This window comes from Podarcis cretensis (assembly GCF_951804945.1).
Source record: "Podarcis cretensis genome assembly, chromosome: 1".
NCBI classification, from domain to species: Eukaryota; Metazoa; Chordata; class Lepidosauria; order Squamata; family Lacertidae; genus Podarcis; species Podarcis cretensis.
In genome coordinates this window covers 45,849,551-45,956,307 of record NC_137170.1, presented here as the reverse complement: position 1 = coordinate 45,956,307, position 106,757 = coordinate 45,849,551, and the positions used below count along the sequence as shown (strand labels likewise).

The following is a 106,757-nucleotide window of genomic DNA, read 5'->3' as shown; positions in this document are numbered from 1 at the left end:
GAAAGGAAGGGACTTGACGTAAGTTTGTGTTCCTGAACAAATAAAGCCTCTGTAGAGGAACTAGAAGTTTTTGAATTAGAAGGTTTTTGCAGCGGAACAGGAAAAGAAACCTGAGGAATAAGAACTGGACTAAGCTCGAAGTTGGAAGATTTGGGACATCCAGACCTTAAAAGGATCAAGAAACAGAATTTGAGTTATACTCTTAAATATAGAGGTCTGGATGGAAGAAGAATGATCTTTTCTGAGAGTTTCTCTAAGATTGGGCCTTCTTAAATTAAAGATTACCAAAAAGACGGCAAAGTGGAATCGAGAGAGATTTAGACATGGACGTGGGATCTCCAGGCCGGCAGTAGACAGATGGATGGATTTTGGGGATCGAAACTGGGAAAGGGGGGAGGGAGATTTGGAACCCAAAGGCTGTAAAATTATATCTTTTTATTTTCTCTTGTTTTACTTTGTGTGACAAAAAAGGGGGAATTCGTGGAAGGGAACTGGGGTCGATCTTAGGGAAGTACAAAAAATATAAAGAGAAATGGTTATACAAGATAAACTAAATTTGAATAATGGGCTTATTATAATTATAATAAGGTTTTAAAATTTGGGGTAAGAATTTGTGGAACTAATCTAATGGAAATGGAATACAAGAGGGGGAGGGGGGGGAAGTCCTGGAAAGATGTCAATGAAAGTAAGGTTTTAAATGCAAATTTTATTTTTTTATTTTTTCTTTTTTTTCTTTTTTATTCTGGATTTTTTGGAAATTTTAATAAATATCATTTTTTTTTAAAAAAAAAGATGGTTACAAATAGAAACTGTCTCCTCTAGAGGGAGCTTGTCAAATTGTTGCTCTGCAGTTTACTTAGGACTTCACAGCTGTGAGATTAACACCATGGAACCAGACAGTGACCTTGAACAAAAATGTGTTTGGAGGAAGTTTTGGTGTTTGCTTTCTGCAAGACGAGCGCTTTGCTGGAGCAGCTGCATGAGAAGATGGATTTGATGAATGAGAAGTTGGATTTGATGACTGTTGTAGTCAGGGAATGTGAACAAATAGGGAATATTGACGCAGAAATTATACAGAGACCAACTCAGGAAACTGGTTCGACAGTGCAAATGCAAGGGCAGATGATAATGAAAGAGGTTGTGATGGTACCACAAGCAATAATAATGGAGAGACCTGAGGCCCTGCAGGAGCATAAGCCGTCGTTTTGGAAGATTGAATTTGGAATGGGCCGGTGGGAGTCTGGAGCTGAGGAGGATTTTAAACTTGGAGGGACTTTGAAATATCCTGTTAAATACTTTCTGGATTGTATTGATGACTGTGGGGAGTGGGACTGTGGGGAATGGGTTGGTTTGATGAGGGGAGATGGAGATAATTATGGGCTGAAATCCCCCAGAGATCTACTCCTCAATGAGTATAAACAAGAAGAAGAAGATCTGCAGAAGGGGCATGGAAGAGATTTAAGAGCCTCGGACGTAAGACTACCAGGTTGATGGACTAAGTGGAATGGACAGTAAGGACTGACATAACCCGAGACCAGGAAAGAGGGACGTTGGATGAAAATTGGAAAGTCTATAAAGAAAAATTTTTAATTTGGGGAAGTAGTGTAAAATTAATGAATATTAGGGAAAATGTTGGAATGAAACTGTCTGGCTTTAGTAGAAATGATATAAAGAGTTATGTATAAATAAACATTAAGTTTTAAGTTTCAAGGTGTTTTATGGCAAGATAAGGTTAAACAAAGTAACACAATTTTTTAGCAGTAAAATTGGATTATGAATAGGTGGAAAGGATTTGCTGAAATTGTTAATTGAACTAGAATACAAAAAGGGAGGTGTGAGGAGGTTAGGGAAACAAGTAAATGAAAGACAAGACATTGAAAGATGGAAATGTTTTTAATTGTTTTTATTTTTTTCTGTATTTTGTCATTTTTTCTTTTTATTCTTTTTTGCTTTTGTATCTTTGTAATGTTTTTGAAATTCTAATAAATATTATTAAAAAAAAAAGTAATTAAAAACATAGAACCCATGGCATTTTGCAGCTCCATCAGAGGAGTAGGTAGAACTAATTCTGGCTGAATATAAATACAAAAGTAATATGAAAAACTGAAGGGGGGTTTCATTACTACTAGGGAATACATCTTCTTTTGTGTTCTTGTTCCCTGGACACATAGACCATTGTTGTACGTGGCATAACAAGAAGGGCACATGAGTTGTGTATCCTCACCCAGCAGGGTACCAAATCAGTCCTCTCCTGCAGTCATTTGCTGCTCTAAAGGCAGCTCTTTGCTGCTGCTGCTGCTGCTGCTGCTGCAGGAAAGCAATGGCACACAGCACAATATGAGGAAGGGTCAGAACAAGACCCTGGAAAGGGGGAGGTGGAGTTTGCCTTTGCTGCTGCTGTGATGCAGCAACTACAGTTTAAACATGATCAAATTGTAATACTTTAAAATCTAGCAGCTTACTACCCTTATCCTTTACAATTTTTTTTTTGGGGGGGGAGTAAGAAATGTCCCTAGTTTCATCTGAGGAATGTTGGAGGGCATGAAAGCCTTTCTACTCACCTTGAAGTTGAGGCTTAGAATAACATACCCTCCAACATTTCTACAAAGAAAATAGGGACGTCCCATTCCATAATGATAATTATACTATTTATACCCCACACATCTTATTGAGTTGCCCCAGCATTTTGGGCAGCTTCCAACTTATATAAAAATGTAACAAAACACTAAACATTTAAACAAATATCCCTAGACAGGATTGCCTTCACACAGCTCGGGGGCTGGATAACTCCATACCCTCCAACATTTCTCCAATGACAACAGGGACATCCGATGGAAAAGCAGGACATTCTGGGATCAAATCAGAAACCAGAATGGCTTCTCTAAATCAGGGATGTCTCTGGAAAATAGGGACACTTGGAGGGTCTGGAATAAGGGGTAGACACTTAGGCCGTATCCTCTTTTTCCACAGACAGGGCTGGGTTGCCCAACTAGCTGCAGGCTTGGCTTGATGTCAGTTGATTTCCATACCTATAAGAGTTTTCCCTCTGCAGGTATTTCCTTGTTTATCTGGTTTAAATTTGACAAAGTGCCCGTAGCTTAATCCAACTAAACATGTCTGGATCATTTGTCAGATACCAGGGTGCAAACAGTTTTATTATGGCATAAGTTTTTTTCACTGGATTCCACTTCACCAGATCATTATTTATAATTCATGAAAGCTTATTCAATAATGTGTTTCTTAGCCTTAAAAATGCAACTGGACTATTGTTTTGTTTCTGCTGTAAGCAATGGCTAGCTGGTTTTTCGCAATAGCTAGTTAGCACCTGCTTCCCCAGTGCAGAATCTTTGCTCATATTTAATAATATTATTCTACGACAGTAATTCAGCCTGAAATAGAAACTCTTCATTGCCAGTCAGTCACATGGAATCACTGCTATGCTTTGAACAAGCGGGATAAAACAGGAGCAACTGGCTCTCCATCCAAGATAGTTATCACTGTAATATAAAGAGCAGTTGCAGGTCTGGCTTTATCAAAATCAGTACACTCCAGGCAAGGAAAATATGAATAGATTTTATTTTTGAAGGGAACTCCCTTCACCTGATACCTGTTGAGGATCCTAGGTGAGATACCAACATAGTACTGGTTGCTCCCAGTACCAGTCACCAAACAAAATCTGATAAAGTTTCAGATAGTTTACTGTTGCAGAAGATAAGACTCAATAATACAGTTCTGGACACAGCTTGTATATACAGCTTGTAGGCTTTTTCAGATACATATATATATTGATACATACAAGTACAAAGAATATCTGTTGCTCTAAATAAGTTCAGCAATTCAAGACGTAACACTGGACAATTAATACTTATTGGCTAACTGACTAAGAGACAGATAGACTAACTACAGATTGACACACTGAGCTGGCATGCATTAATCACAAGATATAGTCGGTGCACTGGGCCTTTACTATAGTAACTGGCTTTATTAACATTGCACCTGTGTTTAGCTCATCCATGACCCCAGTTACACTCATGAAGGAAATTAACCCCTTCTCATGCTCAATTACTCCAACAATGTTTCCCCAATTTTGGAAGAAATTTTTGTTTGTGCCTTTCTGAATTAGGGCAAAATCAACCAAGGTGGGTTAAAAACCTGTTCTGCAGATCTTTGCTACAGCTTTTCAGCCCAGACTTTCATAATGGGACAAAATAAAAATTTAAATAAAACAAATCTGGAAAGAAACATTTAAGTAACCTGCTTTTGTTCACTCTAAAAAAAGACTTGCCTCTCTTCACAATTCAGAACTTGTTGGTGAAATGGAAAGCAAGAGTATGGGGATTAGACAATTGGTTTCCTCCATATTTAATCTGACCCCCATCATCGGACCTCGGGTTAAGAACTTAATTCGTTCCGGAGGTCCATTCTTAACCTGAAACTGTTCTTAACCTGAAGCATCACTTTAGCTAATGGGGCCGCCTGCTGCCACCGCGCCGCTGCTGTGTGATTTCTGTTCTCATCCTGAAGCAAAGTTCTTAACCTGAGGTAATATTTTTGGGTTAGCGGAGTCTGTAACCTGAAGCGTATGTAACCTGAAGTGTATGTAACCCGAGGTACCACTGTATGATGCTCATTAGCATTCTTTGCAGAAAGCTAGGACACAGGTTGAACCACTACCATGCATGAATTCTGCTAAAAATGTGCAAATCTCCCCATACTCAGCACTGCAAGACTGCTACATTTAAAATGCACCCAAGTGAAGTATGCAGCACTCTAAATTTATTAATCACCCCCACGCCGTTTTGTGCAATACTATCTAATCACAATTTGGCAACTTCACCTAGTGTCAGGAATCAGCCAGCTTCCAGTTGCTGCCAACTGAAGGAAGCAGCCAGGAACAGAGAAGGTTAACTGCAATGCAGGATGAGCATCAGTTAGTGCCAACTCACCCGCCCTTTGGAATGCTGGCCGATAAGGGAATTGTGGAGAGCAAGCCAGAACTCAGTCAAAGCTCGCCGGAAGTACAAACAGGCGGGAAAGAGCTAAGAGACATCCTCTCTGAGAATGGAGAAGAGGAGGGAGCTGACCCACTCAGTCTGAGGTCTCGACGAATGGGAGGGCTGCAAGATAGGAAGCAAAACAAAAGATGTATGGAGCGAAAGTTCAGTTGCTTCTGGTCTCACCAGAAGCAGTCTTCAGAAGGGTCATCTTGATTGATGATGGTGGAGACTGTGTAAAGCCGTCCAGAGCTATCTGTTTTGACAATAAATCGTCCTTTTTAATTAACTACGCTCACTGTGCTATCAAGCCAGGAACTTGAGTCCTAACACCTAGTAATCATGGGATTTGGGGAGAGAGTCTATACTGTACATGCTTAATTCAATGGATTTAAATGCCTGAGTAAACTAGTAATCTAAAACACAATATTAAAAACAGTTTAAAACAAATTACAATCACAATTGAAGTGGTTCCTAAATAAATACTGATAGCTATGAGGATCAAGCATCAAAGTCTAGGCTAAAGAGGTGTGTCTTCAATACATGATAAAAGCTGCAAAATGAAGGTACCTGACACAACTCTGTAAGGAGAGAATGCCATAATTTAGGGGCTGCTGCAGAGAAGGCCCTCTCCTGGGCCTCCACCACCTGAACTGATGAGGGCAGTGAAACCACCAAGAAGGTCCCTCCACTGAACTTAAGACCCAAGAGAATCTGTAGCGAAGAGGCAGTTTTTAAAGATGTTTGGGCCATACATAGAAATACAATTATGGCAAAAGCTTTACCTATTGACACTGGTTTACTTTTGGACCCTGTATTTGAGCATGGCAACCTGTTAGATTTTAAATGCTGTAACTACAAGGGTGGGCCCTTTTTCTTGTTCATTTTTCAGCGGTGAAAAAAATTTCAGTACACCTAAAGAGGTGTACCCAGAACCTACATGACAAACTTTTATCAGCAAGTCAAAACTGACGGAAGCCAGCTGTCATAAAATTGGTGCATAGCATAGAAAAAGCACACAGAGAGACAAAACGTATCTTCAGGGGTGGAGAGCAGCTCATTCTGCTTTCTCTCCTCTCCGGTAACTTTTTTATACTCCTTTGTCTCACAGCCAGCATGGTCATCATGCCAATGTCTCACGTTACACCGATAATGGTTTTACGACACCATCACCATAAAAGGTAATTATTGCCCAGGGGGAACACAACTTCATATATGGTTATACTGCTGCATCACTGAGCTCAGTGAGGGACTACGTAGCATTACAAGCTACTAGTGGCTGCATGGCTCCCCCACAAAACAATATTTTGAACACAGACATTTTAAGATAGATACAGTCGTACCTTTGAAGTCGAATGGAATCCGTTCTGGAAGTCCATTTGACTTCCAAAATGTGTGGAAACCAAAGTGTGGCTTCTGATTAGCTGCAGGAAATTCCTGCAGCCAATCGGAAACCGCGGAAGCCCCATCAGACGTTTGGCTTCCAAAAATAGTTCACAAACCAGAACAGTCACTTACGCATTTGCGGCATTCAGGAGCCAAAACATTCAAGAACTAAGTTGTTAGAAAACCAAGGTACGACTGTAATGCCTTGGCATATGTTGTGGCTATACCTGTTTCACTATGGTGTTGATACTGCTGTTTTATTTCAGTCTTCCTCAGCATAGCACTTTCTAGAAGTTTAAAATCAAAACTCCTATCATGCCCCACCATTGGCTATTATAGCTGAAACTAATGGGATATATTGTTCAAAATCTTTGGAGGGCACCAAGTTGGGAAAATCTGATGGGGAAATTGATGATTATTTACATTCCATACTGCTTAAAATATTTAAAATATATCTAAGTGGCGTACAGAAACCTGAAGCAACAATACAACTAAAACAATACCATGCAAAGATACAGTTACATATAAAAATGTTACATTAATACAAAGCTACTAATATATATATATATATATATATATATATATATATATATATATATATCAATTCTTATATCAATTCTTCGGCGATCGACCATAAAGAAGGCTGATCGCCGAAGAATTGATGCTTTTGAATTATGGTGCTGGAGGAGACTCTTGAGAGTCCCATGGACTGCAAGAAGATCAAACCTCTCCATTCTGAAGGAAATCAGCCCTGAGTGCTCACTGGAAGGACAGATTGTGAAGCTGAGGCTCCAGTACTTTGGCCACCAATGAGAAGAGAAGACTCCCTGGAGAAGACCCTGATGTTGGGAAAGATGGAGGGCACAAGGAGAAGGGGGCGACAGAGGACGAGATGGTTGGATAGTGTTTTCGAGGTTACCAGCATGAGTCTGACCAAGCTGCGGGGGGCAGTGGAGGACAGGAGTGCCTGGCGTTCTCTGGTCCATGGGGTCACGAAGAGTTGGACACGACTAAACGACTAAACAACAACAACAAACTAATATATATAAATCAATATCAGTTCATTTTGCTTCTGATGCACTCTCCCATGCAGCCTCCCCGTTCTCACCCAAGGTCCAAACTCACCCAAGGTCCCAAATCTCAGCTCACCCACAAAAGTATCCTAAGAGTTCCTAGAAGCAGTGGACATCACGCTAATCTCTCACTCTAGATTTGATTTTTATAGGCAGGCCTCTGTTAGATGCTACTTCCTCATGCTGTCCACAGCTGTGCCCCTTTCAGCTGCACTATCCACACCCAGTACAGATGGTCCCCCTTCTACTCACAGTTCTTTCTTTTATACAACTCAAATTATTAATTTTTTGCTGAATCATAGAATCTTAGAGTTGGAAGGGACCCCAAGGGTCATCTAATCGAACCCCCTGCAATGCAGGAATCTAAGCTAAAAGCATCCACGGCCGATGGCCATCCAACCTCTGTTTAAAAAACCTCCAAGGAAAAAGAGTCCACCACCTCTCATGGGAGTCTGTTCCATTGCTGAACATCTCTTACTATCAGAAAGTTTTTCCCGAATGTTTAGTCAGACTCTCCTTTCCTGCAACTTGAAGCCATTGGTTTGAGTTCTAGCCTCCATAGCAGGAGAAAACAAGCATGCTCCCTCTTCCATGTGTCAGCCCTTAAGATATTTTAAGATGTCTGTCATATCTCCTCTCAGCCTCCTTTTTTCCAGGCTAAACATACCCAGCTCCTTCAAGAGCGCCTCATAAGTCTGTTTCCAGACCCTTGATCATCTTGGTTGCCCTCCTCTGCACACATTCCAGCTTGTCAACATCCTTCTTAAATTGTGGTGCCCAGAATTGGACACAGTATTCCAAGTGTGCTCTGACTAAGGCAGAATAGCGTGGTACTACTAATTCCCTTGACCTCAACACCATATTTCTGTTGATGCAGCCTAGAATAGCATTAGCCTTTTTTTGCTGCTGTATCACGCTGTTGTTAAGCTTGTGGTCCACCAAGACCCCTAGATCCTTTTCACATGTACAAGCAGGTGTCCCCCATCCTATATTTGTGCATCTGGTTCTTGCTGTCTAAGTTCAGAATCTCACCTTTGTCCCTAATGAAATTCATTTTGTTAGCTTGCACCCAGTTCTCCAATCTGTTAAGGTCATTTTGAATTCTGATTCTGTCCTCTGCAGCATTACCTACGCCTCCCAGTTTGCTGAATATATTTCAACAGTCCCAAAGTTTGAGAGTCAGTAGCACAGATGTTGTAATGGTTGTTGTATGCAACCCCATGGAAGAAGATAACAGTGGTTACCCAGACTTCATTGCTGGTTGTGAAGGGCCCCTCAAGCTTCAGGACTCCAGAAATGTAGGTCCACCACTGCACATAACCCAGGCTTGACCCTGACCTAACCTCAGCCTTCCCCCAGGAGGCTATTAATGGATACACATCCAATGCCTAAGCTTATCTACATCAGTAATCAAAAAATTTGTGGCCAATTTTTAATCCCAGAAAGTTGTTGGGTCTAGTTCATTCCACACTTTATTGCTCATGTCTTCACCCACGGAGATGGTGTGCACCTTCGCTCAAAGCTATTTCTTCACTCTCTGTCCTCTCCACCTCCTCCATCTTCTTAGATGCTGACTGCTGCTATGACACATGCATCACAGCCCAGATGGTAGTCAATATGTACTATGATTCACCCTGTGTCAGGGACTGGGCAGAGGAGGAATGGTGGAGACTGCCTCCTCAGCCTGACCTGCCAGGTGGTGGTGTGGTTGCTCGAGAGCAAACAGGCAAGACTCTGACCTGTCTTTTCCAGCTTTACTATTAGTGAAAACTATTTACAGTGAGGAGCGTCGCTAGTTCATGTCTGGCTCAGTAGCTAGCAGAATCTGGGCGTGGCCAGTCCTTGTACCTCCCCCAGCATAACAACCGTGTGACCCCCATCCTTCTCCTCCCCTCTCTGCGCTAAAACCTACTGCGCAGACTGGGCGCTGGCAAAGGGGTACTTCCCTCCCCCTCCGCTTTGCTCAGGCTCCGTGTTGAGGCTCTCCCTAGCATCTCCTGGTCCCTGCACCTCCTCCCCACTGGAGGCGGGGCTTTCCTCCTTGCCAGAGGAGGAACTGCTTCGCAAGATCTTCGGAGGTTCCCTATAACACATGCCCTTCCACCTCTCGCCTCTGAGCTGATGGCAGTTCCCTGACATGACCCTTCCAGAGAAGAGGGAGACAGTTTAGAATTACAACAGGGGTTTGAGGGAGCTCACAGTTCAGAGGCAGAGGGGTAAAGTTGGGAATTAATGGGAGAGGAGGAGGAGGAGGAGGAAGATAAGCACCAGGGAGGTGACAGCTGATGGACACAGTGTCTTTAGAAAGCATTCCAGACCCCCCCTCCAAGAACCCAGCGAGCCTTGGAAGTAGGAGAGCAAAGAGCTCAAAGACAGAGGGCACTTTTCAGCACCTGTAGTAGAGAAGTTGAGCTTGACAAATGAGAAAGTGGAAGAGACAGAGGTGGGGTGGAGATTCACTCGAGACAACACCATTATTCCAAGAGGCTGCGTTCTAAGCCTCTCTCTGTATATATTGAATAAAAAGCAGGTTGTAAGGACTTTTTCTTGTCTAATCCGTCCCTGGCAACCTGCTGTGGAAGTTGTTTCCTCTGCCACCTGACACCCTGGTTGTATACCACCCTGAAATCTTATCTGATGAAAGTCAGCATAAAGATGTTTGAAATGAAGAAATTTGATGTGCTGGAGTGCAGGTGAGACAAACGGCCCCTGGAGAAGATATTACACAATAATATTACACAATAATTGTGTTATAGGATGATGTTCAGGTTCTGAGATCTTTCCTGTCTTAAGTAGTTCTGAGTTGTTACTCCAAGTAATTTACCTTGACTTCAGTTTGGGAGGATTCCTCCAGTTGCAGCTGCAAGGGCTTGGTGGGGCTCATGCAATATCTGATGTTTTCCCATGGTTGTTTTGCTGTTGCTCCTTTCCCTGAGTACAGGAGTCACATAGTGGCATGAAAAGTTTGGTCTCCTCCTTCCACTTACTCACAGTTGTCTGCCCTTCTTGAGTTTCTTTTCCAGAGTTGTGTGTAAATGCTTCTCCCCTCCGCTCTGAATATTGCACATCTTAGGAGATCTGTGACTAAGAATAAATCAGCTGGGTGATGCTCAGTAAACGGGAGAAGGCAAGAAAGGGAAATTATTTTTAACACGGTTGCTGATTCCTGCCAACTATCTCTCAGGTAAGTGATTTGTGAAGCTTCCATTGACTCCATACATGTGAATTCACACCCATATTCATCCTGATTTGGCAGAAGTAAAATGAATAGGGGTGTGAATTCACTTCAGGCAAATAAAATTGGGTAGATTTGGACCTTGCCCATAGTGTAGTGGTGCGTCTCTGAAGCAGACAGATGCAAAATGATCCACTTATGAAGCTACAGGCATTTGGAGCGACACAGACTCCTTGCAACAACGTCTGTAAAATGAACAATGCTAGGCATAGAGGAGGGAGAGAAAGGGGTGTGGTTTTGAGACTGATAGCTGTAGCTTCCAATGAGGAAATAGACGTTCTCTCTTCAATCACCCTGCTTTGGGGAGTAACACTGAAGCATAGGTGTCAATTTTTCCCTTTTCTTGTGAGGAATCCTATTCGGAATAAGGGAATTTCCCTTTAAAAAGGGAAACGTTGACAGCTATGCACTGAAGCAATGTATCTGAACTCTGTCCATTTCCCATTGTTCTTTGTCAGCTCACTCTCTTTTATGGACAATGCCATGTGTACACAGATACAGTGGTGCCTTGCAAGATGAAATTAATTCGTTCTACGAGCTTTTTCGTCTAGCAAATTTTTCGTCTTGCGAAGCACAAAATCCCATAGGAATGCATTGAAAATCAATTAATGCGTTCCTATGGTCAAAAAAAGTCCAAACAAAGCCAAATTCGGTACAAAAAGAGTTTATTAACTGCTCTTTAAAGTCACACATACTGTAAAGAGCATTTCAAAAATTGAAGGAACAATAAATTAAGTTTCTAAACATGACAGAAAAACATTTAAAAATCAACAAAGTGTACAGTACATTTTCTAAGACTCTGGGAGACCACTCGAAGAAGGTTCCTCTTCCACTCTTTGCTTCTTGCTGAAGAACCTGTCCATGGTCTGCTGCTTCATCCGCCTTTTCAGCACCTCCCTGAAAGGCGACATGACCCTCGTATCAAAAGTGTTCACAAGGTCATGTGCCAGGTCCTTGTCAGGGTGGTGCCGCTGTGCAAAAGCCTGCACATCCTTCCACTTCATGCAAATGTCCCTCAGTTCTTTGGAGGACAGCCCTCAGTTGCTTCCTCCTCTTCCAGCGAGGCCAGCTCCTGCGCAGCCTCTGCCTGCAGTTCGACCAGCTCCTGGGTGGTCAGCTTGTGGTCGTGCTCCTCCACCAGCTCGCTGACGTCCTCCTCTGTGACCTCCAGGCCCATGGTCCTCCCCAAGGCAACAATGTCCTGCACCACTGTTGACTCTGGTGCATCAGAGTCACTTGGTGCCACACAGTCCGGCCACAGGCTGCGCCAAGCGCAATTCAAATTTCTCTGGCTGAGCCCGTTCCAGGCCGTGGTGATCATCTTCAAGCAGGTGACGATGTCGAAGTGGTCCTTCCAGAATTCCCGCAGGGTGATGGTGGTGCAATCAGTCACCTCGAAGCATCGCCTGAAAAGCTCCTTGGTGTAGAGATTTTTGAAATTGGCGATGACCTGCTGATCCATCGGCTGAAGCAGTGGCGTGGTGTTAGGCGGCAGGAACATGATGTTGATGAAGCTGAATTCCTCCAACAAGTCCAACTCAAGGCCTTTAGGATGAGCAGGAGCATTGTCCATCAGAAGCAAAGCCTTCAGCGGCAGGTCATTGTCCAGCAGGTACTGTTTGACAGCAGGGCCAAAAGCAAGATTGACCCAGTCCACAAACAGCACACGTGTGACCCAAGCCTTACTGTTGGATCGCCACATGACACCTAGCTGCTCCTTGTTGACCTTGTGTTTCTTGAAGGCCCGTGGGTTCTTCGAGTGGTACACCAGCAGGGGCTTGATCCTCAGGTCGCCGCTTGCGTTGGCACAGAAGAGCAGGGTCAGACGGTCCTTCATGGGCTTGTGGCCAGGCAACTTGGCATCCTCCTGAGTGATGAAAGTCCTTTTGGGCATCCTCTTCCAAAACAGCCCGGTCTCGTCGCAGTTGAAGACCTGCTGTGGAACGTAGCTGTCAGGGAACTGCCATCGGAAGAACAGGTGGTGGAAGGGCTCCAGGAGGATAGAAGAGATTCAGCAGCAGAAGAGGGAACCAGTAGGGGGGGAGCAGGAGCTTCCAGGGACAGGAAGTCGGAGGGGAGGCTCTGGGACACTTCCAGTGAGAACAGTGAGGAGGTATCAAGGCCCCCTTTAGCGACCCCCACCCCTCGCCGGAAGCTGTCACGCAGGGAATCTAGGAGACGCGTTTCCGTCAAGCAGCTTTTATGCTGGAAGCGTTTCCGCAAGCGCCCACTGTCGGATTCTACCAGTGACTGACGGAGCCATGTCCAAGGGCTCCGCTCAAGGCAGAGCTTTGCTATGTTAAGCAAACTCCGAGGGACTAACCCTTTTACGCACAAGTAGCTCATTGTCCCATCACAGCAATCCGACAGTCCCTGAAAGCGCTTGTGCAAGGAGAGGCATCATGAGCAAGCCAACCGGAGCCGGAGAAGGGGAAGCAGCTGCAGCCGTTCCAAACCTGGAAGAAAGGTACAGGATGTTGGAGATGCAGTTAGCCCTGCAAACGGCTAGGCTTGAGGAGAGGAGGGCTCAGGATGCAGAGAAGGGAAAAGCCACCCAAGTCTCAAGGAAGGTGCCGGGACTGGTGCAGAAATTTGGGGGTGATCCCAGGAACTATCAAGCCTTTAGGACAGAAATGCAATATGCCCTTAATCTGCAGTTTGATGATTTTCCTGATGAGGAATCGAGGGTGGGGTATGTGATTGGCCATCTAGAAAAAGGGGCGAGAGACTGGGTGAGGCCCCTGATGGCAGCCAATAACGAGGTCCTAAAGGACACAAGGAAGTTTTTTTGCGCCATGGATCTGATGTTCTCCAGTGAGATTGAGCAGGGAGTGGCGCGCAGACAGTTAATGGCGTGTAAGCAAGGGAACCGATCTGTCCGTGAGTACTGGACTGAGTTCACCATGTTGATCCATAAATTAAATTGGGATTTGTCTGCGGAACCGATACAAATGCTGTTCGAAGAAGGATTATCTTCGGCAGTAAAAGATGAACTTTCCCGGGCACCCAGGGCAGAGTCTATGGACCATTTGACTAAATCCGCGCTGGCCATAGGAGCACGCCAGGAGGCCAGAGCCCTGGAGAAGCGGGAAGGGAAAGAGGAGCGTTGGAGGGATTTCCGCATTCCTGAGATTCCAGAGCAGCCTTCCCAGCCAGCAGAGCCGATGGAAATCGGAACAGCGCGCGCGCGCGCAGTTTCAAACCCCAGCGAAGGGCGGAAGAAGGAGGGGAAAGGCGCCAAGAAATGTTTTCTCTGCCAACAGCCAGGTCACTTTGCCAGGGTTTGTCCGCAAAGAAAGGAATGGCAAGGAATGGCGGGAGCTGTTGGGGAGGAGGCGGAGGGAGCCAAGGAGTCAGTAAAAGCCAACGCCTGGCTGGAACCATCAGGGCACAGCAGCCAGGCCAAGGATCAGTGAATGTGCCCACGCCGGAACCGCCAAGACCAGCGCTAGTAATAGAGGTGTTGTTAGAACTGGCAAACGGACAGCCTCTAAAGGTTAAGGCGCTATTAGACTCAGGCAGCTCCTGCAACTTTATGAGTAAGGAGTTTGCAGCCGCACACCAGATACAAACCATCCCTTTAAAAAATCCCCTGCAGGTGACCACGATTGATGGGAGGGCGCTGTTGGGAGGAGAAGTTAACCAGCAGACTGTCCCCATGACAATGAGGGTGGCAAGACACACGGAACTGATAGCGTTTAATATAGCCACGTTGGGAGGAGCGCCCATCATTTTGGGGATGAGCTGGCTAGCGCTGCATGATCCGCTTGTGGGATGGCATCAGAGAGTGGTTTCCTTTGGGTCAGCACATTGTATGGGACGCTGCACGGAAAAGGGGGGCCAAGTAGGTACCCAGGCCACGTTAGCAAAGATAGAAGCAACGGATCAAGGTAGGGTACCACGACAATATGCAGATTTTGCCAACGTCTTCAGCGAAAGGGAAGCAAATAAACTACCCCCGCACAGACCCTTTGACTGCCAAATCAACTTACTCCCAGGAGCACAATTGCCAGTGGGCAAGGTGTATGCAATGTCAGACAGGGAGATGCAGGAGTTAAGGGAGTTTATTGACAAAAACCTCAAGCGTGGGTTCATCAGAGAGTCACGAGCGGTGGGGGGTAGCCCAGTGTTCTTTGTGGACAAAAAAAATTCAGATAAACCAAGATTGGTTGTGGACTTCCGGGCCCTAAACGCAGTGTCCGAACCCGTGACTTTCCCTATGCCCAGAATTGATGACATTCTGACCCGGGTGAGAAAAGGGAAAATTTTTACCAAGCTGGACCTGAGGGGGGCGTATAACCTGATACGTATGAGAAAGGGAGATGAGTGGAAAACCACTATGTTCACCCCCTTGGGGGCCTTTGAGTACTGCGTTATGCCTTTCGGCCTCCAGGGGGGGTCGGCAGTTTTTCAATCATTCATGAATCACGTCCTAGGACCATTGCTTTACAAGAACTGCGCTGCGTTCTTAGATGATGTACTGGTGTACTCAGAGGATGAAGAGCAGCATGTGCGAGATGTACGAGAGGTACTGAGCAAACTGCAAGAAAACCAGCTGTGGGTGAAACTGGAGAAGTGTCAGTTTCACACCAGAGAGGTGGAATTCCTGGGGTACCGGTTGTCAGACAAGGGGCTGGCCATGGATCCTAGCAAGGTGCAAGCGGTACTGGAATGGAGGCCACCGAAAACTAAGAAAGATGTGCAAAGGTTTTTGGGGTTCGGAAACTTCTATCGGAAGTTCATCAAGAACTTTGCCCACTTAACAGCCCCCATCACGGATTGTCTCAGCAGTAAGAAGAAATTTGTCTGGACGGAAGAAGCGCAGCGAGCATTCGAAAGTTTAAAGAGGGCGTTTGCTTCGGAAGAACAACTCTTACACGTGGATCTGCAGCAGCCGATGAGAGTGGAAACCGACGCGTCTGACAGAGCGGTGGGCGCCGTACTCCTACAGCCGGGACAGGATACGTCAGAATGGAGACCGTGTGCCTTCTTCTCGAGGAAATTGAACAAATCCGAGAGGAACTATACCATGTACGACAGGGAATTACTCGCCATCCATGAAGCGTTCAAGAGATGGCGATACCTGTTGATTGGGGCGCAACACAAGGTTCAAGTGTGGACAGACCACAAAAATCTAGAATACTGGAGGACAGCCCGAGTACTGAACCAGAGACAAGTCAGATGGGCGCAAGAGTTCTCCAAGTTCAATTTTGAAATTCGCTACGTGCCAGGGGCAGAGAATGTCAGAGCGGACGCTCTCTCCAGAAAACCTGAGTACTTAGAGGGGGAAGGAGCGGCGGAAGAAAGACATATCATCTCGGAGGACCACTGGGTTTGTGGGGCGGCATTGGTGGGGCAAAGAGAACTGGTAGAGGGTATTGAGAACGATGAATATGCCCAAGAAAAGCTTAGGGAACTCAGGGAGACAGGTGAGAACACAGGGGGTTTTGAGGAAAAGAACGGAAAACTATATTACAAAGGGGCACTCTACATACCAGATGGGGAACTAAGAGGGCGGGTGCTCAAACAGTTGCATGACAGCCCCACGGCGGGGCACTTCGGACAGCACAAGACCATGTGGTTGGTTACCAGGGAGTTTTGGTGGCCCAAGGTGAGGGAAGACGTGCGGGAGTATGTCAGGGGATGCGACAGGTGCCAAAGAGCAAAGGGAGAGAGGTTGGCGCCAGCAGGGTTATTAGAACCCTTACCCACCCCAGAAAGGCCATGGGAGATGGTATCCATAGATTTTATGACCGATCTACCGAAATCCAAAGGGAAAACCGCGGTCATGGTGGTAGTAGATCTACTAACTAAGATGTGCCATTTTATAGCTTGTTCACATGCAGTCACAGCGGAAGAAACCGCAAGGTTGTTTGTAAAGCATATTTTCAGGTTGCATGGCGCCCCCTTGAGGGTTTTGAGCGACAGAGGGAAACAATTTACTTCCAGGTTCTGGAGGAAACTAATGAGCTTGTTGCATGTGGAGGTAAGTTTTTCCACCGCCAGGCACCCAGAAACAAATGGGCAAGCAGAAAGGGCAAACGGGGTTTTGCAACAGTATCTGAGGTGTTATGTAAAAGACAGAGAAACTGATTGGGTAGATAAGTTACCTCTGGCAGAATTTGCCTACAACAACGCGGAAAACGTGTCCGTTCTGAATCCCAACATCCCTTTCTGGCCAATTATGGGTGTCACCCTCGAGCATTCCCAGGAGAAGGAGGGGAGCACTGGAGTGTACCAGCGGCGGAACACTTTGTGGAAGAAATGGAAGCAATCCACCGGCAGCTCCAACTCAACTTGGAGAAAGCCAAAGAAGCATATAAGAAACAAGCAGACAGAAATAGGAGGGAAGGTGAAACCATAAGGGTGGGAAACCGGGTGTGGCTATCCACCCAAGGACTGCCGTTTAAGGGAGGGTGTAAGAAATTGAGACCCAAACGGTTGGGACCCTTTGAGGTCATACAACAGGTGAACCCAGTAGCCTTCAAACTCAGATTGCCCAGTCACATGAAATTGCACCCTGTATTTCACAGATCATTACTGTCACCGTACCGAGAGGGACAGGAGTGGGGGGAATGTGAGAGGGGGGTCACCCAAACACCTGTCATTGAAGAGAGAGAACGCAACATGGAAGTGGCAGGAATCATTGATTCCCGGTGGAAGGGGAATCGGGTGGAATACTTGGTAGAATGGGAGGGGGAGGAAGAGTCAGAAAAAACGTGGGTGCCGGCGGAAGAAGTCCACAACGAGGTTCTGATAGAAACGTTCCATCAGTGTTTCCCAAGAAAACCGCAGCCGGTGGAGCGATTTAGGAGGGAATACTTCGGAACCACTGATGAGGAAGGGGTGTTTGAAGGGTTCCCAGAGTCAGGGAGTGAGGAGGCGGCATACTCCGACGAAGAAGAGGAAGACGGGGAAGGAAATGGAAGGCAGTGGCTAGAAGTGTTTGAATCCTCTGAGGACGAGGAGAGTTCCTTCCGAGGCTTTCCAGCCTCACCGCCTGTAGAAGGATGTCAGGGAACCGCCATCGGAAGAAAAGGTGGTGGAAGGGCTCCAGGAGGATAGAAGAGATTCAGCAGCAGAAGAGGGAACCAGTAGGGGGGGAGCAGGAGCTTCCAGGGACAGGAAGTCGGAGGGGAGGCTCTGGGACACTTCCAGTGAGAACAGTGAGGAGGTATCAAGGCCCCCTTTAGCGACCCCCACCCCTCGCCGGAAGCTGTCACGCAGGGAATCTAGGAGACGCGTTTCCGTCAAGCAGCTTTTATGCTGGAAACGTTTCCGCAAGCGCCCACTGTCGGATTCTACCAGTGACTGACGGAGCCATGTCCAAGGGCTCCGCTCAAGGCAGAGCTTTGCTATGTTAAGCAAACTCCGAGGGACTAACCCTTTTACGCACAAGTAGCTCATTGTCCCATCACAGTAGCCCTCGGTCTTCACAACCTCCAGGAACTCCGCTGCAAAGTCTTCAGCCGCAGGAACATCAGAACTGGCAGCCTCTCCATGCCTGACCACGCTGTGGATTCCTGATCTTGCCTTGAACTGGTCAAACCAACCTCTGCTTGCCTTGAAGACTTCTGGCTCTCCTGAGGTTCCTGGCTGTTCCCGGACGAGGTCTGCGTGCAAGGCCTTGGCCTTCTCACAAATGACGGCCTCAGTCACTGTGTCCCCTGCACACTGCTTCTCTTCTAACCAGATGAGCAGCAACTTCTTGACCTCCTCCAGAACAGCTGGGCGGTTCTTCACGATCCTGGTGACTCCCTTGGCTGCATAAGTTGCCAGGATCTTCTCCCTCATCTTCAGGATGGCCCCGATGGTCGATGGATTCCTCCCATACTTCCTGGCGAGGTCTTGGGACCCATGGCAGCACAGCTCCTACCTTCGTAAACTCACTCACTCTCTCACACACACACACACAACCAGTGCTTCACATCCAAAAAATTCAAAAGCACCCAGCCACCCACCACACAGAAATTCAAACGCAGAACCAAGTCCCAACCAACCCCAACCCCAACCCAAAATCAAAAATCAAAATAAAAAAATAAAAAAATAAAATAAAAATAAAAATAAAAATAAAAGTTTTAAAAGTTTTAAAAGTTTAACTAACTTACCAAATGGATGCAAAAGAAGTTTTGGAAAATCTTCAAAAATCATCAAAGTCTTCAAAAACCTCAACTGTTCCCCCAGCCACCCACCCACCACACATAAATTGCAAACCCCTCCCCAACTGTTGCAAACCCCTCCCCAACTGTTCCCCCAGCCACCCACCACACACAAATTCAAACCCAGAATTTTTTTTTTTTAAAAAACAACATGGCCCAATAGTCACAGAAAATCATAAAAATTCAAAAAAAACCCCACAAGCTCCCAGATTCTTGCAAACCCCTCCCCAACTGTTCCCTCAGCCACCCACCAAACAGAAATTCAAACCCAGATTTTTTTTTTAAAAAAAAACAGCAGAAATTCAAATACCCCCAAAAAAGTTTTAAAAGTTTAACTAACTTACCAAATGGATGCAAAAGAAGTTTTGGAAAAGCTTCAAAAATCAGCAAAGTCCTCAAAAACCTGAAAAAAGGCTACCAAATCGCATGCTATGAGTTGCTCCTCGAAGTCAAGTCGCAACTGCACCTCTTCAAGCAATGCACCCTTGTTTTTAACGGTTTTAAGACAAAGGAAACAAAGTTGCTAGACGTTTTTGTCTTGCGAAGCAAGCCCCTACGGAAATTCGTCTTGCGAAGCACCTCGAAAAATGGAAAACTCTTTCATCTAGTGAGTTTTTCGTCTTGCGAGGCATTCGTCTTGCGGGGCACCACTGTACAAACACCTGGAGCCAGAATAGTACATGGTAATGTGTACACAGCCTTAGTTTCACTCACCACACCCTATCCTCTTCTCGCCCTAGCAGTAGCTGCATTTAACGTCAAACTCCTTGTTGTTGTTGTTGTTTGCAGGTGTGTGAGTAGCACTGCAATCTGTTTGACCCTATGACTGTGTTCTTTGTTGCGTGCATATATGTTAGCTGTGATTCTGTCATCCCCCTCCCCAGTTTTATGGGACAGCTCCCCCTTTTAGGAGGGGCTGCTTTGCGGGCAGGATCTGGGTCCCCACAGCGACCCTGGAGTGGGTGTAGGTAAACCGCCCTCATTAGCAGGATCTCCGGCTACATCATATTCTGTCCGGCCAATCAGGGCTTGCCTGGGGCATGGCTACGCCCGTTTGAATATTGGTGTGGCCAGGGAAGCAGCCTCCTTCTACTTCCATCTGTGGGATCTCCCAGCCCACCCACCCTCTTTTCTTGCGTGGTTCGACTATGGCCTTGCTACGACTTATGTTGGTCGCCTGGTTCTCGGGGCCAGGTGGGAATTTTTCCACTTGGCGTAATTGGCACTAGCCATTTGGTTTTCGTCTACCTAAGAGGAATTGTCACAACTTTATAAGGTTAGGCATTGGGTAAGCCTTATTATGGGAGGGGAGGTTGTTGACTCCGCCTGCCCCTCCACATTAAGGGTATCCTGTTAAAGGGATCCGGGGTGTGTGGTCCCTATCTGAAGCCTGGGTGTAGGCTAGGGTCATGGCACAACCCCAACGGTGACCGTGTGTGTGTGTGTCATTTGATGTACACCATAGGGCTCCCCCTTCCGGTGGTTGACCCTTAAAGAGACGGGCAGGAGTCAGGTTAGTCTTGCTTCACCCAATTGCCAAACCTCTCACATCTGTAACCAATAAAGTTGTGGCCTTATTTATCCCATTAACCCAATATACATGTGTTCATGTGTTTATTTCCGGGGCCTCGCCATGCATTATGCGCAAGCACTACATTAGCATATCCTTTCAAATTTCAACAGACTGACAAAACTCATGCTGCCCCAGGCAAGGGTTGACTTTGTTTTTTCAAATTTCAGTGGCGCCCTTTGGACTGGGCACAAAGTATGTGTAAGGTTGTCTGATGTGAAGTGTATTCAAATCATTTCCATATTTCTCTTGATCATAAATGATTATTTTTAAATGGTTAAAAGTATAAAAACATAAACATAAAACCCAAAATGAGACATGCAAGTAAATAAACAATAATTAGTTGAATATTGCAAACAAAATACTTTCATGACTTAGTAGAAAGCTTTTGTCTGATTCCTAAAAGAAAGCAACCTTTTAGAGGAGCTGTGGTTTCAGGTTGAGTGAAGGACCCTTCCCAGGTTCCCCATGTGCTGTATATTTTACCTCTTGGGAGTAGGCAGAGGGGTGGTGTTAACAAATAGCTGGGAAAGAAGGTGTTAAACAGTCCCTTCTACCCCTCTTCTCACAAACTGAAGCCACCTGTAGCTGCATTACAAAATTGTTCGTTCAATTTACATCCTGCCCTTCTTCCCAAGAGAGCCTAGGGTGGTGGGCACAGCAATGATAAAATATTAAAAACACAGCTAAAAACCACTTTAAAACACTCTCAGCCAGTAATCCCAGGGTTTCCAGGAACAGTGTATTTCAGTCATCAAATGTTTAGAAATCCCCACACTGGATTAGGAAACTATGCGGAAAGACTTCACTTGGCCAACTTTATCCCACAATTTGCCATGGGGTGGTTGTTTCCTTGTTTTGTTTTAGAGCATAGGTGCCAACTCTGAGGGACTGAGACACTTCCCCCTCCCCGCTGGCAGCTCTTCCTCCTCCTCTTCCTCCTCCTCCTGCCTGTGGCCACGGGCTGCTTCCCCTGTCTTTCCATTGTGTGTGTGTGGGGGGGGGGAGAGGAATGGGGCTCACCAGCCACTGGGGCCATGCTGCCACCATGTTTGGCTCTGACCCTGGCTGCTTGCAATGTCACATGACACTGTGCAACTTCGAACACATGGCATCAGGACCTTGTGTTGGGCTCCTGCAATCTTTTTGAGAAGTTGGTGCCTCCATTTTAGAGACAGCAAGAGCTGCCCTGAGCTTGAGTGGGGCCGGGGGTGGGGTGGGGTGTACAGCTTTAACACTGGGGCCTCTACTGCAGCCCCATTTGGAATCCAACTCCCAGTGCCTTAATGGAAATGGAAGTTTCCAGTGGACATATCAGGTGCACCAAAGATACGGCAACTCGGGCTTTCAGAGGATCTCCTGGGCTTTCCCAGTCACCAAGACCATGTTAAAAACTAGGCTGTGGGGCATAGATCACCAGGAACTAATCTCAGCTGCGGGGAAAAACATGCTCCCCCCTTTATTTTCGACTCTCTTGGGCGCAGGAATTTAATCTTAATTATTTACAATTTTTGTTTAATCCGTAAGAAAGAAGGGCCTTTTCGCTGGCTAGGTTCAATTCTAATCCTTCTAACCTCCTTTGGGGTAGGTTTGTGGGTTTGGTAGAAGGAGATAGGATCTGCTCATGCGATGCCCACATGGTGGAAACTCTAGCTCACATGGCCCTTAAACGTAAAATGTATGATGATTTCTGCCATCCATGTATTCCAACATGGAAACCAGAGACGGAGGTTATGCGCTTCTTATTACAGGGGAGAGACCAGGAGCTCACCAAGACAGTAGCTAAGTTCCACACTGGAGAGCCAGTGTGGTGTAGTGGTTAAGAGTGGTGGACTCGTAATCTGGTGAACCGGGTTCACGTCTCCACTCCTCCACATGCAGCTGCTGGGTGACCTTGGGCTAGTCACATTTCTCTGAAATCTCTCAGCCTCACTCACCTCACAGAGTGTTTGTTGTGGGGGAGGAAGGGAAAGGAAAATGTTAGCCGCTTTGAGACTCCTTCGGGTAGTGATAAAGTGGGATATCAAATCCAAACTCTTCTTCTTCTTCTTCTTCTTCTTCTTCTTCTTCTTCTTCTTCTTCTTCTTCTTCTTCTTCTATTTGTTTTTTTGTCACCGAAGTATGCTACAGGATCCTGCCCTTGCTGGAAACCCAAAGAGATGAGGCGGATTGCTCACCTCTTTTGCCCTTTGGAGGGTGACTGTGCCGTTGGGGTGGCGATGAGATCGCACTGGCCTATCTATTCTGAATGTATTCTGAATGTTCTTATGGGATGCCAATAAAGGTGACTTGACTTGACATATCAGGTGCAGCAGGGAAGGTGATTCCAATTAGTGGTGTGTGCCCCCCACCCCCTCCATGCCGCAGACCTATCTAGCTCTCATTCGCAGTTCCAGGTGTTTGTTAAACAAAAAACAAAAAACAGCCAGCAACATTGAAGTATGTGATGAAACTTGTATCCAATCAGGTTGCCATTTGCTCATTCCTGTAGCCACATGTTACTGAAATGTGAAAAGGGGTGAGGCTCTGGCAGTCATAATTAAACACACTGAGTACTTGCTAGTTTGAAATATTCTTATAAGAGGTAATGCTGCCAGGTGCTAACATTCAATTGTTAATTTGTGCTCCAGACCACATGGCATCCTTTTCTAATGCAAAGGAGGTAAGAAAAGATGTCTAAACTTTAAAAATTAATGTTGTGTTCCACTTATTTAGTCATTTAGATATCCAGTTACAGTGGTACCTCTGGTTAAGAACTTAATTTGTTCCGGAGCTCCGTTTTTAACCTGAAACTGTTCTTAACCTGAGGTACCACTTTTGCTAATGGGGCTTCTCGCTGCCACCGTGCAATTTCTGTTCTCATCCTGAAGCAAAGTCCTTAACCTGAGGTACTATTTCTGGGTTAGTGGAGTCTATAACCTGAAGAGTCTGTAACCTGAGGTACCACTTTATTTAGACAAAAATATGTATGTATTGTTTTCCATGTCAGGGCTGACTGAAAGTGTAGGAAAGACTAGTTTATGTGTTTATGACTGAAAGTGTAGGAGAGACTAGTTTCTGATTTTTTAATATAATGGAATATACTTGTGCTTTGTTTCTGTTTATTTCTTTTATAATTTGCTCCCCTTTACTGAGGACTTTAATATTCCTGGCTGGTAATTACTATTGGAATGAGATAATAAAGTATTATTATTTCTGCATGCCTGCAATGGTAATAATATAACTTTATAAGTAATCTATCTAACTCTAGAAGGAAATAAAGTCATAGAGTGCATCCTTCAAGCTTTGTTTTCTTTGATAAGCAATGCCTTAATAATCTGACTGGAATCCTTTACTTACTTACTTACTTACTTAGTTACTTGAACTGAATGTGGCTCACTTTGGATAGGACGTGTATAGAATTCTGCTGCTCATGTAGCTTGTCAGAATAAGGGTGATTAAATTGTGATACTTTCAATGTATGTTTTGTAGGTAATGTTTACTGATTAGAAGAGGAGACAGCAGGAGGTGGTTGCTATTCAGGATTAATTTAAAGGGCCGTAATCTTGTCTATGGGTTCTGAAAAATATAGCCAACACTTACCTATACTCTGTAATGACTGCATTATAGATTTTGTGGAAAGCCTTGACTGATTTCTTTATAATATGATTTCACCATCTTCTTTTAGCCATAAGCATTAAGATAAATTGCCAGAGTCTTGGTGCAATTTTCTACAAAATTTCAGTTTTGGTACATATCTATTCCATTCCGTTTTGAGGAGAAGGGATGGGTAAGGGAATATGGACAATGCCAGGGCTTTTTTTTTTCCAGCTGGAACTCACCTGAACTCAGTTCTGGCACCTCTCAGGTGGATGCCATTGCCATTATAAGAGAACAAAAGCAAAAAATTAGATTACCAGTCAGATGAATAAGAGAACAAGGGAGGCATTTATGGCGAGTTCTGGCACCTCTTTTTCTAGAAAAATAGCACTGGGCAATTTTCTTTACAAAAACTCAAAACAGCAATTTAGAATACTCTTAAGAAGCCCGTAGCAGCTTGGAAATATAAACAAGGAGTGAGTTGGCTGATTTGTATATTTATTTTGCATTGTTATCATGCGGCGGTGCCATTTCAGGAGGGCTTGGCTGAATTTTTTTGCTTCATTCATCAGGGTCTGAAGTCTGCTGCCAGGAGAAGAACACAAAGCCTCACCCACACCCAAAACGAGTTATTTTATAGAGCATTACAACCCCTGTTAAAACTGCTTGCTCAGATTTATGGTGGTGTGAGAATTGCTTAGTCAGACATTCTTGCTCTGCTCACAAGCTTTTGTCTCTTATTATCAGACGTGTCCAACTGGACGACCATGATCACAGGATCCTGGTCGATTGTGGGATTTAAAAAACGGGGGCCTGAATGTCTTCATCCCCGCCCCCTTCGCTGTGTTCCTCCGCGTCAAGTAGGTGGTCCTTTGGCATTAGCTGATGGTGATAGGTGATAGGATGATTGGCTTTAGCTCTGTGTGCGTTTGTTGTTGTTTATGCCACCCCCCCAAAAAAAAGCTCAACAACCCTGGTCAGTCCTCCTCATAGAACTCTAGCCCAATGGTTGCCATTAATTTGATTCTGAATTGATTTTAGAATGTATTTCAATTACTTGACTGTGATTTTATGTAAACTGTGCTATTTTTTACTGTTGTTAGCTGCTCTGAGCCCGGCTTTGGCTGGGGAGGGCAGGATATAAATAAAATAATAAATTATTATTATTATTATTGGCTATGAGTGATTGCCGAAGAAGAAGAAGAAGAAGAAGAAGAAGATGCTCAAACCAACTGAGCTATCCTATAACTTCAACTGTAGTTTTTGTAATTGCTTTATTGTATTGGAAATCGATTTGAGGGTCCCCCCCCCCACATTGTCACTATTTTCAGGGATTCAGTCACATACCAGCATATTCAGGTTGCACAATTAAAGTGGATTTGAATTTCCTGCACAACAAACCCGCTTCTCCAAAAGACTGGGCATTTTGCAACCAGGAAAGTGATGAAAAAATACCCTGGAAAGTGTGGGGTAGCACTTGCTTAATGCAACATCATCTAATCTCTCTGGAAACAAATTCTCAACAAATAGTCTGTGTCTTCTGGAAGTAACCTGATAAAAAATACAGTTATATAAAATTCAAATAAATCAAATTATTAGTCTGCTGCCCACATAGGGAGTGAAAAACTTCTCTCCACCCCCCCCCGTTAATAATAGACAAAAAGAGTACCTGCAGCTGCCTTCTGCCACAGCAAACATCTTTCCCACAACAATTGAAACTATTCAAAAATGCCCACCCCCGAAAGTTCAACAACTTTCATTAACAGTTAGTCAAACAACACTGTGGGTACTTGTTTACATAAGTGATCCCTACCTCCCCACCCCTGATGCTCTAGGAGTATGAAGGAGTCACAGCAAGAAAAAGGAATGGAAACAGAAAAATGATCACCTGTCTGTGGGGAAATAAAATGCTGTATACATTTATTAAAAATTAAAAGAAGTACAAAGTGTAAGAAATGAGTCCTGAGCAAGTAATTCTGCCACTACAAGGGGTGGTGACGGAAGGTCACAAAAAGTGAAGAAGGATCTCTCAAAAAGCCAGTGAACTGGAAAACTTTGAACCCCCAACCTAAAGGTGTTGGAAGAGCCTCATCATCTCTGAGGAGTAGTGGAAAGGCAGGAAGCCTGGCAGGGCAGCTGCAAGTAATTCATGTGGAAGAGAAGAAGACACCTCTCAAAGATGCCCCCACATTGCCCTCCAAAGCACTGGTGGGGGCGAAAAGCAAGCAGAGCTTCAGGGAGAGTCCGGATATGTCAAAGACTGTCAGGAATGAGCCAGCTCTAAGTGAAGGCTTGCAGCCAACTGCAAAAAACAGCCAGGAACAGGGAGAGTTAGATGTGAGACAGGAACATCTTTGGCTCTTCTTGACTTTGATGAGCAAGCTGACAGGCAGTAATGGAGTGCAGGCTAGAACACAGCCGAAGCTCGCTAGAAGCACAAAAAGGCACAAAGAGTCTCAGAGTCAGCCTCTTAGACCAGGAAGAAGGTGGGGCTGACCCACTAGGTCCTAAGGGTCGGCATATGGGAGGGTTGTTAGACAGGAAGCAAAACAAGAGACGTAAGAGTCGTAAGTTCAATATCTTCTGTAGATCCCGGAAGGAGTCTTTAGAAGGGTCATCTTGAGTAATGATGTCAGAGGCTTTGTTCGAGCTGTCTGGAGTTATCTGTTTGTTTTTGCAATAAATCCTCCTTTTAATGATCTACGCTTATCAAGCTGGGAACCTGGACTCCTGACAAAGACAGACAGATGCCAACAACAGCCCAAGTGAGAATGTCAGTCAAAACAGTAATGGGTGTGGAAATGGCTTCTGTTTGCATATTCCCTCACTGCCAGGACCAGATTGACTTCCTGCAAAGTGGAAGTTGTTGACACTTAATTTCAAAGCTGCAAATATCTATCGCAAATTAACATAATTTGTACAATGGTAGCATTGTTTATATAAAGACCTGACATGGGGGAAAAACCCTGGATCAAATTGTGTTTTTGCTATGTGGAATGCAAGAACAATGAAATAGAAGAAAGATGATTCTCTACTACACATCAGGATGAAATCAACAACTTTTTACATTCCTGGTATTACCTTGGTTCAGAAAGAACCCCTGCTGTCACAATTTCTACTGTGGGTTCATAGCACAATAACTACATTACTCTTCAAAGTAAGCCCCATTGAATTCCATGGAGATTGCTCCCTGATAAGTATATACAGGATTTCAGCCTGAATTAGTTAGTCTTCAACACAGGGCTCCCATAAAATTCCAAGATCTATTAGAAAACACTATTCCCTGCCCCCAGCTTATTCACTTCTATGTCTTAACCAGAATTTGGAATAATGTGGTAGGATATTACATGGACTTGGCTGGGAGACCAGGGTTAAAGGCACAACACAGCCATGAAACTAATCGCTGTATCTCAGCCTAACCCACAGGTTTGTTGAGCGGATAACAAGGGGAGTCATGAATTCCACCCTGAGCTCCTTGGAGAAATGGTAGAATGGATATAAACATAATACTGATAAATAAGGAATACTCAAAATAAAAAAGCCTCTCTCCAGCTTGCCCACCCCTTCTTTTAAATGGGGGAGGTAGGGGGATGTGCAGGTTTTTAAACATGAAAAAGAAACCCTAAATATCAAAGGAAAAAACTCTGAGACACAACCAGGTCATCAAGCTTATAACCACTGGATTTTACATGTTGATCCTTGGCAAATCCAATGTGTGGCTGTCTGCTGGGGCAGCCAGGGTGCAATCCATGCTCCCATACTATAGGCTCTGCACACCTTCTTTTAGTAAAAGCATTTCAAATTCTCCAAAGTGTTTTGCAGTCTTTTTATCCTTGCAACAACTCCATCAGGTATATGATCATGCAATTTAGAAAAACAACCAAGAGAACAGTACTGGCAGTTTAAAGACTAACAATTTTATTATGGCGTAAGCTGCAGAGCAGCTAAAGTACACATCATCAGATGCTGATCATCATTCTTGGTAATCCATGAAAGCTGAAGTAATACCATACCCCTCAACTGTCCCTATTTAATAGGGACATTTGGTTTTGGCAGGGCCGCACTATCGCGTCATGTATGCATGTCCCAGTTCTCCTCTGGGACATGTTGCAGGGTGTGAAATACTCCAACAAAAGCTCTTAGGCCAATTTGTCTGCAATCTGGAGAGGCTTTTGTGCCTGCACATTTATTGTCCTTCTACCTAAAGAGGAAAATGTTACAGCTGTTTCTATATTCTCCATAAAAGCGATTCAGGGGTCTGTTATGTACAGAGCAGCTTGGGAGCCAGATTGAAGAAGACAGAGTATGGAGTGACTCAAAGAAGATAAAAGAAGTTCTCATAAAGTCCTGAAGCAGGGCAAAATTGGTTGGCTGTTCACACCCTACAATATGCTGTGCATCCAGCTCAATTAAATGAATATAGAGGAAGGACAAACTGTACAGCGTCCTACATTTATTATTAAAACTATTTATGTGGAGCAGCCCTGAAGATGATTTTGACAGTGTTGAAACTGAGGGCATTTAGCCAGGAGTTTTGCCCAGGGGAAGCCTCCAGAAGACGCAGGTTAGAATTATTTCACCAACACTCCCATGCCCCACACCTAAAAGAGAAAAAAGAAATTCAATATATCTTCCGTAATCATTCTGTTTTAATTGCAAGGGAGGCAAATGTCAATAAACCCTCCCCGCCAGAGACCAAAAACTGTCCACACCCCCATAAAACTAGAGATGACTCAGTTCCTAGAGAGGACAGGTAAAGGCATGTGAGAAGGAGGAATCACTTTGCAGAGTGCGTTTGGATGAGCGAGGTAAATTAGTAGGCATTTTTTGGCTCTATCCTGGCACAAGCAGTATGGAACGCCAGGCCAGTTCCTCAGGTGCAGAGATAAAGGAAGGAGTCCCCCTTCACAACTCATCACCAGTGCTGAGTGTGGGGGGGGGGAGCACGGGGCAGAGGTCCCCCCAAAATTTCAGTGAAGGGGCCACCCCTCCAGCAGTTTAGCCACACACATGCTTGTATCATGTGCACAAGCTGCGGGACATCCTCCCGGCATGTCATCCTGTCCCGCGGTGTGCGTGAGTTATGTCAACATGCCGTGGGGTAAGTGCGCATGGTGTGATGATGTCATATGGCCCCGGGCCCCCTCAATCACGGGGGCAAGGCGCACCCTTGCACCCTGCAATTTTCAGGTTGTCGCAGCAGATCATGATGCAACAATCAAAGAAAAGGTTTGTGGTAACTTTCTGGTCCAGTAGTTGTGTATGTGTCAGGGACTGGACTGAAGAGGAGGAGGAATGGTGGAGGTCTCTCTCTCTCTCTCTCTCTCTCTCTCTCTCTCTCTCTCTCTCTCTCTCTCCCTTTCTCCTGTAGCTTCCCCAGAGGAGAAAGGCAGTCTCGATTTACAGCAGGGCTTTGAGGAAGATAACAGCTCAGAGACAGGCTAGCAGCAGAGTTATGCAGTGTTAGGAGAAGGGGGAGAGCAGGCAGAGCAGCTAGCTGACACGTCTCTGGATAGCACAACCAACCCCCCTTCTCCCAAAATGCGGCATTCGTTACAGGTGCAAGAGCCAAGAGCACAAAGACAATTGTCCATAGACAGACACCGTAGAAGCAGATGTTGTTACTAGAGGGAAAGGGGGGAGGAGCTCAGTGTGAGCAACTTCATTATGGAGGAATGACCAGAATTCTTTGTGTTTTACCATGATGACTGAATAAATACAGTGGTACCTCGGGTTAAGAACTTAATTCGTTCTGGAGGTCCTTTTTTTTAAAAAAATGTATTTTTATTAAAGATTTTCTTGGTTTACAAAAGTATGTGCAATGTCTCTCTCTCTTTTTTCTCTTCAAGTAACATTTTTTATAGATCAGTTTCATTTGTTGAGACATTGGGAAGAAAAGAGGTGGAGGGGGGAAGGTGAGTGGGGGTGGGGTCAGGTGGCAATGTTCCTTAATATATGTGGGGTTTTGCGTCAGCATCGCTTGTGCAGGTTCTCTGCTATTCACTTGTGTTTCTTTGTTGGTGAGAGAGGTTGCGGTTGGCCTAGGATGTGTTTGTTTGTTTATGATTGGCTGTGGCGGTCTTTGTTTTCATGTGTGAGTGGGGGTGGGTGGGTGTTTTGGATCAGGTTAGGCATATTGATTTGTATGCTGTTGGTCGATTTTTGTCATTCTCTTGTTGGGCTGTGTATGTGATAAAGGGGAGCCATACCGGGGTGAAGGCGTCTTCTTCTATTTGTCCCCGTGTCAGTTTCAGTTTATTGGTTACTTTTTCTAGTAGGGCTGTTTCCCATACTAATTGGGACCATTGGTCCATGCTTACTCCTGAGAGGTCTCTCCAGTGTCTGGTTATGATGTTTCTGGCTGCTGAAAGTAGGTGGGTTATGAGTTCTTTGTGGTGTAGATGGGCATTATTGTCTTGGAAGGTGTTTAGTAGGGCCAATTCTGGGGTGATTTCTAATACTTGCTTAGTTATTTTACATATTTCTTGTATGGCTGTTGTCCAGAATAGTTGGATTTTGGGACACTCCTACCACGTGTGGAGGTATGTGCCTGTGGAGGTGCACTCTCTCCAGCATTTTGGTGAGGTTCCTGGTCGTATTAGTGCTAGTTTTCTTGGTGTTGGGTACCACCTGTGAGTTTCAGAGTGAGTGCTTTTCTTTTCGTTGATATGGATTTAAAGGGGGGTCTAGACCACATTCTGGTCCATTGAGTGGAGTTAATCTCATAGCCTATGTCATCCTCCCATTGTTTTTTGATTGTGTCTAGGGGGTTCGTGGGATTTTGGAGTAGTATTTTGTATATTGTGGGTACTATCCCTTTACTGTGTCCCTTTGTTGTTAGGAGAAGGTTTTTGAAGGTTGTCAGGGGCCTAGTTGCTGCTAATTTTACTGCTGGGTTATTTAAGAGGGCATGTAATTGGTGTTGTGCTAACCAGGGCATTTGGGTGTCTTCTAGTTGGTCCTGTATTTCTTGTGTTGACAAAGATTTGTTATTTTTGTAGAAGTCTATTAGGTGATATAAGCCTTTGATTTGCCAGGTTTTTATCTGGAGGTTTTGTGCTACATGGTGGAATAATGTGTTGTACGCTAGGGGAATTAGTGGGGATGGGGTTGGGGATAGTTTGCCTATTTCTGTTTTCCATGATTTGAGCATGGTCTGTGTGTACCTGTTAAGTGTTGTGGGAATTTTCCTCAGTTTGTTTGGGAGGAGTGGGTATTCTGTGGTGCAGGTATTTTCTATTGTGTCCCTCTCTAGGTGTATCCATTGTTGTGTCTCATCTTTTAGTATATATGGGATTATATGGTGTATTTGGTTGGCAATGTAATATGCTTCGATGTTGGGGATTCCCCATCCTCCTTCTGAGGTGGGGAGGTGCAGGTATTTGGGGCTTATTCTTGGTTTTTTATGTGAGAAGATAAAAGAGTGTAGTTTTCTCTGCCATCTGCAGAGTTGGGTTAGGGGAATCCAGATTGGGAGGGCTTGGAATAGGTAGGTTAGTTTTGGGAGGGTGATCATTTTGATCATGGCTATTTTGTCTGAGAGAGTGAAATTCACGTTGTTCCATCTCTTTAGGTCTTTGTTTATTTGTCGCCACAGGGGCTTGTAGTTGTGGAGGTACAATTTATTGCGGTTTCTGGTTATTTGTACCCCTAGGTATCTGAACTTGGTGTGGCAAAGTTTTATCTTTGTGACATTAGTGAGTTCTTTTTGGGTGTGAGGAGGGGTGTTGAAGCACATACGGTAGCTTCTGACTTTGCAAAATTTACCTCTAGACCCGACACCATTGCAATGTGTTGAGCTCTCTGATTAGGGAGGCTGCTGTGCTTATGGGGTCTGCTGTTGTGACCATTAGGTCATCTGCAAAGAGCCCTAATTTATAGGTTCTGCCTTTTATTTCCACTCCCTTGATGTCTGTGGCCGCTCGGATTCGGATTGCTAAGAGTTCCAGAGCCAACTGGAGGTCCGTTTGTAACCTGAAACTGTTCTTAACCTGAGGTACCACTTTAGCTAATGGGGCCTCCTGCTGCTGCCGCCATGCTGCTGCCACACAATTTCTGTTCTCATGCTGAAGCAAAGTTCTTAATCTGAGGTACTATTTCTGGGTTTTCGGAGTCTGTAAATTGAAGTGTCTGTAACCTGAAGCGTCTGTAACCCGAGGTACCACTGCAATATGTAAGAACTTTCTGGTTTCCTTCCTGCCTCTTGGTGCCATTTAGGGGATGGGGAGGATCCCTCAAGCCTGGCAGTCTGCCAGCTCTTCATAGCTGCCACACTGGCTGAGGAGCTGAGGGGAGTTGGAGTCTAACAACATCTGGAGAGCTGTAGGTTCTCCAGCCCTGTTTCATGTGAGATGGCTGGGGGAGATATAAAAACAGGTGTAAAATATCATCAGTATGTAGGTGACGTGTGTCTTTATCTTTCCTTTCCATATCTCCAGGACCACTTATAGGCATTCTGAACAGCTGTCTTGAATTAATGGGCTAGATAAGGGCCAATGAGCTGGATAAACTAAACTCTCAATGTAGATAAGAGCATCATAATTCCTGATGGTGACATATTCCACCAAGAAGCAATTAGACCTATTATGGGTGGAGTGGCCTAAGGTGGATCACAACAGCAGCTCTGGCGCCATACAAATTTATGGTTAAAAAAACCTTAAGAACTGGATCTTCAAAAGATTGCAAACCACTGCCTATGTAACTGTGAAACTGCAGAAAGAAATCTGTACATTTTATTTCTGTCCAGCACATAGTTTATTTTACAGAGGGGTAGCCGACAATTGCAACAAAACCAACCAGAGGTGCCAACTTGTGGAGGGGGGGGGAGCAAGGTTGTGCATGTGATGTGACACGCACGTGAAATCTTGACATCCAGTGCACGACGTCTTTGACATCCGGAGGAGCTAGGGGCGGAGTCGAACTCAGTGGCTGCACAGTTTCAATAGCCAGCGGCTTCTCCTACTCCTGGCATTGCCACCAGTGGGAAACTGCTTCAGCCCTCCTCCCCTCCATAGCAGGAGGAGTCGGAGTCGGAGTCGGAGTCGGAGTCGGAGTCGGAGTCGGAGTCGGAGTCGGAGTCGGAGTCGTACCATGCTGGGCTCCAGGTTTCACCTCTGTGCTTATGTGACATTGGGGGTCCTGGCCTTTACCCCCCAAATATTGAGGGGGCCAAAAAGGGCTCGGCCCCCTGGAGCTGGCGCCCTTGAAACCAGCCAAGACTCCTGTGGCATCTTAAGGACTAACAAATTATTTATGGCATACGTTTTTCATGTCTACTTCACCAAATGAACCCTTATGCAGATATCTGCACAGTTCAATAAACTTTTTGTTTGTCATTGTTCTGCAGATGGAGGTGTCCCCATGCCATTTGTTGTGTGTGAAAATCGTACAAATAAAAAATCTACGAAAGGCAGATTTATGTGAGTACCCCCTTGCTTCCACAAATCTGTGGAACGTTGACTTCTAACAGGGTTTCTGTGCAGCAGAAGTGCCTTCGCATGATACCTTTGACATGGCGGTAACATAGCAAAACTGCTGCCATTACGCGAAAGCAGATAAGCAAGGGAAAGATGCTAAGATTATATAATTAATTTCTTTTGTTTATTTGATTAATTCTTAGAGAGCCAGTGTGGTGTAGTGGTTAAGAGCGGTAGACACGTAATCTGGGGAACCGAGTTCGCATCTCCGTCCCTCCACATGCAGCTGCTGGGTGACCTTGGGCCAGTCACACTTCTCTGAAGTCTCTCAGCCCCACTCACCTCACAGAGTGTTTGTTGTGGAGGAGGAAGGGAAAGGAGAATGTTAGCCGCTTTGAGACTTCTGAAGGGGAGTGAAAGGCGGGATATCAAATCCAAACTCCTCCTCTTCTTCTTCTTCTTCTTCTTCTTCTTCTTCTTCTTTCAAAGGATAAATTGTGTTCCTTTGTGTGCCCCAAAGCGCACAAACTTTAAATCCCAGAATGTTTTGCATTCAACATCCTGTTAAGGCTTTGAAACCCCTCCAGCATCTCTCTGATGAAAATCAGGACATCCTCTTCCATTATTACTACTTCTCCTACTACTATTACTACTACTATTGTTCTATTTATACCCCACCCATTTGATTGGGTTGCCCCAGCCCCTCAGGGCAGCTTCTAACTTATATAAAAACATAATAAAACATTAAACTTATTTAAAAAAACTGCCTTCAGATCAGACCCTCCAAGTCTGATGTCCCTGATTTAGAGAAGCCGTCCCGGTTTCTGAGTTGATCCTGGAATGTCCAACTTTTTCTTAGGATGTCTCTATTTTCATTGGAGAAATGTTGGAGGGTATGGAGTTATTCAACTCCCAAGCTGTCTGAAGGCAATCCTGTATAGGGAATTTTTTTTTACTATGTTTAATATTTTATTATGTTTTTATATGTGTTGGAAGCTGGCCAGAGTAGCTGGGGCAACCCAATAAGATGTATGGGGTATAAATAGTATAATTATCTTTATGGAATGGGACGTCCTTATTTTCATCGGAGAAATGTTGGAGGGGATGTCAGATGGTTTGGCGGTTGGATAACTCGATATCCTCCAACATTTCTCAGATGAAATTAGGGACGTCCTAAGGAAAAGCAGGGCATTCTGGGATCAAATCAGAAACCAGGATGGTTTCTGTAAATCCGGGACTGTCCCTGGAAAATAGGGACACTTGGAGGTCTGGTTTGAGGCCTAATGAAGGCTAGAAGAGCAATGCTTTGCTTTAGCACCCCACACTCTCACTGCAGCTGAAAGGTAAGCTTTGAAAAACAGGATGGGAGTGAGGCTTACTCAGAATGGCACATGGTTAGTTGCAAACCCAGCTGAAATTCAAAGGAATTTTGTCTCACATTGTAAAAAGTTAATTATTGCTTTATTGCTCAACTGAGTGTACTATGGTGCTTCTTTTTTCATTTATTGTAATATGTGTTCAGTACAACATGTCAGGATTGCTATAATAACCGACAGAAAAGTAGGCATTTGTGCTGGGTGTGTGTCCTCTGATGTAAGTACCAAACCTAATTATCGAGAACAAACTTTAACACAGGCAGCTTATATTAATTTGAATTGTCTAATTTTGAATTTAAAAGAGCAGTAGCTTACAGAGGCAGGAAACTTACATCTTGCATGAGCTATGATAGCTCTCCTGTAATTTGAATATGAAGGCTGTCAGGAGGACAATGATTTGAGGAGCATCTCAATTACATATCAGATATAAAGAAGGCACAACACAGGTTGCGATAAAGGTTACATGAATTATGGAAATTGGGAAAGGGCGTGTGTAGTAATGTTCACCCCCAACCGCTTGCCCCTCCCGTCTCCTGTCTCTGCTCTCCGGCCAGACTAGGACGCCCAGGGCAAGGTTGGCGGGCTAATTACTTTTTCCAAAACAGAACAAACACGACCCGGTAGGGCTGCCACCACTCCCTCTTGTCCAGGGGACCCAGAATCACAACCCAGGGAGAAGGCTGTGACCTGTTTAACCTGGCTGTCCCCCTGTTCCGCAAGCTGCATCCACAGACTTGCAGGCAGAAGTTCTACGGTAGAGTGTAACCCAGCGTAAGGCTAGGACTTAGCTATTCCCTCCGGAAAGGCACACAAACTAAAACAGTTTCATTCTTAAAAAGTTTATTTTAAAAATAACATAAAAACATGCTAGAGTAGCAGGCACTCTTTTGAACGTTACAGATAAGAAAATAACAAAGGTGCATAGTATAACTAGCTATACATACTCACAAGCTCTAACACACAATAGGATAGCTGAAATCTTTAGGACTCTGCAAGTTGAAGGCTTTTTAAGATCTCCATTTCAAAGGACGAAACGACGGCTATTAGGATGGAACAATAAAGCCGGGCATCTTTGCGAATTGCAGAGCGATGGTATAGACCGAAAGCAAAGAGCAAAGATCAAGACAATTCCCTGATCTTTTATTCACAATTCGCACTTAGCGTCGTAACTTTCAAGCCAATCATAAGACCCAAATTATTTTTGAATACACCAATGACCAGCTTGCTGGTCAATCAATTTACTTCTTGACAGCTGGGCCAATTTGAAATCCAAACTTTAAATCAAAGGGGTTCCTCCCTTCCGTGGAAATTAGCCAGAGACACATCCCCAAGCAATTCAAGGACAGATAGCATCACTGAGGGGGGGATGTTTACACCCTCAAACTCAGGTGTTAGATCTTTTCATTAAATCAAGGCTTCCTTGGTTCCAATAAAGCTTTCAGCTAAGGAGCCATCTAGTCTAGAGTTTAAAGATACACAACTTCTTTCCCAGGGTCCTTGTGGCTGATGAAACTCCCACAAGGCTTCACTCCTCTTACTTGACCAAAGAATAATTTTCTAAATAAGACTAACTTTACTACAGCGTGGGAGGAGTTTATAGCAAAACTGTAGATCAGATTGAACTTCTGCCAATTGTGCTCATTCATGGGGAGTGCTGGGACATCACTCGCCCAATAAAGGAGAGCCAGAAACAACAATATATACTGTACATGACTCTGGCACAGGAGCAATGGTTACCATGAATAAGTTCAGACATGAACATGATGCTAGCTCCCATTGTTCCTGAACATTGCCCAAACTAGTTTCAGCTGACGGGAGTTGAAGACCAGTGCTATTTTTCTAGAAAAAGAGGTGCTGGAACTCACCATGAACACCTCCCTCATTCTCTTAGAATGGCAATGGTGCCCAACCATGAGGTGCTGGAACCATGAGGTTCCGGCGAGTTCCAGCTGGAAAAAAAGCAACCATGCTCTAATTCTATTACAGAGCCGATCCATAATATAGGCTTCTGTTTGTTTTTCTATAAACATACAAAGGTCCATCTAGTCTGGCATCCTGTTCTCACAGTGGCTTACCAGGTGCCTTGGGGACCATAAACAGGCCCTGAACGCAACTGCACTCTCCCCACTTGTGTTTCCCACCAGCAGTGGCGTAGTGTGGGGGGTGCAGGGGGGGCCGGCCGCACCGGGCGCAACATCTGGGGGTTAGGGTTAGGGGGTGCAAATCCACGGGTTAGGGGGAGCAAATTACTTGCCTTGCCCCGGGTGCTGACAACCCACGCTACGCCACTGCCCACCAGCTGGTTTTCAGAGGCATTCTACCTCCGACCAAGGAGAGGGAATGTAGCCATTGTGCCTGGTAACAGTGGATAGCTTTATCCTCCATAAATTTCTCTAATTTTCTTTCGAAACCGGGGACACCACTAATTTTTATGGGAACAAATTTCATAGGTCAACAATGTGCTTTGTGGAGTTCTTACTGTTTTGTCTTGAATCTTTCAATGTATGAGAGAGGGAGAAAAACCTCTCTTCCTCTGCTTTCTCCAGACCATGTATGGAGCAACACCATCTTCAGTATGTCCTGTTTGCAGAGATATCAGTGTCCCTCTGGTTCTCTCCATCCCATAAGGCTTATATTATGCCATCTCTAAGACCAGGAGCTCTACCCTGTCCATTTGGCTGTCTAGCATTAGCACAGAAACACCTATACGTGTGACCACAGCGCCACCTGCATCCCCTATCTCTCTCCAAAGGGCCTTCACTCATGTGCTGAGACCTTTTTGAATTGCTTTCATGTGCCCCTGCACTTTCAGTGCCTTGCTCCCGCCCTCACTTGAATGATCACACACATTTTCACCCTCACTTGTGGGGAATAATTTGTCCCATGCTGGGCACTCCTCAACTCTTGCTGTCTTTCCCTTGCAATCAGTTTTCAACCTGCTCTGCCATCTTTTGGATTTCAAGTGCCAACTATCCTGGTTCATGTGGAGCTTGTCCCTTTCATACAGGCTTGACTTGCCCCCAAACATTCCCTCCTGACTCTCCTCCTGACATTCATTCACAAATGGTAAGCATTCAGCTGTGTTTGTTTAACCAGCCCTGCACAGGGAGCAAACAAGCCACAGGGAAAATCTTGCCTTTAAACCTCCTACCTAGCTACCTAAATTTCACTTCTACGTAAGTTCACATGACCACATTTCCCTCATGTCATATGCACCATGGCCACTTCCTCATCCCCAGCACTATGTAGCAGGCTATGTAGATGACATGTGACGTCTGCAACCTTCACTTCAGGCAAGTCACCAGGCAGTATGCTTGCCCAGCAGAAACCCAGCTATGTCCCTGTTGATAAATAACTTACTACCAAAATCCTCAGTTTGAGGATGGGCTGATTCTAAGAAATAATTTCCCTTTACCTCAGAGTAACACCTCCCCCCCCCCACCCAAAGGCTACTCCTAAAGCTTCCACTGTTTGTAGATGAAATAAGTGTTATATAACTTTGACATGTGACTGGAGTAGCGTATGGGTGGGTAAAAAATATAGACAACTCACATATACTGAATCCTAAAGGCTACATCAGTACGGTCCTACATGCTTATTGGTCCAGCTGATTAGCATGTAATGTCAATCCATGATTTAGCATTACAAGGATGAACTGCAGCAAACCACAGGCTGCTGTGACTCTTTTTCCTCCTCTTCTTGCCAGTCAGAGCCTCCACCGAAAAGGTTCCAGGAAGTCATGGAATCCTTCAAACAGGAGACATGACCTTTCCCACATCTACAATGGAGTTTAACTGCCTTGACTTCTGAGCCACAGGTTATTTGCTAGGCTTCCAGGATAACTCTATAACCCCCAATGGACAACAAGAAAGATATGTAAGATAGAAAAAAATATGCATTGTAGGAATGGGTTTCCCAAATCTAAAATCTGACTGTGCAGTCAGTCTGAAACAGGCCCCCAAAATCCCCATTTTTCCTTCTCCATTAGCTAAAATGCATTAACTTGAGCACTTGAGAGCCAAGAACCCAGCTGTATAAACAAAGCTCTCTCTTTTATCAGTACGTGACGCTTAATGAATGGCCTTGCCAGTTCCGAAGTGGAGACAGGATGGCAGAGCTGGGGCTTATCTTATCTTGTGTGACGCACAGACCTTGCAAGACACCCCCGCGCTCGGGAATGACGCCAGGAGTGCTCTTAGAGTTGGTGACCTTCTTACCCCAAGATAAGGAATACAGGAACAGGAACATCCTTTTATGGTCAAGAGTGCAGGAACAGGAACACCCTTTTATGGTCAAGAGTACAGGAACAAGAACATCTGTTTATGGTCATGAATGTCAACTTACGTGTATAAGCTGACGTGGCTAGAGGATGTCAACTTATGTGTATAAGCTGACATGGCTGGATTCCTGGGGAGGGGGCAAGGGGACCAGAAAGGGTGTGTGTGTGTGTGTGTGTGTGTGTGTGTGTGTGTGTGTGTGTTGATTTTAACATATAAATTATAAAATGTACCACGAAACTTATCACTTATACAATCTTTTTTAGACTTCCACCAGCGCCTCTGATGATCCACCATTTTAACCACTTCTTATGCATTTCTTAACTTTATATTGCCTTTACATCTCTTAATAAATCATCCTTCCCCTTCTCCATTTTTGCAATACTTCCAATAATACTCCTCAGGGACCAGAAAGGGTATATAAGCTGTGTGTAACTGCTCTTTAAGTGTGCTTGCTGTGAACCGATTCATGCAGTGCCTTCTGCTATCCAGAGAGCAGAATAAACTCTTTCTCTGAACCAAACCTTGGTATCATTTGACTTCCTTCCTCCCGTCTGGGAACAACGCTCACCCAACCAATCGGTAAAGTCTAATAAGGCTACAGCATGACACTATGATATACAACCACCCATACAAGTGAAATATGTATTTCCACATATAATATGCAACAGTGCATACAAGTAACCAGGGACAATGAAGTCCAATTCTTTCACAGTGCTTATGCAATATAATAGATTTTTATGATATAAAAATTAAAATGGATGAGCACAGAGAAGGGATACAATGAAGAAGTGACTTGGTTTCCATGTATTCTCTTGTAAACACTGTGTGATCATGACAATGGTAAACGTTAAAGTTTAAGGATTTAATGTGGCCTAATAATGCATCTTAAATTGACTCTTTTTAAAACAGTTAGCCAGTCTGATTGCTATGTGAGCTTGTACCTGCCAACAGCTTCATTTGAAAGACCTCGGACCAAGACTGTTAAGGACTGTAAGGATCCAGTATGGAATGAAACCTTCTACTTCAGGATACAGACGCGGGTCAAAGTAAGGCACAAAGTCAACGATTAATAATTTGTCTGAACTCCTCAGCCATATTTAGTATACAGTGGTGCCTCGCAAGATGAAATTAATTCGTTCTGCGAGTTTTTTCGTCTAGCGAATTTTTCGTCTTGCGAAGCACGAAATCCCATAGGAATGCATTGAAAATCAATTAATGCGTTCCTATGGTCAAAAAAAGTCCAAACAAAGCCAAATTTGGTACAAAAAGAGTTTATTAACTGCTCTTTAAAGTCACACATACTGTAAAGAGCATTTCAGAAACTGAAGGAACAATAAATTAAGTTTCTAAACATGACAGAAAAACATTTAAAAATCAACAAAGTGTACAGTACATTTTCTAAGACTCTGGGGGACCACTCGAAGAAGGTTCCTCTTCCACTCTTTGCTTCTTGCTGAAGAACCTGTCCATGGTCTGCTGCTTCATCCGCCTTTTCAGCACCTCCCTGAAAGGCGACATGACCCTCGTATCAAAAGTGTTCATAAGGTCATGTGCCAGGTCCTTGTCAGGGTGGTGCCGCTGTGCAAAAGCCTGCACATCCTTCCACTTCATGCAAATGTCCCTCAGTTCTTTGGAGGACAGCCCTCAGTTGCTTCCTCCTCTTCCAGCGAGGCCAGCTCCTGCGCAGCCTCTGCCTGCAGTTCGACCAGCTCCTGGGTGGTCAGCTTGTGGTCGTGCTCCTCCACCAGCTCGCTGACGTCCTCCTCTGTGACCTCCAGGCCCATGGTCCTCCCCAAGGCAACAATGTCCTGCACCACTGTTGACTCTGGTGCATCAGAGTCACTTGGTGCCACACAGTCCGGCCACAGGCTGCGCCAAGCGCAATTCAAATTTCTCTGGCTGAGCCCGTTCCAGGTCATGGTGATCATCTTCAAGCAGGTGACGATGTCGAAGTGGTCCTTCCAGAATTCCCGCAGGGTGATGGTGGTGCAATCAGTCACCTCGAAGTATCGCCTGAAAAGCTCCTTGGTGTAGAGTTTTTTGAAATTGGCAATGACCTGCTGATCCATCGGCTGCAGCAGTGGCGTGGTGTTAGGCGGCAGGAACATGATGTTGATGAAGCTGAACTCCTCCAACAAGTCCAACTCAAGGCCTTTAGGATGAGCAGGAGCATTGTCCATCAGAAGCAAAGCCTTCAGCGGCAGGTCATTGTCCAGCAGGTACTGTTTGACAGCAGGGCCAAAAGCAAGATTGACCCAGTCCACAAACAGCACACGTGTGACCCAAGCCTTACTGTTGGATTGCCACATGACACTCAGCTGCTCCTTGTCAACCTTGTGTTTCTTGAAGGCCCGTGGGTTCTCCGAGTGGTACACCAGCAGGGGCTTGATCCTCAGGTTGCCGCTTGCATTGGCACAGAAGAGCAGGGTCAGACGGTCCTTCATGGGCTTGTGGCCAGGCAACTTGGCCTCCTCCTGAGTGATGAAAGTCCTTTTGGGCATCCTCTTCCAAAACAGCCCAGTCTCGTCGCAGTTGAAGACCCGCTGTGGAACGTAGCCCTCGGTCTTCACAACCTCCAGGAACTCCGCTGCAAAGTCTTCAGCCGCAGGAACATCAGAACTGGCAGCCTCTCCATGCCTGACCACGCTGTGGATTCCTGATCTTGCCTTGAACTGGTCAAACCAACCTCTGCTTGCCTTGAAGACTTCTGGCTCTCCTGAGGTTCCTGGCTGTTCCCGGACGAGGTCTGCATGCAAGGCCTTGGCCTTCTCACAAATGACGGCCTCAGTCACTGTGTCCCCTGCATGCTGCTTCTCTTCTAACCAGATGAGCAGCAACTTCTTGACCTCCTCCATAACAGCTGGGCGGTTCTTCACGATCCTGGTGACTCCCTTAGCTGCATCAGTCGCCAGGATCTTCTCCCTCATCTTCAGGATGGTCCCGATGGTCGATGGATTCCTCCCGTACTCCCTGGCGAGGTCTGTTACACGCATTCCACTGTCGTGCTTCCAGATGATCTTCTTCATTTCCAGCGTCACCTTCTCCTTCTTCCTCTCGCCGGCCTCTGCAGCAGCAGTCTTCTTGGGTCCCATGGCAGCACAGCTCCTACCTTCGTAAACTCACACACACACAAAAAAAAATCAGTGCTTCACATCCAAAAAATTCAAAAGCACCCAGCCACCCACCACACAGAAATTCAAACCCAGAACCAAGTCCCAACCAACCCCAACCCAAAATCCAAAACCCCCCAAAAAAGTTTTAAAAATTTAACTTACCAAATGGATGCGAAAGAAGTTTTGGAAAAGCTTCAAAAATCAGCAAAGTCTTCAAAAACCTCAAATGGCTGCAAAAGAAGTTTTGGAAAAGCTTCAGAAATCACCAAAGTCTTCAAAAACCTCAACTGTTCCCCCAGCCACCCACCCACCACACAGAAATTGCAAACCCCTCCCCAACTGTTGCAAACCCCTCCCCAACTATTCCACCAGCCCCTCCCCAACTGTTGCAAACCCCTCCCCAATTGTTCCCCCAGCCCCTCCCCAACTGTTGCAAACCCCTCCCCAACTGTTCCCCCAGCCACCCACAACACAGAAATTCAATCCCAGAATTTTTTTTTTTAAAAAAACAACATGGCCCAATGGTCACAGAAAATCAGAAAAATGCAGAAAAACCCCCACAAGCTCCCAGATTCTTGCAAACCCCTCCTCAACTGTTCCCCCAGCCACCCACCACACAGAAATTCAAACCCAGAATTCAAAAAAAACCAAAAACAACATGTCCCAATGGTCACAGAAAATCAGAAAAATTCAAAAAAACCCCCCCACAAGCTCCCAGATTCTTGCAAACCCCTCCCCAACTGTTCCCCCAGCCACCCACCACACAGAAATTCAAACCCAGATTTTTTTTAAAAAACAACAACATGGCCCAATGGTCACAGAAAATCAGAAAAATTAAAAGAAAAACCCCCACAAGCTCCCAGATTCTTGCAAACCCCTCCTCAACTGTTCCCCCAGCCACCCACCACACAGAAATTCAAACCCAGATTTTTTTTTTTAAAAAAAGCAGACTGGCCCAATGGTCACAAAAAATCAGAAAAATTAAAAGAAAAAACCCCACAAGCTCCCAGATTCTTGTAACCCCCCCAACACCAAGTCCTTGAATTCCAAACACCCCAACCCAAAATCCAAAAACCCCCAAAAAAGTTTTAAAAGTTTAACTTACCAAATGGATGCAAAAGAAGTTTTGGAAAAGCTTCAAAAATCAGCAAAGTCCTCAAAAACCTGAAAAAAGGCTACCAAACCACGTGCTATGAGTTGCTCCTCGAAGTCAAGTCGCAACTGCACCTCTTCAAGCAATGCACCCTTGGTTTTAATGGTTTTAAGACAAAGGAAACAAAGTTGCTAGACGTTTTCGTCTTGTGAAGCAAGCCCATAGGGAAATTCATCTTGCGAAGCACCTCGAAAAACGGAAAACTCTTTCGTCTAGCGAGTTTTTCGTCTTGCGAGGCATTCGTCTTGCGGGGCACCACTGTACTAGGATGAGATGATTGTTAGTTATTAACCTTAAATCTATTAGCAGCTATTAGTCATGACAGGTGGAATAGAATGTCCCAAATGCTCTTTTTTCAGGGCACCTTAGCTCACCTAACCTACCCTAGCTGAGCCAGGGTTGGGCCCTTATGCCAGCATATCTCTGGCAGAGCCAGGAACCTGTTCCTGGAGCTGGAAATTCACTACATCCCAGCAGATCTAGGGTTAGGATTGTGTTCTTAGACTTTCAGGTTGCCACAAGACACACTGTTGCTTCAACTGTTGCTATGTTAGTATACACTGGGTACTACTGCAGCTATATGTTACTTCAAGATGTAAGCCATTGTTCAAGTAAGATTAAGTAACTGATTCAGATTTAGAAGATAGTTTATGCCAGTTTTCTCTCTTTCATGCCCACATCCCTTTCGGTGCCATTTCTGTCTTCCTTTCTAATGTATGGAGATTTTGTGCTGACCTTTGAATCTTTTGTCTAGTTGTTTGGGCTTTGTGGTCCAGAAGCAAGCCTTGATGACTGTCAAGGCTCTGGGAAAGCTAATCCTCTCCTGGCTGCAGCAAGAGCATAGAAAACAAGGAGAGTCCCTTTTAATTAGTTTTATTCAATCCTAAGAGACAAAAGAACGCAACACACCTTAACATGGCATTGCTCCAAACTGGGCTCCTCCCCCCACATTTCTAACAACAGCACTCCCCCCCCCCCCTTACGGTAGCTGTTTGTAGCCAAAAGTCTTTGATTCCATTGTTCCTACACCCTTAATGAACACCAAGTTCTGGGAGAAGGGGGGTCAGAAATACTGTCCAGTGACAATGGGTCAGCTGGCTGCCCTGTCACAATTCCCCCCTCTTCTTCTAACATGTTCCAACTCCTTTGTTTGTCTATCTCTGCACTGTGACCTTCCTCAGACTCCTCAAAGCCCTGCTGTAAATCAAGGCTGCCTCCCTCTTCTTCTGCAGCATGAGGAGAAGGGTGTGTGTGTTCCCCACCAGCTTCCTCCTCCATCTCACCCTCTTGAGTTCTATCCCTGACAATGACTAACTTTGCTTCCCTTCTCAGAATGTTTTGGAGATGATGGTTCATGATGAAGACCACTGCCTCATGGATAAGAATCTCTGCACTGTTCTCTTTGATGTTTCCAAGATCCAGCTTGGAGAAAGAGTTTGCCTCACATTTCCATTGGATCCAAAAGTAAGAGGGTAGAACCGAAGGCTGCTGGGAGGGCATTATTAACAGGTGGAATCGTCGTGCGTAAAAAGCATATAGTATAGTAGGGGAAAGGGCATATGAGAATATCTAACAAAGAAAAAAGGCATTATGTTATGGGAAATTGCTTGCAAAAATGTGTATATCAGGAGAAATGCAAACAAATGTGTATGATGTGGAAACTGATGTGGAAATGAGATGAACTGAAATGTGAAACAGAGAGAAACTAAAATGGAGAGGTTTGTCCACCCCTCCCAATTGATCCATTCAGCAATGGGATTTATCATACTTGCACATGGACCTTTTCTTTTTGTTAACAGTTGAGGAAAACATTATCTCAAACCAAAACAATGTAATTATCCTTTTACAGATTCCAGAAACTCTGGAGGTAGAGTTTAGCCGGGAGAGCATGTAAGTACATCCCAAACAATGCAATATATTTAAGAATATATAACACTAGAAAATAAACTTCGGAACTGTGTTGCATATCAAATCAAATGGACCTGGAGCTCAAGTTTCTTGTGATCTGGCAAAGCATTGCCAAAGGGTAATTATCAGGTAAATATATTTTTTTCTGGTCTTCTTGTAATTAGGTTACATGATCTGGGCTATGTTGAGTCAATTACATTAACATGGAATGTCAAACTACCAACTAGAAACGTAAATTTCCATTACCAAAGACCAGATATGACATGTCAAATATATTTATTTTGTTTTTCAGCCCAGTTCCTGATGAGCATATTGTTACTAATGGCATATTAGTGGTAATCTCATTTTTTTTTTAATGATTTCTCTTTTTACAAAAGTGATATTTAAATCATATCTGTAATGGGTATATGATTGTGGTATCTTACTGCAGTTCCAAAAGTTCTTGCTTCTAGTATCATTCGGCCACACATTTCAAGGGGGGGGGGGCTGGGATTTCTGTGTCAGAAGGCTAGTGTGGGGAGGCAAAGTGTTCCTTATAGAGATTTTATTTTAAAAGAATCTTCAGTGAACATGGCACATTAGAAACCTGCAAGCCACGTGGTCACTTATTTCTACAGAGATAGTCCAATCAGCAGGCTGGGAAATTAGCAAGGGCAGCAATATGTTGGGTGCATGGCGCACAGGCTGAATTCTAAACTTAGGTCTAAAGCATGCGCCCCTCAGTGAAACTCCCAGTTTGATGTAACACAGGACAGTTATAAAAGATGTAGCTTTGGTGAACTGCCCCAAGTTCTTCCAATGAAGGGCGGTATATGAAAATGAATGAAAGAAAGAATGAATGAATAGTTTAACACAACCAGCGTGATGATAAAGATTAGATTAATTACCCATCCTTCACTGAAGCTAATAATCTGTGGGATGGGAGTAGGGAATCAGATGCAAAAGAGCAGTGCCAGATTTACGTACAAGCTAAACAAGCTATAGATTAGGGCCCCACTCTTTTGGGGGCCCCCCAAAAAAAAATAAAGGGAAAAAAATACTGGATGTACATTTCCAAAATATAAGATAAAGAACAAATAAAATAAAATCTACATACAGCACAGTGTTTTGCGTTGTGTAGGATCCTATGATGTAAGTAATGGGCCCCGCCTTCTAGCCCGCTCCCTAAAATGTCACTGGTTTGCTGATTTCTATATATAGGGTACCTACATTCTGCATGGACTGATTGCATGGCAACATGTGCAAATGACTTTAGATGCCTATTAGGTCCATAAATTACCATATAGCATATATTCAACACAAAAAACAGTGATAATTTGTTGTTGACAAAGGACAGCTGGACATATAAAGGGCCCCATTACCTCCAGTAGCTTAGGACCGCCTTAAACCTAAATCTGGTCCTGTAAAAGAGAATAGAGCTCCTACATATGTAATAGTAGTGTGAAAGAGGAGATTTCAGAAAGGCATGCAAGTTACGCCTGCAGAAATTCCCTCCTCGACACAACTTTCTAAGGTGGAAGTGGCTAGACATGTGGGAAGAAATAGAGCACAATGTGGTTGCTGCAGATGGGAAATAGCATCACGAAACCATGACACATCATCATGAATAAAAACAATAATATATGATCAAAGTAAACCCTAAAATATAATAAAGGATTCAAAATGCTCATGAAGCAAACCCAGTCTCTGATTCATCTGAAAATTAAGTCCTATAACTATCAGATTGTGGGACGCGGGTGGCGCTGTGGGTTAAAGCCTAGGGTTTGCCGATCAGAAGGTTGGCAGTTCAAATCCCCGCAACGGGGTGAGCTCCCGTTCCTCAGTCCCTGCTCCTGCCAACCTAGCAGTTTGAAAGCGCATCAAGTGCAAGTAGATAAATAGGTACTGCTCCGGCGGGAAGGTAAACGGCGTTTCCGTGCGCTGCTCTGGTTCGCCAGAAGTGGCTTAGTCATGTTGGCCACATGACCCAGAAGCTGTCTGCGGACAAATGCCAGTTCCCTTGGCCAGTAAAGCGAGATGAGCGCCGCAACCCCAGAGTCGTTCGCGACTTGACCTAACAGTCAGGGTTACCTAACTATCAGATTAACCCTGGGACCTTTGGGTGAAGGATGGGTAATAAATAATAATAAAATATCCATGACCATTTCAAATATATACTTGAAGGTAATAAAACCACCGATTTTCTATTTTATTAAATTCTAGTCATTAGATTTTATTAAATACGGTGATTAAAAGTAGATTCATATATTGAAGCATCTGTTTATTATGGTCAGTGACCAGTAGAGTCTCTCTCATATATATATAAGACGTGGGCTGAAAGGAATGAGATTTTAGGAAGCACACATACCCGCATCCTCTCCTCCTTGGTAACACCTTCTACTACAAAACATATGACACAATATCTGATCTCTTGGCCCACACAAGTAGTAGCTAATAAAACTGACTGGGGTTGTGGATAGAACACCATAATGATGTCATGCTACCTGTTTTATATTAGCAGATGTCACTGTGGGGAGAGGAAGGAGAGTCATGGGCCTATATGAGACAGAAGCAGGATCGCGGGTGTGTTGAGTCTCTGGGTCAAAATTATGCAGCCATGTTCTGTGCATGTGTACCAAGAAATATGCACCTATGATAATTACTCAAAAGTAAGACCCACTGTATTCAGGGGTAAGCATGCTTAGGACTGCAGCTGTAATTTATGGTTAATATCATTTCTAGAAGCTTGGTCAATTCTTTTCACATTTGGGCAGGAGGACTAAGCCATTTCACAGCAAAATACCATTGAATGAGTTTATTATGTATGTCTCTTGTGGCTTAGCAGTCACTATGTTTATGCCCATTTATGTTGATGTCATGCATTTACAACTGGCAAACAGCTCTGGCACGATCACAGGGGTGGTGAACCTTTTTTCAGTCGAGAGCTGCCTTCTCCAGAGCTTTCCAAACTTTTCATGTTGGTGACACACTTTTTAGACATGCATCATTTCGCGACACAGTAATTCAGTTTTACTAGCAAACCGAAGGGTGACTAACCACTTTCCAGCCCTGGGAGCAGTGTGGGGAGCGTCCGTGTGACACACCTACATCGACACACTATCGTGTAGTGTGTAATCAGTCAGGGTCCACTAGTTTCAGCTCCCCCTCTTTCTCCTCTACCCACTATTTTGGGCTCTCCCATACTCCCATGAAATGGACTGAGGGCCATATGCCAACCCCTATTCTATAACTTCTTGGCATATTCCAGGCTCGTTCTATCTTCTTTAAAATGTTGCCAAAGAAGGACCTGCTACATCGTGACCAGTAAGGTTTTACCTTATGCTCTTTTATTTCCCTTTCTCTTTGTATAGTCTCGTGAAATTTCCTGCTTGGGTCTACAGGTGAATGGAGGGACAGCAATGAAGAAGAAACAAGGAGGTTAATATGTACCTTTATGTATAGATAGAAATAGATTTACAGTTAACAGTTTCAAAGGTTTTATCATTAAAACCCTTTACTTGCTCCTTAAAAGTCTCATTGCTGGACCTTTGCAAACAAACACTTTGGTTATTTTGCTATTTTAATGTTGTTGTTGTTTAGTCGTTTAGTCATGTCCGACTCTTTGTGACCCCATGGAGCAGAGCATGCCAGGCACTCCTGTCTTCCACTGCCTCCCACAGTTTGGTCAAAACTATTTTAATATGATGTGCTAATTTGCTTCCACTATAGTGTTTAATCAAATAATACTTATTTTGAACACAAATGTAAGTGCAAGCCTGAATGGGGGGAAAAAAATCTAAGCTGATTTAAATGATCAAGTGTATCCTAAGACATATTGATGTAGTAGATTTTACATAGTAAGTAAATGAATGATTGTCATAATCTATAGGTCTCAATGCATTTAATGTGGTGTTCCCTTTGAAAACTGCATTTAAACTAAAGCATGGAATACATCTGGGCAATATTGCTCAGCTGCAATTAGCACTTCATCTTATTATGCCTGTTCTATACCAGCCACACTATCTCCCAGTCCATTTCCAGGCCCAAGTTTATTGAAGGGTGGGATTAAGAAAATATCAGTAATCTTTATTGGCACCTTAGCAGAAGTATTTATCTTATGAAATCATAATTTCATTGCCAACAGCATATGTGTGAAAGATTAATGGTATAATTGAATGTTCTGATTGATGTTGGCATGCCCATCTTCTCGGCTTGGCTCCTGATCCCCAGAGTTCTGGCGCTTGTCCCCCACACACCAGTGTCAAGAACTGAGCTTCAGAAAACTGAGCAAATGTGGCAGCAAACTATAGAGCTGAGAACCTACCACTAGAGCAGTGGTGGCCGGTGGCCATTAGGAGTGGTAGGGCGGAAGGCAGAGAGGCCAACAGGAGGTGAGCCAGAGCCAAGGACAGGCAAAGCCCGTTAATTTTACTTTTGTCCCCATCCTCCTCCCACTTGAGTTCTACAAGAGTAAAACTGAGACTGAGGAAGAAGCTGGCAGGCAGTGTTACCCTCTGGACTAGTTGTAGGTAACAAGGCAGGCAAGTAGTAGCTGGCTGAGGGCAGACTAAGGTTGTTAGGGCAATGCCCCATTTGCCCTAATCCAGTGGCCCATCTAGTTCTCAAAATGGCCAACCAGATGCATATGGGAAGCCTCCAAGCAAGACCTTCTTGTGATTCCCAGCAATTGATATTCAGAAGCATACTGCCTCCAACATATAGCCATTATGGTTAGCAGCCCATTCTTTATTCTTTCTTTTATCTAAACTTCTTAAAGTTTTAAGTCAGAAGGTAGGCAGGTGATCTTGGAGGAATCAAGACTGCAGTCAGAGGGGCAGTGCCCTATTTTCCACAATGGACCCGACTCCACTGAACCAGAGGCATCACAAAATCTCCTCCAGCTAGAAATGGAGGTGGGCTAGTGGTAGTTGCATGTCGAGGTCCCCAAGCCCACCCCCAATAACTCACACATCACACATCAATTTTGGTTTGGGTTTTTGGCACGATTTTGGCCACAACTTTATTTAAATACATCCAAATGAGTGGTTTCTTAGGCATTGGTTCCGACTATCTGTCCTTGCCCAGGGGACAGAACTGGACTTCCGGATTCCAGTGGAAGCCAGTGCGGGAAACAAATTTTGGGGAGAAAATGAAGCTGGGCCTCAGTCCCTCACTTCTCACCCTCATGCTCCTGGTGGCTTGCACGGCCAAGTCCAATGCCAGTGACAAGGACGAAAAGAATGGCAAGCCCCTGGATTCCTTTAACGGAATTCCCTTTCTGCACCACCATTGGAGGGGTAGGCACTTACCCCTCCACCAACCAATTTGAACCAATGCCTAACTGCCAACCTTACAAGTTGTGACGATTTGCTACACAGTAGGCAAAACCAAATGGCACCAGCCAATCAGCCAAATGGACAAATTCCTACCAGGCCCCTGCCTCAAAGCAGATGACCCCATGACAGGCATAGCAAGGCCAAGCAAACAACCCCCCCAATACAGGGAGGGTGGGAGGGTGATCCGGTGCAAGCAGCCAAGAGAACGCTCAAAGTTGGGTGACCAGTATTTAAAACCTCTGACCCCTCCTTCAAAATTGGCAACAAGCAGTTCTCCCCAGCGACCCGATTAACCAATACACTGCCTGGGTCCGTCCACAAATCCGCCCAGCAACAATGGGGTGGCTTGTATCCCCCACCGCAACACGCGCTCTCTGCTAGGGAGAACACGTTTTACATACCTACACATCTGGAAGGGAGAGTGAGGTCACATGAGAATGGCACTGACACCAGTAAGATTAGTTTGGACCAGGAGTCACCAAAATGGGGCTCTCCAGATGTTGGATTGAAGCTCACGTCAATACTCATCCGGCATGGCCATCAGTCAGAGGAGATGGGAGTTGTAGTCCAGCAACATTTTGAAGGCAGCACGTTGGCTACCCTTTTGCTAGAATCTTTGTTTGCTTTTTTTAGGGGAACTTATACATGCTCATGAACTGAATAAAGCTATGTTGTGACAATTACATCAGGGTTCTTTATGTCCTTTGTAGAGCAAAACTTCACATTCACTATGAAAGGATCCTATGAAAAGATCCAGGACTTTATGTTAGGCTCTGAGCTGTGCCCTGCTGATCCTCTTGTGTTTCACTGCATCAAGAATATGGACTCTGCACTGGATATTGAACCAGCAAAGAAGCCACTCTCTGTACGTTTTTAAATCATCTCTTCAATTTAAAAAGCAATGTAAAGCTACCTCCATTGTATAAAATGCTTTCATTTTACATCAAAATACTGAGGAGGCTACACTTTCTCGAGACATATATATGGTCTGGAGAAAGTGTGTGAGCATAATTTTATTTTTTCTTCTTTCTCTTTTAGTGTACTCCTGGTGAAAGTAATGATGCAAATAAAAGACTTTGCTTCACTTTGCCTCTTGATTCACTTAGTATGGAAAAAGAAGTGACCATAGGCAAGGTAAGTATTGTTTCATAGTGGAAGAGGAAAATCGGGGAGGAAATATATTTATTTATTTTAGTATATGTGCTGCCAAAGCGAGCACTATATTCATTTATTTATTAACAAAATTCATACACCACTTGATTGTGAAAACAAATCCTCCAAGTGGTTGTTCTATTTACAAATAGAAGATGATTAGCAGAAGATTAGTAAGCCAGCAACTATGTACTATCCATCAGTGGTCCCCCCCCCAAAAAAAAATTCATTTTATAAAAACAAACAATACAAACAAATTCTTGTCTTATCCTTATTTTTTCTAAACATTGTTAAGTGAGCTTCCCCAAGTCCCCCCTATCTGATTTTCATTTTACCTCATCTTTAGCAGTTTACATATATCATAATTTTTAAGCATTTTTTTAATCACACTTACTTAAAATCTTCACATATTATCCCTTGCAAATAATACTGTTTTAAAATACACTATCTTCTACTTCTAACCCTACAGCCTATATCCACTTCCAAAGCTATTATAAGATTTAAATATTAACATATTTTTTCAAATATTCTTTAAACTTCTTCCAGTCTTCTTCTCTCTGGTCCCGGAGTCTCCCAGTCAGTTCGGGAAGTTCCATATAGTCTATCGTCTTCATCTGCCATTCTTCGATAGTTGGTACATCTTGTTTCTTCCAATTCTTCGCTGATAATCTTCTCGCAGCTGTTGTGGCATACAGAAAACAAGTAACATCCTTTTTGGGGATTTCACCCCCCCTCTATCCATCACAGTGTTAAGGGGCTTCAGTTAATGTAGCAGGACCATAGAATCTATAATTCCATGATACCACAGGAAGCTGCCTCATACCAAGCCAGAGCCATGGATCTGTCTAGCTCAGCATCGTCTATGCTAGTATTCCCCAATCTGGTGCCCCATCAGCCCCAGCCAGCATGGCCAATAGGCAGGGTGAATGGGAATTGTAGTACAAAACATCTGGAGAGCATCAGGGTGAGGAAAGCTGATCTATATTGACTGGCAGCAGCTCTCCAGAATTGGGATCTTTCCCAGTCTTACCTAGAGAGCCAGGGACTTTTTCTGTTCAAAGTACCTGCTGTACCTCTGATCTTATCAAGTTGGTAAGGATAATTCTATGCAAAAATGTAGAGAAACTGGAATGGGCAGGACAAATTTGTTGACTGTTCAGTGTCTGGAAGTACAAAATCTGGGGCACAGAAGGTACAACATTTAGGTATGGGGAAATTGCACCCAACATGGTCCTGCTAGAAATTATGTGGGCAGGATGATGATGATGATGATGATGATACAGAAAGGAACTGTGCCACTGCTGCATTTGTATGATTCCTTCACACACATTGCCAAAAAGCCATGGGAATAAATGAAGGGAAGCAGCTCACACAGCACCACCAGCAAGTGTGCAAGGGAGAACCTGTGGCACTTCAATTCAATTGGACTCCAATTCACATCCGCCAGCATGAAAAAAATAGGAATTGGAGCCCAGCAACTTAAGAGTTTCTCAGCTAATGACACCTGCTTTTTCAAACTTGAAGAAGTGATTCATACATTTTGCCTATCATGCTTGTGAATAGGATGACTGCAGTCAATGGAGAACTTAGCTCCTTTAAGAGTTGTGTAGAACAAAGGGCTTCAATGAGCAAAACCTTTTCTCATATTTGGATGACAGACTACATTGTTTATGTAACCTCATTCACACAACTATTAAAGGTCCAGTTGTTGTTGCTACTTGTGGATTAAATTCTGGTGGAGCGCTCTCTCTCTCTCTCTCTCTCTCTCTCTCTCTCTTACACTCACACACGCTAGTGATTTCTAAAAGTTGCATGGATTGTTCTGCAGCTCCTAGTATTACTTCATGGACTTCACCAGTATTTTGTCTAAAGGGCTAGATCAGGAGTCGGCAACGTGCGGCCCATGAGCCAGAAGCGGCCTGTGGAGGCCATTTAACTGGCCCACGAGCTGCCCCAGAACTGAGCCGCCTGCTCAGCGAGTCCCAGTGTGCTGCACTAAACTGGCCCAGTGAGGTGCAGGGACTCTCTTCCGCGGCTCCAGAAATCGCTTCTGCACATGGCCAGATGCCGGAAATCGCTTCTGCACAGGCGCAATTTCCGGCACCGCAGACATGCGCAGACGCGATTTCTACTACTACTACTATCCATACTCCACCCATTTGACTGGGTTGCCCCAGCCACTCTGGGTGGCTTCCAACATTTATAAAAACGTAATAAAATATTAAACATTAAAAACTTCCCTTTACTGGGCTGTCTCCAGATGTCTTCTAAAGGTTGTGTAGTTGCTTATCTCCTTGGCTTAGGGGTCACATAGCTTCATACCCTCTAATATTTCTCTGATGAAAATAGGGATGTTCTGAGGAAAAGCGGGACATTCCAGGATCAAATACAAGGCCCCATTTTGCTAGCCCTGAATGGAGGTATGTGTGATGTGTGGCTGCTGCCTGCTTTCCTCTGGGGATACCAGGCAGTATGTCATACTACCAAACAGTATGTCATGTTATGGCAGGTTACTGACAGCATTCCATCTTTTCTCTCTCTCTAGGACAAAACAGTTGATCTATGTGTGGACGTGAAAGAATGGTAACACGATAGTGTTAATTTTACCCAACTCTGCCTACTTGACTTCTATTTACTATCTGAAATATATATCTAAATATTTAGAGGATTATAGTACATTGAGGGGGGGCTCCTAGGATTTGGCCAGATTTGGTACATGAAGTATTTACATGAAACTAGTAAATACTAGCTGTGGGGGATAATATAGGGAATGAAGTTTAACTCTCCCTCTGCTAAGGTCCTGAAGCTGCTATTGGCCTCTAAGAGGGGTCAATGGAAGCTTTCCTTGAAATGGAAACATTTGCTTTGGATACGTGTTTTTTGTTGAGACTGTGGCTCTTCATAAGAAAATGATAACAAATGGGTGGGGAGGATGCAGTGCACTGATGCTTTCTTTGTTCTGCTCTGGCCTACGTGCAAGGCTGAAAAACCTGGATGTGCGTTTGGGGTATGAACTATGTATGGATGAACAAACAGTTATACAGAAACGGAAGAAGTTTGTTGCAGCTGCCCTGGAAAGGGCTCTCGGCTTAAAGGAGGGCTTACAAGCTCATGAGGTACGTAGGACAAAATTTTGCTTAATAAATATTTGGTATGAAGGATTTAGCCTCTCTTTTTTTAACCAAAAGATGCTTTATAGGCACAGTTTGATTGTTTTTTTAAATTTGTGTGACTGTTTTCAGCAAATAAAATAAACAAACAAACAAATAAATAAAATACAGCAAATCCACTATTTATGGGATACAGTAAAGGCTGAATTCACCATAAAGGGATGTATTTGAACACGTATGAACACAGGATGGAATCCGGTTGCTGCTCTGTATGCTGTTGCTCCTCCAAACAGATTTTCAGAGAGCACTGGGAGCTGCAGGTGAGAGGGGAAATTGGTCAAACTTTCCTCCCACTATCAGTAGACACAATGGCACACTTTGGCACACATACCCCCCCTGCCTCTTGCACTCCATTCTAGGGTATCATTGTGGTGCCCCAGCAGTGTGGCACCAAGTGTGGCTGAACCGGTGTGCTACCCTAAAACCGCCTCTGGTAGACATGTTCCACTGGGGAAACCCTTTATCTGCCCATGGCTTGGTACTGTCTGCTTTGAGTGACAGTGGTTTTCCCAAGTCCCTGGCATTATGTTGGTCTCAATGAACTCCCACTCCAATCGAGATGCTTGGGATTGAATTGTGGACCTTATGCAAATGTGGGCAAAACTCAGTTCTGCAGGTATAGGGCAGTATACAAATTAAACAGACAAACAAAATGTACCACTGATCTATAATGCCTCCCCATGAGAGACAAGCAGAAGATATAGGGGCAGGGTGTAGTTGGTTGTCTGTGGTTGGCTGCACTGGTGTTTGTTTGCATTTGTGAGGGGAGACGGTTTGTTGAGTCAGATAAGCCAGATTGATTCATATGCTGCTGGGGAACCATACTGGGGTGAAGACACCCTCTTCTGTTTGTCCCCGTGTCAGTTTCAGTTGGTTAGCTTTTATAGTAAGGCCGCTTCTCATACAATTTGATACCATTGGTCCATGTTTACTCCTGACAGGTCTCTCCAGTGTCTGGCTATGAGGTTTCTGGCTGCTGAGAGTAGGTGGGTTATTTGTTGTTGTTTAGTCGTTTAGTCGTGTCCGACTCTTCGTGATCCCATGGACCAGAGCACGCCATGCCCTCCTGTCTTCCACTGCCTCCCGCAGTTTGGTCAGACTCATGTTTGTAGCTTCGAAGACACTATCCAACCATCTCGTCCTCTGTCGTCCCCTTCTCCTTGTGCCCTCCATCTTTCCCAACATCAGGGTCTTTTCCAGGGAGTCTTCTCTTCTCATGAGGTGGCCAAAGTATTGGAGCCTCAGCTTCATGATCTGTCCTTCCAGTGAGCACTCAGGGCTGATTTCCTTAAGAATGGATCAGTTTGTTCTTCTTGCAGTCCATGGGACTCTCAAGAGTCTCCTCCAGCACCATAATTCAAAGGAATCAATTCTTCGGCGATCTGCCTTCTTTATGGTCCAGCTCTCGCTTCCATACATCACTACTGGGAAAACCATAGCTTTTACTATACGGACCTTTGTTGGCAAGGTGATGTCTCTACTTTTTAAGATGCTGTCTAGGTTTGTCATTGCTTTCCTCCCAAGAAGCAGGCGTCTCTTAATTTCGTGGCTGCTGTCACCATCTGCAGTGATCATGGAGCCCAAGAAAGTAAAATCTCTCACTGCCTCCATTTCTTCTCCTTCTATTTGCCAGGAGGTGATGGGACCAGTGGCCATGATCTTCGTTTTTTTGATGTTGAGCTTCAGACCATATTTTGCGCTCTCCTCTTTCACCCTCAATAAAAGCTTCTTTAATTCCTCCTCACTTTCTGCCATCAAGGTTGTGTCATCTGCATATCTGAGGTTGTTGATATTTCTTCCGGCAATCTTAATTCCGGCTAGGGATTCATCCAGCCCAGCCTTTCGCATGATGAATTCTGCATATAAATTAAATAAGCAGGGAGACAATATACAGCCTTGTTGTACTCCTTTCCCAATTTTGAACCAATCAGTTGTTCCATATCCAGTTCTAACTGTAGCTTCTTGTCCCACATAGAGATTTCTCAGGAGACAGATGAGGTGATCAGGCACTCCCATTTCTTTAAGAGCTTGCCATAGTTTGCCATGGTCGACACAGTTAAAGGCTTTTGCATAGTCAATGAAGCAGAAGTAGATGTCTTTCTGGAACTCTCTAGCTTTCTCCATAATCCAGTGCATGTTTGCAATTTGGTCTCTGGTTCCTCTGCCTCTTCTAAATCCAGCTTGCACTTCTGGGAGTTCTCGGTCCACATACTGCTTGAGCCTTCCTTGTAGAATTTTAAGCATAACCTTGCTAACGTGTGAAATGAGTGAAATTGTGCGGTAGTTGGAGCATTCTTTGGCACTGCCCTTCTTTGGGATTGGGATGTAGACTGATCTTCTCCAATCCTCTGGCCACTGCTGAGTTTTCCAAACTTGCTGGCATATTGAGTGTAGCACCTTAACAGCATCATCTTTTAAAATTTTAAATAGTTCAGCTGGAATACTTGCAGTGCTTTCTAAGGCCCATTTAACTTCACTCTCCAGGATGTCTGGCTCAAGGTCAGCAACCCCACTACCTGGGGTGTACGAGACATCCATATCTTTCTGGTATAATTCCTCTGTGTATTCTTGCCACCTCTTCTTGATGTCTTCTGCTTCTGTTAGGTCCTTACCACTTTTGTCCTTTATTATGGTAATCTTTGTACGAAATGTTCCTTTCATATCTCCAATTTTCTTGAACAGATCTCTGGTTCTTCCCATTCTGTTGTTTTCCTCTATTTCTTTGCATTGCTCATTTAAGAAGGCCTTCTTATCTCTCCTTGCTATTTTTTGGAAATCTGCATTCAATTTCCTGTATCTTTCTCTATCTCCCTCGCATTTTGCTTGCTTTCTCTCCCCCCCCCCCCCCCGCTATTTGTAAGGCCTCGTTGGACAGCCATTTTGCTTTCTTGCATTTCCTTTTCATTGGGATGGTTTTCGTTGCTGCCTCCTGTATAATGTTGCGAGCCTCCATCCATAGTTCTTCAGGCACTCTGTCCAGCAGATCTAAATCCTTAAACCTGTTCCTCACTTCCACTGTGTATTCATAAGGGATTTGATTTAGATTGTATCTTACCGGCCCAGTGGTTTTTCCTACTTTCTTCAGTTTAAACTCTGTATAATGTGAGTGGTCATTATGATCTTGGAAGATGTTCAGTAGGGCCAGTTCTGGTGTGAGTTCTAATGCCTGTTTAGTTATTTTGCATATTTCTTGTAGAAGTGCTGTCCAGAAGGGTTGGGTTTTAGGGCATTTCCACCACATGTGGAGGTATGTATCTATAGATGTGCAGCCTCTCCAACATCTTGGTGAGTTTCCTGGTCGTATCAGTGCCAGTTTCCATGGTGTTAAGTACCACCCGTAGGTGAGTTTCAGAGTGAGTTTCCTTCTTCTGGCTGATGTGGACTTAAAGGGAGGTTTAGATCACATTCTAATCCATAGTGTGGGGTTTATTTCATAGCCTATGTCATGCTCCTATTGTTTTTTGATTGCATCAAAGGGGTTTGTGGGATTTTGGAGCAGTATGTTGTATATTGTGGATAGTATCCTTTTGCTGTGTCCCTTTGCTGTCAGGAGAAGGTTTTTGTTTTTGTTTTGTTTTTTAAATGATATTTATTAAGTTTTACAAAAGGTAAAAAGACAACAAACAACAAACATCAAAAATACAAACAACATCAAAAATCATAAAGAGAAAAAAAAAGAAGACATAAAAAAGATTCAACCTAGTAATAAAAAATTAAAAAGAAAACTCTGGTTCATTTTAATAGTCTTCAAAACCTTATTTTCCTTACCTCCTCCCACCTTCCCTTCTTGTATTCCACTTTAAAAGTTTTTTCAGCAAGCTCATTCATATTCATTTTCATCCTTTATCTTTCCCTTTGTACTCTTACTTATCTTAATCGCTAGAACCCCATCATTTCATTTACACTGCCCTTAGCACTCATAGATTTTACAATAATTTTGTAGATAAACTTTAAACTTCTTCCACTCTTCTTCCACCAACTCTTCTCCTTGATCTCGGATTCTGCTGGTCATTTCTGCCAGTTCCATATAGTCTATTACTTGTATCTGCCACTCTTCCAAGGTGGGTAGATCTTGTGTCTTCCAGTGTTTTGCGATGAGTATTCTTGCTGCTGCTGTAGCATACATAAAAAAAGTTCTATCCTTCTTTGACACCAATTGGCCAACCATACCCAGAAGAAAGGCCTCTGGTTTCTTTAGAAAAGTATATTTAAATACTTTTTTCAGTTCATTATATATCATTTCCCAGAAAGCCTTAATCCTCGGGCAGGCCCACCAAAGGTGAAAGAAAGTTCCTTCCGTTTCTTTGCATTTCCAACATTCGTTATCAGGCAGATGATAGATTTTTGCTAGCTTGACTGGGGTCATGTACCACCTGTAAATCATTTTCATAATATTCTCTCTTATGGCACTACATGCCGTAAATTTCAAACCGGTGGTCCACAACCGTTCCCAGTCAGCGAACATAATGTTATGACCAATATCTTGTGCCCATTTTATCATAGCGGATTTAACCGTTTCATCCTCAGTATTCCATTTCAGCAGCAAGTTGTACATTCTCGACAATACCTTGGCACTGGGTTCTAACAATTCTGTTTCTAGCTTCGATTTTTCCACCTGGAAGCCAATTTTCCTGTCCAAATTATAGGCCTCTCTTACTTGAAAATAATGTAACCAGTCACGCACCTTATCTTTAATTTTCTCATAGCTCTGCAATTTCAATTTATCTCCCTCTTGCTCCAGAATTTCCCAGTATTTTGGCCAGTTAGTTTCCATGTTAAGTTTTTTCAAGGCCTTAGCCTCCATTGGAGAAAGCCACCTTGGGGTTTTATTCTCCAAAAGATCTTTATATCTGACCCAGACATTAAACAGCGCTTTTCTGACAATATGGTTTTTGAACGACCTTTGTACTTTATCCTTACCATACCACAAATATGCATGCCATCCGAAAGCATTATCATAGTCAGGAGAAGGTTTTTGAAGATGGTCAAGGACCTAGTGTAGTTTATTCTGCCACTTATGGAGTTAGGTTGGGGGAATCCAGATTGGGAGGGTTTGGAATAAGGGTTAGGGTTAGATTTGGGAGCGTGATCATTTTGATCATGGGTATTTTGTCTATGAGGGTGAATTTGGGATTGTTCCATTTCCTCAAGCCTCTGTTGATATGTCATCACAGGGACTTATAATTGTTGAGGTATAGTTTGTTGAGGTTTCTGGTTATTTGAACTGCTAGGTACCTGAATTTGGTGCGGCAGAGTTTTATCTTTGTGGTGTTGGTGAATCGCTTTTGCGTATGCAGCGGTATGTGGGTGTTGAAGCACATAGCCTCAGATTTTATAAAGTTTACTTGTAGGCCTGACACCATTGTGAATGTGTTGAGTTCTTTAGTTAGGGTGGTTGTTGTGTTTATAGGGCCTGGTGTTGTGACCATCAGGTGGTCTGTGAAGAGCCCTAGTTTGTAGGTTTTACCTTTTATTTCCATACCCTCGATATCTGGGGCTGCTCAGAGTTGGATTGCTAGGCGTTCCAGGGCCAAGATGAATAGGAAGGGAGACAGTGGGCATCCTTGTTTTGTTCCTCTTTGGATTGCTGTGCTATTGGAGTCCATATTGTTAATTCTGCATTTTGCTGAGGCTTGGGGATAAATTTGTTTGAGGGTTTGTAGGAAGTTGGGGCCAAATAGCTAATACTGCTAATAGATATTGCCATTCTTTTTTATTATTATTAATATTTATTAAAGATTTTCAAATATAACAAAAAAGAAAAACATCCAAATTTAAGGCCTTATTTTCAATATCATCTTTCCAGGACTTCCCCTCCCCACCCCCTCTTATATTCCAGTTCTTTCAAATAGATTCAGCAAATTCTTACCCCAAGTTTTAAAATTATTATCATTAACCCAATTTAAAAAATATTTTCCCGTCCCCTAAAATCGACCTGTTCCCTTCCACGAGTTCCCCTCTTTAATATAAAATACAGATTAACATAAAAAAAATAGAAAAAAGAATAAAATGTAATTTAACACCCTTTGGATTCCAAATTTCCCTCCCCCCTTTCCTGGTTGCGTTTCCAATGTCCGTCAATGTCTACTGTCTCCTGGAGCTCCCACATCTAAGCCATAATCCTTCACCAGTCCGCTTTGCCGTCTTTTTAATAGTCTTTGCCGTCTTTTAATCATCTTTAATTTCGAATGTCCAATCTTGGAAGGGGTCTATCTTCCAACTTTGTCCAGTTCTTATTATTCTTGTTGTTCTTGTTGTTCTCTCTTCTCCTCTCCCCCCCCCCCTGCTCTCCTGCACAAATGTTCTAATTCCAAAAAACTTGTAATTCCTCTACAGAGGCTTTGTTATTCAGGAACAAAACATTACGTCAAGCCCCTTCCATTCTTCAATAGATAAATCTATTGTCTCCTTTAGTGTGTAGACCTCTGTAGACAAAATAGTGTTCCATTTCTGCAGTTTCCCAGGAGATAAAAAGTCCGATTCAAATTCCATGCCAGCAATACTTGTAATAACCCACAGCTCCTCTAGAGGGATTATAGTAACTCAGTTTCATTCCCGATCACACCCACCAGCCAAAATAACTTATTATTCCTTGTTTTAAACAATTTATATCCAATTTATAACAAATGTAACCAGCAAAGTCCTCGTAACAAAGTTCTCTTTTTGTTCTTCAGTTTTGGCAGCTCCTTTGACAGCTGTCAAAACCTCTATTTCTCCTCTCCAGGCACTCTCACGGATCGCTCCCGGGGTTTCCGGGGGGGGGTGTATTTTAATTCACATTCCACTTTTCTCCTCCAGCCCAGCTTATAATTTTCCATCACGAAATTAATAACTTTATCAAAAAAAAGAGGTTGCACTCGATCTTAGTTGTCAGGTCCTTTGCTTTAGCTCCTCTACAACAGGGGGGAGGCTGACTTCCTTTTTGTACCTCCCCCGCTCGCTCCGAATTTAAGAAAAATTTATTCCCCTTTTTAATCCAAGTTCCAATTACTCACGGGTTATTCTTTTAAGTCCAGATTTTCAATGGAAGAAGTCAGCGCTCTCCGCCAAATGGCATGCGGCTTCACTCGGCAGGGGAAGCGGAGGACTCACAGCACCCCCCCCCGTCACCCGCTCCGCAGCCTTTAAAAAGGCTCCTTCGCATGGTCGGGGGGGGCGCAAACGGTGCCCGCCGAGTCACCATGCCCATGGGTTTCAGCGCCCATGGTTTTTGAGGGTCCCCGCATCGCCGGTAGAACCCAGCCCCTGCCGAGCAGGCTCCCTCCGGAGCTCGGAGGGAGTCCGCCATTCGGCGATGGCGCCAACCCGGAAGTCCATTCTTTTTTTTCTTTTTTTTAATTGGGTTTTATAAACAAGAATAATGTTATACAAACAAGTATACCAAGTTTTCTCATGTCATTTGTATATCACAAAAATAGCATAATAAATGTGGAAAAATATCTACAATGTTTGTTTTATTATTAGTGGTCAATTGACAGGTTCTTGGTTCATGAATTGGTTTAAACAATTGGAAGGAAGGAAGGAAGGAAGGAAGGAAGGAAGGAAGGAAGGAAGATATTTCCATTCTAAGCAATCAAAGGCTTTAAGGATGTGCCATTGGAGCTGCCGGTCCTCAGGAGCTCCACGCGGTTGTGACGTTTGCTATCTTGCCTTGCCGGAACTCTCCCAAGGTTCCATTTATTAATCTTACTATTCTTATTGTGAAACAGAGAGGAAGTTGGTCTAGCAGGCAGTGACAGAGCATGTCTCCATGCCGCCCTGTGTGTGTGTGTGTGTGTGTGTGTGTGTGTGTGTGTCTGTGCCTGCATTGGGGGTGGAGTGAGGGGCGGGGGATGAATGGAGCCCATCACACCCAGACCCTACCACCGCTGGAGTGACACCAGCCCCGAGTGGCATGATTGTTGCACCCTCCTTGCACTGCCCTCCCCGGACCCGAACCTTGCTTCCTTCAGAGGATGTACAACTGACTTCAATATCAAAATCATATTAAGAGTGACTTCAGCATTCTGTTTAGAAAGGAAGAACAGGGGCTGTGAGGACCTCATCATATTATCCCCATGTATTAGTTTTAATCATTGGTTTCTTAATGCACCCTTACATTTGATTATTAAAAAATGTTTTATGTTTGAACAGGTGCCAGTGGTGGCTGTCATGACAACAGGAGGAGGTGCCAGGGCATTCACAGCTTTACATGGCAACCTGTATGGTCTTCAAAAATTGAATCTCTTAGATTGTATTTCATACATCACTGGATCATCTGGCTCCACATGGTAAGGATGGTGCAATGACAAGTTCCCTTTTGACATTTCTATGGTCCATACTGCAGTGACTAAACAGTGGTCCATATATGGCTGCCCAGAAACTTTTCTGTGAAGGGGAACATGGAGAATAGCCGGTGTGCTGTTAGAAACTTGCCAGACTTGAAAGTAAGTAAAGTGGTGGTAAAAGCTCACAACACAGGCTTAGCCTATAAATCCTGTTGGGTCCCCCCCCCCTTTTTCTTTTCTGTAGAATAGCTTCTAAAGCAGGCATAGGCAAACTCGGCCCTCCAGATGTTTTGGGACTACAACTCCCATCATCCCTGACCACTGGTCCTGCTAGCTAGGGATGATGGGAGTTGTAGTCCCAAAACATCTGGAGGGCTGAGTTTGCCTTTGCCTGCTCTAGAGGGCAGTGCACCATCAGGTGACCAACCAGCTACTGCAGGCAACTGAAATAAAACGTCCATTGCTGTTAAAATGTTTGAAATTTTGCAGACAAATAATTTCATAATTCAGTAGAACTTTTACTGTGATACCGAATAACTAATACTGAAGAAAGGCAGTTTCTTTCTGTGCTCGTAATGCTTGTAGATTGTGCTGCATTTATATCAACATAACACCAAGGAAGGAAATAAGCAACTTAACGTGCTGTAGAGGGAACATCTCAGGCATTCAGAAACTCAGAGAATAAAGTGCTGGACAGGGTAGGGAATGGAGGGAGGGAGTGGAGGGGGAAAGCGAGGTAAGATGATATATTAAAGGTAAAGGTAAAGGGACCCCTGACCATTAGGTCCCGTCATGGCCGACTCTGGGGTTGTGGTGCTCATCTCGCTTTATTGGCTGAGAGAGCCGGCCTACAGCTTCCAGGTCATGTGGCCAGCATGACTAAGCAGCTTCTGGCGAACCAGAGCAGCGCACAGAAACGCCGTTTACCTTCCCGCTGGAGCGGTACCTATTTATCTACTTGCACTTTGACGTGCTTTCGAACTGCTAGGTTGGCAGGAGCTTTTACTTTTACTTTTACTTTTATTTATTTATTTGTTTATTTAAGAATTGGCATAGAATGACATAAGTTAAGGGCCTTCTACCATCACTTTTAGGAGGCTGCAGCCTGCGCCAGCCCTACAGTGCCCTTCACACTAAGAAGGCCACACCAGGGTCTCTGGATTAAACAACCTTACAGAAAAAGGAGATTGCCGCCTACTGGATGTTTAAGAGTCTTTGCTGCACGACCCAGCACCCTCCAATGTACCAAGTATTGCAGAGCTTCAGCCTTGGTAGGAGGTGTGTCAAGCCTAGGATCTTTTAATTTGCCTTGAGGTGTGTCAAGCCTAGTTTGTTTTTTTTTAGTTTTTTTTTGGTTTTGTTTTTTACTACTACTACTACTACTACTACTACTATTATTATTATTTTATCAATTTGCCTTGAAACTCCATAAAGTCCACCCAAGCCTTTTTATAAGATCTAAGCGTGGGCAGGGCTCCTGAAGCTAATACTCCCTTCAGGACATCACGTTCCCAAGGCTCCAAAGGTGCTCCTGGAATGGCTGTGGCAATTTGCTGCGCCTGTGCATCCGTGATGCCCTTGATAACCCCAGGGTAAATTTGGTAGAGAAATAGATGTTTAATTCTAAGCACAAAAGGACAAAGGTCCGGGACAGATTTGCCACTCTAGGAGAGTGCGAAAATTGTTTAGACAGGACACTGCCAATCGTTTGATTGTCGGTCCAGAAGCATACCTCACCAGGTATTCCTGAACTCTTCAGCCCGCAAATGCCATTGTACTTTTCCATGCACTAACCTTCAGGTCCGACTTGACCACTTTAGAGAGGCGCACTCAGTGTTGCGGAGCGCCCAGTCCTGCTGACAGCTTAGCCAATCACCCACAAAAGGGGTGGCCAGGGGACACTACCCAGCATGCAACGTTGAGGTAACCGAAGCGTGAATTTACGCTGGCCAAGGGTGACCTTCTTGAGGGGAAGAAGTTGCAGGATTAATTTTTAAGTGCTGCTAACCTCTCCCTTGGTAGGTGGGATGTCTGTGCAATTGTGTCCAATTCAATACCCAAAATAGGTTATGGTCAAAACTGGACCCTCCGTTTTGTCCGCCACCAAAGGTACCCCAAGTTCCTCATGTCAAAGCCTCTAAAGTAGAAGCACAATCAGGGCTATTACTAATGATGGGGGAGAAGAGTTATTGAGGTAATGGGTCACCCCTTCAGAACCAGTTCTAAAGCGAAGAGCCCAGTCCAGAATTGCACTGAATGACTCAAAGTGCACAAGCTACTGAGCACCCGATCGGCATAGATTTGTCTATGGAATAAGCCCCCTCAAATCTAAAAACCTTGCCATAGAAATTCCTCAGGGTGAATTGGCAGGAGACGGAAAGTCAACTCAATGTCGCACTTTGCCAAGAGCACGCCCCTGCTGAACCTGCGCATACACTTTATAGCCTGATCAAAGGAGGCATATTTCCCAGAACAAGGCTTCTGTGGTATTGCATCATTGACTGAGCCACCTCTAGGGTAGGGTAGGTTGTGGATCATAGGATACTCTCCCGGAGTCTATGGGGGGACAATGCCTAAGTGTGAAATGAGTAAAACCGCTATAGGAGGCTCCCTGAAGGGACCGGCCACCCTCCCGGCCAGAAATTTATTTTAATTTCATTTTTGCAATAGCTTGCATTTCCCAAACTGGTTTTTTTTTGGGGAGGTTCCCTGAGTTAGGGGGTAATGAAACGAGGATCTTGAAGCCATAAGAGAAACTCTTTCCCAGGGTACTTTGCTGCCTCTATTTTACGGTATTTATCGAGAAGGGTTCTAAGAGGTGAGAGCTTAACAGAAGAGAACATAACAGTCAAGGGCCAAATTCATACCAGTTTGTGGCTGTTCTTTTTGGCGGGTCTGTGAGCTTTTCAAGACCCCTGGTTGAAATGCCCCCTGCTGCCTGGAAAGGGCTGTTTACCTTTAAAACATGAAGACGCTGGGTGGTTACCTAGGCACTTCTCACATTCATGCGCATACTTACAATTTGCCCCCTGGCATACACTCCCAGCAAACCTCATGGTGAGGGACTCGATTAGCTTCAAATTTTCCAACTTTCGTTTTTCCACATAGGGACCCATATGCTCCATCCAGTAATTCTGGTGGCTCGGAACGCAGTAGGTGGTGGGCAGCAGGAAGCTTTACAGAATCGTACTCGGTATCAGAAAGCTTACTTCTTTTGCTCTTCTTGGCCGAATGCTTCTTCTTACTTAGACTTCTTTCTCCCTTGCCCATCATACGCATAAATGGATTGCTACCTGAATGTGGAACCCTAAATAAGGAGGCCAAAGTGCAAGGGAGCTCCTCACTATTTCGGAAGAGGCCGCAGTGACCATGGGCCTGAATTGTTGGTAAAAGGTTTCAAAAGTGGAGGAAACACTGACTAGGCCTGTGGGTTGCAGGGCACAGGAGGCTACCCTGACCCATCTTGGACACAGGACCCACTGTTGAATCATTGGCTGCTCTCAGCACTGCCGCGGTGGCTGCGGAGGTGCCGGGGCGGTCCACAACATTAGGTGGCGTATCCGGGATGCATTCTTGGGTGAACGCAAGAGGTGCCGCTGCCACCTGGTCTGCAGGACTATATTGCCTATAAAATGTCTAAAAAGCATTGAAAAAACTGTGCCAAAGTCTGTGGGTTACTAGGCACTACGAAGGCCTGAGGCCCCTCTTGGTTCCCTTATGCCACCCCCAGATTCAGCAGGCATTACAAAGCCTGGGACCCCTCCTGGTTCCCTTGTGCCACCCCAGATATAGCTGCTTTTTGATGGTTCTCTTGAGCAGACATAGTTTGATACCCTTAATTAGCCTGGTTCAGTAAAATCAACGCCAACTAGCTTGGATTATATGCGTGAGCTGCGAGCAATATCACGGTAGTTCAGTATTGTCTGCACTGGTAAGTTTAAAGGACTCAAAGATGCCTAACTAATCTCCAACAAATTGTATTTAGCTGCAAACAATATCACCGTAGCTCAGTATTATCTGCACTGGATAGCAATCCAAAATACCAGCCCACACCTCAAAGCAATGTATTTAGAGGAATACTGAGTCTATAATAAACAGAAGAGAACCTTTGATAATGTAAGCAGCTATGCAGCAAGCTAGAGGTAGAATTATAAATTGTAACCCAGCAATACAGCAGTGAAAAATGATAATTTGACTTATGCAACAAACCTATAAGCAAAGCAAAGCTCCCAAGAGCCCTTAAGTACTATTATCAAAATCAACCAAATGAATTAAATTGCCAGATTAAATATATACTTGTAAACTAACAGATGAAATACCAGAAAGAGATGAATGTAGAAGAGGCATGAGCTATTTACTTTAGATTCCCTATAAACCTGTATGCAAAGCTCGCAAGAGATTGCAGGCGAAGAAGCCCTTCAATACATCAAGTGATATAAAACCCGGATCTCTTTTTCCTTATAACTATGAGTTGACTATACCAAATTATAAAACTTAGTGCCTAGACAGAGAGTAAAAGACACAGCTCCACAGAGCACCGCAAGCTGAATGAAATAATTTGAATTCCAATATACTGTGCACTAATGCTTCAATTTAATTTAAATGAGTTTCGTAAATTCCCAGAATGAAATTCTTAAGAGTGTAAGTATAAACAAAAGAAGTCAAATTAATTAGAGGATATTAATTCTAAGATCAGCCTAGCCAGAGACTCTGTAGCCAGCTCTATACAAGCATATGCACCAAGAGGAGGGGCTCTCTGCAGCCCCTTACGCGCTCTTATTTAAGCTAGGCTCTTTTAATAATTGTGCTTTCATCCTTTGTTTATATTGCTTATGTTTATTTCCTTTGTTTGTATAGTTTATATTGCTTTTGAATTTAAAACCAACGAGAAAGTGAGGGGCACTCGAAAAGGAGATAGCTCCCACGTGGTTTTGCCTCTCCTAAAATGGCTGCCGCCGCAAGGCCACGTGGGCAATCAAAATGGCGGCCGTAATGCGTTCCCGTTGCCTAGCGACAATGAACATGCGGAAACACTTAACGCTAGCCCTTTAACACCGATAAAAAATTCCGCAGCCTCAAGAGCAAAACCTGCAGGCATTCCCCACATACCCCTTATGAACGTTAATTATTCCCCTGGTTTTCTCGCCGGTTAGACTTAAAAGGGAGGGTTTGTAAAATTACTTCCCACGTGGAATGCCTATAATAAAATGGCGGCCGCCCAGAAGGCCATGTGGGTGGATGAAATGGCAGCCGGGGCGCGCTGGTTGCCCAGCAACGGCGCAGCTGCTTCCGATGCTTTCCAAGTCTAAACTTCCACGCGAAAATAAAACAGCCTGTAGAACTCACTCCCTCAAGAATGCTGCTGAAATGATTATTTAACAAGAAATTCTGCCCCTCACCCTGGCAGTAAAATGAAACACAACCGGCACAAAATGCAGCCCACTCTCCTCCCGCAGCTGCCGTTCAGCCTAATTGCACCGCGCTCCCCTGCACAAACCCCTAGCTAAAGCCTGAAGTCCCAACAGCAAAACCTGATTGGATGGGTGCGCTGCGTCCTCCAAACGGCCGTGGAAATAACGAAGAGGAGCCAAACGTTCTTCCTTGAGGTCCTTGCCGAAAAGGCAGTCAGCAGTCGAGGGCAGGCAACAGATCACCAGAAAAAGCTCCACAAAGCTGAATAAATTCCTCCGAAGGGGGCATGCAGCAGCAGGCACAGCAAGCTCCTGAGGGCAGGGAACTTGCACCGAAACACACAGAGCTCCCTGTAAAACTGTAGACGTGAAAGAGATGCTGGAAGGAAAGCACACAAACACACACACACAGTGATTTTTGCTCAATTTCAGCTCCTGTGTTAAACTGCAGCAGCTGGAATGGAGCGCAAAGGGGGAAACCCCCAGAAGGAGAAAAGCCCCACAAAATTAGAAATAACAACTCCTGAAAATCAAGCAGTTTAGAAATCAAGCAACACCAGCAGCGAATGCTGGAAATTCCCTGTAAAAGAAAGGGAGCTTTTTCTGTGAAGCTACAACATATTCCACGAGGTGCCCTGCAGCTCAAGAACAAAGGCAACAAAGAAGCAAGGCAGGAACCTCCAGGCAACACAGATAAGATCTCAGACAAGCAGGAACAGCTGATATGCGGGAAACAAACGTGAGGGCTAGCCGGCGAAAAGAGGGCGAGCCCCCTCTGCGCCGGCCCTAAATAGGGCAGACCCGGCCGGGATTCCCCTCTTCTCGCGGGGGCTGAAACCAGCCCCCACTCGCATGGGGGTGGGCGTGAAGCCCGCAACCCCACCTCCTGGGCAGGCCGGAAGTGGCTTTATCTACTTGCACTTTGACGTGCTTTCGAACTGCTAGGTTGGCAGGAGCAGGGACTGAGCAACGGGAACTCACCCCATCGCGGGGATTTGAACTGGTGATCTCTGATCGACATGTCCTAGGCTCTGTGGTTTAACCCACAGCGCCACCCGCGTCCCTAAGCGGGCAACTACCTGACATTCAGAAAACATCTGAAGGCAGCCCTGTTCAGGGAAGTTTTTAATATGTGACATTTTAGTGTATTTTTCATCTCTGTTGGAAGCCTCCCAGAGTGGCTGGGGAAACCCAGCCAGATGGGCGGGGTACAAATAATAAATTATTATTATTATTATTATTATTATTATTATTATTATTAGCCGATACATTAAAAAGGTAAAGGTACCCCTGCCCGTACGGGCCAGTCTTGACAGACTCTGGGGTTGTGCGCCCATCTCACTTAAGAGGCCAGGGGCCAGTGCTGTCCGGAGACACTTCCGGGTCACGTGGCCAGTGTGACATCGCTGCTCTGGCGAGCCAGAGCCGCACACGGAAACGCCGTTTACCTTCCCGCCGGTACGCGGTCCCTATTTATCTACTTGCACCCGGAGGTGCTTTCGAACTGCTAGGTTGGCAGGCGCTGGGACCGAGCAGCGGGAGCGCACCCTGCCGCAGGGATTCGAACCGCCGACCTTTCGATCGGCAAGTCCTAGGCGCTGAGGCTTTAACCCACAGCGCCACCTGCGTCCCTAGCCGATACATTACTAGAGCACAAAATGAATTATTAGTCATGAGAGGCAATGAAATTATTGATATATATTATCTGTTTCAGGAATGGGGAACCTGTGACCCTTCAGATGTTATTGGACTCCAACTCCCATAAGCCCCAGGCATTCTGGCCAGCTGTCAGGGTTGGACAGCAACATCTCTGGGCCACTGGTTCCCCACTTCTAGTCTATTTGCTTCCTGCACACTCACACATGATGCTAAAACTCTGATTAAGGAGGAGGAAAAACATGCACAATGTATTAGATTAGGAAATGAGCCTTATTTAGATGTGATAAACTGACATGCTGGTTAATATGTGGGAATTTCTTGTTCATCAAGGGAGCTCATTGGTTGTCCTTGGGCATTCTCTTATCTATTATGTCATTTATCTTTTCTCCAAACAGAGTGGAGGTGAGGCTAAATCCCTGATCTAGGCTCGTAAGAGAAAGGGTGGGATTCAAATATAAATCATTCAGATATAAATACTGTTGTGGTTTTTGTTTTTGTGAGGGGGCAGGCGGTGGTTAACTATATGGTGCCTGAATCTCTTATAATTCCTGGATCCAGCAATGGAGAACTCAATTGTTGAATTAGCCAGACAAAGTACTGCCTAAGCATGGCCATTATTCTGACAAAGGAAGTGACCTTGTAAAAGGTAAAGGTAAAGGTACCCCTGCCCGTACGGGCCAGTCTTGACAGACTCTGGGGTTGTGCGCCCATCTCACTTAAGAGGCCAGGGGCCAGCGCTGTCCGGAGACACTTCCGGGTCATGTGGCCAGCGTGACATCGCTGCTCTGGCGAGCCAGAGCCGCACACAGAAACGCCGTTTACCTTCCCGCCGGTAAGCGGTCCCTATTTATCTACTTGCACCCGGAGGTGCTTTCGAACTGCTAGGTTGGCAGGCGCTGGGACCGAGCAGCGGGAGCGCACCCCGCCACAGGGATTCGAACCACCGACCTTTCGATCGGCAAGCCCTAGGCGCTGTGTACCAGAGGGCAAATGAGTAGCTTGCCTCCCTCACCTGTCTGGTAGTGAGAAAGACAAAAGCCAGTGTTTGTGAGTGAGCTGATCTTTGAAGCATATATCCTAGATACACCACAGTCTCTGCTGAACTCTGGAAACTGAACTCTGCGTAAGCTCCTGAAATCCCTGGAATTTTGCACTATTCTGAGACAAGGGTGCCTGTATGATATATGGTTTATTTACACATATATGCAACCTGAGCCTATGATGGAGGGGCTCACAGCATTAACACCTCAGAAGGTCTTGCTTCTCCCATAGTCACAGCGTTGGATTCTAGCAGTCTCTCACACTCTCTGGCTTCTGCCTGCTTCTAGCTCAGCTTACACACGCACTTACACTTTTAACCCAGCACCTACACAGGGACAGCTTATTCATTTCGAGCAAGTTTCTGGTCTTCACAATCTCTTCAGGCCTTCTGCTTTCTCCATGGTGCACTCTCCCAGTCCCAGTTCCATACCCAGACAGAGTGAATGAATGAAACTTTATTTGCGTCAGCCATTGGTCATAGCAACAAAAGAACATTGCGATGCACACAGAACCAAATAAAAAGTCGATTATATAAAACACAGTTTAGGGTCCTGAATCAGCAATCAAATCTATACCCAGACAGCTTACTCAGTCCTACTCAGTCCCTACACTTGGCATGCCTAAGATGATGGGTTTCCGACACGCCCGGGTGCGAGCGTCAGTACCAGAGCTGCCCTGCTCCTTGCAGCAGTGTACAACAATATACGCCATCTAATGCCACTGGCTTCATAGTCAACCCGGAAATCTTTTATTTTCAGTCCCTTATAGTTGCACTTTGTTTATCTTTAGCCTTTATCCAGTTTTGGGAGGGGGGGTTGTAGTTTTTTTGGGATATATATATATATATATATATATATATATATAGTCTTCCTTTTTCCTTTTGCTGACTGCTGAGCTCTTTCCTTAGGCTTTGACGTTATTTGCACTGAAAAATCCCACGGGCGTATCAAATTCTTTCCAAGCAACAACAACCTAGCCAACTTTTGCATGTTTTTCTGGTTTTTCATAAAGACAATTGGCTTTTTTTGTTTTTTTGTTTTGCTTTACTGATAATATTCAGTATGTCTCATAGTAATTTATTTTACACTCCCATTATTTTACACTTTCAGGAAGTCACTATCTCTCAGCCTAACCTGCTTCACAAGTTTGTTATGGGAACAAAATGGAGACAGGGAGAGCCATATACTCCACCTTGGCTCTGTGGAGGAAAGGCAGAATATAAATGAAAAAATGAATAAATGAATAAATAATTCATCTCCCCTAGGGCCTTATCCAATCTTTATGAACATGCTGACTGGTCACAGCAAGACCTTTCAGGAGCAATTTCAGAGGCTCGCAAGAGTATCACCAAATGCAAGCTGGACTTGTTTTCCCTCCAAAACTTAAAGGAATACAGTGATGCACTGGAACATCGGCAAAAGGAAGGCTACAAAACATGTGTCACTGATCTTTGGGGACTTTTCATTGACAAAGCATTGAGCAATGGGGTAATATATATTTCTGTTTTTATTCATTTTCTATTTTCTGAAATTAAATCTGAGAGATGATGATGATTCACAACATAAAATTTCAAAATGAGAACTCAAAATGCATAATAAAGACAAGAACCAAGAGCAAACACAAACCAATAACCCCATTTAAATGGCCCTGGAATGTTAATCAGTCACTGGCCTGGTTAAAAAGGAATGCTTTTATTTGGCCCCTAAAGATAAATAATGAAGGAGCCAGGCAAGCCTCTCTGGGGAGAGCATTCCACAAAAGGGGAGCTCCTACCACAGAAAATACCTATTCCCTTGTTGCCGCCTTCCAGACCTCTCATGGCGGAGGCATATGAAGATGGGCCTCAGATTATGATTGCAGGGTCCAGGTTGGTTCATATGGGGAGAGGCGGTCCTTGAGATATTGCAGTCCTGAGCTGTTTAAGGCTTTATCGGTCAAAACCAGTACTTGGAATTGAGCCCAGAAACTAAGCGGGAGCCAGTGCAATAATGCCAGGATCGGTGTAATGTGCTCAGACCATCTTGTCTTGATGAGCAACCGGCCTGCTGAATTCTGCACCAAAAGCAGTTTCCAAATTTCCTTCAAAGACAGCTCCACATACGATGCTTTTCAGCAATCTAATTCAGAGTTTACCAGAGCCTAGCCAACAGAAGTTGCCATTGGGTTGAATTTATAGCTGCTCCTGAAATTCTCCATCAGTCCTACTGGCTGGGAGAAAGCTGTGTGTGTGATTTCACAAAATATTTTTCAGGCAGCGGCTGAAATTCTCTTAATATTTTATTTAAAGGACCCCCAAAAACACATTCTCAGCTAATTCCTTAGAGGAATTTCAACCCATCTTTCACTTCAGATGAGGCCTGTTGGGATGTGAACAGGGCCTGAGAGATGGTGGAGATGAAGCGTTTTTAGATATGCGGATGAAATCAGGGTTAGGGATTAAGCTTGTCTTCTCACCACCCCTTCCTAATATTTGTTACTGCCTATAGGATTGGATTTCCTTGCCGTTTTAATAATTTGTTGTTATTTAAACCATTATTTTTAAAGAGATGCAGCGACACACTCTCAGGGCAGAAGCGTGCCCTGACTCACAGTCAAAACCCTCTGCCTATATACATGGTACTCAACACCAAGGACAACTATAGCCTTGCAGAATTTAAAGGTAATGTTATCCATATTGTATTTGATTTGAAACTGAAAAAGCTCCCACGGTGACTTGACTTACTATTGACTTTATGATTAACACTTTTTCATATTTAATGTATTTATTTATATGCCACTAAATGCCACAATAGGCATATAAACATTTTACAAGTATAAAAACTAGTTACATAAGCGAGCATGAAAATCTGCTCCGAAAGATCCCTCTTGTATTGAGGGATCTGTAAAAACAGCACTCCTTCATCAATTGAAGACCTTTAGAATGCAAAGGGGGACCAGAATATCACTTCTGTGCCTTTACGTCACACCTTGATAGGTCTTGGTCTTGAGAAGAGGTGTTTACCTATCCTTTCAGCTGAGCATCCTAAGAAAGAAGGTCTCTCTTCCAGCTAGAGCGAGATAAAACTAGTACCTGCTCATGGGACATGAGGTGGGAGCCTAGCTGAGCTGTGTGTGACCTATGCTTTGCATGTTACGGCACCAGTAAGGCCAGGGATGGGGAGGCCAGAAATATCTTCTCCTTCTTTCACCAGGAGCCTTCCTTATTTCCAGAGCAGGTCATGTGACTATCCAGAATTTTTAATGAGGATCTGTTGCACAACAGCCTTTTCATTAAAATAATAATAATAATAATAATAATAATAATAATAATAATAATAAATTGTATTTATATCCCGCCCTCCCCAGCCGAAGCCGGGCTCAGGGCGGCTAGCAACACCAAAACAGTGCAACATTATAAAAACATTATAAAAGTTAATTAAAATCCAAATTGATGGCAACCATAAACTAAAGTTTTGTAAAGATTGCCAAAGGAGGGGGTCAGGCTGCGCCCTGACCAAAGGCCAGGTGGAACAGCTCTGTCTTGCAGGCCCTGCGGAAAGATGTCAAGTCCTGCAGGGCCCTTGTCTCTTGTGACAGAGTGTTCCACCAGGCTGGAGCCGCAGCCGAAAAAGCCCTGGCTCTAGTTGAGGCCAGCCTAACCTCTCTGTGGCCTGGGACCTTCAAGATGTTTTTATTTGAAGACCGTAAGTTCCTCTGTGGGGCATACCAGGAGAGGCGGTCCCGTAGGTACGAGGGTCCTAGGCCGTATAGGGCTTTGAAGGTTAAAACCAGCACCTTAAACCTGATCCTGTACTCCACCGGGAGCCAGTGCAGCTGGTATAGCACCGGATGAATGTGATCTCGCAGCGAAGACCCCGTAAGGAGTCTCGCTGTGGCATTCTGCACCCGCTGGAGTTTCTGGGTCAGTCTCAAGGGCAGCCCCACGTAGAGTGAGTTACAATAATCCAGTCTGGAGGTGACCGTCGCGTGGATCACAGTGGCTAGGTCAGGGCGAGAGAGGTAAGGAGCCAACTGCTTAGCTTGGCGGAGATGAAAAAATGCCGCCTTTGTTATAGCTGCAATCTGCGCCTCCATGGAGAGGGAGGTATCGAAGATTACACCCAAACTCTTAACGGACGGTGCTGGCACTAATTGCACCCCCGCAAGAGATGGGAGTTGCCCCCTCAATCCCATATCGTCCTGTCCCAGCCAGAGGACCTCTGTCTTCGAAGGATTTCACTTTAACCGGCTCCCACGTAACCATCCAGCCACAGCTTCCAAGCATCTGATCAGTGTGTCTGGGGCCGAGTCAGGATGGCCATCCATCAACAGATAGAGTTGGGTGTCATCAACATACTGATGGCAACCCAGCCCAAAACTCCGGACAAGCTGGGCGAGGGGGCGCATAAAGATGTTAAAAAGCATCGGGGAGAGTATTGCACCCTGGGGCACTCCACACACCCACAGAAGCAAGAGCCCTCTTGTTCAGAAAATTGAAGATATCCAAGACACTCCCTAGACTTTGTGGATATCCAAGGGCATGGGAAACAAAGCAGATTAATCCAGGGAAATAAAGGGGCAGTCGTCCAATCACTACCTGCAGCCGTCTGTGTTCCTTGTCACGAAGTTGTCACCACTATCTTTCTCTTATGGTGGGTTGGCTAATTTGACCTTACCAAATTGGAACTGCTATCTAAGCTCACTTTTGTACTTCACCTCCAAGAAGTGGGGATCAGGTAGCCTTCTGCTTCCATAGGTATCTATAATGGTTCTAGGGGTCGCTCGTGCGTAAACCGGCGCAACACCTGGCTGGGTTGCCTGAGTGAACCTTTTCTGTCTGGACAGCCACTCACCCGTGGCTTTCTCAATCGCTGGCAGAATCCGTCAGTGGGCGTTTCTTGAACTTCTTCCAGCAAAGAAGCTCTTTGACGCCTAGTCTCCTCCTACTCTCCCTGCACGGAAGCCTTCTGCGCAAGGAGGGTGTAGGCAGCGGAGGACCCTAACTCTCCCCGCTGGTCCCTGGCAAGGAGTCATGGGACCGCCTTGCCGCTTCCCCCATCTGCCCCCCTTCTCCACTGGTGCTACGCTGATTCTCTTCCCCAGAAGATGGGCTGCCTCTCCCCATCCCGGGACGCTCTCTGGGACCCCTCTGGAGCCCGCTCTCTCCCTCCAGCCCTGATGGCAGTTCCCAGACAGTATCCAAGGCTAGAATCACCATTTTGGGTGCAAGTGCAATTGTGGCAGAGAGGAGTTCCGCAAACAAAGGATCCAACCCACTATTTATGGTAGCTTCCCTACATCTACCGCTTTAAATAATTGTAGCTGAGTTGAATAATTATCTCAGATTATTTGAAGACAATCTTGTAATACATTTAATTAAGACTTAGCCAAACCGGGATCCTCCAACTTCACTGCTCTTTCTGAATGCTATAACATTGGGGAAGCATCTTGGCAATTTATGGAGGGCTTGTAAGAGGATCAAGAGTACAACAAACTTATCACTTGCAGCGCTAGTATTCCCAGGAATTCCCAGTATCTGGGGTGCTTTTTTTCTTTTGTTGAACCCCAGAATGTGGGCATGAACCTTTGCCCTAATTCTGATGGAAGATAATGTCACAACATCACGTAGCATCATCATGAAGTCAAAGAGAGTCAAGTCAATGGTATCTGACATCACTTTTAAGCTTTCTAGGAAGGTAAAATGGTGCCCACCAGCTGAGAATGGGGACCACAAAACACAACTCTCCTCTTATTGTGAACTGAAAATAATTTTTCCTCAGTTTTTAAAATATTATTTTTATCTGTTCTAATAAAACATTGTGTATACGGTTCTGCTTTTCTTTCTCTTTTCTGACATTCAGGTCAGGTCATATATCTGCTATGATAAATACTCAAAATGCAACAACCACAAACCCAGATTTCACCAAAGCAAACTTTTAATTTGAACCTATAATTGCTTTTGTCCTGTTATAGAATGGATGGAATTCACTCCTTTTGAGGTTGGAATAATAAAATATGGGGCCTATGTTCGTGCTGAGGACTTTGGAAGTAAATTCTTCATGGGACGGCTGATGAGGAAACTTCCAGAATCTGGAATCTGTTTCATGAAAGGTGACTTAAATTCTCTACTTTTACAAACATGAGTTGCAGATACCATTTTCAAGATACTATAATGTTAAAAATCCCTCCAATTCCCATTAGAAGAAAAAAAAATCTGACTGTGGCATGAAGGTTTGTTTACTGCCTAAAAACCACAAGAGCTATTCTACTCTACATACTTGCTTAGCAATAAGCTCCACTGACTTTAGGATAGTGTGAAAGAGTTGAGCTTTTACTGAGGCAAATAATTGCCCAGTTCAGCTTATTCACTGAGGAAAATTTACACAATGTGATTTCTACATCCCTTGTTTTCTTCATGTAAGCAACACTTATGTAGTTGCCAATCAGTATGCAAAACAGTACATTCTGGATAAAATCAGAGTGGTGTAGCAAAAACCAGCCTGATTTCACATTAAACTATCCATGCACAGATAAATAATATAAAACAAACAGATGGGCATTAACCCTACATGCATCTTGGAAGTAATATTGCTAGGAGTCTGATCTCATATGCATGCATTTAGTGTGTCTCCCTCAATTTACACTTGTTCCTAAAGCCTTTTATTCTGTTTCCATCTGCTCAACTACCTGCTGTGTTAAAATATTTTAAAATGTTTAGCCTGTTTACTAAAGCAACTCTTCCAAATTTGGTATCATCTATTAATTTGGCACATTGTCACGGTGTCATCTAAGTAATTAGTGAACTGAAGCCTATATAGCAACTATCCCTCCACAACACTAATTCATTCCTTAAGACAACTCCATTATTGTTTTGCCTCGAATATTCACAGGACTAGTAGAGTCAAAGTTTACTGTTAGTGGCTAGAGGAGAACTAACTTTCCTTCCTGGATTGTATTCGGTAATAGTAATGACAGGGTCAAAGGAAGGTTGCAGGTTGTTGGAAACTCAATTGAAGAATTATCTTCTTTGAGTTAGAGTGCCCAATTCAAACCCTGATAATGTTGTGAAGGACATTGTAAAATGTCATTTTTCTTTGAAACACTTTTAAAACAGTGAACCTCAGTTAGTCCTCACACACCTTTCCGAGGGAACCAAGAAAGATGGGAAATGATTTTTTATTTTTTATTGAAAATATCTGGTGTGAGGGCTTTCAAACATTGTGCTTTAGGTTATTTTCGCTTTGCTTTTAGCTTTCCTGTCATGCCTTGTCCCTCAAAAGGTGTGGCTCACCTGGAGCCTAACATAGGTGTGGCTAATCCCTGGCCGGAAGACCCAATGAGACCAACCCCAAGCAATTTTTGGTGCCCCCCCCGCAAGACCCCATTACTTTTGGTGGTGACAGCGGAGGGAAAAAAGAAAGTAGTCACAACAAACTGGGATGCAGATTGCCCCTTATGATGTTTGCACTTCTTACTTGATCTCTCCCTCCTTTTCTCTAGGTGTGTGGAGTAATGTATTTTCTTATAACCTACTGGATTCCTGGCGTGCACTTGATTCTTCGGAAGAAGGTCTGTGGTACCTGCTTACCAGGGACAAAGTACAAGATATTGGTTAGTCATCCATGTTTCGTTTTACATTTGGTTATAAAATTTAAAATTCTTCTTCATCCTGTCCCTCCCCATTGTATGCTAATTATGTACTTAATATATTTTTAGGCCATCCTTCCTGGTAAGGAATCCCAGGGCTGCACATTTTTAAAGTGCCTGGGTCCCAAATTGTAGAAAGCTGATTTCAACACTAGCAACTTGAGTTGGCACATTATTGTTATTTGATTATTACCTGCCGTTTGCCAGAACATCCTCAGCTGATATAATATGCAGCATTAAAAAATTACAATCACCACCAGAGTGAGTTCTAAAAATATACATATCACCAGTGCTTTTTTCTGGGGGGATGCAGGGGTATGCATACCCCTAAACATTTTGTGAATCTAATGGGAGAAGAAACTAAAAATTAAAAAAAAATTAGTTTCTTCTCCAGCACAGTGAATCATCATTTCCAATGGCGGCCTCATTACCCCCCAATGGCGGCCTCATTTCTTGTCACGGTGTTTCCTGAGTCTCAGATGGAAGCGAGCGTTTAATGTGTGAAGCAGTGTGGAATGTGAATGTGTGGTGTTTTGCTGATGAAAGTTTGGCCTCATTGAAAGTTTGGCAGTATTTCAATATGAGTAGGAAGATGTTGGTGCACACAACATCATGCCAATGTGGAAGTTACTGTGAACTGTCAGCTGTGTAATATGATGTAATGCATTTTCTTTGTACTTTTGTCCATTTACTGTATTTATTTTTCCTGTTTTGAACTATTTTTTTTAAAGAAAAAATGCACTGCATATCACAAGTGTCATAGGCCAGGGTTAAGAGGTGTGTCTTCAACATACAACAAAAGCTGTACAATGAAGGTGCCAGGCACACCTCTGTGAGAAAGGAATCCCACAATTTAGGGGCTGCCACAGGGAATGTCCCTTTCCCAGGCCATCTCCCATGAATCTCAGAGGGAGGTGGAGCTCCGCAGATCTCAACGCTTGAGAGGTTCTTTAGAGAAGGTACAGATACTTGGGGTCTAAATTGTTTTGGGTTCTAAACAGTAGTGTAAGCACCTTGAATTGGCCTCAGAAACAAACTCACAACCAGTGCAGCTATTTTTAAAGCACGGGTTATATGAATTCTATATGTGAATTCTAAAGTGATCACCAGCCGATAATCTGCTGAATTTTTAAAATAAAATAGTGTTTTTATTTATTTTCATGGTACAGAAGATAAATTTTGAGAAAACAATTGTTACAACAGTAAACAGGTAACTTGTCCTGATAAAATGACAGACTTTTATCATGCCTTGTGCTAAAATTTCATTTGTTTACTCTAAGAGATTGTGTCCCCCTTTCCATATTTTGAGCCAGTTGAAGTTTTCCTAGGCATCTTAAATTATTAGAATATATATAATTTGCCAGCATGAGAAATAGATTAAGAAACAAAAGATGACAAGGATTTAAAAGAGGACGGGGCATTATATATAGATTATATGGAAAAATATTGTAACAAAAAATAATGGTAACAGACTGACAAAAATTAACTCAGCAGTAGCGGTCATAACGTGGGATTATATAAGGTAATGAAAAGAATTTAGTAGAGTAAGGAAACACAATTGAAAAGGTAGCAGTTAGGAAACCAAGGAAAGAGTGTAAGGGGAATTAAAGATAACATTTACAAGAGTCAAATAAACTGGAGGAATAAGTAATGTTACTACTAATATTCTTTTATATATGTCTTTTATTTATGTTATTTTTCCTTCTTATTAGCCTGCATATGACTATAACACAGTATGTGTTGATGATACGATGAAACAGAAAAGCTGTGTGTGTGTGTGTGTGTGTGTGTGTGTGTGTGTAGTTTCCTAGCCACCTTCAATGGCACTCCCTAGCACAGCACATTGCAATAATCTAATCAGTAAATTACTAGTACCATGTCCAAGTCATCTCTGTCCAAAAAGGAGCCATAGTGAGTGAACCACCCAGAACTAGAAAACAATGTATAGTGCATTGGCACCCAGTGCATCTCTTTTGGAATCAGTGTCACATGGTCCCAATAGGTTAAGCCACTAAGCAACCTGGCCACTACAGTCTGCACAACCAGGGTTTCTGGATCATCTTTAAGGACAGCCTCACACACAGCATGTTACAGTAATCCAGCCATTAGATTAATAGCGCATTGGCCAGTGTGGTGTAGTGGTTAAGAGTGGTAGACTCATAATCTGGTGAACCGGGTTCATGTCCCCACTCCTCCACATGCATCTGATGGGTGACCTTGGGCTAGTCACACTTCTCTGAAGTCTCTCAGCCCCACTCACCTCACAGAGTGTTTGTTATGGGGGAGGAAGGGAAAGGAGAATGTTAGCCACTTTGAGACTCCTTGAGGTAGTGATAAAGCGGGATATCAAATCCAAACTCTTTTTCTTCTTCTTCTTCTTCTTCTTCTTCTTCTTCTTCTTCTTCTTCTTCTTCTTCACCTGGCTTTATAGGAATGGCTGTAGCTGGTGATCCAGCTGGAACTGGCAAAAGGCTTGATGTGCCACTAAGGTCACTTTGATCTTCTAGTGACAATGTGGACTCTACCACCTCTAGACCTATGTTCCTTCTTTCCAAGGGAGTACAACCCCATCTAGAACACGCTAACTATCTAGTCCTCAGCTACAAGAACCAACCCAACCCACAGGACTTAACATCTTGTCAGGATTAAGCTTTGGTTTATTTGCCCTCATCTAGCACCAATATACTGACAAAATTCCTGTCTAAGCTAGCAGCAGCAAATATAGCGATAGATTTTGCAACTTCCATTGCTGTATTTTCAAAGGAAGGCAGTGCAGTTTTATGCCAATAACAAATTAACCCATGGCAGCAGGTGTGTGGTTGCGCACATATTGAACACACGTAAATGGGGATTTGCCTGTAGTGCAGAGCTGATCTCTTCCACTTTCCCCTGAGCTTGCATTTAGATTTATTTGCCGGTCTGGTTGGCTTGGAAGGGTGGCATCATCTTGTTCTTCAACTCAGGCAGCAAAATATCTTGGGATAGTCCTGATGATAAGGTATGTAAGGAACAGCCTGCACCCATCATGAGGAATGAATTCTGCACCTCACCTACCTACTTTTATTAGGGTTTAGCTGAATGTGCAGAGACTACCTCTTTACGCATTCATTTTATATGAACAGATACCTGAATATGGCTTCCTCAATATGGTATATAGTTGATAAATATACAGCCGTCACATAATCGGGGGAAACCCTGATTATTTCACTATACATCAGTTCATATCATTGCATGTGTTCCTTATGACTGCTTCAGTAAATAAAATTTACCATTTATTCTGACTTGCAGAAGAAAGACCACCTCAGCCACCAAAAGCAGATGAATTGAATACTCGCTTGGTTATCCCTGCCAATAAATTCATGAAGACCCTTCGTGAAGTCTTAACACAAAGGATAACAACCTCAAAGTTCTACAATTTCATAAGGGAATTCCAATTAAATGATGGATATATAGATAATAAAAACTTTGCATTATGGAAAGGTACGTGGTCAGGGCTTGACTAACCAAGTTGACTGATCTCCAAGTTTTAAAGTTTAACTGGGTTGATGATAATTGAGATGAATTTTTTTTAAAAAAATTATTTATGCTTTTCAGGTTTATACATTTCACTAATTTGACAATCATTTTAACATTTCAGAACTTGACTTCCTTCTCCCTCTTTCTGTGGTTCTTTAAATTTATTTTTAATATCTTCTGCATATCCAAATTAACTTAGTTTGCTCATTTATTCATCTACTTTAAATATATACTCTTATCAAACTTCAGGTTATTACAACAATCCTGCCAATGTTCTTATCTGTTTACAATTTATCTGTAAATATTCAACAAACCATTTCCATTCTTTTATAAAAAAAAGTTTGTTATCTTAATTTCTTATTCGTCCGGGAAGTTTCACTATTACTGCATTTTTCATAAGTTTTTGTATCCATTCTTCCTTTGCTGGGACTTCTGCCTCTTTCCATTTTGGGGCAAGTAACATTCTTGCCGCTGTAGTAGCATACATGAAGAAGTTTCTGTACAGTTTCTGTAGTTCTGTCCATATAATTCCAAAAGAAAAGCTTATGGGATTTTTTTACAAACATTATTTTAAACATCCTTTTCAATTCAGTATATATCATTTCCCAGTAAGCTTTAACCTTACTACAAGACCACCACATGTGATAAAAACAACCTTCTTTCTCTTTACATTTCCAACACTTATTTGATTTAGATTTATACATTTTTGCCAATTTACTCAGTTTTAGATACCATCAGTATATCATTTTCATATAATTTTCTCTTAGATCATAACATACTGTCAATTTTATATCCATATTCCATAACCCTTTTCATGCTTCCATATCTATATGATGACCAATATCTATTGCCCATTGTATCATTGAGGATTTTACTTGCTCATCCTTTGTCTCCCATTCCAATAATATCCCAATATTCCAATAATATTTTATACATTTTAGACAGCACTTTTACATTACATTCCAGCAGGTCTCTTTCCAGTTGTGATATTGTTGGGGAAGGAGTAAAGGATCTTGAGCTTTGGAATGCAAAGCTCTTTTTAGAACTGCAGACAAATACAGAAAACTGTGAAAGTGTATATTAATCAAAGTAGCAGCAGACTATTAATTGCTAACCATGGTATTTGCCTTTCAGATACTGATCTAGACACTCTTCCCAACCAGCTGACAGCTACATCAGAATACCTGTCTATCACAGATACTGCAGCATATATAGATATCAGCTACCCACCACTCCTGAGGCCTGAGAGGAAAGTGGATGTCATTATACATTTAAATTATTCTTCAGGATCACAAACATCTGTGAGACATTTTTAGTTTTTGAATCATTGCTTTCTAGTTTTATATTGATTATGAGCCCTAGAGAAAATGATAAGCATCAGTTGATGTGTTCTTATGTTATAAACACCACTTGGAGGCTGCTTGAAAATAGCTTCTGCTCTGCATGGCAATGACTCCCTGTCACAGTGTAATGTAGCTTTGTCTCACGGGTTGCCCCCATTTTGTGAAGCCGTTTCACACCATTACCAGGAGAAACATGATGAGCTCATACACATAGTAAGCTGTTCTATATGGGCTGATCAGAACATGCTGCAGCAGCTGCTACACACAACTTTTACTGAACTGCCTCCAGTTGGAAGCCATAGCTTCTGAAGTCCATAGTTGGTTGGCTTTAAAAAAAGAAGCAACTTCAGTTAAGTGTGACCTTATTTTCAAACTCCCCAGTTTCCTTACTCAGCTGTCACTCTAACCATCTCACCCTTGGTCTTCACAATAGTTGGTTTCACTGATAAATTCCCTAAATTGATATTAGGGCAATTGTAAGTATATTTAAAATGACCAAATTTAAATCTGAAGTTGATAAAACAAATTAAAACTTCAGCATTTTGCAGGTCATTTTACTACACGATAACATTTAACTGGCTGCTTGACAAAGCCAGCCCTGCTGGACCTATAATAGAATCATAGAATTGTAGAGTTGGAAGGGACCGCAAGAATCTTTTAGTCCAATCCCCTACAATGCAGGAATCTCAGCTAAAGCATCTATGGCAGATGGCCACCCAACTTCTCCTTAAAAACCTCCAAGATTCAAGTACCAGTCTGATTGACTAGATGGATTCTCTATCCTTTCTCTCCCTCTCTCTGTAATATCTTATTCTTCATGATAGGCAGCAAAATGAGATAGTCCTTGGAGCAGACTACTCATTAGTTATTAGGATCTACTATTACAGAGGTATGGCCCCTCTGTTTCCTGCTTTTCACCTTGGTCTTTGCTACTTTCCCACTACCATTGAGTCTTTGTCTTAGTCCTGCTTCCCTTCCTACTCCTGGCTTGCTTTTTGTCACTGTGGCCTTCTGAATTGTGGACATAAGTTAAGTTTTTGTGATTTTGCTTTGCTGCCTGGATTTAGACTTTTTCATGATTCTAGGGATTCATTGGACTAGTCAGTCTATGACAATGATCATACAGTGGGACATTAGTGAAACATGTGGGTTGTAAACTAGGGTTGGGTTCAGCAGGCTATGAGTTATTTTTTTGCGGGTTGAGAATTCAGTTCTAGATTCAGATCCCACCCCAAGGAAAATCTGGGAGTCAAATTTGGATATCAGAGAAAATGTCCTCCCCTTGTCCCTGGACACACACACCTGATATATAGCCAGATAATTTTATTCACATTAACAAAAGGCACCAGCAAGAAGAATATAGCAACAGACAAATCCACAAGTATGCCCCCAGGTTCAAAACTTCCCACTTCTGACTGAGGTCAAATGTGTCCCTGAAAGTCTATGTCTATTGACCTCACTTACAGTTATCCCAATGATGCAGTCAGTGAATTGGAGTCCCTATCTCACACTGCCAACACAAAAACAAACAAACCAACAAACCCTGAGAACATTGCAATATACAGTGATCCAGCAGGTGGCTCAAGCAGTTGTAGTGTTGTGGATTTCAGATCTTGTAGTTTCCAATGGAATCCAGACACTGGGACAATGCTCTAGAATTTTATTGAAAATTCAGACCTGGGAAAGCTGGCCTCCGTAATAAGACAGCATTTAGTTTGCACCACCTTTGATGTAAATGTTCCAGGTAGCCAATCAGAAACTGCTTCCCAAATTGTTCCATCTTCATAATGCTTTTGGAATTTCCATTACATGAGGACTACCCAGTTCAGACCAGTTGGCATATTGTAAGAAAGAACTGAAGTGGGAAATGTGATTGGCGATAAAGCCAAATACAGTTATTCCCCAGCAGGGTTCCAGAATCCCAGACACTCTAGATCAGGGGTGGGAACCTGTGCTCCTCCAGATGTTTCTGAATTACAACTCTCATTACCTCAACCATTGGTCATGCTGGCTGTGGCTGATGGGAGTTGTAGTTCAGCAACATCTGGAGGGCCACAGTGCCTTCCCCCCTGCTGTAGTTGATGGCACAGGTTTATATTGGAATGGAGGGTTTCTCTTCTGTCCTGTTTTAACCTCCAGTGCTAGTTCTTCTTGCCTTCAGCCTACTTCTCATCAAAAGTTAATCTTGCTCTTCTCTCACTTGTCAACCAGATGAGAATTAGCCAGGCATCTTAATGATTATCTGTATTTTTATTGTTTAAATGGTGTTTTATGATTTAACGGAGTACACTTCCCGATATAGTGCCATCAAAATACTTTGATATACAGTGGTACCTCGGGTTACATACGCTTCAGGTTACATACACTTCAGGTTACAGACTCTGCTAACCCAGAAATCGCCGCAGGTGGCGCTGTGGGTTAAAGCCTCAGCGCCTAGGACTTGCTGATCGAAAGGTCGGCAGTTCGAATCCCTGCGGCGGGGTGCGCTCCCGCTGCTCGGTCCCAGCGCCTGCCAACCTAGCAGTTCGAAAGCACCTCCGGGTGCAAGTAGATAAATAGGGACCGCTTACCAGCGGGGAGGTAAACGGCGTTTCCGTGTGCGGCTCTGGCTCGCCAGAGCAGCGATGTCACGCTGGCCACGTGACCCGGAAGTGTCTCCGGACAGCGCTGGCCCCTGGCCTCTTAAGTGAGATGGGCGCACAACCCCAGAGTCTGTCAAGACTGGCCCGTACGGGCAGGGGTACCTTTACCTTTAACCCAGAAATAGTACCTCGGGTTAAGAACTTTGCTTCAGGATGAGAACAGAAATCGTGATCCGGCGGGGCGGCAGCAGTGGGAGGCCCCATTAGCTAAAGTGGTGCTTCAGGTTAAGAACAGTTTCAGGTTAAGAACGGACCTCCAGAACGAATTAAGTACTAACTTGTACAGGTACCACTGTACAAGTTAATGCTAAGATAGTGAGTTGGGAACCGGTAAATAAGTCCATAATTCAAGTTTGATCTTTCACTGTGGACTCGCTTAGACAACCATTAAAAAGCAGGAATCTCTCATCTCCAGATCCTCATTTGCTTACTCTTGAAAGATTTATTTATGTAATGTGTGTAAAGCAGTTTGATCACTCTAAGGAGATCAAAATGAATCCAAAGGACACACTCTGCTCTGCTAGAGGAGCAACACCCATTCATGGATTCCGATAGGCTCAGTGGTGTCAGGTTTGTCTCCACACAGGTGCACATGAAGTCTGCACATCATGGCAGGAAGTGAAGTGTATGGGAAGGTCTCAAACCTAAGCATCTTTGTACCTAAAAAAACAAAATAAATTATTTTAGTAAGGGTGAAGTCTCATTTCAGTTTTTGTCTTACGTCAATCCAGCCTTTACAAGAAGCCTCCAGATACTTTGCAAAGCAAGGAATTCCTTTCCCCAAAGTAGATCTGAGTCATATTAAGGATAAGGATCTGAAGGAGTGCTATGTCTTTGAAGATCTCGAGAATTCGAAAGCACCCATTGTGGTTTTCTTTCCTCTGATAAATGACACGTTCAGAAAATATAAAGCACCAGGTAAGTTTGTTTGTTTGTTTGTTTACTAGCAGGGAGTGCCCAGAGCTGACTGCGAATTTTTAGAAGTAAAAATATGTTGTGGGTTGTTTTTTTTTTAATGGATAGTGTAATGTCTGAGTTTTGACACATCACATCAAAAATCGGGGGAAGTCATACCAAAGTCATCGCCTTCACCTTGGGAACCTTTGTACTGGGTTTAGCAGTGATATCTTGGAAGGCATCCATTTCTCATTTACACCACCTTTTCACCCAAACAAGGACCCCAGTCCCCAATATGCCACCATATTAACATTGGGGTACCTGTTCATGCAAATACCTTCCCATTTTGGATGGGTACTTTTCCCATGAGTCACACACAGCAGAGATAGCATATTCATTGGATCTCATTTCAAAAGTGCCACTGATCAGCTTTTGCAAAGAAGAAGGCAGCACATGCAGAGAGTAGTGTAAGTCATGTGATAACGACCTTTGTTTTGCAGGTGTGGAACGCAGCCCCTCTGAACTGAAGCAGGGTGACGTTAATGTGACTGGACCTTGTTCTCCATATGGACTCCAAAGCTTTACATATACAGAGGAGGATTTTGATAAACTGGTGGGATTGACCAGCTACAATATTCAGAATAATGAAGATTCGATCCTCCACGCTTTGCGAAAAGCAGTAGAGAGAAAAAGACACCAAACAAAATAGGCATTATAGGGAAACCTATTGAGAAAAGATAGATGCATAGCTTTTGCATTAAGTTAATAATAATATATATATATATATATGTGTGTGTGTGTGTGTGTGTGTGTGTGTGTGTGTGTGTGTCAGGGAACTGCCATCGGAGCCAGAGGGAGAGGGAGGGCTCCAGAGGGATTCCGGAGAGCGTCCCGGGAGGGAGAGAAGCAGCCCATCTTCTGGGGAAGGAAATCAGCGTAGCATCAGTGGAGAAGGGGGGCAGATGGGGGAATCGGCGAGGTGGCTCCATGACTCCTTGCCGGAGACCAGCGGGGAGAGCACGGGTCCTCCGCTGCCCACACCCTCCCTGCGCAGAAGGCTTCCGTGCAGGGAGAGTAGGCGGAGACTAGGCGTCAAAGAGCTTCTATGCTGGAAGAAGTATGGGTGCCGTCAAGTGAACGAAGTTCTTTATGAACTTCCTGTAGAAGTTGCTGAAGCCTAGGAACCTCTGCACATCCTTTCTGTTTTGGGGGGCCTTCCATTCCAGCACTGCCTTCACCTTGCCTGGATCCATGGCCAGTCCTTTGTCTGACAACCTGTACCCCAGGAACTCGGCCTCCCTGGCATGGAATTGGCATTTTTCCAGCTTGACCCACAACTGATGCTTCTTCTCTGACGTGTTGCGTTTCATTGTCCGAATAGATTAAGACGTCATCCAAAAAGGCTACGCAATTCTTGTACAGCAGGGGCCCCAACACATGGTGCATGAAGGCTTGAAAGCAGGCGGACACTGATTGTAATCCAAATGGCATAACTAAGTACTCAAAAGCCCCCAGGGGGGTGAACATGGTCGTTTTCCATTCGTCCCCCTCTCTTATCCTAATCAGATTGTATGCCCCCCTGAGGTCCAGCTTGGTAAAAATCTTCCCCTGCCTCACACGTGTCAAAATATCGTCAGTCCTGGGCATTGGGAAAGTCACGGGTTCTGACACCAGGTTTACGGCCCTGTAATCCACAACTAATCTGGGCTGATTAGTCTCTTTTTTGTCCACAAAGAACACGGGACTGCCCCCCCCCACCGCCTTGGATTCCCTTATGAAACCCCTCTTCAGGTTCTTGTCAATAAACTGCCGCAACTCCTGCATCTCCTGGTCGGACATGGCATACAGCTTACCCACCGGTAACTGAGCCCCTGGAAGCAGGTTGATTTGGCAGTCAAATGGCCTGTGGGGGGCAGTCTGTCTGCCTCCCTCCCGCTGAAGACCTCCTTCAAATCAGCATCTTGTGGTGGCGCCTGCCCTTTTTCCTCCAGGGCCACCCCAGCCACCCTGGCCACAGTCATTCTTGGTTCCCTCCCTCCCAGACAGTGTTCTAAGCAGTAAGCTGACCCAAAGGTGAGCGACCGCTGATGCCATGACACCACTGGGTCATGTATTGCCAGCCAGCTCATTCCCAGTATTATTGGGGGTCCTGCCAGCATGGCCACGTGAAAGGCTATGGTTTTCATGTGCCTGGAAACACTCATCCGCATTGGCGGTGTCTGGTGTGTCACTTCCCCTCCCAGTAGTTCCCTGCCATCGATGGTGGTCACCTGCAAGGGAAAATCTAGTGGCAACAGGTGGAGCTGGTGCTCCAGAGCGAAGTCTCTGCTGAAGAAATTGCATGAGCTGCCAGAATCCAGCAGCCCCTCCACTTTGACTGGGTGCCCATTTAGGAGTTCTAGTACCACTTCTATGGCTATAGCTGCTTTGGGAGGGTCAGCCTGAGGCACTTCTATTGGTTGCTGGCCTGGCTGCTGCCCCTGCTGGTTGGCAGCCAGGCTTTCTCATTTCCCTGCACCGGCCCTACCTCCCCCTTCTCGTCGTGGCCTGCAGCCTCCATCATGCCTTGCCAGGCCTTTCGTTGAGGACAGACCTTTGCAAAATGTCCTGGCCGCTGACAGAGGAAACACTTCTTGGTAGTTTTCCACTCCTTCCCCTCCCTTTTCCGGCTTTCACTAGCATTTGAAACTTCGCGCGTGTGCACTCCATCAATTTCATCAGCTCTGCCGCCTGGGAAGGCTCCCTCGGCATCTCAGGAATGCGGTTGCCATGGAAATGTTCTCCCCTTATCTCCCGCTTCTCCTGAGCCCGCGCTTCCTGGCGTACACTGATTGCAAGTACAGTCTTTGTGAGTTCATCCATCGACTGTGGGCGGGGCGCTCTGGACAACTCGTCTTTCACTTCCGGGTCCAAACCTGCCTCAAACAGCATTTGTACTGTTTCAGAGTCCAGATCCCACCCGAGCTTGTGCACTAACATCGCAAAATGCGACCAGTAGTTTCTGACGGACAGGCTCCCCTGCTTGCATCCTGCAGATGTCCAACAATGTAAGCCACCCTCTCCCCGTCATCAGCAAAGTCATTTTTCTGCAATTCCAAAGCGTATTGAATTTCCGTTCGGAAAGCATTGTAGTCTTGGGGCTTTCCTTCAAACTTGTTTACCAGCCCCAGGACCTTCCTCCCTATCGGGGTGGCTCTGACCTGTGCATCCTGAGCCCGCCTCTCCTCCAGCCACACTGACAGGGTAGTGAAATGTGCCTCCAGGTCTCGGTTCCTCTCGACCAGACCTCGCACCATGGCTTCTTGCTCTGTCTCTCCAGCCGGCCCTGTTTGGCTCATCGTGCTGCCTCCCTGGGGCTGCGCACAAGCAACGTCAGGGACTGACGGATTGCTGTAATGGTTCTAGGGGTTATCTCCCTGGCTGGGTTGCCAAAGTGAACCTTTTCTGTCCGGACAGCCACTCACCTGTGGCTGACTCAATCGCTGGCAGAATCCATCAGTGGGTGTTTCTTAAACTTCTTCCAGCAAAGAAGCTCTTTGACGCCTAGTCTCCTCCTCTTTCTGCGCGAAAGCCTTCTGCGCAAGGAGGGCGTGGGCAACGGAGGACCCCTACTCTCCCCGCTGGTCCCAGGCAAGGAGTCACGGGACTGCCTCGCCACTTCCCCCATCTGCCCCCCTTCTCCACTGGTGCTACGCTGATTCTCTTCCCCAGAAGATGGGTTGCTTCTCCCGATCCCTGGACGCTCTCTGGAATCCCTCTGGCTTTTGCTCTCTCCCTCCGGCACTGATGGCAGTTCCCTGACACACACACACACACACACACACACACACACACACGGATATATATATATGAATGATAATGTGCTATGTTTTCCACAGATTAGTTTATCTTCACTGGCTTTGTTGTTGTTGTTTAGTCGTTTAGTCGTGTCCGACTCTTTGTGACCCCATGGACCAGAGCACGCCAGGCACTCCTGTCTTCCACTGCCTCCCGCAGTTTGGTCAAACTCATGCTGGTAGCTTCGAGAACACTGTCCAACCATCTCGTCCTCTGTTGTCCCCTTCTCCTTGTACCCTCCATTTTTCCCAACATCAGGGTCTTTTCCAGGGAGTCTTCTCTTCTCATGAAGTGGCCAAAGTATTGGAGCCTCAGCTTCAGGATCTGTCCTTCCAGTGAGCACTCAGGGCTGATTTCCTTAAGAATGGATAGGTTTGATCTTCTTGCAGTCCATGGGACTCTCAAGAGTCTCCTCCAGCACCATAATTCAAAAGCATCAATTCTTCAGCAATCAATCTTCTTTATGGTCCAGCTCTCACTTCCACACATCACTACTGGGAAAACCATAGCTTTAACTATACAAATCTTCACTGGCTACCTCAGCTTAAAATAGTCTTACTGCACTTTGAAAATGTATGTAGCCCAGTAGTTTGCAAACCATTTGCTCTGGAAACCTAAAAGAATTTGACTTAACTGCTACTCAGGACTTCCCTGTGCCCCCTGTTATGTACAGTGGTACCTCGGGTTTCAAACGCTTCAGGTTACAAACACTTCGGGTTACAAACTCCACTAACTCAGAAGTAGTACCTCGGGCTGAGAACTTTACCTCAGGATGAGAACAGAAATCGCGCGCTAGCAGTGCGACCGCAGTGGGAGGCCCCATTAGTGAAAGTGCGCCTCAGGTTAAGAATGGTTTCGGGTTAAGAACAGACCTCCGGAACGAATTAAGTTCGTAACCAGAGATACCACTGTAATTGCACTATAGAATCGCAAGCACTGGTTTAAAATGTATGTATTTATTTAGAAGTAGTTATAGCCTGCTGAATATTTTTAACGGGTGGGAGTCGCCTAAGCATCCCTGTCAGTGGAAGCCCAGCACGAGAACTTTCACTTGCAGAAATGGGCTCCCCCACTCCTTCCTGTGCCCGTAACCTTACCTGTGATTTTGGAGAAGATGGTGGGAGAACATCCAGAACAGCGCACCTGGGCGGAGAGGAGAGGTGAGGGTATCATTCTGTCTAGAGAGGTGAAATACTTGTGCAGACAGAATGACTGGAAGAGCACGGCATTGAATTCCATCTAGACTCTCTCAGCAGTGCATTCCTCACCCCTCCCCATCCCATTTTTTCTTTCAAACCCAATATCATTAAGAAAAATGCAGCCTAAAACCAATATAACAGCAATATAAAAGCAAATTGAACAGGACTTAGGGGATTCAAACACATAAAGCAGGGGGCAATCTTATAGGCCAGGGAAAGCAAATAATGAATTTGAAATCAAATGTGAATTTCTCAAATGCTAACTACAGTTAGAAGTTAAAAACAATGCTTTGCTGAAATAATAGTTTTTAAGTTGCATCTTAGTAATTTATGTGTCATAACTATAGATCTATGAGCATACAATTCATTTGGCTAAAGTTTTAAATTCTGAATAATCATTGGCTAAATATTTGTGTGCCTCTTTTGAAGCAAGTACACTTTTGTCTTTATGAAACAGATTGTAAATTATCAATATAAGGCAATAATTTATGTTTACTCTTTTTCCTCCAGTAGTTTTACATATGGAGGGATTCTTCAGGGAACTGGTAGCATATTATTTATTAACAATTAAACTTGCAGGCTGCTACTGACCTCAAAACGGTGTGTGAGTTTTTCTTTTTCTTTTACGCAAGGCTGCCATGATAAAAAATCAGTTCAGCCACAATCTAGGAACTCTGAAGGGGTAAACAGAAAGAGTATGGTGCCAAAAGATTATGAGATAGAACTGTTCTTAACCTCGGATTTCAAGAGAGCAAGGCCTGTTGGATTTCCCTAGGGAAAGAATGTCATAATACGGCCTCAATTCCAAACGCAATTTACTAACTAGATATGCCCACTTGAAAACACTGCAAGATGTTTCTGAGCAAACGTGCTAATACATTCCCCCACAGCCTGTTTCTCGGCAGTACTGAGCCAACACCTCAGCTACTCTCCTGAGTTCCAGATTTCCCTCAAAATATCTGGATGAACTGCTAAGCCAATTTGTAGTTTTCTGCTGCTTCCTTGCTTCCTCGACTGGCAAGAAGGAGGGACTGCACAAGCTGCTTTCACCAACTGGCAGCTCATGCACAAACTAATAACACTCTGTTGATGGTTTAGTTCTATACAGTGGTACCTCAGGTTACATATGCTTCAGGTTACATACTGTCAGGGACTCAGCGGGAGCGCAGGGAGGAGAGGAGGTGGAAAGCGAGGGGGAGCAATCCGAGGGCAGCGTAGGAGAATATGACAGCAGCTCGATAGATTCCATGAGCCTCTCCAGCGAATCGGAAGATTCACAGAAGGGGGCGCCGATGGGCAGGACAAGGGGCGACCCAAGGGGGACACCCCAGAAGCAAGGGGCCAGCGGGGACTCCCAGAGCAGCAGTTGCAAATCAGGACCAGCTTCCCCACCAGAGCGTAGTGGGGGGGAGGAGTTCCAGGTGTCAGAGCCCACACATGCACCACCAGCGAGAGAAGATGAGTCAGGGTGGACCACGCCTCCATCAGAGAGCGAGTTAACGGTTAAGAGGAAAGTTGCAGGCTGGGCGCGCGCGCCAAGTTCAAAGGTACAGGCGAGCGGCACAGAAGGTAGCCCGGATAGGGAACCAGGTCCTAAAGCCCGCCGGAAGGAGGGGCAAGAATCGTCAGGGTCAGCGTCAGAGGAGTCCAGGAAGGATGAGACCCTAGCGGGCAGGAGGGCCCAGAGGAGAAAGGAATTTAGGAAGAGGTGGACCAAAGCGAGAGTCTTAAACTGGTGTGGAGGGGGAGGAGACTCAGACAGGACTTCGCCGGTCTAAGGTCGGGACGTAGAGCTGCACGCTGCGGCTTTAAAATGGAGACTGAATCTCAATAAAGACTTTTGTACATAACTACAGCCTAGCGTTGGTCCTCTGTGAGCTGGGACCTGGAGGCAGCTCTGACAGTAAGTCCTGTCTCTAATTTCAAAGAACCTCGCAACGTGAGAGGACGCAGCGAGGGGCGAAGATTGGTGCTTCGCGAGCTCACAAAAGCAGCACAAGATGACTACAGAAGAACGACTGGCAGCTTTGCAAGAAGCAGTGGTACAACTTAACGCAGAAATACGAGCGGCAAGGAGGAGAGAAGAGGAATCAGAGGCTGTCTGCAAGGATCTGCAAAACAGGTTGGAAATGTTGACTAAACAGGGGCCACCGGCAGCCAAATCCGAAGGGATCGGGCTCGGGAAGAGAGGGGGGAGCCTGGTGTCGCATTTCGATGGGAGTCTGCAGCAATATCCTAACTTCAGAGCAGACGTAGTTTTTGCGCTAAAGTTGCTGGAGAAGGACTTTAGAGATGAGCAGGAGAAAGTAGGCTTCATACTAACGCATCTCCATGGAGAAGCTAAAGCGTGGTTGCGCAATCTGTGGAGAGATAATGATCCAGCCCTCCAAAACGCAAAAGCCTTCATTAAGGCGATGGACGCTTGTTTTTTATCAGAGATAGATGTGGATGTCGCTAGAAGAGAGATTCACGGTCTGAAACAAGGCAGAGCCACTGTAAGGCAATATCATTCCCGCTTTTTTGCATTGGTCAACGCGCTGGGATGGGAAAAGGACTCAGCGTCCGTCAGGGACCTGTTCTGGGAGGGGCTCAACGGGGCTGTGAAAGACGAAATCGCAAGGGGGGAGAGGCCACGGAGCACTCAAGAAGTGGTCCAGAAGGCGCTGACGATTGGGGTGCGGCTGGAAGAACGTCCCTGGAGCAAAGATGAAGGGCGTTGGGGACGCACGCCAGCAAGGGCACCTCCTTTCTTTCCCAGAGACTCAGCGCGCGCTCAATCCACGCCTCCACTGGGAGGGGGAGAGGAGCCGATGGAGATAGGTGGTGCCAAGGCTCAGTCAGCGACCAGAGCCCTCACACCAGGAGCAGCCAAGGTGAAGCCTCCTAGAGGGAACAGGAAGTGTTACATCTGCGAAAGTGCTCAGCATATGGCAAAAGAGTGCCCCCAGAGGCTCCACAAGCACAATGCAGCCTCAGCAAAAGTAACAGAAGCAGTTCAGCAGAGGGAACCGCAGCAGGGAAACGACGAAGTCTGGCTGGAAGCAGAGCCGCTGGGGCCCAGCCAGACGAATCAGTAAAGCAGTCCCCAGGAATCTTACAGCCCACAGACCCCCTCCCGCCCAAACCAGTGGTGCAGCTCACCGCAACACTCCAGCTTCCCAATGGGCTCACCATGGAAGTGCCTATTACCATTGACTCTGGTAGCAATGCAGACTTTATGGGGGTGGATTTCATCAAGCAACATAGCATAGCGCTCCTGCCTGCCACGATGCCCCTGAAAGTAGTGACAGTCGATGGAAGAGAATTGCTGGGGGGACAGGTGGTACAGCAAACGCCGCCAATGGTGATGCGCATTGGAAATCACCGCGAAGTCATCAGCTTCAACGTCACCCAACTGTCAGACACGCCCATAGTGTTGGGCATGAGCTGGTTGGACAGGCACAGCCCGGCATTGGCATGGTACCAGCGTAAATTGACCTTCTGCTCCTCCTACTGCGCAGAACATTGCATCATGACTAACCAGGAGGACGAGGGGCAAGAGGATGACCCACAGCTACAACTGGGCATGCTGCAAGCGGTACCCGACAAGTACAAGGCGTTTTTGGAGGTCTTCTGCGAGAAGGAAGCGGACAAGCTGCCTCCCCACAGACCCTACGACTGCAAGATTGACCTCCTGCCGGGGGCAACGCTGCCGACCGGAAAACTGTACTCCATGTCTGAAGACGAACTGCAAGAGCTCAGGGAGTTCATAGATCACAATTTGAAGCGGGGATTCATCCGAGAATCCAAAGCAGTGGGGGGCAGTCCTGTGTTCTTTGTGAAGAAGAAGGACACGCCCCAGAAGAGGCTTGTAGTTGATTTCAGAATTTTAAATTCGAAAACCAAGCCCACGGCTTTCCCGATGCCCAAGATCGACGACTTGCTCGCGACGGTGAGGAAGGGACGCATCTTCACCAAGCTGGATCTACGAGGGGCGTACAATCTTATACGCATGCGGGAGGGCGACGAGTGGAAGACGGCCATGTTCACGCCCTTGGGCACCTATGAGTATAGGGTTATGCCTTTCGGTTTACAAAATGGCTCCCACTGCTTCCAAGCATTCATGCATCACGTGTTAGCGGGGCTCCTCTACAAGAAGTGTGTCTGCTTCCTGGACGACATTCTGATCTTCTCGGAATCGCAGGAGGCTCACGAGGGAGATGTCAAGGAAGTCCTGCAAAGACTACGGGAGCACAGGCTTTACGCCAAGCTGGAGAAATGCCAGTTCGACATGACGGAGGTGGATTTCCTGGGCTACAAGCTGTCCGACAAGGGAATCGCCATGGACAGTGCCAAGGTACGATCAGTACTGGACTGGAAGAGCCCGCGCAATCGGAAGGAGGTCCAGAGGTTTGTCGGCTTTGCTAACTTTTATCGCAAGTTCATCAAGGGTTTCGCTATGCAGACGGCGGCCATCACGGACACCCTCAGCTCCAAGAAGAAGAAGTTCATCTGGACGGAGCAGGCGGAGCAGTCCTTTCAGAAGCTCAAGCGTCTTTTTGCTTCCGAGGAACAACTGCTGCATGTGAACCCCAGCAAGCCCATGAGGGTGGAGACGGATGCCTCCGACAGAGCCGTGGGGGCAGTCCTGTTGCAGCGAGACCCGCAAGGGGATTGGAGGCCGTGTGCTTTCTACTCCAGGAAACTCAGCAAGTCGGAGCAGAACTACACCATCTGGGACAGAGAGTTGCTGGCCATTCATGCAGCATTCAAGGCGTGGCGGCACTTCCTCATCGGAGCCAAACACACGGTGCAAGTTCGCACGGACCATAAGAACCTGGAGTACTGGCGCACGGCGCGGTTCCTGAACCAGAGACACATCCGCTGGGCGGAGTTCTTTGCGGATTTCGACTTCAGGATAGAATATATCCCCGGAGACAACAACGTCATGGCTGATGCGCTATCCAGGAAGCCGCAGTATCTGGAGGAAGCAGCACCGGTAGCGGCCAAACACATTTTCGCACCCAAGGCGTGGGCATGCGCTTCTGCCACAGTAGACCTGGAAGCGATACGGCGCGAGCTGCTAACAGATTCCTTCGCGCGCTCCAAGATGGAGGAGGTGCGCAGCGGCACGGCAAAGGACGACGAGTTCCAGATACGCGACGGACTGCTCCTCCGCAAGGGGGCCATCTACGTACCGGGAGATGAACTCCGCGCGACAGTACTGCAACAGCTACACGACGCACCCAGCGCCGGACATTTCGGCAAGGAAAAGACAGTGGAATTAGTAGCCAGAGACTTTTGGTGGCCCAAGATGCGGGGAGAAGTCGCGGATTACGTCACGAGGTGCGACACCTGCCAAAGGGCCAAGCCAGTACACAGACCGCCGGCGGGACTGTTAGAACCGCTACAGACCCCGTCCGAACCGTGGGAGAGGGTAGCCTTGGACTTTGTCACTGACCTGCCCAGCTCGAGGGGCAAAACAGCAGTACTCGTGGTAGTCGACATGTTCACCAAGATGGCGCACTTCATTCCTTGCGCGAAGGTGGCCACAGCGGAACAGACAGCCAAGCTGTTCATAGACCACGTGTTCAAGGTGCACGGCCTGCCACGGTCTATCCTGTCCGACAGGGGGCGCCAGTTCATCTCGAGTTTCTGGCGGAAGCTGATGGGAATCCTGAACGTCAAGGTCAACCTAGCGTCGGCAAGACACCCGCAGACCAACGGACAAGCGGAGAGGGTCAACGCCGTCATGCAGCAGTACCTGAGATGTTACGCCAACCAGCAGCCCTCGACCTGGGTGGACTATCTGCCCCTGGCCGAGTTTGCCTACAACAACACACAACACGTGTCCACGGGGGTGACACCGTTTTTTGCCAACCACGGGCGACATCCCAGGACCTTCCCGGGCTTAGAGAAAGAGGGGGAGGGGGAGCCACAGGGAGCAGAGGCATTGGCAGAGGAGTTACAGGAGGTCCATGAACAGCTCCGTAGACAGTTAGACCTAGCAAAACACGTATACAAGATGCAAGCAGACAAACACAGAAGAGTGGGGGAGGACATACGGGTAGGGGACTGGGTCTGGTTAGCGGCCCAGGCAGTGCCGGCCAGATCCTTAGCTAAGAAGAAGCTAGGACACAAGCAGTTGGGCCCTTACCTAGTCGAGGCACAGATCAACCCAGTGGCTTTCCGTTTGACACTACCGGAGGGTTCCAGAATGCACCCGGTCTTTCATAGATCGGTGCTAACGCCCTACAAGGCACCTCACAGGTTTCAGGAGCCAGGGACAGCTCCCAGTCCGCTTAGAGATGCACCCATGACAGGGGGGTCGCCGAGGGCGGGGCCACTCAACGAGGTGACGGAGATTTTGGACTCAAGATGGGGGGAAGAGGGCGTCGAATATCTCATCGCAAGGGAAGGTGCCCCGGCCAGCGCCAACAGCTGGGTGCCGTACTATGCGGTGGAGGAGCACTACCTCAAAGACGAGTTCCACGCACTCTTCCCACACAGGCCCATGCCGGAGGATTATTTTGATGAATATCTTTTCACCCCCACACTCTCAGCCAGTACGTTTCAGGGGTTCTCCTCGGCTGAGGAGACGGTTCCAGAGACTACCTCGCCGGAGGGGTCGGTCTCAGACTTGGGTGCGGAGCGCTCTTATTGGTGGGACACTCAACCCGAGGAGGAGTGGCGCAGGAGACTGCTCAGAGGGCCCTGGCACGCAGACTACCCAGAGGAAATGGGGGAACAAGGGGGCATGGACGGGTTGGGGGAGGATCCTGGTTTCGAGCACGCCGGCAACGAGATGGAAGCGGAGGAGAGCGACGTCGATGTACCCGTCACGGACTGGCAGCATGCCAGGGGGGAGGACCGGTATCCGGCAGGCACCCCCATAGCATTGGAGCACCCGGAACCCACGCCAGAAGAGGGGGAGGGGGGAAGGGGGGGCTTCGAGGGGGGGATGGATGTCAGGGACTCAGCGGGAGCGCAGGGAGGAGAGGAGGTGGAAAGCGAGGGGGAGCAATCCGAGGGCAGCGTAGGAGAATATGACAGCAGCTCGATAGATTCCATGAGCCTCTCCAGCGAATCGGAAGATTCACAGAAGGGGGCGCCGATGGGCAGGACAAGGGGCGACCCAAGGGGGACACCCCAGAAGCAAGGGGCCAGCGGGGACTCCCAGAGCAGCAGTTGCAAATCAGGACCAGCTTCCCCACCAGAGCGTAGTGGGGGGGAGGAGTTCCAGGTGTCAGAGCCCACACATGCACCACCAGCGAGAGAAGATGAGTCAGGGTGGACCACGCCTCCATCAGAGAGCGAGTTAACGGTTAAGAGGAAAGTTGCAGGCTGGGCGCGCGCGCCAAGTTCAAAGGTACAGGCGAGCGGCACAGAAGGTAGCCCGGATAGGGAACCAGGTCCTAAAGCCCGCCGGAAGGAGGGGCAAGAATCGTCAGGGTCAGCGTCAGAGGAGTCCAGGAAGGATGAGACCCTAGCGGGCAGGAGGGCCCAGAGGAGAAAGGAATTTAGGAAGAGGTGGACCAAAGCGAGAGTCTTAAACTGGTGTGGAGGGGGAGGAGACTCAGACAGGACTTCGCCGGTCTAAGGTCGGGACGTAGAGCTGCACGCTGCGGCTTTAAAATGGAGACTGAATCTCAATAAAGACTTTTGTACATAACTACAGCCTAGCGTTGGTCCTCTGTGAGCTGGGACCTGGAGGCAGCTCTGACACATACGCTTCAGGTTACACACTCCGCTAACCAAGAAATAGTGCTTCAGGTTAAGAACTTTGCTTCAGGATAAGAACAGAAATTGGGCTCTGGCAGCGCGGCGGCAGCAGGAGGCCCCATTAGCTAAAGTGGTGCTTCAGGTTAAGAACAGTTTCAGGTTAAGAACGGACCTCCGGAATGAATTAAGTACTTAAGCTGAGGTACCACTGTATTATTTATTACATTTGTATACCACCCACACCACCGAGCTCTTTGGGTGGTTTTACCATCACAGCTTCTTATAATTATACATTTTCCCCCTGTTTGAAACTTTTAGAGAGAGAACATGACAGACTTGCTCTGTCAATAGTTTTCTGTTTTCTTGGGAAATTGGAAAAAAGTGGTCTAATATCAGGAAAGCAGGATGTGACCTTAAGTTTTCACCCGGTGGTGTTGAGGGGAAACATGGAGGATAGCCGGTGTGCTGTTAGAAACTTGCCAGGCTTGAAAGTAAGCAAAGTGGTGGTTAAAAGCTCACAACACAGGCTTAGCCCATAAATCCTCTGTTGGGTTTCCCCGCTCTTTTTCTATTCTGTAGAATAGCCTCTAGAGGTCAGTGCACCATCAAGTGACCTACTGCAGACAACTGAAATAAAATGTCTGTTACTGTTTAAATGTTTGAAATTTTGCAGACAAATAATTTCATAATTCAGTAGAACTTTTACTGTGATACTGAATAAATAATACTGAAGAAAAGCAGTTTCTTTCTGTGCTGGTAATGCTTGTAGACTGTGCTGCATTTATAGCAACATAACACCAAGGAGGGAAATTAACAACTTAATGTGCTGTAGAGGGAAATGAGGGGCAGGTGGGCCTCATCAACCTAGGAAGATAGCCCATCTAGGAAAATCTAGCCACTGCCCTGTGGCTATACTTATCTGTGAGAGAGGCTTCAGGAGTAAACCCTGAGGAATAATCTCTCTTTGCTGCCTTGCAGAACATCTTCTGGAGAAGAAAAGGCCATTGACTAAACCCTGCACAAATCCAGAGTGGAGTCCCTAAGGTGGCAAACTGTCCAGTCTTGGGCCCCAGGAGAGGTCATTCAGTGCTGCTAATGCAGCATAAACAACAATGGGAAGCAACAGTTACAAGTTATAAGCTCAACCTGATAGGCGTACGGTAGATTTTGATGATGGGAAAGATCATTGTGCCTCACTGGTCAGCTACCCCAATCAATAAGGTGCTGACCTACCACTGTCTTCCTGCTTCAGTGGGTTCTGGGAGCTCAGAGAAGCACTTGACAAGTGGACCGGTCTACTGGTCTAGTCAGCAAAGAAAAGAAAAGAGTTTGACTTTACTGCTGATAGCACACTCTTCCATTATCTCTTGAGACAGACGGATGCCAGCAACCACCTACTGCCATGTAGAGAGCAGTAGGACTCTCCCTTTATATTCCTACATCTACACTAGATAAGTGGTGCAAGATTATTTTCTTTGGAATCCACCCAAAGGAATCCAGCCAGACCAGAACATCGATGGTTAAAACGCAAACTTGTTCTTAATTAAGAAACTTCCAGAACAAGGAGTCATTATATAGAGAGTTGCTCTGGTGTTCCGACATAACATACTTGACTGCCCTACTTGTGAGAAATTGCAGTCAAACGTAACTATGAATATATGCTTGAATATGTGCATGAAGGGGTTAAGGCCAGAGAGGTCTATTCCTAGACTCAGCTAGGTCACACCCCCATACCTTCATGAGGGAGGAAGTGAAGCTACTTCTCTTCTTCTCACACTTCTCTCCACACCATGTAACTGACCGGGACAGATACGTCTGAACTTGCTCCAATGTTTGAACCGCATGTTTGAAACTATGCTCTGCAGTTTACACCCAAGAGTATTCTACCTGTGTTCTCCTTGCTGATGCATGGAACAATGCATGAATCAGACCTTTGGATTTAGTAAATAAAGCATTTTAAACTGTACAGTTTGTGATCTGTTCATTGCAAGAGGGGTAGAGAGGGAGGACAAGCGCTGTAAGAAATTAATTGTGATATGAAAAGGGTCTAATAGCCAGTATTCCATGCTGAACTGCTGCTTAATTTTGAGTGTGTTTTTAACTGCTTGGGGCTCTGTCCCACTGGAGAGTGTGCAAAGCCCCACGCTTTGAATCTCGGCACCCAGATGATTCTTTTGTTAATTACCCACACGTGGGTAAGATCTATTTTCCCTCCACACTTCTCATATTCATAACAGCTATCTTAACTTTCACAGGTGCTTTCATTATCCCTCTTGCCTCATGTCCCCTCAGCCTCTCTGTCTCCCACAGCCCCACTCTCCCCACTATGGCTCTCGTTTCCCAACCAATACCCAGTCATTCCTTCTAACTGTATCCAATATTCCATCCCACTCACCCACTGCCAACTGCCAACTGCACTTTTGCTATCTCTTCTGTCACACATACATGCAAGTTGTCTAATGTGAAGTGCTGGTATGAGAAGGAAAAATACAGGTGTATAAAAGGATAATTCCCTGGATGCAGAAGAGGAGATGAGGCTGCCTGGAAGGCTTTCTTAGTCATAATGCCACAGTTCTGAAATACCCTCATCACTGAAGGCGGAACCAACTTTATTTTCAGGATCAACTGAAGACTCTCCCCTTCTGTTAGATCTTCTGAAAGGATCATTATTTGCCTGAGAGTTAATTGGCTGGGAATGGTTGCATTTTGAAGTATATTACCGTACTTTTCGCACCATAGGACGCACCGGACAAAAGGACGCACAAGAAAAAAAATTCTCCCCCTCTCTGCCCAGCGCCCCTTCAGTGAGGCGGCAGGAGGCACTGCGCAGAGAGGGGGAGAATTTTCCCCCTCTTGCTTTCCCCCTCTAAAACAAGGTGCCGTTTAAGGTGCGTTCAGTCGCCTTCAGGTGGCTACCTTGGAAGCATGGAGAGCGAGAGGGGTCGGTGCGTACCGACCCCTCTCGCTCTCCAGGCTTCAAGTTCCTTTTGACCTGCTCTTTGGGGCTGGTGGGGGGAAGCCCACCACCAGCCCCGAAGAGCAGGTCGGGGAGCAGCGGAAAGCTTCTATGGCTTCTTTAGCCCCGCATGTGCTCTCTCAGCTGGAGAGGTGGTGCGCAGCTAAAGGGGCTCCTGCGATAGCCGCACGTCACCTCTCCGGCCGGGAGAGGGTCGTGGGGGGCTTCTTTAGCCCTGTGCGCGCTCTCTTGGCTGGAGAGGTGGTGCACGCCTAAAGAGGCTTCTGCCATAGCCGCGCTTCACCTCTCCAGCCGGAAGAGGGTCACGGGGCTATGGCGTCTTTGCTCCATAGGACGCACACACATTTCCCCTTCATTTTTGAAGGGGAAAAAGTGCGTCCTATAGAGCGAAAAATACGGTATATTGTCCCTTTTATTGTTTATTCAGTAAATTGTCATGACCTAGTCTGAGCTTACATGTGATGAGGGGTGGAATATCAATTTTATAAACAAATAATAAACAGGCAACTCAACCACGGAAAATGGTGGACTGGTCCATTGCAGAATCAAAGAATAATAGAATATAGACTTGCAAGGGACCCTGAGAGTTGTCTAATTCAACCTCTCGCAATGTAGGAATCCTGTCCACAGCCGTCCTTCGGTGGCCTCAAACCACCAAACTTCCAGTTAACAACCAGACACACTGAACCATTATCACACACAAAAGCCCTAACTATAACAATGTTGTCAACACATGTCAGTCATCTTTTTCTTTTTGAGCTAAAAAGGATCTGAGACTTTGACATGCTTATAGGCATTTTAGCATTTAAGGTAAAAGGTAAAGGTAAAGGACCCCTGGACGGTTAAGTCCAGTCAAAGGCGACTATGGGGTTGCAGTGTTCATCTCACTTTCAGGCCGAGGGAGCTGGTGTTTGTCCACAGACAGCTTTCTAGGTCATGTGGCCAGCATGACTTACCGCTTCTGGTGCAATGGAACACCGGGACAGAAGCCAGAGCGCACAGAAATGCTGCTTACCTTCCCACCACAGTGGTACCTATTTATCTACTTGCACTGGTGTGCTTTCAAACTGCTAGGTTGGCAGGAGCTGGGACAGAGCAACGGGAGCTCACCCCGTTGTGGGGATTTGAACCACCAACCTTCTGATTGGCAAGCCCAAGAAGCTCAGTGGTTTAGACCACAGTGCCACCCATGTCCCTATTTTTACCTTTACCATTTAAGTACAGTGGTACCTCGGGTTAAGAACTTAATTAGTTCTGGAGGTCCGTTCTTAACCTGAAACTGTTCTTAACCTGAGGTACCACTTCAGCTAATGGGTCCTCCCTCTGCTGCTGCGCTGCCACCATGTGATTTCTGTTCTCATCCTGAAGCAAAGTTCTTAACCCAAGGTATTATTTCTGGGTTAGCGGAGTCTGTAACCTGAAGTGTCTGTAACCTGAGGTACCACTGTATTTATACCAGCAGCAACCCTCACCCACGAGTGTCCCTTGATCTTTCCCAGGTTCCCAGGATTCTTTGGATTAATGACTGTTTAAATTGGTATGATACTGCCTTAAATGTATAGTGTCAATAGGACCACAGGAGAATTCTCCTTATCTAGCAGGAAATATTTCTAAAAAACAATGGCATTCAATTTGAATTCATTGTAATGAATTGCTATCATAACCTAATCCAGGTTAGGCAGGAGAGTGTGCTGTTCCTTTTGACAGTGTTGCAGGTCTAATTTGCCTTTTTGAAAAATCTTTTTTAAAAGAACAGTTAATTGCCATGACATACATTGCAAATAGCAACTAATTAATGTGTTTGAAACCTTGTTTCATGTCACTAACCTCTCCCTCCGCTAAATTGCCTCTATGTGGGTGCAGGATATCCCTTTATACCAATGACTCATTGGAATTCATGAACTTAGAATTATGAGGCACCTAAGATGATAGGAAGGAAAGTATAACAGTCAAACCATAATTCTTAGTGGGACAAGTATGCTAGTCATTTAAGAACCAAAGGGCTATCTAACTCAACATAGCATATCTAACTTCCCCAAAGCATCCAACCAGATGCCTCTGGGTTGCTCACAAGCAAAATGTGAAGACAATAACCCTCTACCACTCCTATTTCCCACAAGAGATATTCAGGGGCAAGCTGCTTAACCCTGGAAGCAGCATACAAAAGAACACCTTCTCCCAAGCTCAAAAGTGGTGTGACCACTGGGAACTGTCTGGCTGACGTTGCCCCACGACAGGGTCTTTTCAGTTGTGGTTCTCCAGTTGTGGGATGCCATCCCCGGTGAAGTGTGCCTGTTTGCACCATTATTAACTTTCAGTATGAATTTGTAAAACATTCCTGTTTAACCAGGCCTTGGGTGGCTGAAGAATGCTGTTTCTGCCAACCTCGAGATCATTGTTCAGAAGAATGTATTTAACTGTAACTGACTTGTGACAGTGAATTCCACAGTTTAGATGGATAGATTGATTTTATTTGTGTCTTATGCAAAGCATAGGGATAGTACAGATACCTACAATCAAAAAATTAGCAGCAGATATAGATTCCTGCTAGGACAAACACCAGAGAAGCAAATTTTTGGAGCTGCTACTGCAGAAGTGGTTGCCACCTTGCTTGTAATGGCTTTATTATGGTCTGCCAACAGATCACAAGTCATATCTGTTAGGGTCCAGTCAGGGCCAGGGGTGACAGTTCTGCCAGGGACGCAAGACCATCTATCTACAATTCTGGGTCCAGTCAGCTCTTGTTCTCAAAAGGTCTCTGGAAAAATGAACTCTGAGATCTCTATACAAGGGACAGTGCAAATGCTAATGTATGACATCTTCCACCTCCTTGATAGCACAAATGCTCGCTGTGCATTAGGAATCCCCTAAAAAGGCTGAAGGCATTGTTTGGAAACACAGGGCAGTGAAAACTTTTCTAAGGCAATGAAAGCTAGGTCTAGAAAATATTGTTGAAAATACTGATCTCTCCTCATTAAAACTTAAACCAAGGAGAAAACACTTGATTGGCAGGAATATTTTCATGAGAATCTACCTCAAAAACTCTGTTTCTGATGAAAAAGTGTACCAGGGAAGTCTGGGCATCTTCAAAGTAATATTGTGACAATGTCGATGAGTAAAGGGCCCATCCACCCTTGTCACGTTGTTCTATGAAACTTTTTGCCTGATTATTTTCCTCAAAATTCACCAGTCTTTTCCCATGAAGTATGGTCACATTCCTCTATTCTATGTATTTTTTTCTGGATTTGTTGTAAGAATAAGAATGTGACCGTTTACTTGTCATTTTGTTCTGTAGTACATTTAATTTTCCCATTGATTTTGTGCATGCCAAGACCTCCTGCTTTATGCATGTGACATACTAACATCTGGGTAATCTTGGGCTAATCCATCAGGTTTGTTTAGATATGAGATAGTTTGGATGTGAGATACCGCCCTACAGTGTAGGATGCTGGCCAAGATGCAAATCCCGTCTCATTAGATTGTTGTATGGCTTGTATGGTATGCTTGTTAACACTTGCATTTGAAGTTACTCCATCAACTCAGCAGAGTGATTCAGATATATTTGCAACATTAACATTGCAAACTCTGATAATGTTATTACACATAAAGCAGGCGGGAATGACTCCTAATCATCATAATCAGTAAATGTAAAATGTAAAACAACAGGTGATCATCACCTGCCATGAATTTTTTGTAGTAAAACAGAAGTGGCTTTACATACTTTTTCATTTAATGAACCATGTAATAGGACAAACCCACTGT

At 45.0% G+C, this 106,757-nt stretch overlaps 3 protein-coding genes across 8 annotated transcripts; 1 reads left to right on the top strand and 2 right to left on the bottom strand.

Moving 5' to 3' along the window:
* Window positions 1-10,613: 10,613 nt before the first annotated feature.
* On the top strand, window positions 10,614-88,064 carry LOC307209455 (cytosolic phospholipase A2 epsilon-like). 6 transcript variants are annotated; one of them, XM_079964538.1, is made up of 20 exons: window positions 10,614-10,637; window positions 33,343-33,415; window positions 39,978-40,114; window positions 44,667-44,798; window positions 45,184-45,224; window positions 45,535-45,577; window positions 48,593-48,659; window positions 51,268-51,422; window positions 51,596-51,691; window positions 54,255-54,292; window positions 54,690-54,825; window positions 63,013-63,149; window positions 72,522-72,744; window positions 73,802-73,916; window positions 77,210-77,347; window positions 78,737-78,847; window positions 82,172-82,363; window positions 83,534-83,700; window positions 87,116-87,302; window positions 87,782-88,064. In XM_079964538.1, the coding sequence occupies exons 2-20, from the start codon at window positions 33,343-33,345 to the stop codon at window positions 87,988-87,990; spliced, it is 2,397 nt and encodes a 798-aa protein (XP_079820664.1). In that variant the 5' UTR covers window positions 10,614-10,637; the 3' UTR covers window positions 87,991-88,064. The 6 variants fall into 6 exon arrangements, with proteins under 6 accessions (XP_079820664.1, XP_079820663.1, XP_079820666.1 ...); XM_079964537.1 differs by lacking the exon at window positions 10,614-10,637 and adding an exon at window positions 23,013-23,079; XM_079964539.1 differs by lacking the exon at window positions 10,614-10,637 and adding an exon at window positions 31,942-31,957.
* LOC307209792 (tigger transposable element-derived protein 1-like) lies at window positions 11,337-12,632 on the bottom strand. The gene is made up of 2 exons (XM_079965159.1): window positions 11,721-12,632; window positions 11,337-11,686 (listed from the first exon to the last, which is right to left on the bottom strand). Exons 1-2 carry the CDS (start codon window positions 12,580-12,582, stop codon window positions 11,646-11,648), a joined length of 903 nt encoding a protein of 300 aa, XP_079821285.1. The 5' UTR covers window positions 12,583-12,632; the 3' UTR covers window positions 11,337-11,645.
* LOC307209604 (tigger transposable element-derived protein 1-like) lies at window positions 40,618-42,224 on the bottom strand. The gene is made up of 2 exons (XM_079964878.1): window positions 40,708-42,224; window positions 40,618-40,673 (listed from the first exon to the last, which is right to left on the bottom strand). The coding sequence occupies exons 1-2, from the start codon at window positions 42,158-42,160 to the stop codon at window positions 40,633-40,635; spliced, it is 1,494 nt and encodes a 497-aa protein (XP_079821004.1). The 5' UTR covers window positions 42,161-42,224; the 3' UTR covers window positions 40,618-40,632.
* Window positions 88,065-106,757: the final 18,693 nt, after the last annotated feature.

What these genes read in the sequence shown, in the direction of transcription:
- LOC307209792 (XM_079965159.1), bottom strand. Translation starts at nt 12,582, where the DNA reads ATGCCCAAAAGGACTTTCATCACTCAGGAGGATGCCAAGTTGCCTGGC. An exon ending in GGAGGAAGCAACTGAGGGCT is followed by an intron (nt 11,687 to 11,720) that starts GTCCTCCAAAGA and finishes ATTTGCATGAAG; the next exon opens with TGGAAGGATGTGCAGGCTTT.
- LOC307209455 (XM_079964537.1), top strand. Translation starts at nt 23,053, where the DNA reads ATGGCATCCTTTTCTAATGCAAAGGAG. An exon ending in CATTTCCATTGGATCCAAAA is followed by an intron (nt 44,799 to 45,183) that starts GTAAGAGGGTAG and finishes ATCCTTTTACAG; the next exon opens with ATTCCAGAAACTCTGGAGGT. An exon ending in AGGGCTTACAAGCTCATGAG is followed by an intron (nt 54,826 to 63,012) that starts GTACGTAGGACA and finishes ATGTTTGAACAG; the next exon opens with GTGCCAGTGGTGGCTGTCAT.
- LOC307209604 (XM_079964878.1), bottom strand. Translation starts at nt 42,160, where the DNA reads ATGGGACCCAAGAAGACTGCTGCTGCAGAGGCCGGCGAGAGGAAGAAG. An exon ending in GGAGGAAGCAACTGAGGGCT is followed by an intron (nt 40,674 to 40,707) that starts GTCCTCCAAAGA and finishes ATTTGCATGAAG; the next exon opens with TGGAAGGATGTGCAGGCTTT.